Raw genomic sequence first — 143,638 nt, 5'->3', positions numbered from 1 at the left:
TATTTCAAGAAATGGACCTTCTCGAGTAAACAGAATGAATGTGAATCAACCTACAATATGCAAGCTATTTCAAGAAATGGAGCTTCAAGATACTATATGTAGACAGAACCAGAACCAAGTCCAGACTCACTCGTAATAGGTCTCCTCATCCACAACAATATCCCAGCTTTCCCCTGTCATGCTTTTTCCATATTTGTGCACCTTACTGCAAAGAGAGAGCAAGTTAACTTGTCAAAGAAAAACCAGAACAAGATGCCAATGCAGTTCAGCATGTTTATTTCCTTTCGTACCCATTTCCAAAGTGCTCCTCCCCATGTCCTTGACCAACCTAGACATGAGAGAACAATAACAGAGTTGCATCAGATTAAATTATTGAAAGAACAAGGTTCACTTCTGTTGTAACGAATCGACATTAGAATCAAGCAACCAAGTTATGAAATACGAATTTAAAATGTAACTATTTACCGTGTCTGAAATGAATCTGTGAAATCAAATAGTTAAACCCTAAACAGCACCACTGCAAATAGCATAAGAAAATTGAAATTAACCCTAAAGAAATTGGGAGAGAAGAATATGAAAAAGGAATACCTTTCGGCCCTTCGAGTTATTGGAAAAAAAACCCAACAGAGCAAAAGATAAACAAAATTACAGGAGGAAAGAAAATAAATTTTCAACTTGTAAGATTCATACGCGAACAGATTGGCAGTCAAAAGCATTTCAAAACTCAGAGATCAAGCTTTTTGATCTGCATGGAAATTATTTATGAAGTTTGAGATTCTTATAGACACTTCAGACACATCGACATATTGAAAAAGCAATATTCAACAACCTAGTACCCATGCTCCATAGAAGGTTACAGAAAATATGAATGTCTGGACTCTGGAGTGAGAAAGTAAAAGGACTTACCGCGTACTTCATATCTTCTAAGTTTGTGTAGTCTACAATCCCTGTTGTTCCTACAAAAAAGGCATAGGACAAAAGCTAAGTCAATCGAAATTCTGATGTCTCATGAGCTAGGTCTTAGGATTAAACTATTGAACTAACACTATATGAAATAGCAGTGTATATTCCCAAAAACAGTCTGAAATCTGGTTGATAATCGAAGAGTTCGAAGGGATTTACCTTTGGATTCTTCGGCTTTCAGATGGAGTTTGCTTATGTGTGGGAGAGAGAGGTGGAGCGGCTAGGGTTTGAGTATGGAAGAGATGAAAAATGGAGAGAGCACCTGTTTTGGCTGAAGCAACGGCTCACACAATCTGGACAAAAATGCAAATGTCTTAAAAGGGGAAATTATAAAAAGAAACCTTAGCAACTGAATTCAAATAAACATTCTGACATTGTAAATAACATTTCACAGAAAAAAAAAAAAAAAAAAACCTAAACTAATTACACTCGGATTACAATGTTATCATTTAACAATAGGAATTCCCATACCTTAGCAGAAGATCCTGCATCTGCAAAGGATCCTTTAAAACCTTTTTTCTTGAACAACCTCGCACTGCAACACTTCAAGGCAAGGTAAACCAACAGCACCCTCATGCTGAGCCCTCCTGTGCATATAGACCCCTTGTAAGTAATCTTAATCAGTCAGTTATCATGAATATACAACTTATATTAATTTTCTACAATATCCAACACACAAATATAACAGAAGAGGAAACTTTTACTTAAGCAGCACAAAATGATATCCTCTGCATTTCATTCCAAAATCCATCACTCTTATGTCTTTGCCTGCACAGTTTTTGCTCCAACATAGCCTGCCATGATGATAGCAATATCAATAATTAAGACATAAAGAAAAGGCTATCCTAGCTAGGTATTATCGTTGGAGTAAACCAACAGCACCATAAGTAAAGTAGCAGCCCAAAGTTTTTTTTAGAGTTGATGTCTTAACATGTTTAAGTAGCGAAAAGATTACAACACATTGGATGTGTTAACAGATCCATAAGCTGATGACTCCCTTTCTGGATTACCGGATCATTCTTAATGTATTCAACAATGCAGCAGCAATTAAAAGTCCTTGGAAAATGCCAAGCTACTATAAAGACATGATGAAAACTATATCTCACCTTACCCCCTTGTTGGCATAGACAGCATATCTGTCCTTCTTGTTCGGGGTGAATCATAATCCTGAACTCCATTATCATCATCGTCGAGAATGTCTTTGGCTTTTCTAGCAAGAACACCCCAAAACCCATGTTTGGATTCATTAACATTCTTCAATGACGTATACGCAAATCAGATACCAGAATCAGATACAACAAAACACACAAGTAACGAATGAAACAGCACAAAACAGACAACCCAAAAATTAAATGAAGAATTCTTTATAACATGCATGTTGATAATACCACGAAAAATTCCACTTCATTATACATGCCTATTGTTTTCTCTGTCCAAATATGAAATTGCCATCATCGTTTTTTGAAAGCACAAACCAAAATCACTTCTCAAAGAGATCATACACAGAAGAGAGTGGAAGCTTACCCAAAGCCAATTTCATGTTGTTCACTCCTTCTTCCTCTTTTGGACCCAACAATCTGTGGGTTTGATTGCAGCATAGTGATTTAGTTTAAAATTTCAACATTGATTATATATATATATATATATATGTAGATAATCCTAAACACTTCAATTAAATCTCAAATTGCAAATTACACTTCAATCTGACTAAAACCATACAAAGGAAAAAACAAAGACAGAAAAATGTTCAAACCAATCCAGAAGCCAAAATGATCCCCCAACATCAGTAAATTAACAATAAAAATCTAAACCCATATAAATTCACAGGAAAATCAAGCACGAAAAAAATTTTGGATCAAAAATTGTCAGGTACAAAAGGATAAATTCCAAATCCAAAAGAAAAAAAAAATCAAAAACAAACTCAAACTTGAAATCAGTGAAGACCGTACCTTGAAAAGGGGTCCCCGCTCTTGCCAACATCGGTGCTATCGCCGTCTAGACCCCCAACATGCTTCCGGCCGTACTCGATGACCTTGGTTGTGGAATTCTCCAGCAATTCTGGCAGAATTGGTTGTGCCTGTTTGCTCGCCGCAAGGTTTTTTGCTGTGAATGAAGGCAAAATTTATAAGGTCAGAGAGAAACATGATAGCCACGGAAAAGAGTGCGAAAGAGTGGTGCAAAAAGATTGGCCGACAGTTTTTCATGACCGGCAAAACATACACCCAAGAGAAGCAAGTATAGTTATTAAGATTTAAACATGAAAGCATTAATCTCTAGAAAAAATTCATCATCAATATCAACTTAGTGCTGAATCATAAAGAATTAAGAATCAAATGAAAGAGCCACAACTAAATCACATTCCAAGAACAGAAGGTTATATGAACGAACACAAACCAATTACAGAACGAACACTAATTGAACACAAATTTCAGCAAATACCCAGAATAAATAGCAATAGCTTAACCATAACCCAGACCCAAATCACAAAAAGCGGCAAATATAACCTCAATCCCACTTAAATCCAAACAACCAGATGACCCAATCTCTCAAATATCACCAACTAATGATCAAGGCAGCTACAAAACAGAAAACAAAAATGTGAGTTCTAATTGAATTCATTTACATATACCCTACACCATTAAGACTTAGTGATAAATTTATATTCCTGTATTCCATAAAGAAAAGAAACTCGTCATACAGAACAATTATAGGTACATAATGATTTGATAAGATAACACTTAAACTGTGCAAGACCTTGCTATTGCAACAGCATGGTAGCAAGGCGTAAATTATTTTAATCAGGTACATACCAACTGGTTGTGAATTTTCTGACCGCAGGTTGTTGAAATACCAGCCACAACAATCTTAACATCAACCTCGTCCTGCAAGGAAATGAAGTTAAACGTAAAACAGATCATTCTGGGAACACATGTAACCTAAAAAATGTTATGCATTAAACTTGTGCTTCCAAGCGTATATTATATATGACTTGTCCTGGATGTTCTTCTTATATTAAAGAAACCATGATTATTGTTGCATATACCTTAAGCTCTGATAGTAGCATAGATACAGCCCGATAAGCAGGGTCTTCTGTGCTTTGCACGATAAACGTAAACTCTAAGGGACCACCATAGAGAGAAGTGACCTGTTTTCGTTAATTAAACAAAATAGTTCAGACCATATTGGAAGAAAACCTTGGATACAAATTCAACCTATTAAATCAGTTAGCAGAAGGATTTTGAACACTTTACCAGATAAGACATCCCTGCAGCGCAAATACAGAAATTTAGACATGCCCATCAAAAGAAAATATAGTTTAACTATGTTAATCTAATATCACAAAGATATTTAGACATGACCATCAAGATATAGAGTGTAATTTGAACTTCTTATGAAGAAAAACCTCATTTTTCAACTCAAAAATAATACAAAAACATGATTGGCTTTGACCACTCTCATTCCAAATGTTCTAGCGTAGCCCGACTCAAGGGCTCACCAAATGGGTTTTCGATTTCCGTGTGAAATTAGAAGCCTAAGTAATGTTTGATGACATATTGAATCATCAAGAGCAGGATTCATATGTCCCCTTCCTTGCACAGAACCTAAATATGATTGACATGTTCTCAGCACGATTCACTAACATAATGCATAATGTGATCTATGAAATGCCGACAAGCAATACTTCGAATCGAAGAATTTCGCAATCCCAGAAGCCGAATTCAAATGCCGGCAAGCAATTCATCCCAGACGCGATACCAAATAACAAATTAAAACCCAACGAAAAGAAAATTTTCAAGTGAATTTCTCGGCAGCCAAACGGACCCGGATCTGAACGAAACATAAAATGGCCAAAAATATCTAAATTTTAAGGGAAAAAAAAAACCCGGATCTGTACGAAAACTACTAGCGGGCTGCAGAACGCTCTCTCTCTCTCTCCCCGTCCATGAACTTGCTGCAGTTGTTTTTCGTCTTCTTCTCCCTCCCTCCCTCCTCTCTGCAAGCCGCATGCCTTCCCTTCACCGAATCCCTCTCTCTCTCTCTCTCTCCCCCCCCCCCCCACCTCCCTCCCCCTCTATCTCTCCTCCTCTCTGTAAGCCGCATGCCTTCCCCTCACCAAATCCCACACTGATCGGTCGATCCCACCGAATGCAAAACCCACAAAGCCCACTGTGTAAAGCAGTGGCATGACCGTAATTAAACTGAAATTCAGACCCAAACACATAGGCCACTCTAATTAGCTGTGGCATGGTCGTAAATAGAGTAAAATTCGGGTTCGAACACTGATCTGTTCATTTAAACATTGCCAATTTCAAACCTTAGATAAAGTAATTTATAAAGAATAATCTATTAAGAGTAATACTATTCATATCATATTTTTATATCATTTTCGGTGGCATCCAGTCACATCATTTGAAAAATTTGCAAAATCCAAGAAAATGAAGGAGAAAGGCTCCTTGCATACCACAATCATCATTTAATTAACTAGTTTTTTTTAATTATTAGTTTATTAAATAATGAACTAAATTTTAAAATCAGATTAATTCAAAGGATGTGGTTGTCTACATCATACATCAGATGTCACCTAAGATAATATGAAAAAGGTGTGTTATCCACACACCATTTACTTCTCACACACCTCTTATTAATTTATGTCCTTTGATCTTATTCAATTCATATGATCCGACAGCCGAAAATTAAAAAGGTGTGTGAAAAGTAAAAAGATGTGTGGATATCACACCTCATATAAAAACATGATACAAAAACATAGTAGGAATACATTACTCATCTATTAATAAGTAGTATAGACTTAACAATTAATGATTTTTGACAACCAAAAAAAAAATGCAATTTATGATTTCAGGTGCGAGAGACAGACTAAAAAAAGATGTAGATCCAACATTATAATATTAACAAGAGGTAGGCTATTTATTAAGGGATAATTACCAGGAAATCACACTTTTGACCGGAAAATAATTCGTACCCAGAAATGAAGCAGTATCGCCAACAAAGATGGTGAAAGCCATTCGAGTTCATGAACTTGGTGGTCCTCTCTCTCTCTCTCTCTCTCTCTCTCTCTCTCTCTCTCTCTCTCTCTCTCTCTCTCTCTCTCTCTCTCTCTCTCTCTCTCTCTCTCTCTCTCTCTCTCTCTCTCTCTCTCTCTCTCTCTCGTGTATTTTTTTGGGTAACTTGAATGTTTGAATTTGTGATCACAAAATCAAGACTTGTTTGCCAGTTGCAATATTAAGTGCCTGATTTCATTTGTAAACTATTTCTGTTTACAATAAATCCAAGTTGTTTGATGGGAAATCTGGTAACAGGCTGAAAGAGATAGCCTTTCTGCTTTTAGCCAAGAGTACATGATTTCTATTTTTCATTGTGATTAAAAAAACAAGTTGTACATTACGTGTTTTTATATAAGTGGTGAAAATTTTATTTTTTAAATTATTACACATATTCTATCATTTATATAGTGACACGTGATGTACCATCTCATGTTCCGGTCACATTGAAAAATCTCTCCAATTGTAACCTCCTACAACATTTCTATAGCATTTCAATTTCATATATTTGGTTATAACTAGCAACAATTGCCCACGTGATGTTGCGGGTTTTATAACCTGCCCCCTTCCAGTTTAAACTTTAAAGGATGCTTTTCTTTAATCCTGGTTCTTCACAATCAGTGAAGAGTAATAACACATTCAGACATTAAACTTGAAACCTTTTTCCAAGCAGATGCTACACCTACAAAAATATATTAAGCTTAAAGACCTTAATATCCAGCTTTGGATAATTGGCAAGTATCTGCTAACCTTCCCTTATATGCTACAAATTCTGACTTTAGCTTAGGAGCAATGGAATTTGATTAGAATTATTCAGAGCACAAAAACACACGTAAACACATACAAAATTTTTTGAGCCACACGATATTAGAGAAAATTCATCTGGTGGTTCATCAACTGAAAGCGACGACGATCCAAAATCAAGGGCAGGGTAGACGCCAGGTGGCCTTTCTCGAGGTTTAATTGACAGCTCAGCCCTTCATCAAAAAGTGAAAAATCAAAATTACTTTTACAGTAAGAGCAATACCAGAAGATGTAATCTAAATTATTTATATTTGGTTCCCCTGAAATCCTTTTGACTGCTTCAACATACTATATGTAGACAGAACCAGAACCAACTCCAGACTAACTCGTAATAGGTCTCCTCATCCACAACAATATCCCAGCTTTCCCCTGTCGTGCTTTTTCCATATTTGTGCACCTTACTGCAAAGAGAGAGCAAGTTAACTTGTCAAAGAAAAACCAGAACAATAGATGCCAATGCAGTTCAGCATGTTTATTTCCTTTCGTACCCATTTCCAAAGTGCTCTTCTCCCCACGTCCTTGACCAACCTAGACATGAGAGAACAAAAACAGAGTTGCATCAGATTAAATTATTGAAGGAAAAAGTTCACTTCTGTTGTAACGAATCGACATTAGAATCAAGCAACCAAGTTATGAAATACGAATTTAAAATGTAACTATTTACCATGTCTGAAATGAATCTGTGAAATCAAATAGTTAAACCCTAAACAGCACCACTGCAAATAGCATAAGAAAATTGAAATTAACCCTAAAGAAATTGGGAGAGAAGAATATGAAAAGGGAATACCTTTCGGCCCTTTGAGTTATTGGAAAAAAACCCAACAGAGCAAAAGATAAACAAAAATACAGGAGGAAAGAAAATAAATTTTCAACTTGTAAGATTCATACGCGAACAGATTGGCGGTCAAAAGCATTTCAAAACTCAGAGCCATCAAGCTTTTTGATCTGCATGGAAATTATTTATCAAGTTTGAGATTCTTAATGACCCTTCAGACACATCGACATATTGAAAAAGAAATATTCAACAACCTATTACCCATGCTCCATAGAAGGTTACAGAAAATATGAATGTCTGGACTCTGGAGTGAGAAAGTAAAAGGACTTACCGCGTACTTCATATCTTCTAAGTCTGTGTAGTCTACAATCCCTGTTGTTCCTACAAAAAAGGCATAGGACAAAAGCTAAGTCAATCGAAATTCTGATGTCTCATGAGCTAGGTCTTAGGATTAAACTATTGAACTAACACTATATGAAATAGCAGTGTATATCCCAAAAACAGTCTGAAATCTGGTTGATAATCGAAGAGTTCGAAGGGATTTACCTTTGGATTCTACGGCTTTCAAATGGAGTTTGCTTATGTGTGGGAGAGAGGTGAAGCGGCTAGGGTTTGAGTATGGAAGAGATGAAAAATGGAGAGAGCACCTGTTTTGGCTGAAGCAACGGCTCACACAATCTGGACAAAACTGCAAATGTCTTAAAAGGGGAAATTATAAAAAGAAACCTTAGCAACTGAATTCAAAGAAACATTCTGACATTGTAAATAACATTTCACAAAAAAAAAAAAAAAAAAAAAAAGAAAAAAAAACCTAAACTAATTACACTCAGATTACAATGTTATCATTTAATAATAGGAATTCCCAAACCTTAGCAGAAGATCCTGCATCTGCAAAGGATCCTTTAAAACCTTTTTTCTTGAACAACCCCGCAACGCAACACATCCAGGCAAGGTAAACCAACAGCACCCTCATGCTGAGCTCTCCTGTGCATATAGACCCCTTGTAAGTAATCTTAATCAGTCAGTTACCATGAATATACAACTTATATTAATTTTCTACAATATCCAACACACAAATATAACAGAAGAGGAAACTTTTACTTAAGCAGCACACAATGATATCCTCTGCATTTCATTCCAAAATCCATCACTCTTATGTCTTTGCCTGCACAGTTTTTGCTCCAACATAGCTTGCCATGATGATAGCACTATCAATAATTAAGACATAAAGAAAAGGCTATCCTAGCTAGGTATTATCATTGGAGTAAACCAACAGCACCATAAGTAAAGTAGCAGACCAAAGTTTTTTTTAGAGTTGATGTCTTAACATGTTTAAGTAGCGAAAAGATTACAACACATTGGATGTGTTAACAGATCCATAAGCTGATGACTCCCTCTCTGGTTTACCGGATCATTCTTAATGTATTCAACAATGCAGCAGCAATTAAAAGTCCTTGGAAAATGCCAAGCTACTATAAAGACATGACGAAAACTATATCTCACCTTACCCCCTTGTTGGCATAGACAGCATATCCATCCTTGTTGTTCGGGATGAATCATAATCCTGAACTCCATTATCATCATCGTCGAGAATGTCTTTGGCTTTTCTAGCAAGAACACCCCAAAACCCATGTTTGAATTCATTAACATTCTTCAATGACGTATGCTCGAATCAGATACCGGAATCAGATACAACAAAACACACAAGTCACGAATGAAACAACACAAAACACACAACCCAAAAATTAAATGAAGAATTCTTTATAACATGCATGTTGATAATACCACGAAAAATTCCACTTCATTATACATGCATATTGTTTTCTCAGTCCAAATATGGAATTGCCATCATCTTTTTTGAAAGCACAAACCAAAATCACTTCTCAAAGAGATCATACACAAAAGAGAGAGGAAGCTTACCCAAAGCCAATTTCATGTTGTTCACTGCTTCTTCTTCTTCTTCTTTTGGACCCAACAATCTGTGGGTTTAATTGCAGCATAGTGATTTAGTTTAAAATTTCAACATTGATTATATATATGTAGATAATCCTAAACACTTCAATTAAATCTCAAATTGAAAAGAACACTTCAATCTGACTAAAACTTCACAAAGGAAAAAACAAAGACAGAAAAATGTTCAAACCAATCTAGAAGCCAAAATGATCCCCCAACATCAGTAAATTAACAATAAAAATCTAAACCCATATAAATTCACAGGAAAATCAAAACGCGCGAAAAAAATTTTGGATCACAAATTGTCAGGTACAAAAGGATAAATTACAAATCCAAAAGAAAAAAAAAATCACAAACAAACTAAAACTTCAAATCAATGAAGACCGTACCTTGAAAAGGGGTCGCAGCTCTTGCCAACATTGGTGCTTTCGCCATCTCGACCCTCAACATGCTTCCGGCCGTACTCGATGACCTTGGTTGTGGAATTCTCCAGCAATTCTGGCAGAATTGGTTGTGCCTGTTTGCTCGCCGCAAGGTTTTTTGCTGTGAATGAAGGCAAAATTTATAAGGTCAGAGAGAAACATGATAGCCACGGAAAAGAGTGCGAAAGAGTGGTGCAAAAAGACTGGCCGACAGTTTTTCATGACCGGCAAAACATACACCCAAGAGAAGCAAGTATAGTTATTAAGATTTAAACATGAAAGCATTAATCTCTAGAAAAAATTCATCATCAATATCAACTTAGTGCTGAATCATAAAGAATTAAGAATCAAATGAAAGAGCCACAACTAAATCACATTCCAAGAACAGAAGGTTATATGAACGAACACAAACCAATTACAGAACGAACACTAATTGAACACAAATTTCAGCAAATACCCAGAATAAATAGCAATAGCTTAACCATAACCCAGACCCAAATCACAAAAAGCGGCAAATATAACCTCAATCCCACTTAAATCCAAACAACCAGATGACCCAATCTCTCAAATATCACCAACTAATGATCAAGGCAGCTACAAAACAGAAAACAAAAATGTGAGTTCTAATTGAATTCATTTACATATACCCTACACCATTAAGACTTAGTGATAAATTTATATTCCTGTATTCCATAAAGAAAAGAAACTCGTCATACAGAACAATTATAGGTACATAATGATTTGATAAGATAACACTTAAACTGTGCAAGACCTTGCTATTGCACCAGCATGGTAGCAAGGCGTAAATTATTTTAATCAGGTACATACCAACTGGTTGTGAATTTTCTGACCGCAGGTTGTTGAAATACCAGCCACAACAATCTTAACATCAACCTCGTCCTGCAAGGAAATGAAGTTAAACGTAAAACAGATCATTCTGGGAACACATGTAACCTAAAAAATGTTATGCATTAAACTTGTGCTTCCAAGCGTATATTATATATGACCGTACCTAAAAAATGTTATGCATTAAACTTGTGCTTTGCACGATAAACGTAAACTCTAAGGGACCACCATAGAGAGAAGTGACCTGTTTTCGTTAATTAAACAAAATAGTTCAGACCATATTGGAAGAAAACCTTGGATACAAATTCAACCTATTAAATCAGTTAGCAGAAGGATTTTGAACACTTTACCAGATAAGACATCCCTGCAGCGCAAATACAGAAATTTAGACATGCCCATCAAAAGAAAATATAGTTTAACTATGTTAATCTAATATCACAAAGATATTTAGACATGCCCATCAAGATATAGAGTGTAATTTGAACTTCTTATGAAGAAAAACCTCATTTTTCAACTCAAAAATAATACAAAAACATGATTGGCTTTGACCACTCTCATTCCAAATGTTCTAGCGTAGCCCGACTCAAGGGCTCACCAAATGGGTTTTCGATTTCCGTGTGAAATTAGAAGCCTAAGTAATGTTTGATGACATATTGAATCATCAAGAGCAGGATTCATATGTCCCCTTCCTTGCACAGAACCTAAATATGATTGACATGTTCTCAGCACGATTCACTAACATAATGCATAATGTGATCTATGAAATGCCGACAAGCAATACTTCGAATCGAAGAATTTCGCAATCCCAGAAGCCGAATTCAAATGCCGGCAAGCAATTCATCCCAGACGCGACCCCAAATAACAAATTAAAACCCAACGAAAAGAAAATTTTCAAGTGAATTTCTCGGTAGCCAAGCGGACCCGGATCTGAACGAAACATAAAATGGCGAAAAAAATCTAAATTTTAAGGGAAAAAAAAAACAAACCTGGATCTGAACGAAAACTGCTAGCGGGCTGCAGAACGCTCTCTCTCTCTCCCTGTCCATGAACTTGCTGCAGTTGTTTTTCGTCTTCTCCTCCCTCCCTCCCTCCTCTCTGCAAGCCGCATGCCTTCCCTTCACCGAATCCCTCTCTCTCTCTCTCTCTCCCCCCCCCCACCTCCCTCCCCCTCTATCTCTCCTCCTCTCTGTAAGCCGCATGCCTTCCCCTAACCAAATCCCACACTGAGCAGTCGATCCCACCGAAAGCAAAACCCACAAAGCCCACTCTGTAAAGCAGTGGCATTACCGTAATTAAACTGAAATTCGGACCCAAACACATAGGCCACTCTGAAAAGCAGTGGCATGGTCGTAAATAGAGTAAAATTCGGGTTCGAACATTGCCAATTTCAAACCTTACTTTAGACTAAAGTAATTTATAAAGAATAATTTATTAAGAGTAATATTATTCATACCATATTTCTATACCATTTTCGGTGGCATTTGATGTGAACAGTCACATTATTTAAAAAATTTGCAAAATCCAAGAAAAAGAAGAGACTCTTCGTATACTACAATCATCATTTAATTAACTAGGTTTTCTTAATTATTAGTTTATTAAATAATTAACTAAATTTAAAAATCTGATTAATTCAAATAATGTGGTTATCCAAATCAGATGTCACATAAGATAATACGAAAGGGGTGTACAATCCATACACCATTTTTTACTTCTCACACACCTCTTATTAATTTATGTCCTTTGATCTTATTCAATTCATCTGATCTGACGGTCGAAAATTAAAAGGATATGTGAGAAGTAAAAAAATGTGTGTGGATATCACATTCCATATAAAAATATGGTACCAAAACATAGTGAGAATACATTACTCATCTATTAATAAGTAGTATAGACTTAACAATTAATGATTTTTGACTAACAACAAAAAAAATGCAATTTATGAATTGAGAGACAGACTAAAAAAGGATGTAGATCCAACATTATAAAATTAACAAGAGGTAGGCTATTTATTAAGGGATAATTACCAAGAAATCACACTTTTGACCGGAAAATAGTTCGTACCCAGAAATCAAGCAGTATCGCCAACAAAGATGGTGAAAACCATTCGAGTTCATGAACTTGGTGGTCCTCAGGTCTCTCTCTCTCTCTTGTATTTTTTTGGGTAATTTGAATGTTTGAATTTGTGATCACAAAATCAAGACTTGTTTGTCAGTTGCAATATTAAGTGCCTGATTTCATTTGTAAACTATTTCTGTTTACAATAAATCCAAGTTGTTTTATGGGAAATCTGGTAACAGGCTAATTTTATCCAAGTTGTTTGAATTTGTGATAGCCTTTCTGCTTTTAGCCAAGAGTACATGATTTCTTATGCCATTGTATTCATCGGACGAATCCGGAGAAGGTTAGTTCTTGTTTGGTGTCAAGGATTTGACTGGATTCGATAACTCACTATGATTCAATGTCGAAGGAAGAATTGGAAGTCAACTTCTAAATTTTGTCTAAGGCCATTTGGAAGTACTTTTAAAATAACAGAAAGTATTTTTTGTGAAAATATTTTTGAAACCAATTCTTATTAAAAATCTAAGTGAATCTTAAAAAAACGTTTTTAAGTGCTTTCTACAATAAACATATATTTGATGCTTCTTCCAAGTGCTTTTGGAATCCAAAATCAATTTCACCAAAAACGCTTTCGGTCATTCTAAAAATACTCTCAGACGAACCATAAGTAAATCCTCGATTCCATCCAAGTATTCGTCTGCGCATCTATTCAGGTTCTGTATCCACCTCCTGTCCATAATTCTTGAAGCCACTATCACAATACAACAATCACAACTTCATACAAAATCATAATGTCACCTTATGCCTTCGGTAAGGGCCCTATCCCATTCATAAATGCATAGTCATGTCGCGTAATTTACAGCCACATCATATTACATTTCGACGTGGATGAATTTCGTCAGTATCTCGATACAGTTCTTCAGGTGTACGACGTAGATATAAAATACTTATGAACCACCCAAAGAACGTACAGAGATGACATCGAAATCTCCACAACTGAAAACCTAATCCTTCAACCATATACTATGCGTCATAACTGTGCATTCCCAAACTATCCAAATAATGGGACAATTCAAGAATTAATTGGACCGCAGTCATGCTTTCGCATCCATGCACGAAATCCAACTAATCCTCAAATGGGAAACTAAGTTTTACTAAAACTAAAAAACAAGTACAAAGTTAATTTCAATTAACTCCGTACATCACAATACATATTTGTACGTCATGTACAAATTGAACAACATAATATAAATATAATTTCACAACACAATATAAACATAACAAACTAAGTTCAACATAATTTAATTAATTTTATATTTTTTTAAAAATAAAACGAAGAAAATACCTTCTCAATCGTTCTCCACTAATCGCTAATCACACACAATATTCCTATAGACAAGGAAATTATGGCGTTAGTATGAATTTACATTAATACTTTTACAATAACGACAAAAAACGCTTACCAGACACACCGAGATAACTCGATCAACCTAGACAAAAAGATGGAGGGAGTATTAGATAATGAAATAGAGAGAAAATGAAAATGACAGATGTTGGATTGCGCAAAATCAAAAGGATGAATGCAGAGGCACAATCTGCAATTTTTTGGCAGTTTGCCTTTGCACATGTCTGAATCCAGATTAAAAAGTTCACTTTTGGACGAATGATTTTGCGTGACGAACAAAGTCTTCGTCATGCAAATATTATTTGCGTGACAGACTAAGAATCATTCGTCACTCAAGTTTACCATTTTTTTTATTTAAATTCCTTTACTTTACAATTTATTCTTTTCAACAAATTGCGCGACGAACAAGATCTTCTCGCGCAAATGATATTTGCGCAACAAAAAAAGAATTGTTCGTCGTGCAAGTTTACCATTTTTTATTTTATTTCCTTTACTTTACAATTTATTCTCATCTGTTTCATCAATATCCCAATGACTCTACATTAATGCCAATACAATAAATTAGTAATTTACAAAATATTACGTTTTAACAAAAATAATTGTTCATTATTTACTACAAACTTACCAATAACTCGTCCAGTATGGACTTTTTCAACTCCTCAGGGACCTTTTTCCAAGACTCAAACTCGGCAGAACAATCCCTCCGAACGAAATTCTCAATGCCATACACAAATTCGGCGTACGCCTCAGCTGTCACATCTCGGCCCGGGCGAGACCACTTCCCGTGCCCAACTCCACCGTAGCATGATATTGTCGTCTTTGGGCCCCCAGCACACCCTCACGGTTTTGTTTCTGGGAACTCACACGAGAACTTCCCGATGGGTCACCCATCCTGAAAATGTTATCGCACGTTACTCGCTTAACTTCGCAGTTCCCATGGAACCCGAAGCCAATGAGCTCCCAAAAGGCCTCATGTTAGGTAGAGATGAGAATATACATATAAGGATCACTCCCCTAGGCGATGTGGGATGTCACAATCCACCCCCCTTAGGGGCCCGACATCCTCGTTGATAGGAGCATATTTAGGCGACTTACTTAGCTTGTTTTCGTGCATTTATGTTGTTAATTCATAGTTGTTTTAGTAGTTTAAGCCATTTTCGTGTGTTTTTAGGTTCCCATGACTAAGGAAGCAAAAAGATGCATTTTGGAGCATTTTGGAGCAAAATTGGGCTTGGAATGGATAGCTTATGTTTGGAGCAAAAGGAATGGACGAAATTGAAGACCTAATGAAGTTAGGATTCCTAATCACAAGAGGATTCCTAATCAAATGAGGAATCCTAGTCAAAGAAGGTTTCCTACTTGAAGTAGGAAAGTTAAGCCAAGGTTTCCTATTTTGGTTTAATCTTTCATAATCCTTAAAGACTCCAAGTTTCAGCAATATCAAAGGCTCCTACCTATTCTAGGTCACAAAACAATATTCCTTGCAACCTTAAGTCATGCCGTGTGTCCCCTTTATGTTTCCCTTCCTTGCCGTGCAAGGAAGGGCCTTGTTTCCTATTTTAACTACTTAAACACCTTCCTTTTTCATACCAAGCTCAGCCATAACTCACATACCCTTTTATATTCCTAAATCCTTGCCTAAATTCAGAAATAAATGACATTCCCTTTCTCTCTAACCTTTGCCGCAAGTCACCTTCCTATTCCTTTCAATTTCTGATTTTGTGTTTCCTATTCTTCAAAGATTTAGAATTAATTCCTTTCCTAAACTAAGTAATAAAGCCTTTAGGTCCTTTCTTCCTTATAAATACCCTTGTGCCGCAACCTTATGGACCTAATTCCCCCTTCCACACAACCTGCCTTCATTCACAAACACATCCAGCCTTGCCGCAGCTTTTCATCCAAATTTCCACCATCCTTCGACTTTCAAACCTTCGTCCAAACCACCCTACACCACCACTAAGCCTTGCCGCACCACCATACATTCCTAAACCCATCTAAAACCCAGAAAATCATCCATAAAACCACCCTAGACCTTGTGCCGTGACCTAGCAAAGAAGAGGAGAAAGAAGACGAAGCCTTGGACGTTTATGCATTCGAGTTGGAGTGTTGGAACGCTTCTAGGTGTAATCTATCTTTTGTTTTCAATGTTTAATTCTAATTTCCTTTGTTTCGTTATGAACACGAGAGGCTAAAATCGTTTTAGCCTAGGGATGCTTTAAAGCCATGATTACGTTTATAATATGAGTTGATCAATTCCAGTTGTGATTTCATAAATTGTGAATGCAATTTACTTAACCGTTTGATGGATAACTTATTCTTGTATGTTGATTAGGGAGGCCTACTTAATTTGCATGCTTGAATTTGGTGCTAGAATATAAGGGAGTTTCACATAATCGTTTCAACCTTATATTCACAAGTAGTTAAGGTTGTTTTCACAATCATGTTAAGTAAATTCCTAGCATGCGTATCATGATGTCATAGTTACAAGTGCTTTGTCAATACTTATGATTTCCATTGAACGTAATGATCTTTGATTGTATCTCTATTATGATGTCATGTAGGGGACTTTTGAAGAATGCTTTGGGTTGTCGTATGATGTCATCCAATCCAATAACTTAAGGGAAATCTGAGGGTTAATTAGTGATGTCACGGTTAATCTGGGGTGTTGAGATTCATGGTTTATCGAAAAAGCAACTGGAAATCAACTTATGTTTGAATGTATCATGTGTGGAGAAGTATCCCTTGGCTAGTCCATCATCCATTGGTTTTACTTAAATTCGTCCAAAAATCTGTTTTAAGTTTTAAGTTACTTGTTTTCTTTTAAATTCGTCCAAAAACAAATCCCCTTTTCTTACTTGTTCCAAATCTGTCCAAAAGTGTGTTTTAGAGTCTTTTGAGTCAAAACTAATTGCATTTTCGTCCAAATTGAGTCCTAAGGTCTAAATTGAGTCTTTTTTGTTGTTTTGAGTTGTTTTGAGTCTTTAACATCTGTTTTGAGTCATATAAGTTAGTTAAGAGTCTTTTGAGTTATTTTAAGTATTCTAAAGCTTATTTTCACATCTTTGAGTCAATTTTCATTAAGTTAGCAATCCCTCCTAATCCCCGGCCTAGAACGATCCCTACTTATATATATACTACAATTGTCAAAAATAGGGTTTAATTTATGTGCTATCTTTTATCACATCACTCGTCGGCACACATGTGGCCAGGGTTAAGCTCTGATACCAAATTGTCATATCCCTGCCTGAGCGGGACCACTTCCCGGGCCCGACTCCACCGTAGCACGATATTGTTCGCTTTGGGCCCCCAGCACACCCTCACGGTTTTGTTTCTGGGAACTTACACGAGAACTTCCCGATAAGTAGAGATGAGAATATACATATAAGGATCACTCCCCTGGACGATGTGGGATGCCACAATCCACCCCCTTTAGGGGCCCGACGTCCTCATCGGCACACACGCGGCCAGGGTTAGGCTCTGATACCAAATTGTCACATCCCGGCCCGGGCGGGACCACTTCCTGGGCCCGACTCCACAGTAGCACGATATTGTCTGTTTTGGGACCCCAGCACACCCTCACAGTTTTGTATCTGGGAACTCACACGAGAACTTCCCGATGGGTCACCCATCCTGGAAGTGCTCTCGCGCGCTACTCGCTTAACTTTGGAGTTCCCATGGAACCCGAAGCCAGTAAGCTCCCAAAAGGCCTCGTGCTAGGTAGAGATGGGAATATACATATAAGGATCACTCCCCTGGGCGATGTGGGATGTCACAATCCACCCCCTTTAGGGGCCCGACGTCCTCGTTGGCACACACGCGGCCAAGGTTAGGCTCTGATACCAAATTGTCACATCCCGGCCCGGGCGGGACCACTTCTCAGGCCCAACTCTACTGTAGCACGATATTGTCCGCTTTGGGCCCCCAGCACACCCTCACAGTTTTCTTTTTGGGAACTCACACGAGAACTTCCCGATGGGTCACCCATCCTAGAAATGCTCTCGCGTGCTACCCGCTTAACTTCGGAGTTCCCAAGGAACCCGAAGTCAGTGAGCTCCCAAAAGGCCTTTTGTTAGGTAGAGATGGGAATATACATATAAGGATCACTCCCCTGGGCGATGTGGGATGCCACATCAGCCATATTTTTACCTCCAAAGTACAGCACTTACTTCCATCGATACCTCTCTGATTGCACTATAAGTTTTTTTTTTTTACCGGTACCTTCTCCAGAATCGGCCATTCTTTTCGAAACAATTTTTTTTTAAATCTTAGGGTTCTGAAAATGCGTTTATATAGCACTAGGATCCCTTTGCGCGACGAACCCATTCGTCGGGCAAATCTTATGTTTGTCGCGCAAATCTCGTCATAAATATGCAATAAATGGGAAGGTTTGAATGCAGTATGATCGTCCTTTGCGAGATAAACACTTTGTGTTCATTGCGCAAAGACGTCTTAAGCGATGAAAGTATCGTCGCGCAAAATATTGTGCAACGAATGAAATGATTGTAATATAAAATTTACGTAAACATAGATAGATATCCATGTTTACGTAAACTTTATAATTACAAACAAATATTCACAAACTATTTATGTGACAGCCCGTCCCGGACTTTTCATACCGTAGGGGTGAAATGACAGTTTTGCCCCTAGTATGTTTGTTTCGTTGTGTGGTTGTTTTGGGTTTTGTTTGGCTGGTTTTGGACCACACACATACTCCCACACTCCCTCACCCCTTTCCCTGTCCCGTATCCCTGTCCCTTTCCCTCTCTCTCTCCCATTTCTATCCCCATATGTACGGACACACCCAAAAACCATTGAAACCTTCACAGATCGAGGAAACAAATTACATATTCGTGCTCATGAGGTGCTTAGGAGTTCAACCATACCCATTTCAGGTAAGGATACATTCGTTTTCACGTCGAACTCGGGATACCCCGATTTGGTTACTGTTCATGCACACGTTAATTCTTGTGTTTTTGGGAATTTCAAGATTGTAGGAAGCTTGGTGAGGTCCTTAGGAGGCTCGGGGTGGTTCGTTTGAAGGTTTTGGACGTCGGGATCGTGAGTTACAAGTTTAGCCAGAGTTGGTGGTGTTTTCCCAGCGAGATTCCGTGGGTTTTAGTGCTTGAAAGTGGTATGGATTTGTTCCTCTTGTTGTAAGCTTCATGTTGGTACCAATTTTGTGAAATTTGGTTGAAAAACGAAGAAGATACAAGGTTTTAAAGTTTTCCCGGTTTTCCGGCGCCAGAGTTTGACTGGAGAAGATGACGGAATATTCCGTCAGTTTGGACGGAATATTCCTAACGGCGTTAACGGCATCAGTTAGATTTAATGAAATATTCCTGATGGCGTTAACTGACGCTGTCAGTGTGCCAGACACGTGCCTACGCGTGGGCGGAGCGTGTGGCCGTGCCTTGGCCGGCGCGTAGGGGCGCGTGCGACGTCGGAAAAGTTTTCTAAAAATATGGGGATGTTCCTGAGGTTGAGTAGATCACGTTGGTGTATTCATACACCCCATTTGAGCATTGTATGAGAAGTTATTTCGTGATGTTGGTTATGTGCTTTAAAAATTAACGTTTTTATAGTTGTTTCGCATATAGGTGAGACCTATCCCGAGGACGAGCGCGGTCACTCGAGGCAAGGGGGTTACGACCCTTCTACATACCAGTGAGTGGGCTTTTGTTTTTCCATATATACCTATATACTTACATTTTTCCTAGAAAGTGAATGGAAACGTTTATACATTTGCATGCCATGCATTATGTTTGCTGTTGGTTTATGCATTATTAGTAGCATATATATATATATATATATATATATATATATATATATATTTGTATGTTAGTGCTGCGGGCGCACAGGTAAGTGCCAGGTGAGTATGGTTTATGCGTATGTTCAGTAGCGATTTGAGATGCATAGAGAGCTCATAACCTGCACCCCCAGTGTTAGTGCTCCCACCCAGAGTTGGGCACAGTCCTTCACGTGATGTTCACCTCCCTCACCACACGCTTATCTTAGATCCAAGTTAGGTGCACAGTCCTGTCGTACAGACCACTTTAGGTGGTTCCGACTCATAGCTAACCCGCGATCATTCGCCCAGCCTTCACGTGATCGTAGCACTTGAGCGTACTTATATTACACCCAGTCCTGTCGTACAGACCACGTTAGGTGGTTCCGACTCGTGTGCAGATATAGTTAGTGCGATGGAGATTTGAGCTCTAGATTCAGCCGTACAGGTCACGTTAGGTGACTCCGGCTGACAGATTACATGGCATTGATTTGACATTTCCTGAGCACTTGCATTCTATTTAGAGGCATTTGACATGGCATATCTCCGAGCATGATTTATATATATGTATATGCTATTTTCTGGGAAGTATACAGGTTTTACGGCGAGGGGTTAGAACTTTGTTTATGAAATGGTTTTTAAAAAGCTTTGTTTTTGCCCACTCACACTTTCTATTTTGCGCCCCTCCAGGTTCTAGTTGGCTAGCACTTTTGGTGGCTCCTTAGAGGATTTTCCCCGCATATCTGACAGATTATCACCAATGTAGGACCACCTTTGGGTGTGTTTATGTAGTGTTGTTTCTTCCGGACTGCATTAGGTCTTCGTGCTCTGAACCTTGTTTCCACACTTACGCTTGCACATGTATGTTCTTCCGTTGTGTATAGCTGGTTTTTATTTATTCGTACTTTTATTGTTATTTTATTAGCTTCCGCACTGTGCACATGGTTACGTCACTTCCACATGACGGCCAGCATGCCCTGATCTCGGTCGGGGTGTGTCAATTTAATACCTTAAATATTTATTCTAAAATTAATTAATACTTTAAATATTTATTCTATAAATAATTAATACCTGAAATATTATTCTACAAATAGTTAATACCTTAAATATTTATTCTACAAATAATTAATTCCTTAATCCATACAATTATTTTCAGCATAAGTACGATATTCATTGAAGATTAAAAACACATACAAACCGAGGATAGCTACGGTGCTTATTTTAGGTCTCAATAAAAAAACTCAATAGGAATTGAAACCTAATTAAGTCCAAACACATAAATTAAAAAAATTAAAAAAAATTTAAAAAAATTTAAAAAAAACCTTAAATTTAAATATTGTCATACAAAACATAAATTTTAAACTACTATTTGGACGATCCTGGTCCATTCCACAAGACTTCATAACGCCACCGATTGTAACCTTCCTCCAACGCATCCTCTAGCAACTTCATTAATTGTTCTTTCAGTTCATCATCAAAAACATACTTACACTGTTACACATATATGCAAATAATTAATTCCAAGATATAACTAAAAATTTCACAACCTTAATTATTGATCCATCAACAATATACTTACTAATAGTTCATCCATCACAGCCTTCTTCACATTTCGGAGCACATCTTTCCAAGAATGCCACTTAGCAGTGGGAGAATTATTTCCTATAGCTACAGCAATCGCATAAGCAAACTCAAAATGTTTCCTCAAATCATATGGGTTAGCGTCGCACACACTCTCATCGTTGTTTTTATTCGCCATCTCAACACGAACATAATTGTGAAGAATAAGGAAAACATAATTGTGAAGAATAAGGATAGCAGAAGCGCCTATTTATAGCAAAGTTAGGATCTTTGCGCGATGAAGGCTTTGTCGCACAAACATTTGTATTAAATGTAGTGCTAATTCCTCTTTGATTCACCTGATTCACCTGCTTTAAATGGTCAAAACTGACTGGAACTTGCGCGACGAAGCATTGGTCGTGCAAATGCCCCATTTTCATCGTGCAAGTATTTAGTACCAAATAAAATTACCCCGCGTTTTCTTGCTGACTTTAAGTGACGACAACTATTATTCGTCGTGCCAAGTATTCTTGCGTGATGAATATTTTCGTTGTGCAAGGTTTTTATTTTTATTTTTTTATATAACTATCCTTTCTATTTTGTGTGACAAATGTTGTTTTCCATCGCGCAAGTGCGTCTTGTGCGACGAATTATCGTTTGTTGCGCAAAATATCATCGCGCTAGCTATTTTATCTACTAGTGAATGGAAGCTGATTTTTGGTTGGTTGTGTTAAGACAAAATCATGGATATAAACAGAGTTTTTTTTTTTCAATTTTCTTAAATTAATATGTGAAAATTCACATGCATACTGATAGGGGCATATTTATGCACCTTAGTTTAGCTTGTCTTGTGCATTTAAAGTGTTTTTCCTTAGTAAAGTAGTATTTTAAGCTAGTTTTATGTATTTTCAGGATTTAAGGGCAAAGAATGCAAAAGGATACATTTTCGAGCCTTTTGGAGCAAATTAGAGATTGGAATGGATATCATATGCTTGGAGCAAAGAGGATGGACGAAATTGAAGAATTGAAGATGATGATTCCTACTTGAAGTAGGAAAGTTAAATCCTAAAAGACCTCATGTTTGAGCAACATTGAAGACTCCTATCTATTCTAAGTCACAAAACAAAGTCTCTTGCATCGTCAAAATCCTTGCCGTGTATCCCTTTGTGTTTGCCTTCCTTGCCGTGCAAGGAAGGGCCTTGTTTCCCATTCTATCATTTCAACCACATGCACTCTTCATCATTAAACCATATATATTCTTCCATGGATTAATCACCCAAGCCATATAACAATCCCTAACCCATGCATAACCTACCAATTCAGCCACATGCACCCAAAGACACCCCTTGCCGTGCATAACCCTTGCATTTCCAGCTTTCCCCCTTGCATTTCCAGCATTCCACACCATCATTGCAGCCACACTCTTCCATATTCCCTCTTTAATCCACATGCATCTTTAATCATTCACTCACATGCTTTCCCATGATGCAATTCAGCCACATGCACCCAAAGACACCCCTTGCCGTGCATAACCCTTGCATTTCCAGCTTTCCCCCTTGCATTTTCAGCTTTCCACCAACCAACCTAGCTGTCATTCCACATGCATTCCCTCCTTAATCATTGCAGCCACATTCTCTCACATTCTCACCCATTCTCTCCCTATAAAACCATGCAATCCCATCACACAATTCATGCATTCCACACCTCCATTCATACACAACACAACACAAAAACACCCATCCTGAAACTCCCTTGCCGTGCACCCCATCTTCATTTCCAGCATTCTTCTCTTCTATTTCCACCACTCCCCAACCCTCCAAAACACTATCCAACCATTCCTCCATACAAACACCAATCCAAAACCTATCCTTAGACCTTGTGCCGCAACAAAGAGGAGGAGAAAGGCCTAAACGTTCATACAACAAAATTTGATGTGAGAATTATACGCATACAAATTAAACCCTATTTGTGACAATTGTAGTAAGGATGTAAGTAGGGATCATTCTAACCGGGGATTAACTAGGGGTGCTAAACACTTGACTCAAATAAATAAAACTAATCTTTTAAAACACTTAACTTACTTAACGAAAACTCAAAACAAGTCCACAAGACTCCAACTACTTAAAAACATAAAATAAGATAGATTGTAATGACTAAGACTTAACAAAATATGGGGGGATTGTGTTTGGACGAAATTAATTTAAATGGACAGACTGTAAAGAAAACAAATTGTAAGACAAATTATGATAGACCAATGGATGATGGAATGGCTAAGGGGTTCTTCTCCACACATGAAATATATGCAACGTAAATCACTTTCCAGTTATCAATTCATTTCACATATATAATCATGGTTTCGAATACACCCTTAGCCAAGGCGGGTTTAGTTCCTCATACGTACAAAACAAAGATACGTAAATTTAATCATTGAAATCAAGGAAAAGAAAAACACCTAAAAATTCCAACAACTCAAACTTGAATTGTATGAACGTTTAGGCCCTTCTCCTCCTCTTTGTTGCGGCACAAGGTCTAAGGATAGGTTTTGGATTGGTGTTTGTATGGAGGAATGGTTGGATAGTGTTTTGGAGGGTTGGGGAGTGGTGGAAATAGAAGAGAAGAATGCTGGAAATGAAGATGGGGTGCACGGCAAGGGAGTTTCAGGATGGGTGTTTTTGTGTTGTGTTGTGTATGAATGGAGGTGTGGAATGCATGAATTGTGTGATGAGATTGCATGGTTTTATAGGGAGAGAATGGGTGAGAATGTGAGAGAATGTGGCTGCAATGATTAAGGAGGGAATGCATGTGGAATGATAACTAGGTTGGTTGGTGGAAAGCTGAAAATGCAAGGGGGAAAGCTGGAAATGCAAGGGTTATGCACGGCAAGGGGTGTCTTTGGGTGCATGTGGCTGAATTGCATCATGGGAAAGCATGTGAGTGAATGATTAAAGATGCATGTGGATTAAAGAGGGAATATGGAAGAGTGTGGCTGCTATGATGGTGTGGAATGCTGGAAATGCAAGGGGGAAAGCTGGAAATGCAAGGGTTATGCACGGCAAGGGGTGTCTTTATATGCATGTGGCTGAATTGGTAGGTTATGCATGGGTTAGGGATTGTTATATGGCTTGGGTGATTAATCCATGGGAGAATATATATGGTTTAATGATGAAGAGTGCATGTGGTTGAAATGATAGAATGGGAAACAAGGCCCTTCCTTGCACGGCAAGGAAGGCAAACACAAAGGGGATACACGGCAAGGATTTTGACGATGCAAGAGACTTTGTTTTGTGACTTAGAATAGATAGGAGTCTTCAATGTTGCTCAAACATGAGGTCTTTTAGGATTTAACTTTCCTACTTCAAGTAGGAATCATCATCTTCAATTCTTCAATTTCGTCCATCCTCTTTGCTCCAAGCATATGATATCCATTCCAATCTCTAATTTGCTCCAAAAGGCTCCAAAATGTATCCTTTTTCATTCTTTGCCCTTAAATCCTGAAAATACATAAAACTAGCTTAAAAGACTACTTTACTAAGGAAAAACACTTTAAATGCACAAGACAAGCTAAACTAAGGTGCTTAAATATGCCCCTATCAAATTCCCCCACACTTAGCTTTTGCTAGTCCTCGAGCAAAACAAAACAACAAGAGAACACGAAACTAGACAAAATGAACAAAACACAACCTACACCTTCCAACGTTGCCTCAGGGATTTCCAATGCACATGACATGTTCAAAATTCATTATCTCCACAGATTTTAGTCATCTTCACACTTAAGTACATTCTTAATCATAGTCACCACATACTAGTTCACAATTAAGCATTTAAAACCATGTTTTGAATGTAGTAACATGCCTTAGAGAAATCACTTAATTCCTTATAAGATACTCTCTTATTTTCACACAGACTTTCTGATTACACACCCTACACTAAGTATATGTGAGAAGATTGATGTAAATATGAAACTAAACACTCACATATGTTTATAACAAGGAAAGCACTTTTCTGGAATGTATATGAATAAGATCTCATGAAAGGAATGCTACCAATTAGATGCGAGAACCAAGGATACCATATGCTTAAATCAATTCCAAACTCCACATTATTGAAAACATAATGATCAAGATTGAAGCATAAGGATTGTAATGGGGTAAGGGTGATTGGCTAACAATGAAAGGTAAGGATAACAAACGTTCTTTAAGCAATAGCAAGCAAAGTAATGAAATTTGACACTTAGAATCACTTATGATTGCAGAAACTCACTTAGACACAGAAGGGGAAAATTCACACAACTCTTAGGGCCATATTCAACGTTTTGGACCCTTTCTTCAACTACCACAAACATGTGAGCTTATTTTCACTTATTTCATCCTCTTTTTCTTTCTTTTCACAACTTTTTCTTTTCTTTTTCTTTTTCGACGAATATAATTTTTTTTTTATGCCTTATTTCTTTTCGTGGCATATCAACACACACACACTCAAATTCCCCCACACTTGTTGTTTTGCATATTCGAAAGGATTCCCTCTAAGTCATGCTTACTATGCTTCAAGAACAAGGGTATGGGTGGTCCTAATCTAAGCTAGGTGGGGATGATATGGGTAAACAAAGAACAAAGGCTAACAATGGCTCAATGGGGGTTATGACCTACAATAAATATATAGTGCATGGGTTGGCTGTTTGGTTGATGGCTTCACTACACACTTCATCTTGATATATATTATGCAATCATGCTTTGACTGGAATGGATGCAAGTTCTAGCATTTGGAACTAAATGATGAAACGTCTTCTAATTAGCAACCAAGCAAGAATAATGAGATCATGCAACGAGTTTGAAAACAAGAATCACAGATTAATACTCTCCAAAGAATGTTTAAAGCTCAAGCTTCTCAGGGTTGTAATGTTTGTTTGAGTTCCTTCCTTCAAGCATGTTACAAAAACTAATTTTTCTTTTATGATTGCATGTGAAGTCATATATTATAACCATAACCAAGCATATACCAAGAGTAAATCAAACTTTTCTCCATGTTTATAACTCTTTTTTAACAGTCATGCAATTAAAAACCAAATCCTCATCATTGTGTTGGAAGGTGACCTACGACACAAACAAACACACAAAAACAACTCTTTTTGGGTTTTTCAACACAATTTTTCAAATTTTTATGGTATTTTCGGATTTTTAAATCAACACACTCTAAAACACTCAAAAATAGCTTAAAACACTTAAAAACAGTGGGAAACAAGTTTAGACATGTTAGGTGGTAATACCCTACGAATTTCATGCAAAAATATCTCAAAACAGAATGTTACCCCCCCCCACACTTAAACTAAACATTGTCCTCAATGTTTTAGACTAAACTAACAGCAAAGGAACACACAAATTAACACATCACACATAACATAAAGTAAGCAACAACGAAAAAGGTTTAGGAACGCAAATCTGAGTTTGGAGCGATTCCCAAATTCCTCCTTCGTTGATTGTATGGGTTGCCTCCCAAATAGCGCTTTCTTTTACGTCTTGTAGCCGGACGATGCCACATTGATCAACCTTCATGGGAACCCACGGCATAGTGGGTTGTCTCCTCCACATTATGTTCCACAAAGCTCTCGTAGTAAGGCTTCAATCGATGCCCATTCACCTTGAACTCTTGACCTGTTTTGAAACTACGAACTTGGACTGCACCATGAGGAAAAACATTAGTAATAACAAAGGGTCCAATCCAACGTGAACGTAACTTACCCGAAAATAGACGAAGATGAGAATTGAACAACAACACTTTCTGTCCAACAGAGAATGACTTGGTGTGAATCATCTTATCATGAAAGGCCTTTGTCTTTTCCTTGTAAATGCGGGCATTCTCGTAAGCTTCATTCCGTATTTCCTCAAGTTCATTCAATTGAAGCTTACGATGAATTCCCGCCTCATCTACATCCATGTTGAACTTCCTCACGGCCCAATGAGCCTTGTGCTCCAACTCCACAGGTAAGTGACATGGTTTGCCATAAACAAGCCGAAATGGGGACATTCCTATGGGTGTTTTGTAGGCGGTCCTATACGCCCACAATGCATCCTCTAACCTCAAGCTCCAATCTTTTCTTGTTGGCCCAACCGTTTTCTCAAGAATCTGTTTTATCTCCCGATTCGACACCTCGGCTTGCCCGCTTGTTTGAGGATGATAGGGTGTCGAAACCCTATGTGTAACGTTGTACTTCTTGAGCAGTGCCTTGATCGTGCGATTACAAAAATGTGAACCTCCATCACTTATAAGGACTCGAGGCATTCCAAACCTAGCAAAAATGTTAGACTTCACAAAATCTGCAACCACTTTGGAATCGTTAGTCCGAGTGGCTTTTGCTTCCACCCATTTGGAAACATAATCCACCGCCAACAAGATATAGAGAAAACCATGTGATGAAGGAAAAAGACCCATAAAATCAATTCCCCACACATCAAATATTTCAACAGAAAGTATAGGGTTTTGTGGCATTTGATCCTTAACACTTATATTACCCATTCGTTAACAACGATCACATGTAAGGCAAAATGTCCTAGCATCCCTAAAAATGGTTGGCCAATAAAACCCACATTCTAAGACTTTCAGGGCAGTGCGTTGGGTGCCAAAATGTCCCCCACATGCATATGAATGACAGAATGTTAAAATAGATTGAAACTCAGATTCATTCACACAACGTCTTACAATCTGATCGGGACAAAATTTCCAAAGGTATGGGTCATCCCAAACATAAACCTAGCATCCTTTTTAAGCTTATCACATTGATTCCTATTAAGTGTGCTAGGGGTATGTTTAGACACTAAAAAGTTCACCAAATTTGCATACCAAGGTTCACTTACCTGGATAGACATTAATTGTTCATCGGGGAAGGTTTCAGAAATTGGCGATGCTTCCTCATGCACCATTCGACTTAGGTGGTCAGCCACCACATTCTCCACGTCCTTCTTATCCCGAATCTTAATGTCAAACTCTTGTAGAAACAACAGCCATCGAATTAGTCTAGGCTTGGCCTCCTTTTTCGTGAGCAAATATTTGAGAGCTGCATGATCAGTAAAGATAATAACTTTAGTACCAAGTAAGTAGGATCAGAACTTATCTAATGCAAATACCACAACAAGTAATTCTTTTTCAGTGGTTGAGTAATTTAATTGAGCATCATTTAGTGTCCTAGATGCATAATAAATAACATGAGGTTGTTTGTTCTTTCGCTGCCCCAAAACAGCACCAATTGCATAGTCCGAAGCATCGCACATCAACTCGAATAGAAGGCTCCAATCTGGAGGTGTGATAATGGGAGCTGAAGTGAGAGCCTCTTTTAAGTGCTTGAATGTCGTGGAGCATGCATCATCAAACTCGAAAACCACCTCTTTTTGAAGCAATCGGCATAGTGGTTGCGCAATCTTGGAGAAATCCTTTATGAAACACCTATAAAAACCTGCATGACCAAGAAACGAACGAACCTCTCTAACCGAAGTTGGAGAGGGTAAGTGACGAACAAGGTCTACCTTAGATTTATCCACTTCAATGCCTTTTTCAGAAATAATGTGTCCTAGAACAATACCTTGCTTAACCATGAAGTGACATTTTTCCCAATTAAGCACAAGATTCGTTTCAACACAACGTCTCAAAATTAAGGTCAGATTATTCAAGCAATGATCGAATGAATTACCAAACACGCTAAAGTCATCCATAAATATCTCAATAATTTTCTCCACATAATCAGAAAATATACTCACCATGCATCGTTGAAATGTCGCAGGGGCATTACACAAACCAAAGGGCATGCGCCTATATGTAAAGGTGTCGAAGGGGCATGATGCGTGATTTATACGCACACAAATTAAACCCTCTTTTCGTCAAATTGTAGTATATGTGCAAGTAGGGATCGTTCTGGACCGGGGATTAGGAGGGATTGTTAATCACTTGGATTTGACTCAAAAACATAAAAACACAATATAAAACACTAAACTAGACTCAAAGAATTCAAAAATACTTTAAAACATAAACTAAACAGATTCTAAGCATTAAAGAACAAGAAAGTAAAGGGGGGTTTAGGTTTTACGAAAATTGAAATAACGAAACAAGTTAATAAACTAGACAGAATGTAAATATGAATGTGATGGAATTGAATGGATGAATGCTAGCTAAGGGGTTCATCTCCATACATGTTATACTTGCATAATAAAACGATTTCCAATTGCATTTCAATAAATCATTAATTCTCAACACTCCAAGTTAATTAGGTCCGCTTAAATTAACCGTCAAGTTTTCCTTAAGTTAATGAATTGGATGATTGCATACGACAACCCAAAGCATTCCTCACAAGTTCCCTACATGAATTGCATAATAGAGATACAAGCAAGAATCATTAAGTTCTTTGAAAACTATAAGTGTTGACGAGGCATTCGTTACTATGATTGCATGAAACTTATGCCAAGAATTCGTTTAACGCGATTGTTTATAAGCAACCTCCACTACTTGTGAATATAAGTTCATAACGATTAGGTGAAATTCACTTATATTCTAGCGTCAAATTCATGCATGAAAATTAAGTGTGCACTCTCAATAAACATACATAAATAGGTTATCAATAAAACAGTTAAACAAATTGAATTCACAACTTATGAAACGTAATTAGAAGTAATCAAATCAAAATGCAAGCATAAACATATATTTCGAATCACCCCCTAGCTAAAGGGGGGTTTAGTTCCTCATACAAAACAAAGAGAATTGAAATTAAACATTGAAATCAAAGAAACGCCTAAACATTCCAACAACTCAAACTTGAATTGTATGAACGTTTAGGCTCTCTTCTCTTCCTCTTTATTGTAGCATAAGGTCTAGGGATAATTGGTTTGGGGGATGGAAGTGTGGAATGGAAGAGGAGTGGTGGAGAAGTGGAAGGGGAATGGAAAAATGGTGTTTGGATTATAAGGGGAGAGATGGGAAGCTCACGGCTAGGGAAGGGAGAATGTGTTTGTAATGTGTTGTGTATGAAATGAGATGTCCATGAATGAATGAATGCAAGGCTATTTATAGGAGTAGTGGAGGGAACATATGGCTATGTCATTTGTAGGTGAAGTAAGTGTGTGAGGTTGGTGAAGTAAGTGGAGGTTGTAGGTGAAGTAGGTGGATGTTGTAGGTGAAGTAGGTGGATGTAGTAGGTGAAGTAGGTGGATGTTGTAGGTGAAGTAGGTGGATGTTGTAGGTGAAGTAGGTGGATGGTTGAAATGTGTAGATGATTATGAGTGATAAGTGATAAGTGTATGATATGTTAAGTGATAAGTGATAAGTGCATGTGGGTTAACTAATGAAGGAAATGCATGTGCAATGACAATGTGTTAGAATGGATGTGTGTTATGCATGGCATGATTGGGATTAGGAAAGGTTTAAATGTCCTAAAACTAAAGAGAACAAGGTTCCAACACTTTGGCTCCAATTAGGTCTTCAATTTCGTCCAACACTTTGGCTTCAAGCATAAGCTATCCATCCTTAGCCCAAAAGTGCTCCAAAAGTCTCCAAAATGCATCTTTTTGCTCCTTTAGCCCTTTGGACCTACAAACACACGAAAATAGCTTAAAGTACTAAAATAACTAAAGAAACATAACGTAAATGCACGAGAACAAGCTATTTAAGTCGCATGAATATGCTCCTATCAAATACCCCCACACTTATCTTTTGCTAGTCCTCGAGCAAAACAAAACAAAAGAACACGAAACTAGAGAAAACGAACAAAACACAACCTACACCTTCCAACAATCGTCTCACGGATTTCCAATGCACAAGACAAGTTAAAAATCATTATTCCCATAGATTTTAGTCATCTTCACACTTGAATACATTCTTAATCATAGTCACCACATACTATTTCACAATTAAGCATTTAAAACCATGTTTTGAATGTAGTAACATGCCTTAGAGAATTTGCTCAAATCCTTACAAGATATGCTCTCGTTTTTCACACAGATTTTCTGACTACACACCCTAAACTAGTTATATGTGAGAAGATTGATGTAATCATAAAAACAAACACTCACATATATGTATTTCAAAGGAAGCAATTTCTAGAGTTAATAAGCATGTTTAGATATGATCTCATGAATGGAATGCTACTATTTAGACGCGAGAACCAGTGATACCATAAGCTCATACCAAGTTCAAACTCCACAAATTGAAATACACAACACTCAAGATAGAAGTCAAGGGTTGTAACGGGGCTTGGGGTATGTGGATAACAAAGAAGGGATATGGAAAACAAAGGTTTTTAAAGAAATAGTGAGCAAAGCATTTGAATCAACTTAGAATTCACTTTTGAATGAAAACTCAACTTTTGAACAAAAAGGGAGAATTTAGACAATTTACACCCAGAATTGGTGTTTTGGAACCTTTCTTCAATCACTTATTCTTTCATTTTTTTCTTTTCTCTTTTTTTTTTTTTTTTTTTTTCTTTTCTTTTGAATCTCAAAACATCAACACTTAAACATTCTCTCCCCCACACTTATTTTCTTTCATAATGTAACTCAAAAGGAATTCAATTAAGTCATGCTCACTATCTTTTAAGAACAAGGGTGGGGATTGTCCTAAACTAGGCTAGGTGAGGAAAATGTGGGTAAACAAAGAATAAAGGCTAAACAAGGCTCAACGGGGTTAAAACTTACAACATATACGAAGTATGGGAAGTAAGGCTATTTGGCTATGGTGGTGGTCACTACACAACTTCTTCTTGAATATGTGTTATGCAAATCAATAACATGCTTTGAATGAAATGGGCATGAGTTCTAGCATTTGGAACTATATGATGAAACGCCTTCTAAGTAGCAACCAAGCAAGGAATAATGAGATCATGCAACGACTTTAGAAAACAAGAAATCACAGATTATACTCTCCAACGAACGTTATAGGCTCAAGTCTCTCAGGGTTGTAGCGTTTGTTTGAGTTCCTTCCTTCAAGCATGTTACAAAAACGAATTTTTCTTTTATGATTGCATGTGAAGTCATACATTATAACCATAACCAAGCATATACCAAGAGTAAATCAAACTTTTCTCTATGTTTATAACTCTTTCTAACCGTCATGCAATTATAAACCAAATCCTTATCATTGTGTTGGAAGGTACCCTAAGACACAAACACACAAAAACGACTCAAAACACTCTTTTTAGGGTTTTTAAAACAAGTTTTTCAAATTTTTATGTGATTTTCGGAGTTATAAAACAAAACACACTAAAACACTCTAAAACAACTTAAAAACACCTTAAAACAGCAAGGAACAACATTTGAAGTTATGGGTGATAAAATCCCACGAATTTGCATTAAATAAACTTAGTTACCCCCCCACACTTAAATCAAACATTGTCCTCAATGTTTAAAGCATATGGTTCACACAAAACATAAGTAAACACACAAAAAACATTTAAACATACTAAACATGGCAGAATGTAATTAACAAAGAGAAGAGTTTAGGGACGCAAATCTGGTTATGGAGTGTAAATTCCCTCTTCTCCTTGGTGATTGCATTGAGGCTTTGATCTTTGTGATTCCACAGGCTTACTCTTGAACTGGTTTCCGCCCATCGTTGATTTTCCTTTGTGCTACTCTTGAACTGGGCAGCAGGATTCCTTTTAGGGTCTCCCCCGAAGGTCTGAGCTTCCTCCTGTTATCTGTTTCTTTGTTCAATCTTTGCAGGAGTGGTCCCTTCTCTGGAAGTGTATCAACCGTTGAAGATGACTACTCGAGAGCAACGCTAGGTAAGCAATCAGGAATAGATTCCAGGCAGTTGGCTCCAGATCGGTAGACTGACTCCAAGTGCCGGCTGATTGCTTCTTTTACTTTGCCATGCAAGTAAGAACAAGGACAAAGAAAAAGACAGGGAAAGAGCATGATATGAGATATTTTTGCTTTTGACCTTGATGATATGAGATACCTTTGCTTTGAAGAAGCGGTGAATGAATCAGCACATGCTTCAATCCGCCGTTTCCTCTTGGGTCATATGTACTCCAGGCATCTGGTATCATCTTTGGGGAAGAAGAAAGAATTGAGTATTTCGAAAGGCTTTGCTGGGAGTGCGCCCTTAGAGGTGAGGGAGAGTTGGGCATTTTCTTCAGGTCTGCCCTGCCATAAAAGACGAAGGTCGACATATATAGAGATAATATCAAGTGGTGGTACTTTTTACCCTTGTCGACAAACGTTTTGATCCCGCAAATCCGGCTCTTTGAAATAGTGGCGCCTCTTCGATCTTTGAATACGCCTCTTCGATTTCTGAGCAGGCGCCCCTTCGATTTCTGAACGACGCCCCTTCGCTTTCTGAACGACACGTGGTAGTGCAGATGCGGCTCCTTTTGACAAAGCTGCACGCGTCTTCTGAAAAGCAGAGAAAGCGTCGCCGAACTTTGCGCTTGTCGGCTAAAGATGTGTAGATGCGATGATGGCCTCCACGTGTTTTCAGCTTTGTCAGAAATCTTTTGACAAAGTTGAACGCGTTTTCTTGAAAAGCCGAGGGGGCGTCGCCTAAATTACGCCGGAAAATCCGGCTCTTTGAATCGGTGGACGCGTCGTCTTGGCTTTTTATAGAGCTATCAATCACCCCAACACACACACTCTGAAGATTTCCCATTCCTGAAACTCGACTCCGGCCCTTTGTGAAATTTTAACTCCATCCACCCCTTCTCTTTGAACACTTTTGAAAAAAATGGCAAACTCATCGAACCTTAGCTTAGATTTGAGTCTCAGCAGCGATCCGGTTGCGCCCCGTCAAGATAATGTATGGCGCCCTTCTTTTTTATCTTCTAACGGTCCTCTTTCAGGTGAAGACTCTGTGATGCAGGACGCCACAACAGCTACAATAGTAGCTAAAAACCTCCTCACTCCAAAAGATAGTAGGCTGCTGTCAGGACGGTCCGATGAGTTGGCCGTTCAAGAGTCCCTCGCACTTAGTGTTCAGTGTGCGAGTTCTGTGTCCAACATGGGCCAACGCCTGCTTGCTCGGTCCCGCCAAGTGGAATCGTTGATGGCAGAGGTGGAAAGACTTAAGCAAGAGATCCAGCAGCTTAAGTACGAGAATAGAAGTTTGCATGTGCTTGCAAATAACTATTCGTCGGGGATGAAGAGGAAACTTGATGAGCTGCAAGAATCTGAGGGTCGAATTCACAGTGACCGTCAAAGGCTTGCGTCTTATCTCCAGAGGCACCTTTTTCCTGGGTCATCCAGCGCTTGGCCAAGTATTGAGGCCTGGAATGCTCTAGCTCCGATGCCTCCCGCTCCGATGGCTTCCGCTCCGATGCCTCCCGCTTCTATGCCTCCCGCTTCTGCGCCTCGTAGTGGGGCTTCACGCAAACAACCTTTGTGAAGCTCCACCTTTCTCCATGTTTAGTATCTTTCTTTCTCTCTTTTTTTTAATTTTTTTTTATTTTTTTATTTTTTTATTTTATTTTTTATTTTTTTATTTTATTAACATAAATAAAATCAAACGGCATGGAATTGGTCCTTGAATGGAAGGTGATACTTGAAGTGAACCGGCAATGGTTTGAATTCTAGTGTAGGTGCCTGATTAAAAAAAAAACAGCAAGTTAGTATAAAATGTAAAGGAATTTGAAAAAAACTTACTTGTTTTGTCCGACAAGAACTCAATGACAAACACCACTCCTTTGAAAGTTTCAGGGATATTGGACTTGGCCAGATTGCAAGTGATGGTTATGACTTGTCCAATGTCATCAAATTTAACTTCTTTGGATTTTGTGGTTTCAAGAACGTCCTCTTTGATGAATTCATGACATTCCCTACTTGTCACCTTTGAAAGGGCTTCCAAGATGTCTTTTTCACCTTCTTCTTCCTTGGAAGTCATGAATCTGCAAGGAATAGGGATACTTGTTGGAACGGGGTTAAAAATAATGAAATTTGGAACAACCATACCTGTATTAGATGGCATAGGAGCAATAGGTGCCTCCGGTAAAGGTGTTTCCACCCTTTCCGTGGGTTGGGTGTATTCCTCTTCCTTGTGGTTTGATTTTGATGGTTGAGGGTCCGTTCCAACCTCCTTGTCACTTCTCAACATGATAGCATTGGTGTTTTCAAATTCTCCCTTCTGATTTGCAATGGTTGAACTAGGGAGTTCGCCTTGGTCTCGAAACTGTCCTACGAACTCCGCGATCTGCCCAATTTGCTTATCCAAGTGGTCCAACCTTTGTGGTGGCTGCATAGGCGTTGAATAGAACTCCTCATATGGCTGCCAATATCCTTCTTGTTGAGCCTCATTGTCTTGATTTTGTGAGCCCTGCACCAAACAAATTAATTCATTAAGCTTTTGATTATAATCTATTGACGAACTTGAGTTTGGTTGGGCATATTGAATATGAGGTTGTGGTGGCTGCCAATATCCTCCTTGTTGAGCATTTTGAGGTTCCCACCACATAGAGTTTGAATGATCACTCCAATCCGAATTGTAAGTATTGGAAAACACGTTATTCCTTGATTGAAGATTAGATATATCAACTCTTTGCATTTGGGACCTTTCCATGAGCTGTGACAAAAGAGAAGCGTTATCAAGTGCCATGTTGTTCTTAACAAACAAAACACAAATAAAAACTAAATCTAAAAGACAATACAGAAACAAACAATCCAAGGGATTAGCAAATTTTCTAATCCCCGGCAACGGCGCCAAAATTTGATGCGTGATTTATACGCACACAAATTAAACCCTCTTTTCGTCAAATTGTAGTATATGTGCAAGTAGGGATCGTTCTGGACCGGGGATTAGGAGGGATTGTTAATCACTTGGATTTGACTCAAAAACATAAAAACACAATATAAAACACTAAACTAGACTCAAAGAATTCAAAAATACTTTAAAACATAAACTAAACAGATTCTAAGCATTAAAGAACAAGAAAGTAAAGGGGGGTTTAGGTTTTACGAAAATTGAAATAACGAAACAAGTTAATAAACTAGACAGAATGTAAATATGAATGTGATGGAATTGAATGGATGAATGCTAGCTAAGGGGTTCATCTCCATACATGTTATACTTGCATAATAAAACGATTTCCAATTGCATTTCAATAAATCATTAATTCTCAACACTCCAAGTTAATTAGGTCCGCTTAAATTAACCGTCAAGTTTTCCTTAAGTTAATGAATTGGATGATTGCATACGACAACCCAAAGCATTCCTCACAAGTTCCCTACATGAATTGCATAATAGAGATACAAGCAAGAATCATTAAGTTCTTTGAAAACTATAAGTGTTGACGAGGCATTCGTTACTATGATTGCATGAAACTTATGCCAAGAATTCGTTTAACGCGATTGTTTATAAGCAACCTCCACTACTTGTGAATATAAGTTCATAACGATTAGGTGAAATTCACTTATATTCTAGCGTCAAATTCATGCATGAAAATTAAGTGTGCACTCTCAATAAACATACATAAATAGGTTATCAATAAAACAGTTAAACAAATTGAATTCACAACTTATGAAACGTAATTAGAAGTAATCAAATCAAAATGCAAGCATAAACATATATTTCGAATCACCCCCTAGCTAAAGGGGGGTTTAGTTCCTCATACAAAACAAAGAGAATTGAAATTAAACATTGAAATCAAAGAAACGCCTAAACATTCCAACAACTCAAACTTGAATTGTATGAACGTTTAGGCTCTCTTCTCTTCCTCTTTATTGTAGCATAAGGTCTAGGGATAATTGGTTTGGGGGATGGAAGTGTGGAATGGAAGAGGAGTGGTGGAGAAGTGGAAGGGGAATGGAAAAATGGTGTTTGGATTATAAGGGGAGAGATGGGAAGCTCACGGCTAGGGAAGGGAGAATGTGTTTGTAATGTGTTGTGTATGAAATGAGATGTCCATGAATGAATGAATGCAAGGCTATTTATAGGAGTAGTGGAGGGAACATATGGCTATGTCATTTGTAGGTGAAGTAAGTGTGTGAGGTTGGTGAAGTAAGTGGAGGTTGTAGGTGAAGTAGGTGGATGTTGTAGGTGAAGTAGGTGGATGTAGTAGGTGAAGTAGGTGGATGTTGTAGGTGAAGTAGGTGGATGTTGTAGGTGAAGTAGGTGGATGGTTGAAATGTGTAGATGATTATGAGTGATAAGTGATAAGTGTATGATATGTTAAGTGATAAGTGATAAGTGCATGTGGGTTAACTAATGAAGGAAATGCATGTGCAATGACAATGTGTTAGAATGGATGTGTGTTATGCATGGCATGATTGGGATTAGGAAAGGTTTAAATGTCCTAAAACTAAAGAGAACAAGGTTCCAACACTTTGGCTCCAATTAGGTCTTCAATTTCGTCCAACACTTTGGCTTCAAGCATAAGCTATCCATCCTTAGCCCAAAAGTGCTCCAAAAGTCTCCAAAATGCATCTTTTTGCTCCTTTAGCCCTTTGGACCTACAAACACACGAAAATAGCTTAAAGTACTAAAATAACTAAAGAAACATAACGTAAATGCACGAGAACAAGCTATTTAAGTCGCATGAATATGCTCCTATCAGGGCACGTGAAGGTTGTCTTCTCTTGGTCCTCCGGAGCTATCACAATTTGGTTATATCCGGAATATCCATCAAGAAAGCAATAAAATTTATAACCGGCTAACCTCTCTAGCATTTGGTCAAGGAATGGCAATGGAAAGTGATCCTTCCTTGTCATGGCATTTAACTTCCTGTAATCAATACAAACACGCCAACCGGTCACAACACGAGTGGGTATAAGCTCTTGTTCTTCATTCTTCACCACCGTGACTCCGGACTTCTTTGGAACAACCTGCACGGGTGACACCCAACGACTATCAGAAATAGGATATATAACACCACAATCAAGCAATTTTATAACCTCCTTTTTCACTACTTCCAACATGGGTGGATTAAGGCGACGTTGAGCTTCACGAGATGGCTTGGCTCCCTCCTCCAAAAGGATGCGATGCATGCACGTGGTGGGACTAATGCCTTTGATATCCGCCAAGGTCCATCCAATGGCAGATTTGTGCTCCTTTAACACCCTTATCAACTTGTCTTCTTCTTGGGCCGTGAGTGAGTTTGATATGATGACGGGTAGTGTTTGATCTTCTCCCAAGAAAACATACTTCAAGTGACTAGGTAAAAGCTTTAACTCAAGTGTAGGTGGCTGCACAATTGATGGAAGTAACTTGTTAGTCAAAACCGAATCCAAAATTGAGAGTGGAGACTTACCAGAGTGTGAGGGCAATGACTCGAGGGCAGCAACCATTTCAATCACTTCACCACAAGCGGGCACGGCAATATGGTCAGATTGCATGTCGTGGGTTGCAAGAATTCCCCCACCCTCATTTCTTGCTCCTATGCCGTGCACTAAGGCTACCTCGAGTGCATCTTCGTTCATTTGATCCAAATGCATCTGTGCCAACGAATCCACAATGTCAATAGCAAAACAAGAATGGTCCTCAATTGGATATTTAATGGTTTCAGAAAGATTAAAATTAATAATGTCCCCATCAAACTCCATGGTTAATGTTCCCGTAAACACGTCTATCTTTGTTCTCGCTGTTTTCATGAATGGACGGCCTAGCAAGATTGGCAATGATGGAGCATGGCTCGAATCCTCCATTTCTAAGACATAAAAATCTGCAGGAAAAATAAGATGATTGACCTGCACTAAAACATCCTCAAGGACTCCCTTGGGATAAGCGTTAGAACGATCGGCCAATTGAATTATAACGCCATCTTGTTTTAACTCACCAAGGTTCATAGATGCATATATGGAATATGGCATGACATTAATAGAAGCACCTAAATCTAACATGCATTGTTCAAATCTAGTGTTTCCAATTATGCATGGAATAGTAAAGCTCCCTGGATCCTTACACTTTGGAGGTAACTTTCGTTGCAAAACTGCAGATACATTTTCACTTACTTTCACAACTTCTTTGTTTGAAATTCTTTTCCTAGTTGTGCATAACTCCTTTAAACACTTTGCATACCTGGGCACTTGCTTAATGGCATCAAGTAAAGGAATGTTTACTTGGACTTTTCGAAAGGTATCCAAAATGTCCTTTTCGCTTTCTTCCTTCTTCGATTGTGCAAATCTGCGAGGGAAAGGAACATTGGGCAGATTAGTGTTCGAAATCACAACATTTGGGACAACATTACCTGAGATGGGCGGATGGGAAGGCTTAGATGGTTGCGGCTTGGGTGGTGCTACACTTGCCGTGGGGTAGGATTGCTCATCTTCTTCAATTTGTATCTTCTCATCTTCCTTGTTTTGGGCAGATTCATGTGCTTTGCTTCCCACTTCTTTTCCACTTCTTAGGGTGATAGCTTTTGCAGATTCGAAACCACCCTTTGGATTGACCACCGTAGTGCTTGGTAACTTACCATTTTCACGAAATTGTCCCAAAAATTTGGCCATTTGTCCCATTTGCTTCTTTAGCTCATTAACCTCCTTTGCTTGGTTCTGCATTCCCTGTGCCATTGTGGTTAATAATTGATATGTTTTATCATCATTCATAGACGTACCTGAGTTGGTTTGGGATGATTGTGCTTGAGGAGGTGGTTGTGGTGCCATTGGCCTTGGAAAGAAACCCGGGGGTTGTTGGAATCCACTTTGTTGGCCAGGTTGTTGTGCATTTCTTCATCTGAAATTTGGGTGGTCTCTCCAACCCGGATTGTATGTATTTGAGTATGGATCATTTCTTTGCTGATTTTGGCCTTGATAACCTATGGCATTGGCGCTTTCCTATCCTCCATTCTCGATGAGTTTAGGGCATTGATCGTTGGCATATCCTTACATAGAGCACACGCCACACACACTTAGTCCATGAATCTTCATTCCCTCGGCCAACTGAGAAACAATAGAAGTAAGGTTAGCTAATTGGGATTGAATTTCGGGCATAGAACTTACCTCATTCACTTGTGGCCGTGGGGGATCTCTTTGTCCAACACCTTCGTATTGTTGTGCATTATGTGCTCGGTTGGCAATTAGAACTTTTGCAGCCCCCGGAGTTTTATCCACCAACGCACCTCCCGCCGAGGCATCAAGCATTTGGCGTTCCATGGGAAGGAGTCCTTCGTAGAAGTATTGAATGAGCAGCTCCTCCTTCATTTGATGTTGTGGACAAGAAGCAACAAGTGATTTAAAACGTTCATAATAAGAAGGAAACGATTCACCTTGATTTTGTTGGATGCCACTAATCCGTTTCCTCAAGAGAATGACTCTTGACGTTGGGAAAAACTTCTCCAAGAAAGCTCTTTTCATACTATCCCAAGATGTAACCGTTCCGGGTGCTAACTCGTAAAGCCAATCCTTCGCCTTTTCCAAAAGTGAGAATGGAAAAGCCTTCATCATCAGAATGTTCCCGTCGACATTTATGGGTGTCATGCTCGAACAAACAACCTCGAACTCCTTGAGATGCTTGTTGGGATCTTCCATGGAAAACCCATGGTATTTCGGAATGTGGTGCAACAAGCTTGACTTCAACTCGAATTCATCGGTCTTGCCTCGGGCAGCCGCGGGGTATTGAATGCATAATGGTGCGGCATTGGCCAAACCCGAGGCAGAAAGCTCCTTGATGGTTCGATTGTCCGCTGCCATGGTTGGTACTTCCTCTTCAAACTTTGCCGTGGCCTCCTCTTCAACCTCAACTTCTTGTTTTTCTACTTCAGGTTCGGGACTAGGAGGATTAGACTCTTGCAATTTCTTTTTCCTTCTCAAAATCCTCTCGAAATCGCCGTCAAAGTCGGAGATATGCTCACAAACAGGTTGTGAGCTACGGGTCATAAACTAGTACCTACACACAAGAGCAAACAAGATAAGTAACCCACTTAATACACTCGGCACAAGTAAGAAAATAAGTTGCCACACACGGCATAAAAACAAAACACATACACACAGTGCAAAATTTAAAACAGAACAGAAACCGAACAATTTAAACAAGACTCAAGACAAGGGATTAGCAACTTTGCTAATCCCCGGCAACGGCGCCAAAATTTGATGTGAGAATTATACGCATACAAATTAAACCCTATTTGTGACAATTGTAGTAATGATGTAAGTAGGGATCGTTCTAACCGGGGATTAACTAGGGGTGCTAAACACTTGACTCAAATAAATAAAACTAATCTTTTAAAACACTTAACTTACTTAACGAAAACTCAAAACAAGTCCACAAGACTCCAACTACTTAAAAACATAAAATAAGATAGATTGTAATGACTAAGACTTAACAAAATATGGGGGGATTGTGTTTGGACGAAATTAATTTAAATGGACAGATTGGAAAGAAAACAAATTGTAAGACAAATTATGATAGACCAATGGATGATGGAATGGCTAAGGGTTTCTTCTCCACACATGAAATATATGCAACGTAAATCACTTTCCAGTTATCAATTCATTTCATATATATAATCATGGTTTCGAATACACCCTTAGCCAAGGCGGGTTTAGTTCCTCATACGTACAAAACAAAGATACGTAAATTTAATCATTGAAATCAAGGAAAAGAAAAACACCTAAAAATTCCAACAACTCAAACTTGAATTGTATGAACGTTTAGGCCCTTCTCCTCCTCTTTGTTGCGGCACAAGGTCTAAGGATAGGTTTTGGATTGGTGTTTGTATGGAGGAATGGTTGGATAGTGTTTTGGAGGGTTGGGGAGTGGTGGAAATAGAAGAGAAGAATGCTGGAAATGAAGATGGGGTGCACGGCAAGGGAGTTTCAGGATGGGTGTTTTTGTGTTGTGTTGTGTATAAATGGAGGTGTGGAATGCATGAATTGTGTGATGGGATTGCATGGTTTTATAGGGAGAGAATGGGTGAGAATGTGAGAGAATGTGGCTGCAATGATTAAGGAGGGAATGCATGTGGAATGACAGCTAGGTTGGTTGGTGGAAAGCTGAAAATGCAAGGGGGAAAGCTGGAAATGCAAGGGTTATGCACGGCAAGGGGTGTCTTTGGGTGCATGTGGCTGAATTGCATCATGGGAAAGCATGTGAGTGAATGATTAAAGATGAATGTGGATTAAAGAGGGAATATGGAAGAGTGTGGCTGCAATGATGGTGTGGAATGCTGGAAATGCAAGGGGGAAAGCTGGAAATGCAAGGGTTATGCACGGCAAGGGGTGTCTTTGGGTGCATGTGGCTGAATTGGTAGGTTATGCATGGGTTAGGGATTGTTATATGGCTTGGGTGATTAATCCATGGAAGAATATATATGGTTTAATGATGAAGAGTGCATGTGGTTGAAATGATAGAATGGGAAACAAGGCCCTTCCTTGCACGGCAAGGAAGGCAAACACAAAGGGGATACACAGCAAGGATTTTGACGATGCAAGAGACTTTGTTTTGTGACTTAGAATAGATAGGAGTCTTCAATGTTGCTCAAACATGAGGTCTTTTAGGATTTAACTTTCCTACTTCAAGTAGGAATCATCATCTTCAATTCTTCAATTTCGTCCATCCTCTTTGCTCCAAGCATAATTTCTCATTTCTATGTTTAATTACATTAACTGACACACTCATACCACATTCATAAATAACTACAAGGGCCTTTCAATTTTGTCACTAAAATTGTAATTAAAAATAGTCTTCACCCCTCTAGGACTTCAAAAGTTTGAGGTTGATTGGTTTATAAGGGACAATATAAAGTACACATATGTATATATGTAGTTGCATGTATACGAATGACTTGAACATGTTGAGTGTTATTCTTCAGTTGTGCAGGCAGGAAGGTGCATGCCTCAGACATGGCCTTCTTTGAGCATTACAAGTGGGTCTCTTGACCGAACTTGAACATTAGTGTCATCAATATCGTATTGGGTAATGTTAGTGGGACCAAATTTTTATACCAAATTTTGTAAACCAAATTATATGGATGTTGATAATTAGATTATTACTTAAGTGTTGATTAACATGTTTATTTCCTATTGGTGACACATCATTTGGTTAGCAAATTTGGTTTAACAATTTGGTCTCTCTAGCACTATCATTTGTATTTGTTTTCCACAATTTTCGAACTTCATATCTGTTAAAATCTATAGAGAATCCTAATTGTAGTCGATGTTGTGAGAAGAATTGTTGATTACAGTAGCCAATAGGGATCCCTTGATTTTCTTTCTTTCCACTTATGACTCGTCATATTTTCCACTTGTATCCAGCTGGTATGCAACACCCTTTGGTACGTTTTGAATACGCTTCTTCATTTTACTTTATAGCCAAGAAACAATAATCTTTACATTTATGCAGATTGGGGAAAACCACTTTTTATTTTCTTTGATTTTGTAGTATATAATTTATAATGCTTAGGTGGGGGCAATTATTAGTTACCTGACACATGCTGCAGCAACCATTTGGGTAACTTGGTGGGAAATGTGAGTTTTCTTTGGCCGCAAGCAATGTGGGTTGAATATGCCAATCCATAGAAAGTGAATAATATTTATTTGAAAAGAAGTGGTAAAGAGACTCTCTCAAAGTAAGATTCTCCATAAACTCTTTTGCACTTCACATGTTAACATTAATTAATGTGCCAACATTATAAAATATTGTGTAAAAAACATAATTAAGATGTCAAAGAGTCCATGAAAAGTCCTAATTTTAAGAAAGTCTCACGTTCATTTCTCTTATTTGAATGTAAAGATGATTTTAGTGGAATTAACAAGTGGTTTCCTTCATGCTCAAGTAATAGCCATTTTACTAGCCGTCTACATCAAAATTAAGGAATCAACATGTCCACTCTAGCATCTACAAAAGGTTGAGAGTGCAAATGTGTTTTATCAACCACTTATATTTTGAAAGCATATTCTAAATACATTTACAAGGTTATTTGTGACATACCCCAACCTAGAATGTCAACTAGGACTTCGAATCGAGCTGTACTGATCTACACCTGGAAGGTGACGAAATCATAAAGTGTAGTGATGTAGAAAATGTGAATAAATTTAAACCTAAAAGTGCCTAATTATAAGAGTGCGCTGTGAGCGGGGATGAACCCATTTCACACGTGATTACAGAGCATAAGTAAAGTACAGTAAAGTAAGATAAGGATTATACCATCATAGGTAGCCACCTATACTGAGATATGCCAAGAATCCTCGTCGATATAGAAGCTCAACTACTAAAACCTGGAGGGGCGAAAAACAGAAGGGTTAGTGGGCAAAAACAAAGCTTTAGAAAACACATTTCTCTTTTTTGAAAATAATAACCCCTCACTATAAAACCAGTATAGTTTTCAGAAAAATAATACTACATATATACATACGAATACCGATGCACAAGGCCAGTAAAAACTGAAGTATGCCATGCCATAACGTTTTCACACTAAAAGACGTAAGCCAAGTGAAATCAATACAAAATAATATGCCAGTCGGAGTCATCTAATGTGACATGTATGACTTGACCTATAGCTCGTCAATATATGCCAGCACACAAGTCGAAATCATCTATTGTAGTCTGTACTACAAGGCTGTGTGTAAATATGTACGCTCAAGTGTTACGATCACGTGAAGGCTATACGAATAATCGCGGGTCACCTACGAGTCAGAACCACCTATTGTGGACTGTACGACAGGGTTGTCACCAAACTTGGATCCAAGGTTAGCGTGTTATGTGGGAGGTGAACATCACGTGAATGACCGTGCCCTGGCCTCGGGCGGGAGCACTAACACCAGGGTGCAGCAATGATGAGATCCAAATGCATCTATGTATTACAATGTGCCATGCAACCAATACCATCACAATATACTCACCTGAAGCTTACCTGAGCCTCCGCAGCATCAAACGATATAATTCACGATTTATAATAATGCACTACTTAAAATGTAACTCATTTATGACATGGCAAGCAAAGCAAAATTCCATAAAAATGTTTCTGGAAACTGTAAGTATATATATTTATATATAGAAACTAAATGCCAACTCACCTGAGGTTCGTGCTACAACTCTCTAACACGAATACAGAGGCGTCTCGAACGATCGATGCTTAGAACAAAAAATCAAATCAGTCTCAGAATTCTTATCAATAAAACACATAACTTACATAAAACACATCCCCAATGACGTTCTAGAATGATTTGAGACCCATTGACCAAAAGTCAACCGTTGGTCAAAGATCGACGGTAGGGTCCACAACCCTACGTAACTCGATCAGGAAGATCCGTATCTCAGATTTTTGATTCATAACTTCCAAAGATTCACATTATGTTTCTAGAACAACATCCTAAAGTTTCAGAACGATTCAACGGTCAGATCTCCACTAATTGCTAAAATTAAGTGGCGGCTGACGTTTTATTTTACGAGCTTACAAATCTAGTTCGGGAAGATCCGTATGTCAGATTCCTGATCCATAAGTTCCTATTGTCCTTAAATATTACATACTATAATGTATTTAAGTTTGGTGACGATCCAAAGGTCGGATCGTCAATTCATATAAGGATCAAGTGGCGATCTTAAACAAAACTATGTTCAAACGATGAGATTTCATCAATCAGACTTCACATATAAAATTGGGGTATCAAATTTATCCTAGGAAGGTTAGGAGGGGTCTCAGCCCACGTGTCACCGTACACGGCGGTCGGCAGTCCCGACTCGCCAGAAAAATCAACTATTTCTAAAAATTCTCAAACTTCACAAAAATGAAGATCTCAATGAGTAGAGAAAATTTCATACTTGTGACTAAAGCCAATTTGGCCGGGAAAAGCCTCAAATCACCACGAACCCGTTGGAAACCCTTGAATTTGGGTGTTCTTAATTTGACTCCAAAACAACTTCCACGCCCTAACTAATGCATGGGCTTTGTTCTTGTGGTTGAGGGAAGCTTTTTGGTGGTGGTGGTTGACAGGATTACCTTTGGATTTGAGGGATCGTCGCCCCAAAGCTCCTCGCACCCACCGGTGCATTTCTCCACAATCCCGAACCCAATCTCCTCGAATTTGGTGTGGAAATGGTAGAGGAAGGGTCGAGATGATAATTGGAGTGGTAGATCGTCTCAATTCGTTGGAGAAACTCACAGGTCACCACTGGGTCACGGGTCAAGGGGAAACCAGTTCGGTTCCCCTCCTTCTTATCTTCCCTCATTTTTCCTTATTTCCTATTTTCCCATTGGTTCTCCTCATTTTCTCCCTTTCCTCATCGGTTCGGTTCCTCCCTCCTTTCTCTCCTTTATCTTCCATCTCCACCGCCCAACTTTTCTTCCCTTTTAATCTAGGCCACACACATAGCTTTCTAGATTTTGCTCCAAAAATAATAAATTTACAATTTTACCCTCGACTTCATTCGTTAATAACTCCTTCATTATAACTCCAAATTACATTCCGTTTATGCCCACGCGTTCGTAGCGACGAGCACTTCGAAGGTACACCAAGAAAATGGATCTTACGTGACTCGACAAGGCGGTCAACAAAAGTCAATGCATTTGCCTCGAAGGGCATTTTCGAAATTTCACATTTTTAAATTATAAAAACCGTAATTTTTGGGGACGGGTCGCTACAATTTGCTACCTTTGTAATTTACTTTTTAAGTAAAACCATAGAAAACAAATACAAGGGTCTACCATTACAAAAATGCAAAACCTTCCTTTGCGTTATTTGATAACCATTTTGTTTATAATTTTCGGTTTTTTTTTTTTTTTTGGAAAACTATGAACTGAAAACTTATTTGATAATTAATTTCAATTTTCAGACTATAAATAAAAAATTGAAAATTACTTTTTTGGCTTTTCAAAATTTAGCTTTCAGTAGTTTTTAGCTGCCAAACAAGTTTTTTATTTATTTTTTTAATAAAAATACAATTTTTTTTTTTTGAACAAATGATATTATCTACACTAAAGGGTGGGGGAGTGGGCTAAGCCTCACAATGGGTTAGTACTACGATCTAGTATTATTCCTCTTCACTTGTAAGTGAGAGATCTTAGTTTCGATTCTCGTTAAAGGTGAATTTGAACCAGATTTTTGTTAGCACATTGTGAGGATTAGCTCATTCCCTCACCCTCTTAGAGTAAATAATATCGTTTGTTAAAAAAAATATATATTTGGCTCTCGTGATCCAGAAGGAAAAGAAAAATGATTGTTTTTAGGGCACCGGTTAAACAAAGTCCCTTGATACTCTCAATGCTACTATGTTTAATTAAAATGAGTGGGAGATTTGTGTTAAGTTTCACAATAAATCAACGATAATAATGAGCATCAAATTTGTCATCTAAATAACTCGAACTAAGATTTCTAAGTTACAAAGTAGGGAAAAATATCACTACATCATAGTGCTAGTGATTACGCAGTTAATAGTATTTAAGTGTTAATTACTTTTTCGTGTGTTAATTACATTTGTTTGGCCCTTAATTATAATCTTTATCTTTTAAAATGTAACAAAAACAAACTCTAAAGTTACAAAGTATTTGCACTATTGGCTCTTCCGTCAAGCATAACCTTTGCTTGTGTGACAAGTGAATCAACAGGTGTAATAGGAACAACAAACAACTCTTGACCAAGTGTTGACGGATGGTAACAACAAGACCACTCTATTACTTGGCAAACCGCAACTAATTGGTATTATAATAAGTAATTGGCTTTATAACTAAAATAATTTCTGAGATTGCATAGCTCTTCATTTAGTTTCTGAGATTAAAAATCGATAGAACTGGTTCTTGAATTTGTCCACCACAACTATTTTGGTTATTCCGTAAAAAAATCTTCGTTAAATAAGGATAACAAGACAAAAATACCTTAATTTTTATCAAATCATTATGGCCCTCTGTTTATTAAATTGAGAGTATTTTTTGATATTTTTGTCCTTATTTAATTAACAGAGAGTTTTCACGGAATGACTAAAATGATTGATGATGGACAAACATAAAAACAATTTCTGTCGATTTCAAAATTAAAGAATCAAAATTAGGAATTATGTTAATCTCATGTACCACTTCTACTAATATTTTACATGTTCTAAAGTGAAGGAACACATTGTACATGCCCTCAACCAAATAGGCATAAATATATAATCCAAGGAGAGTATATTCACATATCCCAAATTACTTCTCCCACATTCTTTTAATTTTTTAATTTTTTTTATCAAGTATTAATGGTGTGTAGAAAATATTAAAAAATTAAAAATATGTAAGTGAAGCAACTTGGGATGTGAAAATATAATCTCTATGATCCATATTCCATACCCCGACTATTAATGTTCGAACTGTACAAGCACGAAGGCAGGAGCCGACAGCACAATAAAAACAGACCACCCTCAAATCTCAAGACTGTTCAGTTTCTTTTCTTTACTTCCATGTCTTTCTCGTCTCTGCCATATTTATTGCTTGACCCCTCCACAGTGGAGGCTAACTCACTCCCTACAAATCTAACAGTACACTCTCTCTACCCAGTACATACCAGGCCACCGCCCAGTACTACCGAGAAAAACAAATAACATTTTCACATGAAATTAACATGAAACAAAAAAGGAGCAAACAAACATTAATAATATATGCATCTTATTTACTGCTACCCTCTATGTGTCGTTTTACATTTGTGTTCTTATCCACCTATGTTTATCACCCCTTACAAATTGTTTTCTTAAAAGAAGCTATGATTATCGGTTGTGTATCCCTATTGTTGGACTCATCACATGACTTATTGATTAAGATTTTAGCTCTGATCGTATGTGTAATCACGTGTTAATCACTCATACACATCACATATCAGTTAGGCTACGTTTGGGTGAGAGATTTCTAGATCCTAAGGGGTTGAGGCAAGTTAATCATGAACATATTACAAAATGTTAGAAATGAAAAATTAGAAATGCACGCCACATGAGCATACAAAGGTATTTTAGACTACATGGATTTTTAATGATTACAAAGACCAATTGTGGGGCTGTTTGGTTACGGATTTAAATTTGGTGAGGGTGATGAATTTGTAGGGGATAAAAATATTAAATAGAAATATTATTTAATTTTTTAATATTTTATTAATGTTTTAGTCCAGTTGGACTAAGGAGTGGAACCCATCTTAAGTCACGTCAGTATTTAACAGAAAAATTAACAAAAAAACTGACGGATGTCTGACATTGACACAAATTCATAAGATGAGGTATTACATTGTCAATTTTAAAAAATAAGGTATGAAAGCGTCGTGACACCAATAGTTGATGTAGTTTTTTGTACTTTACCCAAATAATAACATCTAAGATTGAGGCCAAAAGCCTCACGCTCCCACGATGAATAGGGAGGGAGCTTTGGGCGAAGAATCTCTAATGTCAAAGTTATAATTAATAAAAAATGTGTTTAGGAGTTTGTGGGCAGCAAATGACTTTGCTTTTTAGTGGGATAATAGAGCTATTTATAGGGGAGTTGTCGTCCCTATTTGGAGAATAGTGGCCGGCCATATATGGTGTAATTGGGTGAATAATTGCAAGATATTATGTGAAATAATATCTTGCAAGATATTATGTGAAATAATATCTTGCAATTAACATGACAATTAATCCTAAATTAAATAGGAAATTTGGGAGTTACCTTTTGAATAAATATTTGATGAGGAATGATGAGAGAGATTTGAATAAATATCATTTTAATCACCTTTGACTTTTCCTTGATTAAGCTATTATTATCCGTTGCATGGCGTGAGAATTCCGGTATGTCTCGAGAGTAATTTTGTCCTTTTAATCCAAAAATTCATGTATCACCTCTATAATTTTCTTAATTATTTTTTGCTCCACAATTTTACGCAAAATTGAACAGTTGACTTTTTAAATCAGGATAATTAACATGAAAGAAAAACTGGAATAAAATGAAGTAAGAGATCATAAAAAATTTGGAATGAAAACACAGCAGTAAGCATGCATCATGGACCATGGTTCCAGTGCAAACCAGACCAAAGAGTAGAAGAGTATTGGTTGAGTAACATGGAGCGTTGGCAGAAACTTGACTTTGAAAGTTTTCATTTCATCATCACATTTATTAGATTTAGACTGAATAGAGACTCTGCACTACTTTTACCAATTTTGACTTCTCTCTGATTCTCCTCTGCTTCCTCAAAACCACAACCAAACAACAGATATATATGGAAATTGATTCAGTTACATTTTACAGTGGGACTTTATATGCTAAAATATATATTATTCTACTAGTAATTATGTAAATGGAAATTATAAGTAGTGGAAAAGATGTAGGACTGATTTAGTGCATTTCAGATCAGTGAATTCCTGCATGAATTGTGATTCTGGCACGAATAGCGTTTTGTACGACCTCAGAAATCTTTCTTTAAATGGAATGATAAGTTTAATTCATGTCATCGTTTTTTACTACTTAAGACGAATTTCAAGCGTTAGAGATCGTTCAATGGGGTCAAAAATAGATTTTAATTATTTTGGGTATCATGTACTTTCCCGTTTTATTTCCTTGTGTTGTTGGAGTTTTGTGAAACTATTTAAACAATTGTATTTCAATTATCTTTTCATTCTATTATCAATAAAATTGAGAATTTTTTTTTTCACAATTTTTAGATATTCCAGAACTTTATCCAAGCGATGCAAATAGTTTCAATCTTTCCTTCCTATATATCTCTACCGAGCTAGATAGTTTTTTGCACACCTTTGGAGGGGACTCGAGCGATGGGTTTTAAGATTCTGGTCCCAACCTTTTTGACCTTGAGTTAATTGAAATTTTGGGATTTCGATCCTCTCCGGATCCCCTCACTGGGGATCCCGGGGATAAAGGCATAAAGATCATTCATAAAAAATCGTACGGTCATAACTAAATACTTTTTACGCAAAACGAGATTGTTTTATTTTTAAAAAATATAAAAAATATTTAATTGTGGCCACATGATCTTTGATGAACGGTCCTTGTGCCTTGATCCCCCGAATCCCCAAGGAGGGAATCCGGAGAGGATCCAAATCCGAAATTTTGTTCCTTTTTTATTAGTTTCTCTTTTATTCTTTTCAATTAAAATTAAATAAAATATACCAAATAACTAAGATATTATTATACGCAATTAGTATTATGGTCTAATAATATTTCTCTTCATTTGTAAGTGAGAGGTTTTAGATTTGATTCTCATCAAAAGGGAATTGAAACCATATTATTGTTAGTCTATTGTGTGTCTAGGTTACCATTTTCTTTTAATATAGATAATATCGCTTGTTAAAAATAAAAAATAAAAAAAGAATTTTAACGAAAATCTCTGGTACTATTTACTTTAACGAAAAACCACATTTTTACACTAAAAAGTCAATCCTAGTACTATTCAATTTACCCTTTATTTTGTCCTTATTATTAATTTTCAAACTTTTTTCATTAATTTTCCTAAAAAAATATTGATTACAATATTGAGATACCATATTAAGAAAAGTGAAAATTGACCAAATAGAGAGTTGAATTCTACGTTCTTATTATAACTTGTGAGGATAGAGTTCTCTGCGTCAAGTTGCTATCTTTACATGCATTGCCAATATAAAACCTAACTAGCCTTCATGTACGTGCTCACGCGTATGCAGAAGATATTTTTTTAATCACGGCATGCTACGCACGACTTACACGTTTTAAATGTATTTATATGCGTGAATTGACAAAAGGAAAGTCAAATATTTAAAGTAAATGCATAATCTTAGATCATGCTAAAAAAAACCCCTCACAAACCAATTAAAATAGCTGAATTCACATAATAAAATCGGTCTCTCAATTTTCATCTACATTCTATTGAATTTAAATTAAGAATAGAGAAAATAATAGTTAATAAACAACTAATTGAATCACACTATTGCTAGCCTATTATAAGGCTAAGCCCACCACCTCCCCCTTAGTCTAGATAATATTGTTTGTTTAAAAAAAAAAAAATCATTTGACAACTAATTTAATCACATTATTATGTGCATGCGAAAGACCTTTTGAATATAACTAGCATTACATGTCACATCCCGGCCCGGGGCGGATCACTTCCCCGGTCCGCTCCACCACCGTAGCACGATATTGTCCGCTTTGGGCTTACCATTCCCTCACGGTTTTGTTTTTGGGAACTCACGAGCAACTTCCCAGTAGGTCACCCATCATGGGATTGCTCTAGCCCCCTTCTCGCTTAACTTCGAAGTTCCGATGGAACCCGAAGCCAGTGAGCTCCCAAAAGGCCTCGTGCTAGGTAGGGATAGGAATATACATATAAGGATCACTCCCCTGGGCGATGTGGGATGTCACAATCCACCCCCCTTAGTGGCCCGACGTCCTCGTCGGCCCATTTCTGGCCAGGGATTGGCTCTGATACCAATTTGTCACATCCTGGCCCGGGGCAGATCACTTCCCGAGCCCGCTTCACCACCGTAGCATGATATTGTCCGCTTTGGGCTTACCATTCCCTCACGGTTTTGTTTTTGGGAACTCACGAGCAACTTCCCAGTGGGTCACCCATCATGGGATTGCTCTAGCCCCCTTCTCGCTTAACTTCGAAGTTCCGATGGAACCCGAAGCCAGTGAGCTCCCAAAAGGCCTCGTGCTAGGTAGGCCTGGCAAACGGGTCGTGTCTATCGTGTTCGTGTCGTTTTTGTGTAACACCTGTTATCTTAACGGGTCGTGTCGTGTCACACCCGTTATCTTAACGGGTCCTTAACAGGTCGTGTCACTTTACCTAACGGGTAAAGTGACCCAACCCGTTATGACCCGTTAAGAAAAAAATATATTTTTTTAAAATTTGCACATACCACACATTGCCACATAAATATTACTTCAAAACATGAAAACATTCAAGTACTATATCTACACTCGAAAATCCAAGCATATACAAACAATTTTGACGGTTTCGATCGTTGAAATTAGTTTTGGAGAATTCTTAAAACGATAGGTTGACTAACACTTAGAGTTTATTTATACTTTTATTAAGTATAACATAAGATTTTGTGGTATCCACTTGTGTAAATATTTTAAATTGAAGATCGAATTCATTCATTGTATTCATATAGGGAGTGTAGTTATAAAAAATCATCAAAATCGGAGTTAAAATAACCGCTAAATCGTGATTTTTCGTTTATAACCGTTGAAAAGCTTTGTCTCGTTACTTGATCTCTGAATGTTTTTTTTTTTGTGATTTTTTGATGATGTGATCTCCAAGCATATACAAACAATTTTGACGGTTTGGATCGTTGAAATTAGTTTTGGAGAATTCGTAAAACGATAGATTGACTAACACTTAGAGTTTATTTATACTTTTATTAAGTATAACATAAGATTTTGTGGTATCCACTTGTGTAAATATTTTAAATTGAAGATCGAATTTATTCATTATATTCATATAGGGTCAAGGAGTGTAGTTATAAAAAATCATCAAAATCGGAGTTAAAATAACCGTTAAATCGTGATTTTTCGTTTATAACCGTTGAAAAGCTTTGTCCCGTTACTTGATCTCTGAATGTTTTTTTTTTGTGATTGTTTGGTGATGTGATCTCCAAGCATATACAAACAATTTTGACGGTTTGGATCGTTGAAATTAGTTTTGGAGAATTCTTAAAACGATAGATTGACTAACACTTAGAGTTTATTTATACTTTTATTAAGTATAACATAAGATTTGGTGGTATCCACTTGTGTAAATATTTTAAATTGAAGATCGAATTCATTCATTGTATTCATATAGGGTCAAGGAGTGTAGTTATAAAAAAATCATCAAAATCAGAGTTAAAATAACCGTTAAATCGTGATTTTTCTTTTATAACCGTTGAAAAGCTTTGTACCGTTACTTGATCTTTGAATGTTTTTTTTTTGTGATTTTTTGCTGATGTGATCTCCAAGCATATACAAACAATTTTGACGGTTTGAATCGTTGAAATTAGTTTTGGAGAATTCGTAAAACGATAGATTGACTAACACTTAGAGTTTATTTATACTTTCATTAAGTATAACATAGGATTTTGTGGTATCCACTTGTGTAAATATTTTAAATTGAAGATCGAATTTATTCATTGTATTCATATAGGGTCAATGAGTGTAGTTGTAAAAATCATCAAAATCGAAGTTAAAATAACCGTTAAATCGTGATTTTTCGTTTATAACCGTTGAAAAGCTTTGTCCCGTTACTTGATCTTTGAATGTTTTTTTTTTGTGATTTTTTGCTGATGTGATCTCCAAGCATATACAAACAATTTTGATGGTTTGGATCATTGAAATTAGTTTTGGAGAATTCGTAAAACGATAGATTGACTAACACTTAGAGTTTATTTATACTTTCATTAAGTATAACATAAGATTTTGTGGTATCCACTTGTAAATATTTTAAATTGAAGATCGAATTCATTCATTGTATTCATATAGGGTCAATGAGTGTAGTTATAAAAAATCATCAAAATCGGAGTTAAAATAACCGTTAAATCGTGATTTTTCGTTTATAACCGTTGAAAAGCTTTGTCCCGTTACTTGATCTCTGAATGTTTATTTTTTATGATTTTTTGTTGATGTGATCTCAAAGCATATACAAACAAGTTTGATGGTTGGGATCGTTGAAATTAGTTTTGGAGAATTCGTATGCCATCAATCAAGTTCCGTGTGTGTGTGTGTATATATATATATATTTATTAAGTAGATTTAAATCTATTTATTTTGTATGTATAAATTATAATTGACTGGTTCACGGAATAGTACATACATCACGTGTCACATGTGTCATTATAAAAATAGTGAGATATGTCATGACAGTCATGTGTGTCATAAAAAGTTAATAACTTAAAAAAAACAAAAAAAAAAAAAATTTCTCACTACTTCTATTAATTTTCATTTTTCCCTCTCTTTTTTGTTTCCTTTTCAACTTTTTCTTATCATTTTCACTTTTCCCTCCAACATCTTTCCCTAATTCCCTCACTTTTTTTTTATTTTCAACTTTTCTTAACATTTTCATTTTCCCTCCATTTTTTTTTCCAAAAAGGGCGGCAAGTTGGCAACGGCAAGAAATTGATTATTGAAATTTGAATGGAAAGAAATCACATCAAATTTCAATGGATGCAAAATCATGCAATGCATCATGCATATTAAATTATTAATTAATAATTATTATAGTTTTTATAAATTTTAATATATATATATATAATTATTATAGATAGTGTGACATCCCGTCCCGGGATTATTAAAACGTACGTGTGAAATTACAATTTTGCCCCTAGTGTGTTTTTCGTCACGTTGTGGGGTTGTTTTGTGTGTTGTGGCATGTGTTGGGCCACAAACACACACCTGCACACTCTCTGTCCTTCCCTTTCTCTCTGTCTCTCTCTCCTGTGTCTCTCTTTCTCTCCCCCGAGCTTCCACTTCCCCTGTAAACGTACGGACACAAACCAAAGACCATTAAACTGTAGCAGATCGAGGAAACTAAGGGTGCAGTTGTGATCGTGAGGTCGAGGGGAGCACGAATATACCACTTTCAGGTAAGAACTTCGACGTTTTCACGTTGATATCGCGATGTCCGTTTTGAACACTGTTCATGCAACATTAATTTACTTAGTTTTTGGACATTTGAAGCTTGTAGGTGTGTTGGTGAAGTCCTAAGGAGCGTCGGAGTAGCTCGTTGGACGAATTTGGACGTCGGGAAGGCCTGGTTCGAAGTTGGCCGGTTTTTGAGTTTTGAGACAGGTATGATCGCGTAACTTTTAGCCTTTAAAAGTGGTCCAACGTGATTCTACTAGTTTAGGGCTTTCTTTTGGTCCAAGAATCATAGAAAATGGTTGAGAAACGAAGGAGAATAGTGAGTTTGAACTTTTCCCAGTTTTCCGGCGACCGGAGTCCGGCGAGGGTAGACCGGAGAAGAAACCGGAATATTCCGTTAAGTTTAACGGAATATTCCTAACGGCAGTAACGGCATCCGGTTAGATTTAACGGAATATTCCGTCAGTTTGACGGAATATTCCTGACGGCGTCTGTTGACACCTTCAGTGTGCAGGGCACGTGGCCGCGCGTGGGGGGCGCGTAGGTCCGTGCCTTGGCCGGCGCGTGGGGGCGCGTGCGGCGGAGGAAAATTATTTTAAAAATATGGTTGTGATCCTGAGGTTGTGTAGAGCACGTTGGTATATTCATTTGTCCATTTTGAGCAATGTTTGAGAAGTTATTACGAGAAGTTAGTTATGTGCTTTAAAGTTAACGTTTTTATAGTTGTTTCGCATTTAGGTGACACGTACCCCGAGGACGAGCGTGCACACGCGAGACAGGGGGGCTACGACCCTTCTACATACCAGTGAGTGGGCTTTTGTTTTCCGTATATACCTATATACATTTATATTCCCAGAAATTGATTAAAAAGGGTTATTTACGTTATGCCATGCACCATATTAGTATTGTTTATGCATCATCACATGCATTAGTAGTGGCATACATATACATATGCATATTGGGTGCTGTGGACGCTCAGGTAAGTGCCAGGTAAGTGGTATTCATATTTACATTTCAGTAGTGGTTTGAGATGATTAGAGAGCTCATAACCTGCACCCCCGGTGTTAGTGCTCCCGCCCAGAGTAGGGCACAGTCCTTCACGTGATGTTCACCTCCCGCACCACACGCTCAGCTTGGATCCAAGTTAGGTGCATAGGCCTGTCGTACAGACCACATTAGGTGGTTCCGACTTGTAGGTGACCCGCGATTATTCGCATAGCCTTCACGTGATCGTAGCACTAGAGCGTATATATATGTTACACCCAGGCCTGTCGTACAGACCACCTTGAGTGGTTCCGACTCGTGGGCAGGTTCAGTTATAGAGTTGAGATTTGAGCTCTAGATGCAGCCGTACAGGTCACGTTAGGTGACTCCGGCTGCCAGATGTTATGACGTTGATATGATTTATACCTGGGCACTTACATTCATATTATGGCTTTGGCATGGCATATCTTGAGCATGTTTGGCATACCCTTGAGCAATTTGGGCATATCTATACATACGTACATATGTTATTTTTTGGGTAGTATACAGGTTTTACGGCGAGGGGTTAGAATATATTTTGCTAAATGGTTTTCAAAGAGCTTTGTTTTTGCCCACTCACCCTTTTGTTTTGCGCCCCTCCAGGTTCTAGTTGCTTAACCGTTGCGGTGGTTTCCTTTGAGGGCTTTCCGGCGTTCTGACAGACATTCCCCATTGTAGGGTCGCCTTCGGGCGTACTACTGTTGTCGTTTTATTTGGAGATCTATAGACCTGCTCTGAATTTGTATCGCACTTACTAGCACTTATTCTAGTACTTGTATGCTAGTTTTTAATTATTCGTACTTTTATTTCTACTTTACTAGCTTCCGCACGTGCACATGGTTACGTCACCTTTGTGTGACGGCCAGCACGCTCCGATCTCGGTCGGGGTGTGTCAGATAGACTTAATATTTTGGGGGTATAATTATTATAGTATATATAATTATTATAAATTTTATAGTTAATTTAATATATATATATATATATATTTATTTATTATAATTTTTAGGGGTATAAAATTGTAAAATTAATGTATATAATTATTACAGTATTTTTTTAGGGTTATAAAATTATAAAAATAATATTCTGCTTATCGTGTATCGTGTTACCCACGTGTATACCCGAATCAACCCGTTATCTTAACAGGTGCTTATCGGGTTACCCGATAACGACCCGACTCGTTATCGTGTCGACCCAAACACCTGTTAATTTCGTGTCGTGTCATGTCGGGTTATCGGGTCGTGTCAGAAATTGCCAGGCCTAGTGCTAGGTGGGATAGGAATATACATATAAGGATCACTCCCCTGGGCGATGTGGGATGTCACATTACACACCTCTTAAGATGTTTTGAACGTGTTTAAAAATAAAGAAAATAATATTTAATGAACAAATGATTGAATCATATTATTGCTTGCCTATTGTGAGGATTGTGAGGTACTAATTAAAAAAAATGTACAAAAAGAATTAATTATTAAAATAACACTATTAAAATGACGAAAATACCACTGTATTATTTGGTGCATTATTTTGGGTTGCTTTTGAAATTTTTTTGTTTTGGGACATTTTTATCCAAAACTTTTTTGGTGAAGCCTACCCCAAAAAAAGTTGTTAGTTATACATATAAAGATTATTACGTACGATCGCGTATTGATCTTTTAAACCCATGCAATTATTCATGGGAGAAAACTATGCAAATCACTTAGTTAATTTCTTCTTCTCCTTCCACTTTCTCAAGTTTTCTATCCGACTAAACGAAGAACAAAACGATTTGAAGTTCTTATATGTTAACTAATCTTCCTAACAAGATACCAAGATGATGCATTTTCCTTTATATTATTTTCGTCTTAGACTATTTTTAAAGGAAATATCAAATTATAATAGTCAAATTAAAATTGATGGCTAATGTGACAATATTCAGTTGTTGGGGTACTTTTAGGTCAAGCTAGACTTGGGCTTTGAGAACGTCCTCATGTCTCCCTTGGTGAAGATTTGTACCAAGTCCCGAGACATCTCAAAAGAGTTAGCCTGTCTTAGGAAATACCCCGGTAACATCAACGGCTCGAATATAACATGATTAATCAAGATAATGGCTTACTCAAGTGGAACGTCATGTGGAAGCTAGAAGGTTATCATTTTAACATGAGAGAGAAGGAATTTGCATGGTTGGATGGCATTCTTGGCTAGTTAATTTGGGCTTTCCTAGGGTGATGCTTGAGGCTTGAAGTATGCTTCTGGGCTAAATGGAATTCTCTAGGCTTGTTTCCTGGGTGGTTTTCTCTCCCTGTGTTTCTTCTATCTCTCTTTGTGTTACCTTCTGTGTGTTCTCCCCCCCCTCCAATATGTAATGGTTTCTCCCTCCTTATGTAAGTGAAGGGTTCATCTCTAGGTTTCAAGGGAATCTCCCTTTGTGGCTTGGTCTTCCCCTCCTTTCTCCCTTGCACTACTATTATTCCCGTTTTGGAGTAAGGTAGTTGCACTGTTGAAACCTGCAATTTGCTTCTTCTCGAGTAGCGGCCTTCTGTAGACTCTACTTCTGGTAACGTGCTTCACGGCTTTTGCTCATTGGTTGTCTATGTAAGCTGGGAAAGGAAAGTCAACATTTAATGCCTGACTTGCTAGGCTTAGTATACATTAAATGCAGGAATCTAGTTTAGTTCTAACTAAGGGGGTTGGCTTGCTAGGGAAAGAGGTAAACTAGGCTAGTTCTCTCTCAATGATGCCTGCATGAAATGCAAAAGGTATGGGGTTGGATTTTTGGGCCCCCAAGTAGCCCAAAGTCTTCCATGACCCCGATTCCACGTAAGCCCAATAACCTTCTGTAACCATATCACTATAATCCACTTGATAAGCCCCAAATATGTGACTTGGGCTTATCATGAATAATGACTAGCATGAGGAAGCATGGCATGATGAATAAGCATGAGCATGGCGTGATATCCGGTTTAACCACCATGGCATGGCTTGTTTGTTAATATATTCCTCGTCGATCTCGTGCCTTGACATGTGTTTGGGTTTGAATGTAGGTTTTGCATGATGATTAGCTTTTGAGACTTGGTTGGATTAGTGTGTGACATTTTTGGGCCCCAACAGAAGTCTTATGTCAAATTTAATACTTCTCCAACCAAGTTGTCAAATGTTATTTTCTTATTAAAATAGTGCTTTAAATGGTTGTAATTATTACAAAAAATGTTGAAACAAAATTTTTATTGGTTGGAATGTTAGTGAAATAAATGACTCACCATTAAAATTAATCAAAAATAAATTTGACATTGATGTTAAATTTGACTCCTAATCACGAAGTCTTTTAATTTAGTCAGCAAATAACACTTTAGTTAAAAAGATTTTTTATATTAATTATGCGCAATATCTCAAATTAAATTATTATTTTAACATCTCCCTTGGTACTTTAACATCTTTTAAATTTTTTAGCTCCACCCAATCTGTCAAATTAAATTATTATTTTGATACATTATTTTCTTTTCTTTATTTCTATTTTATATTTTAAAGAAACATTATATTTTTTTTCTATGAAATTAATAGAAAAAAAATAGTAGTTTGAAGCAAAAGGAACACCTGCAAAAATAACAGTGATATTGCCTTTTGCATATTTCACCAGAGCAAATACTGTTCGAGCTAGATTCGTTCCTCACACAACTCCCCTAGATCTTGCCTGTCGGGCAAGGTTTGCTGCTTGGTGTACTGCAATATGAGTTTGTTATTAGTTTGAATGATGCCTTTGTGGGGCTTTTTTAGGCATTAAGGCTCACAAGCAAAACTAATATGGGTATGAGCATGCCACCATTATCTTTGTATAACAGATTGTTCTTTTTTGGTTATTAAATGGGTTGATTACTTGCGCCACAAGTTATTTAGACTTCTTAGTTCAATTGGATTGTTTACAGATAGGTTACATCGAGAGGGAGTTTACTATGGTCAGCACAGTGTTTGTATAAAGTTCTTTTTCTTGCCTTGTAAACAAGGACTTTTACTCATACTAGCATATGTCCAATTAAAGGGAGTTCAAGGCCCTTCCAGTTATTTCTTTGGTTATGGTTAACATTGAAGCAGTAAGGTTAATTAGTTCAGCAAGATTAATCATGGATGAAACTTTGAACAAAAAGCAGTCGAAAATGATATAGGATACAATGAAAGATGCATAAAACAACAGATCTACTTTATGTAAGTATAAACAAAAGAGACTCGAGCAAGATCATAACCTTGTGTCAAGCAATGTTCGTCTTCTTGCAACCACTTCTCTTTGTGTTTTACAAGGGTTGTAATCTTTGGAGAATGAAAATATAAATAGAGTTTACTAAAGGAATTTGATACTACAATACAGGGGAAAGGTAGCAGAGCTTCAAAAACTTGACAAAAGATGGCTTTCTATGTTGGACATGCGACTAAAGGGTAAAGTTTGAACAAACTAAAGCTTTCTGGTTTCTTGACTGTTGGAGTGCAAAGTTGAATGTCTTTTGATTGATTGGTTAAGTATCCTTCTTCCTTGTATCATTTGTTGCTTTTATAGACTTTCTCGCCTGACTGTCCATGCCTTCCCTTTTTGGTGATGGCCTCTAGAGTATGGTGAGTCACCGTTTATTTACCTATACATGCCCTTGAAAAGTACTTTTTTGTTGGGGGTGAGCTACCCTCTGTATGTCATTTCTCATATAGGCTTACTGCCTATTTCTTGGCTAGAAATGATTTTCAATTCTTTCTGGATTGCCAACTGTCTGAGCCCAATCCTCCTTCTACTTTTTGCTTTCTTGGGCCTCTAATCACACTAAACCCAACATTAAATATCCACTCAAACAAATACTCTCTGAGTTTTTTGTGTGAGATCAAATTCCCAATTGGATTCTAGGTCACGCTCTAGTTGCATTCTATAAAATTCGCCTCCATCGCTACTGATGTTGCTTCTACCTGGATACTCTTTGAGTTTTTGTATGATATCGAGTTCCCAATTGGATTTTAGGTCACGCTCTGCCTGAACTCTATGAAATCCACCTCCACCATCGCTGTTATTGCTTCCACCTGGTTCGTCTCTGGTGTTAGTCATCTTTTGTGAGTTGGATTGGGCATTCGTGCATTATGGAGGTGCTGGATTCACATTTGGTAGAGACTAGTGTTTTTTTTTTTTTTTCATTTTTGAGGTTTTCCGAAAGTGATGAATTTTAGTCGAAATTGTTCCACAGAGTGTGATAGATGGAAAATCAAGATTTTCTTTGTGATTGCAAATTGTGAGCGTGGTTTTGGTTCGGCAAAAAGATGGATAGAGCAGGAGAGGGCAAAAATTTTAATAAAAATAATTATTAATTATTAAAAAATAATTTGAAGCTGCTGTCAAATTTTACAACAACCCATTATGTTCTTTCTATGTCATGCCACATAGGATTTGACATTACAGTGCTGTTTTTTACTATTATTGATGATGTGGACCTTTTGACATTTCATTTGGAGGGAATAGGATCATCTCCTGATCTTCTTTGTGAGGATTCGGATGATTAATCAATCATGTCCGTTCATCGTACATCGTGGGGTTAGAAATCATTTTAAATTTTAAATTTAAAATTGAATATAAATAGTACCTAATCAAAACTGACCACATGATGTACGATGAACAAATACGATTAATTGATCTCCAAATCCTCACAAAAAGAATTCGGAGATGATCGTTGTCCTATTTGGAGATGCTCTTAGGCATCAATTTGCATTAAGACGCCTAGAGGGTTTGTTTTTTCTTTTTTAAATTTCTTATAAATTGAGAAAAAAAATATAGAGGTAAATGCAAATCCAGGAGTTATATCATGCATGTCCGTACTCTGCAGACTGCATGTCAATGTCTTTGACATTAATGCCGACCAAGTCCTCTCTCTCTAAAATAAATGGATCACACTGTCTTTCTGTGTGAGAATCCAACATAAATGCTTTCACCATCATCTTCCCTGCATTTGGCTTTTCTCTCTTTCCAGTTGAGTGTAAATGCAAACCTCAAAGGGAGAAATCCCACCATTAAATTCTGCTGCTTAATTTCACTGTCTGGGGCCAATGTCTCTCACTATCAATGATCATCTTTCTCTCTCTCTCCACCAAACGCCAAGAATTTAATGCGAAGACAGCTTGAAGCTCGCTGAGCTTGTAATTTCCCTTGCCTTTCAGACAACCCACATCCATAATTCTATAAATTTTTATTAGAACATCACTTTTCCCCTTCTCCTTCTCCAGATAGAGACCAAACCCCTCCAGCATTAACTGTCTCTCTCTCTCTCACATCAAAGATCAAGTCTTTTGTGGGGGCTTTAAATTCGGTTTTTCTTATTCTTGGGACCTTTACTGTTGGTGTTTGGTGAGTGGCGCACTGGTGGCGGTGGTGGTTGGTGGTTGTTTCTCTCTCTACCCCCCTCTCTCTCTTGTTGGGAATTAAAAGGGTGTGAGAGATATGGGAAGGACTCCATGTTGTGACAACAAGAAGGACTTGAAGAAAGGGCCATGGTCGCCTGAGGAAGATGAGCTTCTTCTGAACTACATCAGCAAGAACCATGGCCACGGAAGCTGGCGTTCTCTTCCCAAGTTTGCAGGTTCATTTGGGTTTTTCTTACTTTTCTTCTAAATTTTAAACCAAAACCAAATGATATGGAGTTTACAACCAAAAAAAAAAAAAAAAATGATATGGTTAATGATAATTAAATTATCAAATGTTGATTAATGTAGTTATTTTTTTAGTAAAATACTATTTGATTTGCAAATTTTGTTTAAGAAAATTTTCTTCTTAACGTTTTCCTTTTAAAAAATATACTGCCTTTTGAGCGCAAAGTTTCTTGCCTTTCTGAAACCCAAAAGCCAAAAGTTGGTTTTGTTTGATTTTGTTGCTTTCTCAAGTCAAAGAAACGTGCTTTTGTTTTCGTGTGAAGCAAATAGTGCCTCTCTTTTCTTCCTATATAATCTCTACCGAGCCAGATAGTTTATTTGTTCAGCTTTAGAGGGACTGTGAGTGATGGGTTTTAAGATTCTGGTCCCAACCCTTCTCGCCTCTTGAGCTAATTGAAATTTTGTTCCACTTTGATAAGTTGGTAGCATCTGTAATAAAAAAATTTCTTACTTTTATCCATGTTCTTTTCTTCTTTTCCTCATGAGTTAAAATTGTGCTTATTTTCCTCTTACATGCTGAATCTGAACATTTCCCCCCTTTTTAACACTATTGAGAAAAAAAAAATACAGATATAATCCTTCTAAAAGGAGGGAAAAATGTCTAGTGGTTTTGGAGCATGCCACTGCTAACATTTTATATGGTTTGCAGAAAAAAAAAAAAGTGTAGTATAATGCTAATTTTTCTTGGATATTATGCTTTAAACATCCTAGGAAGTGGGAAAATTCATGTTACCCAATCTACCGTGGTTTTCTTTTTTCAATAGGTCTTCAACGCTGTGGGAAGAGCTGCCGGCTAAGGTGGATAAATTATCTCAGGCCGGAAATCAAACGAGGCCCCTTCAACAAGGACGAAGAGCAACTCATCATACAGCTTCATGGCATGCTCGGAAACAGGTGGTATATTGTGCTTCTCTGCTTGCTTTTTAGCCGTGAGACACTGTTTTCGGAGATTTAAAACTGATTTACTCTTTATTAACTGTGTTGAACCACACGGGACCTTAAGTCCACAAAGAAATTCAAACCTGTGTTACTTCTGTAAACAGATGAAAATGTCTTATATGCAGTTAATCTGTTGTAGAAACTTTGTCCTGTTTCTAACTCTTTTTTCACTTGTATCGAACAATTTTCAGGTGGGCTACTATAGCTTCTCAGTTGCCTGGAAGAACTGACAATGAGATCAAGAACTTATGGAACACGCACCTGAGGAAGCGCCTTATCGCCATGGGGATTGATCCACAGACACATGAGCTTCTTGCCTCTAACTGCTTAAATCACAACGCATCTGCTTCCGCGGCCACCCGTCACATGGCACAATGGGAGAGTGCCAGGCTTGAAGCTGAGGCTAGGCTTTCCAGGGAGTCATCACTCTTCAGCCATGCTCCAGAGAAATCTGAGTCTGACCATTTTCTGCGCTTGTGGAACTCCAATGTTGGAAAATCATTCAGAAAGCTTACGTCGGATAAATTTGTGTGCCAAAGCCCCATTTCTCAGGCATCTTCGTCGACCAAATGTGGATTGCTGTCAGCCGTGACAACAGAAGTTGGCAACAACTTAACAGAGTCATCAACCATGGCAGGCAATCAAAATGAAGATTTGGCATACAGACCCTTCTTGATCAACACTGAAGATGTAGAATATAAACCCTTCCAGTTCAACACTGAAGAGGAAGGGTACAAACTCTTCCAGTCCAACACCGAAGCGGGGGAATTCAAGATCTGCCAGTCTAACACTGAAGACAGGATGGCGGGGTCTGTCTCCTCGTGCTCAAATGATTTGGAGAACTCATCGGATACTGCACTACAGCTGCTCCTGGATTACCCAATTAACGATGACATGAGCTTCTTAGAAAACAATGCGGATGACTACGCAACAACCCCTGCGAGGTTGGCGCCCAAGTCTTTCATTTGCCCCCTCTGAATCAGGCGTCGAGACTTCTTTGTATTCGAATGTGCTGCTCGAATTTTTGGTGGTGGTTTTGTATAAGCCGTCGATTTAGTTAGAGAGCTAAGATGAAAGGTCCTGTGCTTAATTTTTGGCTTACAGTTAGCGGCAGTGCTGTTACCACTTAGTAGGGTTTCCACAACAAACCTAGTTTGTTCAGGATCCAGTATATATAGTACATAGAGATTCCTCAGTCGTTTGAGACATAAATTAACTAGTTAAATCTTGCTTACTTTGTCTCTAATGGCATATCTAATTTAGATGCTAATATGTACTACGTTCCATGTTTTTTGGGTTATTCTGTAATCTGCAACATCATCATACCATTCAATGGTCTAAGAGCACACCTAGAGCTTGAGAAAAACTTGCCTACACTCGTGTCTCTTGCACATAAGCTCACTTGCCACTCGCAAGGTAGAGCATATGTGAGACTCGTTCCCATTGCCTACGCAGACATGTGAGAGATTTATTGCGTGAAAAGATGTAAGCGAGTATTTTCTCCATGTACTCAACTTTAAATTCTTTGATTCCTTTTATAAGCTTGTTATTTCTCACTTGGTGTTTGGCCAACTAATATTCTGACCTGGTCTGTTATATGTGTTCCGCCTGATTCTGAGTTTGGATCCGCTAGCAACTTAGTGTAAACTGCAGAATCCAGTGGTTAAGTTTTAAGAAAAACACAGTTCATAAACAGTTTTAGGGATGAATGTAAATCTTCCGACTTACCGCACAAGAAAATTGTAGATCCATCAGCGCTGCCAAGAGCTAGTACAAAGATCTTATAAAACAGAAAGAAATCCGTAAACAATGAGCAGCATTGCCGAGAGCGAAACAAAGATCTTATAAAACATGAAGAAAATACAAGGTAAGAACATGAAAGATGAATAGTGTAGAATTATCCCATTACTAGAAAAAGCTTTCTGAAACAAATAACAAACTTGGAATTCACAAGTCAAATAGACTTCCTATGCACACACAGACGAGTAAGAACAGTTGCTAATTTTGTATCGGTAATTTAAAGAACACAATGAACAAATCAACTCGAACCCCAAAATGCAAAAAGAGCAAACTAGAAAGATATACACATGACAAAACCCAGAAGTTACATAGATTGTTTTCACACCGGCTCAAAGCACTACTTCAAAAGCAACCGAGGAACTTCTTTGGAATGCTTCCGGTTGCACGGTACTTAGCAGCGGTCTCTTCAGCCTTGAGAAGTTCTTCCCCTTTCTGGGCTAAAACCATTGCTCTCTTTTCATCTGCTTGTTTCTGAAGTAAGGCAACTTTGTTTTTCATTTTTTCTGCATACTGTGCCTTTTTCTTCTCCAATTGTTCCTGAATACCAATTGACCATTGACATTGGTAAAGTTGAATTAAACTGAAATGCCTTGTTTCATGGAGTAAAGAGAATGTGCTTCTTGCTCATTTTTTTTTTAAAACTACGGGGAGCGGGATCCGAACTTGCAAAACAGAACTTAATTTTACTTGTGTATAATTTTCAGGTTAAGAAATTGTCCTCAGGAAATCAATAAAAATAGCAAACCATCCCACGTTCCAGCATTCTAATCAAGAAATATTAAAAATGGGGTGTTGGATGGACCATAAAATCCAACATTCCACGGATATACCCAGAACAAAGTGCAAAAACAAATGGTCTACCTCGATGCTTCTGAGTTTGGCTTCCACAGCTGCTTTCCTGCTGCTTTCCCATGCAGTAACATCAGAAAGCTTCTTTTGGGCCCTGTATTCACAGTTTTATAAGCCACTGGAAGAAAAGGATCGCCCACAAAACAACATCATCAAACTTATCACAAGATGCAGCTCTTCTTTTGAAGAAGCATTGACACAATGTTTTGTCTTTTTTTGAAAACACGATAGTATCTATGCTAAGAGGATGAGGGAGTGGGCTAAGCCTTACAATAGGCTTGTCATAATAATATGGTTCAACTTCGTCTTTGGCGAGAATCGAACTTAAGACCTTTCAACTTCGTCTTTGGCGAGAATCAAATCTAATACCTCTCACTTACCAATGAAGAGATATACCACTAAATCATATGAGTAAGTGGCCCAATGTCTTTATATACAAAAAAAATAAAGAATTCACTTCCCGTCTTTTCCAAGGCGATATTCTATTCTAAACTACTCTAATTTAGAAGAATTCAAACTTTGGTGCCAGCGGCAGACACAACCCTAGACTAACAAGCGACTGCAAGAATTTATTTCCGGTTAACTAGACAGTTTTTATTTATTTTCCTCAAATTAATTAGTACAATTCAACCATATTCTAAATCCAATTATCCCACTTGACTTATAGGAATCCAAAATCATGGCATACATATTTTGTGGGTAGAAAGCCATTAACGCATATAAAAAAAATCATTAACAAAAACAGCAGTGATATCCGACATCTATTTTTATTTCTCACACGCCCTCTAAAGGCGAGTGAGAAATTAACGCTTACTTGTTCTCTGCCTTAGACTTTTCACTTTCTTCCCATGCCCTGATAAAAGACATACTCTTTTCTTTCTCCAGTCCTGCAAGTGCTATATCTGAAATTTAAAACAAATTGACATGAAATTTTTAGGTGTGACAATCAGCGTTACTAATTCAAGTGTTATAATACAAGTCGATGACGTAATCAAACTTCAGATGGAACATCATTTCACAAATTCAAATTAACTTCAATTACTCACCTCTGTCAATTGATCCTCCTGATGCCTTTTTCACCAGAGTTTCCGGAACCTCTGTTAAAAAAGTAAAAACATTTCACCACAAATGCACTACAAAAGTTTTTACCTTTTTACTGTTCACTGCTTTAACTAAGGAGAGAAACGCAGAGACTTCACTTACTGTTAACTACGGCGAGAGCCTTGACATCATCACCTCCCTTAACATCCACATCACTCGGCGGGACCACAGCCGCCTTCTCCGCAACCGCGACGTCGCTAGGGGCCGAAGCCAGCGGAGGCTCAACCGCTAGACGCGGCTCCACCGCTAGACGCGGCTCCACCGGCAGAGATGGTTCTGCCTCCTCCTTCTTCAGCTGCTCCTCCATCGTTCCTCCCATTATTTCTTCTGAAAAAAAAAAATCTTTAACGGATAACACTCAAGAGTTCACAATCGCAATACGCAACATCACGCCTAGCGGTGTCCACCATTTATATAAGTGAGCTAGAGACTAGAGGGCTCATTGGATACGAGTATTATTAGCCGTTGATTTAGTAGACAGTTGGATCCGATTGTGAGTGTGCGTTTTGTGTAAATGCATTAGTTCGTGCCGACGGGTAGATTAACTGACACGGAGATGCCACGTATGCGCTGTTGAGATATGATCATGTCGGCAAAGGCCGGGGAGAGGAACCGACAACGTTTTGGGTCGGGTTGTCCGTTTCTTTTTCCTTTTTCTAACTTTTACCTTAGTCAATTTCCATAATTTCGTACTTTTCCAAATTTCCCAAAATTCGTTTAGTAATTACAACGGTTCATAATTTAGTATTGAGTCCAATTAGTAATTACAACGGTTCATGAAAACTCAACCTCCACTAGATTTTGAAAAGATTTCCAACCCTAACCAAAATGGTGCACAAGGTTCTAAAAAACGATAGGTGTTAGTCGAGCGACTGACCAGAGTCTAGCGTTTAGGCGGTTGGGCAGGGCTTAACCGGAGAATTAGGCAGATTTAAGTAAATTTATTATATATTGTATAAATAAGTATCTATTTATACTTGAAAAACACACATAATTATATTAAGATACATAAATTGCAAAAAATATGACATATAAATTATAAAGTATTAGAACTTGTTGAAAACATGGGGAATAAGTATGTAATGAGTGTTTATCCATGAATTCAACAAATCTCTTACATTTTATTGAAAAAATTAAAATGCAAAATGAAAGTTATCGATTTTCTATCTAAGTCAAAATCGTGACATAAGCGGGCTAGGCAGAGCCTAAGTAAGTGTACGCTCACTTTTTAAATTTTCAAACGCCTAGAGACTAATTGGGCCAGTGGCTAGCCGGAATTTTTCAAACAATGGTGATGAGGTCTTGAGTATAACTTAAAATCACAGTTAGCAATGAGTAATTATTTTGTATCATACAACTCATTCTTAGAAAATTATGTATCTTAAGAGCATCTCTAAAGAAGATGTCAAAATGTCCAAATAAGCAATAATGATAAAAAAAAAGACAACATCAATATTTTTCGAACTGAAAAGCCAATTCTGATGTGGCATGACATGGAATGGCATCTCTCCCCTTGCTGCCAAATTTGACAGCAACTTTATTTTTTTTAATTAATTATTAAATACTTTTTATTGGTTTAAAGTCTTGCCTTTTAATTTCTTTTCATTACCAATGCAATGTTTAAATATTTTTATACCTTTTAGTTCATTTTCTTTCATTAGCAATGCAAAGAAAATAAATATGAAAATTTATATTATGTTTAAAATTTGACATATCGGGTGAAGAGCAAAACTTTAAAAAATGTCAAAATACCACATATCTGTCAAATTTAAATTTATGTTTAAAATTTAACATCTCCAAGATTGTTTAAATAGACCAATAAACAAAGCCAAAGGCATTCAAAGTTCACATCCCCATAAACGATGCCTCGAAATGTGGTGTGAGCTCTTTTTTATGGAAAAGGATCCTCATCGGACCCTTTTCCTAGGGATTCCGCGTTCATGATTGTTCATCGTACATCGTGGGGTCAAAAATTATTTCAAAATTTAAAATTAAATATAAATAGTATCTAACGAAAACTGACCGCACGATGTACCATGAACAATCACAATTATGGGATTCCTAAGAAAAGAATCCGGCAAGGATCCTTTTCCCTTTTTCATATGTTGTATGGGAGAAAATTGAACTTAATACATTTTTCAACTTAGGAAGAAAAAACCAGTAGAACAAATACTTATTAGTATTGTATATTTGCTTGTTCATGTTAAATGTTACTATTATAAAAAATTCAGGCTTAAGATAAAACCAATTTTTATGCATTCAATACGATCGAATTGTTAATCAATCCTAATTTAGCTCTCTACAGTTTTGTGAAACTACATGGACTAAGTCGAAGAGCAATAATCTTTTTTTTCTTGGTACAACAGTATTGGTTTTAAATTACAATTGTTGGTAACGGATCACCCAAAACACCAACTAACTTTCAAGACGGAAGTTATCCTACTGATGCTGTATTCATGCCTGTTCGATTGAGTGCATGTGATACGTTCTCTCTCTTCTTCTTCTCTGTTCTGCTACTTTCTCTTCTTATGTTCTGCTATTAACTAGGTGTGTATGAAGAAGGGTATATATAATTTGTCATAATCTAGATAGGGAGTTTAATAGAAGTCCTTCCATTTCGTCTGTAATTGTAATTGTAATTGTGAATTAAATATTGAATGAATTTAAATCATGAGAAAAAAAGAAAGTATGGTCCATGGCTGTTCAAATTTTGCCGAAATTTCATAGAAAACAAAATTATACTGAACAATAATAGGCCATGGGAAATTGCAATTTATAGAAAATTCTGATGAGAATAAGACGTTATCGGAAGAGATGAAATCTGGACAGATATTTTGGGGGAGGCGGACTTGGTAAGAAAGGAACAGGATGCTCTCCATATTCACTTTGCTAGGATTCCCATATTTTAATCATTCATTGTACATCATGCGATCAGTTTTCGTCAGATATTATTTGTGTTTAATTTTAAATAAAAAAAGTCATATGATTTCTGACTGCACGATACACGATGAATAACTAAGATGTAGGTCTGGATGAGATTTAATTCCAATAAGAAAATAGTGGGGACGGTTGGGTCGGGTATGATGGCAATCCTCTTCTTCATATTGAGAATAAATTTTACATTGATGAGAGGAAAAATTTTGCATGGACTTATAAGTAAGTTAGATTATTCTCTATATTGCTAATTTTTATGATGGAATCCAGCTTTCCTCATAGTATCAGAGCAAGTTGTTCCACGTGTGAAGTCGAACGGCCATACGCGCTCTACGTGACCTCGTTTTGTTGTTCGCTTGTTAAGCTTAAAAATTGACGTGTTGATAATAAATCTCACATTGATAGAATGAGGGTACTTGCATAAGCTTATAAGTAAGTTGGCTACTCTTCATATTGTCAATTGGTTTTACGGTGGAACTTCAAACTTACTTATAAACTCATGCAATGATCTCTTCTCCCATTAATATGAAATTCATTCTCAATATGCCACATCACATGTAGCGAATTTTTAAATCTAACACATAAACAACACTTCAGGCGACAACCTTGATGACTTGGTGAGTTAAAGGTTGCGACAACCAAATACCTTTCACACCTAACAATTCTATCAAAACCCCCAAACCGGTCCCCGTCTCGGTAGAGCTCTCCACCCTCTCCATCCTGTCCTTCTTCCCCGCTCTGCACAAACCAAATATTTTCACCTTACCACAACCCATGAATTCAGTTTCTACACCCAACTTTGCCCTTGTATTTTTTACGTATCAACCAATTTTCTTTGTCTTATTCGAAATAGTCGACTTCCAACCAAATTTCGGCATGAAAGCTGTTTTGCACCGAAGAAAGTTGAATTTGGTGGCCCAAATTTTCCATTATATATTTTTGAGTGAAAGAATCCATTATAAAAGTCGAACATTAAATGTGTATTTTTTTTTTTTAACAAACGATAATATCTACACTAAAGAAACTTAACATCGCAATAACCTAGCAGTATTATGATTCAAATTCACCTTTAACGAGAATTGAACCTAAGATGTCTCACTTACAAGTGAAGAGAATATCGCTGGACCGTAATACTAAATAGCAACATTAAATGTGTATCTTAAACAACTTAAAAGACTATACATGTCAAAAGAACATCACAACTCCACTATAACTGCATACACATCTAAATATAATATAATTTTTCAATCATTGAAGACCTTTTCTCCTATATTGAGAACTTGTCATTGCTTTACCTCTGCGGCATCTTAATCCTTGCTTAATATCTCAACCGGTGTCTTTATTCTCAGTTCTTTTATTAAATTAATGGAAAAATCAACAATAGTATGATGGAGGACTTTTATAATATTGCCTTTATCCCAAGCTAGAATAATGAAGGCTCTTTACACCTCAGTAATTCACTCTGTGTTTTTTTTTTTTTTTGTTTAAAATGATTAATCAGCCTTTTCCAGCACAAAGCAACCTACTGATCAAGCATCAACAAGTTTTGAAAATGAAACATTTGTTATGAAATGAGAAAGCACACCAAGTCCCAACTTTCCAACGATTATGGTTGCCGGAGCACCTACTACTTCTTGTCCACTTCACCTAGACAATTTCGCACTCAAATACTATGGAGGAGGTTGGGCCTATTTAACTAGAGAGTTATAGAGAGATAGAGAGAGGGTGCGGCAAAGAGTAGAGAGAATTGGTGAAATTCTGAGGTGTGATTTTTCATTCCATCATACCTTTATTTATAGTAGTAGAGATGTTCAGTTTTTTTACCCCTAATAGAATTGTAACTCTAATAGGACAATATAAAGATAAGATATAACATAATCCCACAAGGATATCCTAAGATAATATAGAATTTACACGATTATATTTCTAAACTATTATGATTGCAGCAAGGATAAATAATAGGGAGGAATAAAAACCTCTTTTATTAACTCAGTTGATTAATGCCACTTAGATTACGATCTAGTGATATTACTTTTCACTTGTAAGTGATAGAGATTATACATTCGATTCTCGCCAAGGACGAGTCTAAACCAAATCATTGTTAACTCTTAGTGTAGGCAATATCGTTTGTTCAAAAAAAAAAAAAAACACTCAGTTGATTAATAACATTTGTTATTTTGACACCAAAAAAATTAATAATATTTATTATGGAAGGCGAGGTTGAGTTCAATTCTCCCACTCTAAAGATCACTGGATTGGTGTTCCTCTTTGCTTGATTACAGGTAAGGTTGACCAGTTAGTACTACAGTTTTCTAGTACTTCTCTTCACTTATAAATTAGAGGTCTTAGGTTCGATTCTTTCTAAGGACGAATTCGAAAACCAACATATTATGGTTGGCCTATTAGGATGCCTAACCTACTTCCAATTCATGTAGTATAGATAATATCATATTTATTCCCTTAAAAATTCTCTTGATTGTATCAAAACTGAAGCTCCATACCCAACAAAGAAAAACTAAACCAAATTTGAAGTGTCTTTGGTTTTTTTTTTATATTTATTTATTTATTTTTAATGCTTGTGCCCCCACTTACGATTAACAAACCTTTACTGTCTGAATTTCATAATTGCAACCATCCATTATCTTTATCATCATCTAAGCATTATATTTGCAAAAAAAAAAAAAAAAAAAAAAAAAAAAAAAAAAAAATCATTTAATTTGGAGATTGTTTAGTCATCTATACTTGTTAAACCAGTCAACGATTTTGCTAACAAGTAGCATCTTCATGATGAACCGTCCATTTGTTTTTGCATATGAATAACAAAAAGATCTTCAAATTAAATAATTTTTTAGTCATCTATACGTGTAAAACCAATCAACAGTTTTGCTAACAAGTAGCATTCTCATGATGAACCGTCTATTTGTTTTTGCATATGAATGACTAAAAGATCTTCAAATTGAATAATTTTTTCCATATATGATCTTTAGATAATGATAAAGAAAAAGAACTGTTTCAATTATGATAATCAGGCGATAAATGATCGTTAATCGTAAGTAAGGGGACAAGTAAGTCCTCCCATGTGGGACACAAGCATTATCTTTTATTTTTTAAAGGGGGGTTTTGATACAAATGCCCAGGTTTTAAAATTTTGAGATTAGACATTTATGCCTTATAAAGTTTTGATTAAACATTTTCCTACAATTTAGGTGTCACATAGATTAGAAATAGCCTTTTTTATAATTTAAATTACACAACTTGCCATTATATAAATATACCTTTTTAATTCCTAGATAATACATCAAAACTCCTAAAATCTTTTAGATAAATATTGTAGAATTTAATTCCAATAAAAAGTCTTTCAAAATACCCATGATTGCGACTTGCCATTATATTTAATATACCTTTTAATTTTCTTAGATAATATCTCAAAACTCCTAAAATCTTGTAGATAAATATTGTAGTATTCAATTTTAATAAAAAGTCCTTCCAATTACACATGAAACGTAGATTTCTTCTTGGTACATATTTGATACGTTACTTAATATATCTTCTTGGTACATATTTGGTATGTTTGTTTTCTTTTTTGTATGTATTTGGTACATTTATATTTATTTTAAAAAAAAACATCTTTGGTACATATATTTCTCCTTGGTACATATTTGGTACATTACTTTATATATCTTCTTGGTACACATTTGGTATGTTCATATTTCTTTTTTGTATGTATTTGGTACATTTATATATTATTTTGGTACGTTTATATTTATTTAAAAAAAAAACATATTTGGTAAGTTACTTTATATATCTTCTTGGTACGTATTCGGTATGTTTAAATATATTATATGAACGTACCAGCCTCAAGCCTCCGAAAATAGAGAATATGTCTAATTATCTCACATAATATCAATATAAAATAGTGAAAACAACTACTAATTGAAATGGATAAGTCCATTCAAAATTCAAAAATGAGGATCACAGAATTCTAATGTGGGAGAAGAAACTGGCTTCCTAAAAAAAAGGCCACATACAAAAATATATCAACATTAAAGGGTAATAATTAACATTTTAAATTAAAAAAAAACACAATAATTACATGTAATCTAAATAAATATAAAAGGGGCAGTTTGATCCAGGTCCAAAAAATTCACCTATTTTCGGATTGGGTCCAATTTTATTTGATTTTTTATTACACCTATTTTGCCCCTTGAAAATAAAAAATATTTATATTCTTTATTTTTGAATTTAAAAAATTTAAAATTTGAATATTCAAATATCTTTATCTACCCATTTTCTAATTAAAAACATTTTAAAAACACATTACAACCAATCTTATAAGTTTATCAAAAATTAAAAGAAACGTTGTCGAGGTAGATAAAAAATTTGTGATGTAGGTAGATAATATTAATTAATCTATGATATAGATAGACTATGAATAAAAACCTATCGTATAGATAGATAACACAAAATAATATGTGATATATATAGACTAATGAGCAAAAACATATCGTATAGGTAGATAAAATACAATTAATCTATAACACAGGTAGAATAAACAAAATATACAAATAGATTCATTACAAAAATATATAATACAGGTAGACAAACAAAATATACAACATCTATCTTGCGGTTCTGTATTTTGAAGATGGGCTATGGACACGAGTTTTCCTTTACATAATCTTGTGTGATGTTATCGATTTCTACATAACTAGGATCTTCTTTGTTCTGGTTATAGAAAGGGTGAAACTTTTTTTTTTTTTGCTCGTTCTAGTTTCTATATGCTAGATCCCAACAGTGTACATTTTATACATCTTGACAACCGCTATACTTGAATTTCATAAGGCGAATGAGTTGGTTTAGTATCCTGGATGTTGACTCGGATCCATCTGCATGGTTTGGAATTTGTTCAGCCTGAAGTCACCGGTTGTTTCAGTGTTAACGAGTTTTATTGTTTCTGATTTTAGAGTAGTTGAGTCTCTGTTACGTTAGGTTTGGCCTTTTCATTCCTTTTGAATTGAGACATTCTTATCAAGCAGGATGTTGGTTTCAATTTCCTTATGCCTGTGGGCTGTGGCTGTTTAATTTATCCTGGGAAGAGAACATTTTTCTGGAAATTTTAAAACTTGAAAGAAGAAACTAAACAAGAAGGAAGGGGATCGGAGAACACAGCACAAATTGTATACGGGAGTTATGGAAGAAAAGATATACTTTAAAACTAATTCTACAAGTAGGGGATTATTTAAAGATAAATAATTAATTTCATAATACAAGTAAATCTAGAATTAAAGGATAATGTTAATAGAAGGGTAATTTTGACAAAAAAATGAAAATAAAATGACGTGGACAATGAGTCACTAGACTTAAATCAATAATTAACTAAAATGGGATTATATCTAGTAATTGCTTACAAATTTGGACTTATTTCAAGTTTCCCCAAAATAAAAATGCTGACATTACTATTATTTTGGCATCCTAATCAAATTTCAAAACAGAACCAATGTTTAATCTAAAGAGTATTAGAAAAGTGCAGGGGATTCTTATTTCCCCTTTTTTAAATAAAGAATCAATAGTACTAGAGATGTAACATCCCACATCGCCCAGGGGAGTGATCCTTGAATGTATATTCCCATCCCTACCTAGCATGAGGCCTTTTGGGAGCTCACTGGCTTCGGGTTCCGTAGGAACTTCGAAGTTAAGCAAGAAGGGAGCTAGAGCAATCCCATGATGGGTAACCCACTGGAAAGTTGCTCATGAGTTCCCAAAAATAAAACCGTGAGGGAATGGTAAGCCCAAAGTGGACAATATCGTGCTACAGTGGTGGAGCGGGCCCAGGAAGTGATCCGCCTCGGGCTGGGATGTGACAATTTGGTATCAGAGCTTAACCCTGGCCGTGGTGTGCCGACGAGGACGTCGGGCCCTTAAAGGGGATGGATTGTAACATCCCACATCGTCTAGGGGAGTGATCCTTAAATGTATATTCCCAACCCTACCTAGCATGAGGCATTTTGGGAGCTCACTGGCTTCGGGTTCTGTAGGAACTTCGAAGTTAAGCGAGAAAGAGGTTGGAGCAATCCCATGATGGGTGAACCATTGGGAAGTTGCTCATGAGTTCCCAAAAACAAAACCGTGAGGGAATGATAAGCCCAAAGAGGAAGAACCACCTAAAGTGGTCTATACGACAGGACTGGGTGTATAATAAGTACGCTCGAGTGCTACGATCACGTGAAGGTTGGGCGAATAATCGCGGGTCACCTACGAGTCGGAACCACCTAAAGTGGTATGTACGACATGACTGTGCACCTAACTTGGATCCAAGATGAGCGTGTGGTGCGGGAGGTGAACATCACGTGAAGAACTGTGCCCAACTCTGGGCGGGAGCACTAACACCGGGGATGCAGGTTATGAGCTCTCTATGCATCTCAAATCACTATTGAACATAAACATAAACCATAACTTACCTGGCACTTACCTGTGCGTCCACAGCACCAATACACATATATATATGCAACTAATAATGCGTAAATAAATGGCAAACAATAAGCATGGCATATAAACGAATAAACGTTTCATTTCACTTTCTGGGAAAAGTATAAGTATATAGGTATATATGGAAAACCAAAAGTCCACTCACTGGTATGTAGAAGGGTCGTAACCCCCTTGCTTCGAGTAACCACGCTCGTCCTCGGGATAAGTCTCACCTATATGCGAAACAACTATAAAAATGTTAATTTTTAAAGCACATAACCGACATCACGAAATAACTTCTCATACAATGCTCAAATGGGGTGTATGAATACACCAACATGATCTACTCAACCTCAGGAACATCCCCATATTTTTAGAAAAATTTTCCACCGCCGCATGCGCCGGCCACGCGCAAGCACGTGCCTGGCACACTGACGGTGTCAGTTAATGCCGTCAGGAATATTCCGTTAACGCTGTTAGGAATATTCCGTCCAAACTGACGGAATATTCCGTCATCTTCTCCGACCAAACTCCGGCGCCGTCGCCAGCACCGGAAAACCGGGAAAACTTCAAAACCTTGTATCTTCTTCGTTTTTCAACCAAATTTCACAAAATTGGTACCAAAATGAAGCTTACAACGAGAGGAACAAATCCATATCACTTTCAAGGACTAAAACACATGGAATCTCGCCGGGAAAACACCACCAACTCTGGCCAACCTTGTAACTCACAATCCCGACGTCCAAAACCTTCAAACGAACCACCCCGAGCCTCCTAAGGACCTCACCAAGCTTCCTACAAGCTTGAAATTCCAAAAAACACAAGAATTAACATGTGCATGAACGGTGACCAAATTGGGGTATCCCGAGTTCGACGTGAAAACGAAGGTATCCTTACCTGAAATGGGTATGGTTGAACTCCCAAGGACCGCACGAGCACGAATATGTAATTTGTTACCTCGATCTGTGAAGGTTTGGATGGTTTTGATTGTCGTCCGTACAAGAAGGATAGAAATGGGAGAGAGAAAGGACTCGAGACAGGGCAGGGAGAGAGAGTGAGTGAGTGTGGTGTGTGTGTGGTCCAAAACCAGCCAAGCAACACCCAAAAACAACCACACAACCAAACAACAATAATAGGGGCAAAATCGTCATTTCACCCCTACGGTTCAAAAATCCGGAACGGGCTGTCACACGGGGCGAATCACTTCCCGGGCTCGCTCTACCACCGTAGCACATTCCCTCACAGTTTTGTTTTTGGGAACTCACGAGCAACTTCCCAATGGGTCATCAATCATGGGATTGCTCCAGCCCCCTTATCGTTTAACTTCGAAGTTCCTACAGAACCCGAAGCCAGTGAGCTCCCAAAAGGCCTCGTGCTAGGTAGGGATGAGAATATACATTTAAGGATCACTCTCCTGGACAATGTGAGATGTTACAAGAGACACCAACTTATTACACCACATTTTTCTCCTAATTGAACGATAATGTTAATAGGTTAAATAGTTAGTTGTTAAGGAAAAAAAAATCAATAGGGATTAAACTCGTGGCAACATGCATAAACATAATTTCTTTCCGTTAATGTATTGCAATCACATGAACTAAATGGAGGCGCACCTTGATAGGGGGAAGGGTGGGATGCATCTTTTGGCAATCTGATGCAATGCATGAGATTTTAGGATCAGGATCAAGATATCATATTTATGTTTATTTTTTATTTTTTAACAAATGACCGATAGCGGTACTAAATATTTATTTATTAGAGCGAATGAGAATCATTAAGATTAAATCAAGATTATAATCCATCTATAAGCATGATTGTTTTCCGCAATTACCTTGCAAAACGCACCAGATTACTAAACACAGCAGATCAAGTTCGAAACGACACCGTCTCAACCAATGAAAGAAATTTGGTAACGGAGCCTCTCTTGTCTATCACCGAGTCACTGACCCCCCTACCAGCCACTTTCCAAACCATGGCGTCGCCGCCCTGCTCCGAAACGCCGTCGTCTCCTTCTCCTTCTTCCTCAGAAACAGACTGGGGAACTACAGTCTCAGACAAAGTGCTGTCACTCTACAACTCTCTTCCCAAGAAAGGCAAGCCTCAGGGCCGCGAAGTCACCGCCTTGGCCGCTTTCCTCGTCTCCTCCCCTTCTCAAGGTCCTACCCTAAACCCCTCCTTTTCTTTTCGCGAATTCAAGTTTCCTGCATTTTCCTGGACACCAAACAGTGCTTTAAGTAACCATGCTCAATTGCCTCAGAACTTGAAGTCGTCGCATTCGGAACTGGGACCAAATGCATCGGGCGGTCACTGAGGAGTCCCCACGGCGATGTCGTCAATGATTCCCACGCCGAGATTATAGCTCGAAGAGCTTTACTCAGGTTTTCGCTTTTCCTCAAATTTATTATTTTTTACCATTTTAATTTCGTTTGTATATTTAATTAATGTTTAGTTGCTAATTTATAGAAAATGCTTCATGTTACAAGAAATACATCAAAATTATTCGTGTGCAAGATTATAAGAATACAGTGGAACATTGTGCTAATAATATGTTCTGCTGGTTTTCTATGCTTAGCTGAAAAGTTACCATTTTTAGGGGGAATCTGCATTTACCCTTGTTCGTAACTATATTTGGTTAACTATACATGTACCTGATGTTTGTGATGTATGATGTTTTTTCGTATATGTGGGTTTGGTGGACCTAGGTTCCTCTATGCACAGATTCAGTGTCTTGCTCAAATGTATAGTGGGCAAAGTGATAACAACGGAAGCACGCAGTTTCAAAATGGCGATGCCAAAAACTTGATTTTTGAATTGGGCCCGGATGGTGATGGCGAAAGAAAATACTCAATGAAGAAGAATTGGAATTTGCATTTGTACATATCACAACTACCATGTAATTTTCTGTTCATATCTAAGGAGAATAAAATGTACTTTTTATTTCTTTCTCTTGTTTTTGCTCTAATTAGATTGTTAACTTATGTCAGTAGGTACCTCAGTTGCAGTTGTTTATGGTTCTTGCAGGTGGGGTTGCTTCTCCGAGTTCACTGTTGTCTCCTCCAAAAATTATTGGACCAAGAGAACGGGGTTCATCTTTGTACGAGCTTAACACTTCCATTGCAGAAGAGGTTCTGCCAAAGACTAATGGTAGTGGAATTAGAACTATTCTCTACTTGGTTTCCATTTCTTACCCCTAATGTGGTGGGTTGAGTATTTCAATGGTTGTTCCTCACCGTGTCTTTTTTGGAAAAGAATCGTCACTTGACACGAGTCTCAGAGTCATGGAGCATTTGTATGTTACTTCATTTTCAGGTGATGCTTCACAACTGGTTGGCTCAGTACAAAGAAAGCCTGGTCGTGGTGATACAACATTATCAGTTAGTTGCTCTGACAAGATAGCCCGCTGGAATGTTGTTGGAGTTCAAGGTTTATCATTTGATCTATCATGTACCCAATGTAGTCATTCATTCAGTCAATCCTGGATAGTGACACTTTGTTGTAAAATGCATGCTTGACTGGCCACTACTAATTGTAATTGTAAATAAGTTGACGAGGTCATTTCGTATTCTTATTTCAGGAGCCCTGCTTTCATTCTTTCTAAAACCTGTATACCTTTCTTCCATTACCGTTGGACAATCCCCTAACAGCTCAGAAACCGTTGTCGTGGTTGATTACTTGAAAAAAGCGTTGCACGATCGCATCATACCGTTATCAAATGAGCTGATGAGTCCCTTTCAAGTGAAGCAGGTCTGTGAAATGTGTACTTTGTGATATTATAGAGAAGGTTATCACATGTGTATGCTAATGCTACTGGCAGCCACTTCTATGGGCAGCTCCAACACCACCAAAGGAGTTTCAGCATTCTGAGACAGCTTTGACCACTTTAACATGCGGGTATTTTGTTATCTAATCTGAGCAATTATTTGGTCAGTACTAATTTTATGATGCTTTACGTTTTTGGTACATGATGCTCTAATGCTTTAAATCACAGGTATTCGATATGTTGGAATAAATCTGGTCTGCATGAAGTCATTCTTGGAACCACTGGAAGAAAGCAAGGAACCGCTGCCAAAGGGGCACGTTATCCATCTACTGAGTCATTATTATGCAAGTAGGGTGATAAGTATGATACAACCTTTATTTAGAAAGCCATCGATTAGCATTTTCATATTGTCTCATTGTTTGACAGAAAGCGGCTTTTGGAGATTTTCTTGTCCCTAAGACAGGAATGCCCTACCAAAATCCCTGTGAATGAGATTTCTTACCGGGAAATCAAGGTATGGTGAATACTACAGATACCAATTTGCAGACTTCTTTTTATTATATTTTATTGATCTAGGTGATAACATAGTTGTAAGAATATTATCACAATGTGATAACTAATGTTCATGACAGTAAATGATCTACCAGCTAAGTACCACAAGTGGCTTATTTTCATCAACAGTTAGAGGTCTTTGTGCTTAAACTGACAAACGTACTTCAAAATATGTATAGAAAATATAGGAATTTTTTTATTTGTGTGTAACCGAAATTTTTTTCGTTGCTTGTTTAGTAAAATGATTGTCCTACATAATTTCAGATATCTGTAGACGTCACGTTATGCTCAACATCTTTTAGTACAAAGTTCATGAATTACTTATGCAACTATTACACGTATATTTATATTGTGGGACAGCCAGAAAATAGAGAAAGAAAATGAAGTGGTTCGTTATTAACTTGTAGCAAGGTGTGAATAACTGGATGACACTTTTTTTGAACCATCAGCTAATTTCAACTGGTTAACTTATGCAGGAAAGGGTGCAGGAATACAATTTGACCTCAAAATTTCTAAAAACAAGACATCCCTTTAGTAATTGGCCATTGAAGCCACCACATTTTGAGGCATTCTCAGCCATGGTACAGTAAGGTCAGTGCATATTGAAAATCAATAGTGGTCTGTCATCTGAGTATACTAGTCTTTGTGGCCGAGTGAATTTCGCACTAATTAGGGTTTTTCAGGATATCACTGTGGTTAGATATTGATAGCTTCTGCACTTCAGGGGCGTAATATAGATGGAGTGCTTTGTGTTAACCAACAGAGGAGCGGCCATTGCATCACCCGTAGCTGCTTTTAAATGACCGATCTGCACATCCTCGCCTCTTGAAACATGTCGATAGTAGGCTCGCAGTTAATGCTTAGGTTCTATTGCTTACTACTGCCAATTGTGTGAATGGTTCTGCCTGCAGCTGCTGCGCAACTTTTTTCATGAACTTTTTATTGTGGCCCTTGATGAGAGTTCCTCTTCTGGTTTTAAACTTTTATTTTATCTGTTAGAATGACTATTTGAACAGACGAAAAATTAGCGGAACCTAAGAATATTATGTTGAGCTTTTAATCTGTAGTTTGTGCTGTTCTAATTCTGTCAATACAACACTATCTCCTTATAATTACAGCTTTGCCCGCATTTAGTTGTCAACATTTATTATTAATGATAGCGTTTTTAACCTTGATTGGGATTAGGAGGGCAAAAAAGCAAGGATTTTGCACTAAATAGGGAATTTTTTTACCAGTCTTATGAACTTATACACATTTTTCAAACTAAATCACGCGTTTTCCATATGACTTTTGTTCGTGGGTCCCTTCTCTATCAAAGAGATGGTAAAAATGGTGATACAACTAGATGATAATAGTAGTGTTTTCTATGTGTTCCATAGGCTAAGACTTGTAATTTCATGTCCTAGGCTAGAATGAAGAGATTTGAACTTAAAATCCAAAGCAACTTTGCTGATTAATACGTACTTAGAGTTTTATCGTTATTTGCACACGACCATTTAGTGACTGATAGTCTTCACTTTGTTGGATCCAAATAAGGTTTTATCCTTCATTTTAGCTAAACAACACTCTCTTAAAGTTGACAGGAAATTCAAAACACGTTCTAACAATATTTTCTTCAAATCTCCAATACGAAAAATGCCAAGATAAACTTAAGTTTTACACCGATACAGCAGAGGAATGTATCAATCAAATTAAGTTTTAGATCTGAATACATAGCTGACCTGAAAAATAAAGTAATTAATAATTAATTTAAAATAACTCACACGACTAGGAATATCGAAAGATAGATCATCTGACAAAGTGATGGATCAATGCTCTACAGGAATGTTTAGAGTGCCCGGCCTTTTATGATATCCAAGCTCATCTCACTAGGATCTGTTGCCTGCAACTCCACTTGAATGCCTTCCAACTCCCTCTTGAATCTGTCCTTGGAGCTTGCATAAAGCATCTTACTTCTGACCCTTGATGTATCAGGTGCCCTATATATGTACATCCACAAGAAGCAATAAAATGGTCTATAGCTTGCATTAATCAATTTTAGTAGTTTTTCTTTACTTTGAAGGACTTTGATTGTCAACAATGCACAGGTGTTTGAAGAGAAAGTTTCTCTTATTAGATATCTCTGGCATGCTACGCTAGCGAATTGATATCGCTCAGAGCCTTACGTTCTACCAATTCTTCTTAATTAACTTTTGGCCTATCATATATACATGATATATATATATATATATATATATATATATGTATATATATATATATGTATATGTCATTTGATAAGAGAACATCTTTGATTACGTTGTGTTATATGGGCAAAAAAATAAATAAATAATGAACCATGCATATATAACACAAGTAACTTAATTAAAATCAATTTGTATACTTTTGTTTGAAAGGAAATAGCCAATTTATATAATTACTAACCATGCAATGAAGAATATTTTGCTTTTCTGGCAGTTCTCATTGGTTGTAAAATCAAAATCATAAACGGCATAGCGGCACTCATCGGCTGGCAAGGAGGCACTGAAATCATCGTAGCTTTCATCAGGACCTCCAAGCTTCTCTACAATCACCTGTTGTATCTTCTCCTCGATCTTGAACACAATAAATCGGAAATTTCTCTTCGCTTTTAGTTCCAAGAATTTGAGCTTACAATCATCGTGCACAGCCATTCCAGACGCTGCGTTTGCCTACCCATCAATGTCACCGAAAAGTATAATGTGATCATAAAATTAAAACAGTCTAACCACATAACATATCAGGCCATCTAGTGGTCATAAAACAGTTTAACAACATAACATGTCATGCTATCTAGCGAGAGACGCATGCTCAAAGTGTTACACATCCCAAACACCATGATGATTGGAAAACAAGGTAGCACAACAGTTCCGTAGCATCAAATTCGAAGGTAGAAATAGACTCGAAATGTTATATGATCATAAATATTAAGAAAACAAATGATAATTAAACTCAGATTACTACATTAGTAACTCAATCCGATAACATTTATGATTTAATCACGTATGCATTTTCATAATTATGATAGATTCTCCCTCATCCTATATCTTCACAGACAAATAAAAAAACTTGTAGCTAGAGAGGAGAATGAGGCATGCTTACCATGGTGCTCCTCTATAGAAGATGAACCTTGTGGAATGAGAAAAAGAAAATGCAGTAAAAAGAGATAGATGCGACAGATTTGCAAAAATCTCTGATTTTGATAACTGCATGAGAAAGTGAGTTTGGAAGGAAAAGAAAGGCAGGGGAGGAGAGATTTTTGTGGGAGAAAATGGGGGTTGGTATTTTCTTGGGATTTTTTTTTAATCTTAATTAGTTAGGCTGATTACGTCAAATAGTTGCCACGTTAAGGGGAGCATTTGGATGCCTTTTTGGCCAATAATTAAATGTGATTAAGATTTTGTAATCAAAGGGGTACATTGTTTGGGCGTTTTGACCATGTTTTCATCTCCCATATTAAGATTTCCCAAACCTTGGTCTTCCATGTACTTCGCAATTCAGTTATGTTGTTAGAGGTGGCCACTATGGGGATCCAACTAGGGTTTGAAGCTGCATGACTTATTAACTTTAACTTTAAGGCGCTTGCATATGATACCCATTTCATGTGGGGGCTATGAGGATGTGGAATGTTCTCGTGAGAAGCTTTGTATGTACTTAGGAAAAGTTGGGTTCTTATGATGAAATTATATATTTTTATAGGGTAACTTTGAATGCGGTTCCTATTTATTAATGTTCTTTGATTGGAAACATGTTGGTTTTCGGTTTTTTATTGAAGTCTTTGAAATTAATGCAATAATGCATTTCTATGTAGGTTATTATAATTTGTAAATTAAAATTTGATATTTGTAGTTATTTATATTAACGAGATTTTAAATAAAATCCATAATTTGTTGAAAATGTTTTTAAAAAAAAATTACTTAAATAAAACCCATGATTTGTCATTACTTGTATTGATGACATTTTACATACGAAAAATTGGTAATTTTTATATGATACATTTTACATACAAAAAGTTGGTAAATTTTATACAAAATAAAGGTATAATGGGTACATTTCATATAAAAAAAAAACAATGGGTACATTTTACATATAACAAAGTGGTACATTTTTAAAGACAAATGAATACATTATTAATAAATTATGGGTACAAATAAAAGGTCAAAAAATATGAGTACAAATAAACATTTGAAAAATATGGACACAAAAAGAAATTAATATATGGGTACAAACTAAAACTAAATAGAAAATTGGCACAATTTAAAAAAAGGTTGCAAATTAAAATGGGTACCAAATAAAAATAAAGATATATGATACAAAATTTAGCCATAAATATAAATATATCAAATGTAACGTTTCTAACACTAAATGAATAATTTATAATTAAAATTTAATTATCTTGCTATGTAAAATATTTTATTATTGAAATAATTAATGATGTTTATTAAAACCAAGGACCTTGATTAAAAATTAAAAAGGAATAAGGTTTCATTAAATGGCGTTTAAAAAAGAGAGATGAAAACCTAATTTCTCCATTTTTATATCAGAGCAGATTGTTATACGTGTAAAGTCCAATGCCTACACACATGAACGTCACTTAATTATGTGTTGTCTATGTGTTTGGCTTAAGCGTGATGTGTTATAAACTAGCACTCAAATTAAACCCTCTTATTGACAATTGTAGTAAAGATGTAAGTAGGGATCGTTCTAGGCCGAGGATTAGGAGGGATTGCTAATCTACTTAAAACTGACTCAAAAACACAAAACTAAGCTTAAAAACACTTAACTAGACTCAAAGAACTCAAAACAGCACAAAATAATCACATAGACTCAAACTAGACACTAAATGTTGATTTGGACGAAAATTGATTTTAACTTTATTCAAAACACTTAAAAACACAAGTTTGGACAGATTCTAACTAATTTGACACAACAAAGTAAAGGGGATTGGGTTTTTGACGAATTTAAAACTTAAACAAACAAATTGCAGAAACTAAGTAAAGGGATACGAATTTGGGTGAATTGATGGGTGATAGGCTAGCTAGAGGGTTCTTCTCCACACATGACGCATATGAATACAAATCGATTTTCAATTATTATTCCAATAAACCATGAACCTCAACGCCCCAGATTAATCATGAACAACACTAATTAACCCTCAGATTTTCCTTAAGTCATTGAATTGGATGGAATACGCATCAGCAACCAAATTATTCTTCAATAGTTCCCTACATGAACATCATAATAGAGATACAATCAAAGATCATTAAGCTTTGTGAAAATCATAAGCATTGACAAGACATTCGTAACTATGAAAAGCATGGTACTCTTGCCAGGAATTTACTTAACACGATTGTGATTAGCAACCTCCACTACTTGCAAATATAAGTTCATAACGATTAGGTGAAAATGCCTTATATTTTAGCATCAAATTTGCAAACTAAGTAGGCCTCCTTAATCAACATACAAGAATAAGTTATCAATCAAGCAGTTAAGCAAATTGCATTCACGATTTATGAAACAATAATTGGATGAAATCAATTCATATCACATATATGTTCATGGCTTTGAATTCTCCTCTAGCCAAAACGAAATTAGTTCCTCATGTTCGCACTTAAACAAAGAAAACTTAAATTAAACATTGAAAACAAAAGATAGAATACACCTAAGAACGTTCCAACAATCCAAAACTTGAATGACAAGCATGGCTCCAAGGGTCCTCTCTCTTTTCTCCTTGAAAAGTTATGGCACAAGGTGTGTGTGTGTGTATGAAATTGGGTGATGGTGTGAGATGGATAGGTGGTGCGGCTTGTGTGTGTGAGGGATGGATGGCTGAATGAATGAATAGTTTCTCTTTTCTTGCGGCAAAATGTATTTATTTTAGGGAGAAAAGCATGGCCTTAATTAAATGTTTTGGGAAAGATTTGGACCGCAAATCCTCAAGGAAAAAAGGTAATTAAATAAGAATCCAAGAGAGAAAAGGATAACAATGGTGCGGCAAGGAAAAGAAAAGGGGAAAGGTGGTGCCTTGCACGGCAAGGGAAAGGGAAAGGGAAAAGTGGTGCGGCAAGGAATGGGAAATAGGAAAAGGTCTTCTAGAATTATTATTTAAGTGTCCTAAAATAATTAGGGATCCTCCTTGCAGCTGGAACCTAGGTAGTGAAGGATTAGGATTGACTAAGTCAAAATAAGGAAGTTTGACTCATGTTTCCTTCTTTCTTGCTGATTCCTTGTCTTCCAAGTCTTGAATTAATTTCTTCAACTCTCTAGCATTCCTAGCCCTTCTTGAACTTCAATTTCGTCCATCCACCTTGCTCCATGCATGTGCAATCCATTCCAAGCCCAAAACTGCTCAAAATTGCCTTTTCTTGCCACTTTAGCCAATTGAACCTACAAACACATGAAAATAGCTTAAATCACTATAATAAATAGAAACTAACAACATAAATGCAAGAAAAACAAGCTAACTAAGTCGTATAAATATGCTCCTATCAAAGCGTCACCACACATGAGAAGACGTGTGAGAATGTAGAATGTGGTCTCACATCGAAAAGTTAAGAGACCTTACATATACTTATAAAGAGTTGGAATAAGGAGTTAGACTAGCTATTCCCCTATTGATAATTGGCTTACTGTGAAACCTCAATTTCTTAGGGCTTGTGTTAAAACCACTCAATTTCTTTAAGGGCTTGTGTTCAAACCAAACAAGCTATGAATTGATCATAGAATTGAAGACTAGTTCCCATCGTGTGTGTACATGTTATTTTTTTCCAAATAGTCCAACACATTGTAATATTACATGGTCAATAAAAACCTCACGTTTGGACAGTGTATTTTGACAAAATTAAGATCTTGGTTGACAATCTAAGATTATAATATATCATATTTGAGTGTAAAATTTACTCATGAGTCATGACATACATGGACATGTATGATTTACCTTTCTTAATGTTACTGGATTTTCAATATGCATTATGTGTCACAAACTCAAGATATAAGTTCATTTGTTTTATAACTAGTGAAGTTAAAAGAGGCACTATGTACATCTCGCGGATATACTAATTAGGCCAAGAAGAACAATATTGTCCCCAGTTTGACATTACTACCTCACACGAAATATTCAGATTTTTTACTTTCTTCTTGAGCAAGGCAGCTACAAGGATAGGTGCTCGACAAAATACTTAAAAAACATGGAGACGAACACGGGAAACAAGAAACAAGTGGCATGCATTCTTCATCTTGTCTCCCGCAAGCAAAATTCTTGAATCTGTCACTACTATTTACAATGTTTAGATTTAACCTATAGTCATATGATTCTCATGGATTTTTTTTTCTCTCTCTACGTAGATTGAAAGTTAATTACAAGCTCACCCAAAGATCAAATGGAAGCCCAAAAATTTAGCTTAAAAATTGTTCAGGTTTCAGCCCATCTTAAAATTTAATCAAAGTTGGGCAATGTCTAGCAAAGTCCGTATGGATGAGTTTCAACTTTCAAGGAATCACACTAGCAAAAGGATCAACTTCAGAACGTGAAGCTTGTGGTATGCATGATTGTCACTTTCATGAAATTAATATAATAAGAGATCAACCTTTTCTAAACGCATTTTAATTATTAAGATGCAGTCTGCAGATGCCTAATTTTCGATTATCAAATCCAGATACCTCCATAATCCATATAGGTGATGTATGTTAAGGCTAATAAACTATTTTTATGGTAGTTAATTGTGTTGTGTCATTTTAATACTTGCAAATATTGCTGTCACACGATAATAATTAATATACAATCAGACATTGTTATTATTTTCTTGTGGATAATGTGCTCATATTGGAATTTTCAAGAGAAGTGGTAACGTTGCAATGCTTTGTGCTCACCATTAGAAAGATTTTTGCGATCTTTCTGCAGGCCCCCGTTGATAGACTTAAACCAAATATTCCTTCACATTTTCTTTATGTACAACTAGTAGATAAGTACAAAGTGCTTGTGGAGTTTGACTAGATGACAATATTTTATTAAAAAATGTGTTGTAAAAATTTTTATGGTTAAATTCTATTTAAATTAATGAAAGGTTGAAAGTGCTATTTTCTTATCTTTTTGTTGAAAATTGTGGATCAAATAGTTGGTTTCACGATACATGAGTAATAACCTAATATTATGATTTATGCTCAAGTTGATTCGAAGTCTTTGAAGATAAACTCCATATATACCTAAATTACACTAAAAAAAATTGTTAATTTTCAACCAGCTCTTCATCTTATACTATTTTTTAACAGATAACGATGTTAAATTCATTAATCTCAAGTTTGGGTGCAGAAGGTGAAGTCACCCGACTAAACCAGGTATTGCTTATTGCTTTTCTTAAAAAAAAAAAAAAAAAAAAAGGGTTTTAAATTGAATCCTACTTTATTTGTTAAAAAAAAGAAATTAAAAACAGTATTAATACATAATACACATCGATATTTCAAGTTTCAACAATACCATTATGAAGATATTGGATTTTTTTTTTTTTAAAAATTTTAAAGATCAACAAGGATGTGTACCACCAGCATATATAATTAAGCTTTATAAATATTTGAAAGCAAAACACATTTTCCTCTCAAGCGTATGAATATTTTCCAACACAGAGAAGGTCAAACATAAGGAGCTCTCTCTCTCTCTCTCTCTCTCTCTCTCTCTCTCTCTCTCTCTCTCAATAAAATATTTTTTGATGGGATTATGACAAATAAGAAATATTAGAGTGGGATTATGCCAAGTTATGTATTTCGTTAAGGGGCCAATTTATTTTTGTCATGAAGAATCTAAACGCTGCTAGCAGTCAACAACATAGGAACAAAATGTGCCTTACAAATTATCCACTGCGCGTGGATTATGTGGTCTCTATTCTTTGGGAACTCATAGTCATGCATTTAATTATAAGAAAACTAATGAAAAAGGCTTGAAAATTTTGAGTTTAACGAAAAGGACAAACTAAAGGTTAAAATAAATAGTATCATGATTGATTTTTTAATGTTAAAATGTAATTTTTCGTTGAAGTAAATAGTATCAGAAGTTTTTCGTTAAAGTTTCCTTTTAATTATACATGCATCATCGGAGGAAGAAAGCTACCAAGGAATATTCCCCCCAAAGTCCCCATCTATAACTTTTGTGTTGGAAAAGCAATATTTATCCATACATCAACGTCCAAAACAAACAAATTTCTTTTCCACATAATCAAAGCTCTGGTTAAAAGCTTAACTCTTCAGATATTTCTTTGTTCGTTGAAATAAAACGGTGAGAGTAGAGAGCTGTTACAATTGATATAAGGATGCATGATTTATTAATGAAACTAAAGAAACTCATACCTCTATAGTCTTTACGTTTAATTTAACTTAGAGGAACGTTGCAGACTTTGGCACAAGTATAGTTGTTCACAACAGTTTGTTGAGTATTCCACTTAATTTCTATTTTGTTTGTTTATTTTTTATTCTCTAAAATGATCTTAAAAGGTGACCTAGAAGATAAACGTTTCTCATCATTAACCAAATTGAAAGATAACAACGTGTTAAAAATATAAAAGTCCCTTATAGCCTAACTTCTATCATTCCCTAAACCTCTCATGAATTTGAGAATTAATCCAACGCTTTCCCAAATCGAGTCAGGTCATTTACTATTGTAATGTTTCTTCTCCTTGTATAAAATTCTACTCTCAACATATCCCAAATTTGTACAAAGATAAAAATTTGAAAAAGGGTTTTATTGCACGACATCGCTTCATTTAGTCAAAGAGCTTTTTTTTTTTTTTTTGGACATGTATATCTTTTTCAATGTAGTTTCGCTTACTTTTCTTCTCCTAAAACAGTTTCTCCATTAAAAAGGCGTGATTCTCTCGTGGTTGAATTAGCCAAGGGGATGACTTTAAAAAATAACAAATCTTGTGTTGTTGGCACCTCCAGCTTGGATCCCTAATAATCTGCAAGACCGCAATTTGTTGAATGTTAGGTATATATACTTATCAAAATCTTTTAATTTTTAATAAATTCGGAATAATGGACAAATTGACTATAATTTATCCTTAATTTCTGTGATAAGGCATTACCTAACCACGTTGGTCGCATCACTTACATGCAAAATATGCATGCTTCAGTTTGCAGCAAAACACAGTTGATGTTGCCAAGTCATCTGGCACATATGCTTCAAATTCTACGTGACAGTGGTAATGATAATGATAATCATGCGGACTTCCATTGTACTTGTGATGATTAATATTTTTTCTTTTTTTTCTGACTATATACGTTTGAGTGAGAGATTTCCAAATGCTAAAGTTGAAAGCCAAGCCAGAATTCAAGTTTTGGGCATAGTTAATAAATTTGTGTATTACACATGTACGATTATGTACATATTTTTTATTTTTATTTTTAACTATCGTTTTCCTTACACCTATTAATATTCTTTAAATTGTATGTTATTTACAACTCCAACGCATAATAAATGCATTATACACGTACATAGTTTTTATGTTTAAAGCACATTATTTTCATCTATTTTTAATAATACATATAAAATTTACGTATTTTCAACATATTATTCAATAAATAATATTTTAATTAAATAAATATTAAAATTTAAAAAAAATGGCCAAAGTTTGCAAAATATGTTTTTAGCAAAGTTTCCGAAGACATACATATTTTGCTCGAACTGTAACCACTCCGTATTATTCTGATCATGGTTCCGAATCCTTTAGGTTTGTTGATAACTATCAATGCCTCAAAAATTTAGGCCAAGAGATACACTACAAAAATTTTAGATTTGAGATTTAGAAATGTACTTTATAATCATTCAAATGTATGTAAGAGGGATTTTGCAAATGCCAGATAGCATCATTAAGAGACGGGCTGTTTATTTTTTTGGGAAATACTTCAAAATTGGACAATTTCTTAATATTGGGACAAAAATAGGACAAACCGATAATGCATAAGCTATGTACACCATGCATAAAACTTAAATTACTAAAATACCCACTTGTAAATGGGTTATGTCCTCCCATTTTCTGATCTCTCTCTCTCTCTACTCTTTGTCTCCCTTCCTCTCTTTCTTCTCTCACTTTCTTCCTCACGCACTCTCTCTCCCCTTCTCACTGTTCACACACGGTGCACTCTCATCCCGACCAACACCGTCCAAATCGAAGCCACCACCAATTTCATCTCGTCCTCATGAGTCCAAAACACCTAGCCTTGTCATGAATCTCATCCCCGATCGTTGTGATCGAAACTCAAGCATGCGGCGAGTTTTCCAGCCATTTTTCGGCAACACGGCAAACAACCGAGGCTTGAGACCACCACCCCTAGACTTGCATTGAGGGTGGGAACAAAACCCAATCATTAAATGCTGGTGTTTTGTTGGATGAATTTTTTAAGATTTGCTCACTATATGTACACAACATGCACATGATATACTCACAGATCTGAGCCAACCCAAAAATCCAGAGCTCACAACCCTCTTTTTGAAATAAAAAAAATAACATCATCACCTGTGACATCACCACCATATACACTAAATGCACACCACATGCATATGATATGCACAGAACTCGAGATCGAGCAACGAGCTGTTTTTCACATTAATAAGAAACTTTAATGGCAACCTATTGGTATAGTGGATACAATTAAAATTGTTACGCATATAAGATTACAATGGCAGTTTGAAATGTCTTGTTACATATATCAATCACCGCTTAACCGTGTAAGTGGAAAACATGATACTCGTTGTTGTTATTTCATGAACACGCATGATCCTTAACGTCCTCTAATCTTTTTCTTAATTTTTTTTTTGGGTGAGGCCAACTAGGTTGTAGTCATACTCACTAAATTTCGGGCCACAACATACATGCATCATAACTAGTGAACATTCCCGCTTTTCATATTAATATGTAGCCTTGCACACTACATGCACATTACGGAAACATTTTCACAAATTTCTGCAATTGGACACTTGAACCAGAAATTGTTCCTTCCTAGTCTTGTAGCACGTCAAAACTTGAAATTTATTCCACAACCCATAGGCCCCAACATGAAACACAAACCCTAATTTAACTTCTAAGTTTTTGGGTTGGCTTAATTTGTGAGCATATCATATGCATGTCGTGTACATACAGTGAGCAAATCCTGAAAAATTCATCCAACAAAAAACCAGCATTTAATGACTAGGCTTTGTTCCCACCCTTGACGCGAGTCTAGTGGTGGTGGTCTCGAGCCTCGGTTGTTTGCTGTGTTGCTAGAAAATGGCCAAAAAACTCGCGGCTTGCTTGATTTTCGATCCCGACGATTGGGGATGAGATTCGTGACAAGGCTAGGTGTTTTGGACTTGTGAGGACGAAATGAAATTGATGGTGGCTTCGATTTGGACAGTGTTGGTCGGGATGACTGTGCACCGTGTGTGCACAGTAAGAAGGGGAGAGAGTGTGTGAGGGAGAAAGTGAGAGAAGAGAAAGGGAGGGAGAGAGAGTAGAGAGAGAAATCAGAAAATGGGAAGAAATAACTCGTTTATATACAAGGGTAATTAAGTCATTTCAAGGTGTAGGAAAAATCCTATTTATGTTCGATTGTTTGTGCATGGCGTGTGCATGTTGTATGCATATTCAAAATGTCCTATTTTTGTCCCAAGATTATGAAATTGTCTTATTTTTGGGTATTTCCCTTTTTTTATTACCTTCAAAACTAATAAACAACCAAGACATGATGTATAAACTTAGAGCATCTCTAACAATACTAGCTAAATTAATCACCATGGGGTGCTATAATGGTTAGGGATAAATTCCAGGCCCATATCTCACATAAAACGTCTTGTGATTGGTTCATGGCATTGATAAATCACACTATGGTGGTCAAAGAGAGACTGAAATGCACATGTGAGTTTTCCAGGCCCACGGAAAGGTGAAATGCCATGTCGAACTCACCAGCTGATTCTTTTTTTATATAAATAATATGAAACTCAGAATTATGAGCGTAAGATTGAAACGAACAATATTAGCTACATTTTTGTTATTGTGGCTAGCCAAATAACCTGAATGTTGATTTGCATTTTTTTTTTTAATTTTTTTATCAAAGTAGCCTATTTTTTCTTTTGAGCAAACGATATTATCTACACTAAGGAGGGATGAGGTGGACTTAGCCTCACAATTGGCTATCATTAATGTAGTTCAAATTCGCTTTTGACAAGAATCAAACCTATGATATTTCAGTTACAAATAAAAATGAATATCACTGGACGATATTATCTACACTAAGGAGAGATGAGGTGGACTTAGCCTCACAATTGGTTAACATTAATGTAGTTCAAATTTACTTTTGATAAGAATCAAACCTATGATATTTTAGTTACAAATAAAAATGAATATTACTGATCTATAATACTAAGTGACAAAAAAATTAGCCTCGTTTAGCTGGGGTATTTATATATGCTCGAGTGAGTTGGTCAAACAAAACACAAAAATTCAATGAAAAAAAAGGAGACGCTGTAGTTGGAGGCCACGTGGTGCACGCAACCGGCGAGTGCAGAGATTGTCCTTTAAACGCACAAGTGCTACGTTACTTCTTGTCTTTAACGAGTATTGGTCTTTCCGGTCTCTTGCCATAAACGCGCCTCGGCTAAAATACAAATCACAACGACCCTCCTCTCAGTCGTATGCCAGAGTAGACCCCCCCACCCTCTCTCTCTCTCTATATAGCCAATCAAAGTCCATTTTTAACTCGTTTTCGACGACTCTCTTTCTCTTGGAACCATCCCAGAAACTCTGTCATCTTTTTTTTTTTCCTCCATTTTTCAGTTTTCTGTTTGTGCATAAGTACCCTCCTTCTCGTCTCTGTTTTTGGGTTCAATTCAATCTGTCTCCCAAAATCTGTGTGCTTCTGAACTCAGCCTGTCAAGCTCAAAAACAAGGTGAGCTTCTTTTTAATGTTATGTACTTTGTTGGGTACTTTTGTGTTGGATGGTAGATTATGGTTACTTGAACTGATGGGGGTTTTGACCATTGAGGAAATATGAGAAATTTGGAGTTTGGAATTGAAGTTTGGTGAAAATTTGAGATAATCTCTTCTGGGGTTTTAATATTTTTTGAAATTTATAATAAGATGATTGTTTGTGTGGATATATGTCTGTTTGTTCTTAAGAAAGTTTTTATCTTTTACCATGATTGTTATTTCTTATCTTTCATGTATCTGATCTCCAGTAATTTTTCATGTCTCCAATTTTGTTTAATCGGATGGAAAACTTAATCTTTTCTCTTTGTGATTAGACAGAAGTTGACATGGTATATACTATTTCTCTGGTTGGTAAATGATGGTTATTAAAGCTAATTGGTTTAAGATCATTGAGAAAATTTATGAAGTTTGGTCCAAAAGGGAGGTGGGTTTTGTATAACTTCCTCAAGTTAAAAAAAAAAAAAAAATCAGGTTATAAGTTTGAATATATGCCTGTTTGTTTCTTGTGAAAGTTTTTAGCTTTTACCATGATAATTGATTCCTCAATATACCTATTTCAGATTATATATTTCCTCTATCTGGGTCTCCAGCAACTTATTTCCCTCCAAATTTTGTGTAATCGGATGAAATATTATGTTTGCGCTGTGTGTTTTGATGGAGGTTGCTTCTCCTTTAGCTGAATAAGGGGACATGGTATATACATATCTTCCTGGATACCTTACTTTTCAATTAATTAGTTTTTTTTTTTAGTAATTCCAAAGAACAGAACAAGAAATTTATGCTCTGGGGAAAGTGAAAAATAATGATTTAGGAAGATTCTACTCTCTGGAATCTTAGAAAGGTGTAGGGCTTTTTCCTGTTTGTTTCTTCTTTTCTTTTGGTTTCGGAATATCTTGGTATTACAGATCATGTACTTGATAAGAAGGTAAAGCATTGAAGATTGTTTGCGAGAATCTTACTTGTGTCGAAGACAAGGACTTGTAGATTCTCATCACCCTTCTGATTTCTTAATTGCTTTTGGAGTATCAATTTTCTGGGACATATAAAATGAGACGTATACCACCTGATTTCCTTTAGAACAGATTTATGTTCTGTTTGGTTGCTGAAATATCTGAGGGAAAAAAGGGACTGTAATTTGTAAACGGATTTTTATAGAATTAGATTCCAGAAAACAAGTGATTAGTTGCAGTTGTACTAAGCAAATTGGGATTATCAGTCGTTAATTTTATTGATCATTCAAACACCAGTATTTTTTTAATGATTACACAGTTCCACATATACAGGTTCTTTGTGATTATCTTGCTATTAATTTCGGCATTTGCGGTGTCATCTGTAAATTTTGAGTTACATTTTTGGTTCATTCTCAGGTACTCTGATCGGTCTTACCAATTCCGTTAAACAACTAGATATATTTCTTTCAGCAGTATTACTTCGATTATCAAAGTTCAATGAACCTCAAGTTAGGGGTGGAGGTTGTGGCTGCCCATGACCTTATGCCCAAAGATGGGCAGGGCGCTGCCAATGCATTTGTGGAGCTCCGCTTTGATCATCAGAGATTCCGAACCACCATAAAAGAAAAAGATCTCAATCCCGTTTGGAACGAGAGCTTCTACTTCAACATCTCTGATCCAAACGATCTCTCTAACCTCAGTCTTGAAGCCTATATATATCACCGTGGTAAGGACAACTCCAATTCTTTCCTCGGAAAGGTTTGTCTTACTGGGACATCATTTGTTCCATATTCTGATGCTGTTGTTTTGCACTACCCTCTGGAGAAGCGAGGCCTTTTCTCACGTGTTAAAGGAGAGCTTGGTCTAAAAGTTTTTGTTACTGATGACCCGTCTATAAGATCCTCAAATCCTCTTCCCGCACTGGATTCACCTCTGGACAGAGATTCACGCTCTGCACATGTTCAATTACATTCGCAACAAGTTCCAAATGTTATCTCAAACATGATGTCCAATGACAAATCTGAGTCGAGACGTACATTTCACCACCTTCCAAACCCCAACGTAGCACAGCAGCAGAATATTCCTTCAGCAGCAATGCAGTCGGTGAACTATGGGATGCAGGAAATGAGGTCTCAACCACAGCCTCCAGTTGTTCGCAGCATGTACCCAGGTTCATCAGCTCAAGCTCCTGATTATTCCCTTAAAGAGACAAGTCCTTACCTTGGAGGGGGGCGAATTGTTGGAGGGCGAGTCATACGTGGAGACAGGCCATCCGGCACCTATGACCTTGTTGAAAAGATGGAATACCTGTTTGTACGAGTTGTGAAAGCCCGTGACCTCCCTCACATGGATATAACAGGTAGCCTTGACCCATATGTTGAAGTAAGAGTTGGGAACTACAAAGGAATTACAAGGCATTTTGAGAAAAGGCAGAACCCTGAATGGAACCAGGTATTTGCTTTTGCAAAGGATAATCTGCAATCATCTGTTTTGGACGTTGTAGTCAAAGACAAGGATCTTTTGAAAGATGACTTTGTTGGGTTTGTGCGGTTTGAGATCCATGAAGTTCCTCGTCGATTTCCACCAGACAGCCCATTGGCTCCAGAATGGTATCGGCTTGCAGATAAGGATGGGAGGAAGGACAAAGGAGAGCTGATGCTTGCTGTATGGATTGGCACACAAGCTGATGAGGCTTTTCCAGAGGCCTGGCATTCTGATGCAATTGGTCCTGATGATGGTTCTTCGGTTGCTTATGGACACATCCGTTCAAAAGTTTACCATTCACCAAGACTATGGTATGTTCGAGTAAATGTGATTGAGGCACAGGACTTGGTTCCATCTGACAGGTCCCGCTTTCCAGATGCATATGCAAAAGTACAGATCGGTAATCAGGTTTTAAAGACAAAACCAGTTCAATCTCGAGCTATGAACCCAATGTGGAACGAGGACCTGATGTTTGTTGCTGCTGAACCCTTTGACGATCATCTGGTCATTTCAGTTGAAGATCGCGTAGGTGCAAGCAAAGACGAGATCCTAGGAAGGGTTGTTATACCATTGAACACTGTTGAGAGGCGTGCTGATGATCGATTAATTCGTGGCCGGTGGTATAACCTTGAAAAGCATATGTCAGATGCCATGGAGGGGGAGCAGCGGAAGAAAGATAAAGATAAGTTTTCCAGTAGAATCCATCTCCGTGTTTGCCTTGATGGAGGGTACCACGTGCTTGATGAGTCAACTCACTACAGCAGCGACCTTCGACCTACTGCTAAGCAGCTGTGGAAGTCACATATTGGTATGTTGGAGCTCGGAATTCTAAATGCTGAAGGGCTACACCCGATGAAAACAAGGGATGGGAAGGGTGTATCAGACACATATTGTGTAGCAAAGTATGGGCACAAATGGGTTCGTACTCGAACTATAAATAACAGCGTGAGCCCAAAATACAATGAGCAGTACACTTGGGAGGTTTATGATCCTGCCACGGTTCTCACTGTGGGGGTTTTTGATAACAGTCAGATTGGTAATACAAATGGCAGTGGCAGGGATGTGAAAATTGGCAAGGTCCGGATTCGAATCTCTACCCTTGAGACTGGCCGTGTCTACACACACAATTACCCATTACTAGTCCTTCATCCTTCAGGTGTAAAAAAGATGGGTGAATTGCATCTTGCAATCAGATTTTCATGCACATCATTCGTTAACATGATGTTTAAATACTCGAAACCCCTTTTGCCAAAGATGCATTATGCAAGGCCATTGAGTGTGATGCAGCAAGATATGTTACGTCATCAAGCTGTCAACATAGTGGCAGCTCGTCTTAGTCGGGCAGAACCACCTCTCAGGAAGGAAGTAGTAGAATACATGTCGGATGCAGACTCTCATCTTTGGAGCATGAGGCGCAGCAAGGCAAACTTTTTCAGACTGATGTCAGTTTTTTCAGGGTTGTTTGCTGTTGCAAAATGGTTTGGAGAAGTCTGCAAATGGAAAAACCCCATCACAACAGTACTGGTACATGTTCTGTTCGTGATGCTCGTGTGCTTCCCAGAACTGATTTTACCGACTGTGTTCCTATACATGTTTCTGATAGGGATTTGGAACTGGCGGTACCGCCCAAGGTACCCTCCTCACATGAACACAAGAATCTCATATGCAGATGCTGTGCACCCTGACGAGCTTGATGAGGAATTTGACACATTCCCAACATCACGGGGTTCAGATATAGTTCGAATGAGGTATGACCGCTTGAGGAGTGTTGCTGGAAGAATTCAAACCGTGGTGGGTGATGTTGCAACCCAAGGGGAGAGGCTTCAGGCACTTCTCAGTTGGCGCGATCCTCGTGCCACTACTTTATACATTACTTTCTGTCTCGTGGCTGCTATTGTGTTATACGTGACCCCTTTTCAGGTCCTGGTTCTTCTCGGTGGCGTTTACCTCATGAGGCACCCGAGGTTCAGGGGTAAGATGCCATCAGCCCCGATTAACTTCTTCAGAAGGCTGCCAGCAAGAACGGATAGTATGTTGTAATAGGTCTACTTGGATGTGGTAAAGTTTGTCCTGCCAATGTATCCGGTTTTGGATTTTCATAGCAGTACTTGTAAATCGTAAGACGTATCTGCTGGTGTTCTGTTTAATGTTTATTGTCAATCATTGAAGTGTACACAGATGTGTGCAAACTGTTGTAATCATGGTTAGAAGTATTGGTGTTTTGTTCTGCATTTTCAAGCATCTATAAATGGTTAAATCAAACCTCCTAACTTTATCAAAGCTATTAAGGAAGCTTGACATTCAAAGATTGATGAACAGGTTAAGCATCAGTGGCTTGGCTTCCAGTCATTTTCTTTTCTTTTCGACATATAAGAATGAAAATGTTCTTTTGCCAGACATAATTGTATGTTATGTTGTTGGACTTGTCGACATAAAACTATTAGTTTATGTCACTGTTGTTTGAATGAAACTAACAATATAACATGACAAATATCTTACAAACACATGAACCTTTCCTTTCTTGTAGCCGTCAAAGTCATTCTCTTGGTTGTATTGTCCTGGGGGAGGCTTTTCCCCCCCGTAATATTTCCAGTAGGGTTGCATGTATGAGCTTCGATGCTCAAACAGTTTGTTACAAGAACGAGTAAGATGAAGAGAAAATCACCTGCAGATATAAATCTAAGCCTTCGTGATCTTCTTCAATCTTCCTTCTGATGCCTAATACCGTCTGAAACAGCTGTTTTTTCATGTCAAATTATGACATGTTTGTAATCTTCTCTTCAGATAGAGTATACTGCTTCAAACACGTGGTGTTTTGTAATACAATTAGTGAGGTAAATGAATTAAAATTTATCATAAACACTATCTGATGATCGGCAGACAGTAACGAAAACATCGAAAAGCTTCTCTGTTTTTATTTTATCACCATCATACAATTCATGTATTTATGGTTTCTTCTGTATTTCTTTGTTGATTCAAATATCTGATGATGTACAGCTAAAAAAGATACTAAAATATATCAACTAAAGAAATAGCCAGAAAGAAAATCCTTTTGGATCTTGAGAGGGCTTCTAATTAAACTTAGGACTAAATATAGATGCAAAATAAGATTTACACGTGATGATAACGTCTTCTTGTAATTCAGACGTTGAATATTAATGTCATGTTGATTATTATATCATACTGTCAAATTAAAAACGATTGGTTATTTGGACTATTGTTTGAATTAATGCATAGTGTTAAATTGACAGTTTAACAAAATAAGACACCAGAAAGAGAAAGACAAACATACAATGTCAATTATATGACAAAAGAAGTTTACTCATTTCACTAATTCAAGTGAACTTTATTCCCCATAAACTTGGAAATAGGAAAGAAGAAACAAGAGAGATGATGATAGTACAACATGTTGTACAGCTTCACACTCTTGACAGAGTCGCAGTATTAGGCATGAGCTAGCCCAACAAAAGCATTGAACCTTTCACACTAATTTTTATTGGAAAAATGGAGGAAACCACTCAATTACGCATCAGACCAGAATATATCCATAAAACCCCATTTTGGGTCACTTTCTGACACTCCCAAGGCCTTCCAAACAGCTTTAGAGGCGTCAACCAAATTGTTAGCACACGGAGGCTGGTAATCGTGCTCTGCATCACATCCTACAGTGGAGTCGCACTCGTCGACAACCATCGCTTTGACACTCCTTCCATTACCATGGATGGTAATATGGCCTAAACACCGGCTCCCTTTGTTGTACCAGCCCGTCGACAATGCCACAACAGGAGTCTTATCCGAGTGGAACTTATTGTCACATGCTGATGGACTGCCACCATCACCACCCTTTTGAAAGCTGTTGATGGTCAAGGTTGCTTTCGTTTTCTTAGACACCTGAGGTGAGCACGTGTAGGTGGGGTAAAGCTTGCCTTTTTGGCAGCACTCGGAGTCTTTCCCTTGGTTACATTGTCCTAGAGGAGGCTCTTTCCCCCTAAGCTTGCCACTAGGCTTGCATTTTTGAGCTTCAATGCTCAACCAGTTCGTAGCAAGAATGATTAAGATGAAGAAAAAAAGAACCTGAAAACATCTTGTTATTCATCTTCTCTTTCTTTCTCTTGCCTTGGTTTACGTTGGTTTGAAGAAGTCGGATCCTTTTGTTGGATATATATAGAGAACATGCATGAAGTGTGTGTTTGTTTGGTTTTATTTATTTATTTTTTTTTCTTGGATACTTTGAAGTGCCTCAAACAGCGGGGATTTTTATGTTAAATTATGAATTTTTTACTCTTTGACTTTGTAAAGTATACTGTCTTAAACATTCAAAATGATTATCTGCACAGTCTTTACTTTCTAAAGAATATCACCACATACAAGAATTAAGTTTCAGCTTTGTACTTATTGTTAGTTCGTTCGGTATCCAAGCTGTGTGAGAGGGCTTAGGTGATTCCAATACATAAGGATTATCAATGTGAAATACTAAAAGATCCATCCATTAAAAAAAAAAAAAAAAAAAAAAAAACTAGGTAGAAGGATCCTTGGATTCCTTGCACCGCTTAACCTTGGACAGACAGATGTGCAAAATGTGCCAAAAATTATGTTGGATGCCAAAATATGCAGCTTATGAGGTCTCCTCGATGAACTATTATCCCTGAATCCATTTTTTGCTCACAGTACTAAAACAAGGCTTGAGAGAAAAGGCGCAAGTGAGCGTTCTATTATTTGATGATTTCAACATACAGAGTGATTGAGTGTTAGTGTGTATGTTTTGTGCATTTAATCAATTTATGTACCAAAAGACTGTGCCATGAGTGAGATTGGTTCAGTCTAAATTCTTTTCTTTGCCTCAAGTGCAAAGGATTTCACAATTTTTGTTCAATTTTTTTTTTTTTTTTTTTTTTTTTTTTACCAAAGAGAAGCGAAAGGCGAAATGAATTACAACTGGTTTCAAACATTCCATGGATAAAAAGTGTACAAATCATAAAACCAAAATAGTAAACGACAAGAAGGTGATTTCCGTTTATTGTGTGATGAAATGCAAGAGTTTAAGTAACAAGAAGGAAAAATCCTATTCAAACTTGATGTTGGTTGAAGCGACTAATTATTAAGCAATTTTTTTTTTCCCGATTTCTACAAATTGTATTTGGAAAAGATGGATCAAGCAACTATTAGAAAAGAAGCTAAAATGATGGAGACGAATATTTCATCATGCCAAAAAAATGGTGGATGTCAAGGTGAAAGAAAAAGAACAAGAAATTTTGCTTGTTGATAGTCTCATTGAAGAAGACCTCTCACAAGTGGGGCTCAAGAAATTCAAGGTATGAGTGATTTGGAAACTATTATGACTTTGGAGAATCATCAATCTAATAAATTGGAGTTAAATTCCATTGTTGACCAAACAAGAAATTTGAGAAAGGAAAAATGTAATACCCTGTATAAAAAAAATGACTATATATATATATATATGTGTGTGTGCGCGCGCGCGCGTATAAATAATTATTTTTATGCAATGATTTTATTGAGTTTCTTTATATACGCTATGAGAACAAAAAACTCGTATTTTTGGCATATAAGTTAGTAGAGATTCTTTCACTACAAAAATATATTTTTATGCAATGATTTTATTGAGTAGAAAAATCGTATGATTTTATGCAATGATTTCACTACAAGAATATATTTTTGTCTAGCAAGTACTTTTATACTTAAATTTTTCCAATTGGAGATGGTTATACTAATTAGCATCTCTTTATAAATTGTAATGCAATATGCATTAAGTTGGTAGCTTCACGTAGATTAGATTGTTTTGCTAGGCTTTTCATTGATTGGATCTTTTATTACATCACCATTTGGCTAGCCTATTTCTTTGTAGACTTACTATGTGTTTTGATCCAACAAGCTTACCTTGAGATAAACCTTTACGTGGCCTTTGATGCTTGCATCCATCATGCATTATATTCATTAGTTCATGATTAACTTAACACATGTCTCTTTGCCATTTGAATACATACCATTGTCAATGATTAACTTCACATTTGATGTGTTTCTATTGGAACACATATTAGGGCTAAGGATTAGCTTAAAATTTGTTGTTTTTCTATTGGACCACATTTCATTGCTAATGATTAGGACAACACTTGTTGCCATGTTATTGGAACACATTTTATGTCTAATGTGGCCGAATCGAGCTGTTTTGTCCGACACCTGGATCGAGCTATGTTGGCCGACTCCTAAAAGGTGATGAAGCCATAAAGTGTAGTGATGTGGAAAATGTGAATAAATTTAAACCTAAAAGTGCCTAATTATAAGAGTGTGCTGTGAGCGGGAATGAACCCATTTCACATGTGATTACAGAGCATAAGTAAAGTACAGTAAGGTAAGATAAGGATTATACCATCATAAGTAGCCACCTATATTGAGATATGCTAAGAATCCTCGTCGATATAGAAGCTCAGCTACTAAAACCTGGAGGGGAGAAAAACAGAAGGGTGAGTGGGCAAAAACAAAGCTTTAGAAAACACATTTCTCTTTTCTGAAAGTAATAACCCCTTACTATAAAAATCGTATAGTTTTTATTACTATAAAAATTGTATAGTTTTTAGAAAATAAGACTACGTATATACATACGAATACCAATGCACAAGGCCAGTAAAAACTGAAGTATGCCATGCCATAACGTTTCCGCACTAAAAGATGTAAGCTAGGTGAAATCAATATAAAATAATATGCTAGTTGGAGTCACCTAATGTGACATGTACGACTGGATCTATATCTCATCAATATATGCTAGCACATGTGTTAGAACCACCTATTGTGGTTTTTACGACAGGGCTGGGCATAAATATGTACGCTCAAGTGCTACGATCACATGAAGGTTGTGCGAATAATCGTGGGTCACCTACAAGTCAGAACCACCTATTGTGGTCTGTACGACAGGTCTGGCACCAAACTTGGATCCAAGGTGAGAGTGAGGTGCAGGAGGTGAACATCATATGAAGGACTGTGCCCTGGCCTCGGGCAGGAGCACTAACACCGGGGTGCAGCAATGATGAGCTCTAATTGCATCAATGTATAACAATGTGCCATGCAACCAATACCATCACAATATACTCACCTGAAGCTTACCTGAGCCTCCGCAGCATCAAACGATATAATTCACGATTTATAATAATGCAATACTTAAAATGTAACTCATTTGTGACACGGCAAGCAAAGCATAATTCCATATAAAAATGTTTATGGAAACTGTAAGTGTGTGTGTGTGTGTGTGTGTGTATAGAAAACAAATGCCCACTCACCTGAGGTCTGCGCTACAACTCACTAACACGAATACAGAGGCGTCACAAACGACCGGCGCCTAGAACAATTATTAAATCATGTCTCAGAATTCTTATCAATAGAACACGTAACTTACATAAAACACATCCTCAAGGACATTCTAGAATGATTTGAGACCCATTGACCAAAAGTCAACCGTCGGTCAAAGATTAACGGTAAGGTCCACAACCCTACGTAACTCAATTGGGAAGATCCGTATCTCAGATTTCCGATCCGTAACTTCCCAAGATCCACATTATGTTTCTAGAACAACATCCTAAAGTTTTGGAATGATTCAACGGTCGGATCTTTGCCAATTGCTAAAATTAAGTGGCGGCTGACGTTTTATTTTACGAGCTTACAAATCCAATGGGAAGATCTGTACGTCGGATTCCCGATCTGTAAGTTCCTATTGTCCTCAAATATTACGTACTATAATGTATTAAAGTTTGGTGATGGTCTAACGGTTGGATCGTCAATTCATATAAAGATCAAGTGGCGATTGCTAATAAAACTATGTTTGAACAATGATATTTCATCAACCGGACCTTACATATAAAATTGAGGTATCAAATTTATCCTAGGAGGGTCAGAAGGGGTCTTGGCCTACGCACCGCGTACACGGCGGTCAGCCGTCTTGACTCGCTAGAAAAATCAAATATTTCTAAAAATTCTCGAAGAAATGAAGATCTCATTGAGTAGAGAAAATTTCATACCTGTGACTAAGGCCAATTTGGCAGGGAAAAGTCTCAAATCGCCACGAACTCGCCGGAAACCCTTGAATTTGGGTGTTCTTAATTCGACTCCAAAACAACTCCAACGCCCCAACCAATGCATGGACTTTGTTCCTACGGTTAAGGGAAGCTTTTTTTGGTGGTGGTGGTTGACAAGATTACCTTCGGATTTGAGGGATCGCCGCCCCGAAGCCCCTTGCACCCACCAGTGCATTTCTCCACAATCCCGAAGCCAGTCTCTTTGAATTTGGTATGTAAATGGTAGAGGAAGGGTCGAGATGATGATTCGGAGTGGTAGATCGGCTCAATTTGTTGAAAAAATGATGAATTTCGTCGGAGAAACTCACTGGTCACCATCGGGTCACGAGTCAAGGGGAAACCGGTTCGGTTCCCCTCCTTCTCCTCTTCCCTCCTTTTTCCTTCTTTCCTATTTTCCCATTGGTTCTCCTCCTTTTATTCCTTTCTTAATTGGTTTGGTTCCTCCCTCCTTTCTCTCCTTTATCTTCCATCTCCACTGCCCAACTTTTCTTCCCTTTTAATCTGGGCCACACACGTGGCTTTCTAGATTTTGCTCCAAAAATCTGGAGCATTCTAGAAAATAATACATTTACAATTTTGCCCTCGACTTCATTCGTTAATAATCCTTCGTTATAACTCCAAATGACATTCCGTTTGCGCCCACGCGTTCGTAGCAACGAGTACTACGAAGATACGCCAAGAAAATGGATCTTACGTGACTCGACAAGGGGTCAAAAAAAGTCAATGCATTTGCCTTTAAGGGCATTTTCGAAATTTCACATTTTAAAATTATAAAAACTGTATTTTTTTGAGACGGGTCGTTACAGTATATTCATCCATCTCATTTGCATATATTTCAGGCATTCGAAAGAGTTGTTACAATTTAATTATTCTATTGTTGGTACTTTTTGTTGTGAGTAATTTGTGCACTATATTTATACCACTGCGTATTCAAAAAATTTATGTAGTAAACTCAAGCGATTACTATGTAAAAGTTGTTAACTAGTTTTATAGCATGTATTGTGTAATCAGCTCCAAATAATTTAATTTTAATTTTTCTACCATGTCTTGGTTGTAGAATTTATTTCTATAGCTAAGATATGGCTCACGCCCTAACTTGTGAATAGTCTTTATTCGCGGGTCGGGGTGTGACAAAAAATATTTTGGTTATTTTGGCATACTTTAATTTTGTATGGAATTAACTTCATGATTATTCCACCTAATTAAGTACACTGAAATTTCTACTTCTCGAGTTAAAGAATTTATTTGCTTAACAAGGAAGTTGTCTACTAGCTATCAAGATCATTTAAAGACAAACACGGGTCGAGTTCCTTTCAAGTGGAAGAGTATGATGTAGGACAAGATATTGGTCAATTCAAACAAAGCATGATGAAGAAAATAAAATGTTACAAATTTTGGAAAACAAAAATTAAAGCTGAAAAATATCGCATTCAATCGATATGGCTATAGAAAATGCAACAAGAAATCTACTAGTTATAACCGCCATACAAATGAAGTATTTATTGTTTCTTCTATATTTCTTGGTTAATTCAATATCTGATTATTTACAATAGAAAAAACTACCTCAATTATTGTTCTGACGACACTTTCATACTTCATCTTTTAAAAATAACAATGTCATACCTCATCTTACGAATTTGTGCCAATGTCAGACCTCCGTCAGTTTTTCTGTTACTTTTTCTATTAAATGCTGACGTGGTCAGAGATGGAACTCACTCACTAATGCAACTTGATTAAAAAATAATAAAATATATTTTTAATAATTAAATATTCAAAAATTAAAAAACTAAAAAATCTAAAAAATGGCCTAAGGGATCCGGCCTTCCCTTCCATGCACACCAACCCTTTTTCTTCTTCCCTTCGATAGCCACCAAACCCTTCACCATCCCCCCAACCTTTCTCCACCACCCTTCTCTCTCATTTCTTTCTCCTCTTTCTGGGATGCGGTCTCTCTTCTTCGTCCCTCTCCCCACTTGCACTCATCCTTCCCTCACCACCACCTCCCAATGCAATCCATCCCTCCCCTAGTCCCTCCATATCCAACCTTCCTTCACCACCCCACCGTCGCCTCTCTTCGTCCATCTTCACCACCCCACTGAAGAAACCAAAAAAACCAAGCCCACACCTAAATCCCACACCAAAAAAAAAAAAATTACCAAACCCACACCCAGATCCCCTTCCCCTCCTACACACCCATCACCCTCCTACCTTCTCTCCACCTAGTCCCTCCTCCGACCTCTCTCTTCCTCTCGACCTCTCGATTTCCACCTCCTCTCGATCGTCAAAACCCTCATCTCCTTCCCACCTCCACTTTCTTCGCCTTTAGACCCTTCTTCTCCTCCCTCTCTCCGCTGCTCTCCTCCTCGGCGCCGGTGGTTGCAGAGAGAAGAGGGAGTTAGAGTGGGAGAGAGATGCGGGAGAAGATAAAGAGAAGAGAGAAAGAAGGGTTGGTGCGGGCGGAAGAAAGGAAGGCCCGCATCCCTAGGCCTTTTTTATTAGTTTAGTTTTTTAATTTTTGAATATTTAATTATGAAAAATATATTTTATTTTTTTTAATCCAGTTGGACTAGTGAGTGGGTCCCATCTCTGGCCACGTCAGCATTTAACAGAAATAGTAACAGAAAAACTGACGGAGGTCTGATATTGGCACAAATTAGTAAGATGAGGTTTGACATTGTCATTTTTAACATATGAGGTATGAAAGTGTCATCAAACCCATAGTTGAGGTAGTTTTTTGTCATTTACCCAAAAAGATACTAAAAGTAAACGATATGGACTAAAGAAATAGCTAGAAAGAAAATCTTTTTGGATCTTGAGAGGGCTTCTAATTAAACTTGGGACTAAATATAGATGCAAAATAAGATTTAAACGTGGATGATGTCTGGTTATAATTCAGACATTGAATATTAATGTCATGTTGAGATTATATATTGTCATACTGTCAAATTAAAAACGATTGGTTATTTAGACTATTAATGCATATTGTTAAATTTGATAGTTTAACAAAATAATATCCAATTGACACCAAAAAGAGAGACAAAAATACAATGTCAAATATATGACAAAAGAAGATTACTCATTTCACTATTTCAAGTGAACTTTATCCCCCCAAAAACTTGGAATACTACGAAAGAAGAAACAGGAGAGATGATGATAGTACAACATGTTGTACAGCTTCACACTTTTTAACACAGTAGCAGCATTAGGTATGAGCTAGGCCAACAAAAGCATTGAACCTTTCACACTAATTTTTATTGGAAAACTGGAGGAAACCACTCAATTACGCATCAGACCAGAATATATCCATAAAACCCCATTTTGGGTCACTTTCTGACACTCCCAAGGCCTTCCAAACAGCTTTAGAGGCGTCAACCAAATTGTTAGCACACGGAGGCTGGTAATCGTGCTCTGCATCACATCCTACTGTGGAGTCGCACTCGTCGACAACCATCGCTTTGACACTCCTTCCATTACCATGGATGGTAATATGGCCTAAACACCGGCTCCCCTTGTTGTACCAGCCCGTCGACAATGCCACAACAGGAGTCTTATCCGAGTGGAACCTGTTGTCACATGCTGATGGACTGCCACCATCACCACCCTTTTGAAAGCTGTTGATGGTCAAGGTTGCTTTCGTTTTCTTAGACACCTGAGGTGAGCACGTGTAGGTGGGGTAAAGCTTGCCTTTTTTGCAGCACTCGGAGTCATTGCCTTGGTTACATTGTCCTGGAGGAGGCTCTTTCCCCCTAAGTTGGCCACTAGGATTGCATTTCTGGGCTTCAGTGCTCAACCAGTTCGTAGCAAAAATGATCAAGATCAAGAAAAAAGAACCTGAAAACATCTTGTTATTCATCTTCTTTTTCTTTCTCTTGGTTTGAAAAAGTTAGATCCTTTTGTTAGATATATATAGAGAACATGCATTAAGTCTTTGTTTGTTTGGTTCTTTTTTTTTTTGGATACTTTGACTTGCCTGAAACAGCGGGAATTTTTATGTTAAATTATGAAATTTTTTAGGGTGATTTTGTGAAAAATCAGTAAGAAGTTAAAATATTAATAATAGATCAACAATAGTTATGTTAATTATAAATAGGTCAATCATGTATTGTGATACTTAAATGCATTTAAAATAAATAAAAATTACAAAATCTGCAACTACAGTTGGCATCCACTTCAACTAACACTCTCTTTCTTATAGTTTTATATTTGGAATAAGTCAGTATGGATCAGACAATGCAGTGTTTGTTTCCTGATTCTATTTTTTACATTTAGATTCAGACACTGAGTTGCAGCGTCCATTTATTGGTTTCGTTTTTTTCATCACTCACACGCCTCCTACATGTTCCTTTGTGCATTTGGATTCAGACATTGCGTTGCAGTGTTTGTTTCCTAGTTCTATTTTTTCCATCACTCACATGTCTCCTACACTTCACACCTCACGCGACTCCCAATTTTACATTTAGATTCAGACACTGTAATGCAATGTCCGTTTCCTATCTTTGTTTTTTACATTTAGATTCAGACACTGTAATGCAGTGTCCGTTTTTTGGTTCTATTTTTTTTTTTTTTTTTACAATTGGATTCAAACACTACAATGCAGTGTCCGTTTTTTGGTTCTATTTTTTTTTTTTTTACAATTGGATTCAAACACTACAATGCAGTGTCCGTTACTTGGTTCTGTTTTTTACATTTGGATTCGAACATTGCAATGCAGTGTCCGTTTTCTGGTTCCCTTTTTTTTTTTACTTGAGTAGACTCTTTCATGTAAACGTAGGGCGAGAGACAGTGATAGAATATACATATTCTAACTATTTATTGGATTTAAATCCTCTCAAGATCAATTCTATAGGAATAGAAATCCAACGACCATATCCTCTTCCCCTGCCTCTCTTCCCCCTCAACTCCTATTTCTCCCTCGCACCCCACACCCCATCGTTGTTAACAAACCCCAAATTCAATTGCATGTCATCTGTGCTCTAAGTCTGATTTATTTTTTCACTATCCCTTACTGTTTTAGTTTTTTATTTGTCTTCTTTTTCTTCTTCTTCATCTTTGAGATTTCTCTCACTCTTATTCTTCCATATATGAAAAAGATCTCTACAACCAAAAGACATTGGTTTGGACGACCCCTCTCTTTGTTGTTTCATTAACATCGGTTGAGATTTTAAGGTCAAGGGACTTGCAACCGTGGGATGTGGTGGTGGTGGGGCTGATTTTGGAGATGGTAAGGTGACGGACTTGCAATTGGTGGTTATGGGTTGGGTGAGTTGTGGCAGTGGTGGAGTTGATTTTGAGGTAGGGTTGAATTTAATTTGGAATTTGAGGAGTTGGTGGTTCAAGGTTGAGAGCTTCGAAGTGAGGGAGAAAGAGAAGGATAAGAGATTTTGGCCGTTGGATTTGTATCAATGAATGAGATCCATCGGCCCAGAAGATCTCCACAAATTGATCAAGAGATGATCTAAATCTATATTTATAATAGTTTAAGCCCATATAACGTTTATAGAGAGAGAAAGAGAGAGTGAATAATAAAATATTCAAATTCTAACTATTTATAATGACTTAAAGCCTATGTGGCATTCATCATTGACCTATGTCTAATTAATACAAATATATCATTGATTAAGTTCAAAACAAAAATATGTCATTGATATATGGCTTAATAGTAAATTTTTTATTGACATTTGGCTAAATTACCTAATTCTTTATACTCCTTGACTGTGTAAAGTATACTTCTTAAACATTCAAAATGATTATCTGCTGACTGTATCTGCTTTTTAAAGAATATCACCACATACAAGAATTAAGTATCAGTTTTGTACTTATTGTTAATTCGTTCGGTATCCAATCTGTGTTAGAGGGCTTAGGTGATTCCAATACATAAGGATTATCAATGTGAAATACTAAAAGATCCATCAATTAAAAAAAATAAGAATTAATACTAGGTAGAAAGATCCTTGGATTCCTTACACCGCTTAGCCTTGGACAGACAGATGTGCAAAATGTGCCAAAAATTATGTTGGATGCCAAAATATGCAGCTTATGAGGTCTACTCTATGAACTATTTTCCCTGAATCCGTTTTTGCTCACAGTGCTAAAAAAAGGGTTGAGATGTTTCCCAAAAAAAAAAAAAAAAAAAAAAAAAAAAAAAAAAAAAAAAAGGGCTTGAGAGAAAAGGCAAGCGTTTTATTATTTGATGCTTCCAACAGATAGAGTGATTGAGTGCTAGATTGTGTTTTGTGCATTTAATCAATTTATGGACCAAGAGATTGTGCCATGACTGGGATTGGTTCGGTCTAAATTATTTTCTTTGCCTCGAGTGTAAAGGACTTCACAATTTTGTTTAAATTTTTTTTCCCTAAGAGACCATGATAAAAAGTGTATAAATCTTAAAACAAAAATAGTAAACGACAACAAGGTGATATGCGTTTATTGTGTGATCAATTGCAAGAGTTTAGGCGACAACAAGGAAAAATTCCCATTCAAACTTGGTATTGGTTGAAGCGACTAAGTGGTAAGAAATTTTTTCTGATTTCTACAAATTGTAACTGGAAAAGACAGATCAAGCAACTATTAGAAAACAAGCTAAAATGACGGAGACTAATATTTCATTATATGCCAAAAAACGGTGGATGTCCAAGGTGGAAGAAAAAGAACAAGAAATTTTGCTTGTTGACAGTCTCATTGAAGAAGACCTTTCATAAGTGGAGGCTCAAGAAATTTAAAGTATGAGTGATTCGGAAACTGTTATGATCTTGGAGAATCATCAATCTAATAAATTGGAGTTAAATTTTCATTGTTGACCAAACAAGAAAATTGAGAAAGGAAAAATATTTTGGTTATTTTTGGCATATTTTAATTTGTATGGAATTAACTTCATGATTATTCCACCTAAGTACACTGAAATTTTTGCTTCTTGAGTTAAAGAATTTATTTGCTTAACAAGGGAGTTGTCTACTAGTTATCAAGATCGTTTGCAGACAAACACAGGTCGAGTTCCTTTCAAGTGGAGGAGTATGATGTAGGACAAGATATTGGTCAATTCCAACAAAGCACGATGAAGAAACTAAAATGTTTCAAATTTTAGAAAAGAAGAATTAAAGTTGGGAAATATCGCATTCAATCGATATGGCTATAAAAAAGCAGCAAGAAATTTACTGTGGATGCAAATTTTCGCTGTTTTCTCCTTTGATGAAAATGCACTTGCAAAATAATAACACCTAAGATTAAGGCCAAAAGCCTCACGCGCCCACGATGAATTGGAGGGAGGGGCCTTTGGCCGAAGAATCTCCGATGCCAAAGTTAGAATTTGAGAGAGAAAATGTTAAGGAATTTTTTTAGGAGAGAATGGCCTTGCATTTTAGTGGGAAAACATGGCTATTTATAGGGGAGTGACCAACCCTATTTGGAGAATAGGGGCCGGCCACATATGGTCAAATTATGGGTGTAATTGTATGATATTATGTGAAATAATATCTTGCAATTAACTTGGCAATTAATCCCAAATTGAATAGGAAAATTGGGAGTTACCTTTTGAGTGAGGATTTGATGAGGAGTAATGAGAGGGTTGAATAAATACCATTTTGATCACCTTTGACTCTTCTTTGATTGAGTCGTTATTGTCCATTACATGCGCATGGGAATCCCGGTGCGGCTTGAGGGTAATTTTGTCATTTTCACCCGAAAGAACATGTGTTGCCTCCATAATTTTCTTGATTATTTTTTGCTCCAAAAATGCCCTGACACTTGATGGGCTGCTCGCAGGAAAGTGCAGCAGGTGTAAAGATCTCCAACTTTGATGCTAATTCCCACTTGGACATGGAATTAGATTCTTCTATGAAAGGGAAATAAATCGCCTTTAAAGCCTATTTAAGCCTACCTTAAGTAGGGGATTAAATCAACTTCGAAGAGCAATTATTTATCCCTACAAGAAACAGAGAAAGCTAGAGGATATTTGCTCCCCCTTCCCTAGCACTCTTGTTTGCTTGCCCGTGCAAAGAACCGTCTTTCGTTGATTTCTTTGTCTTCTCTGCACCAATGTAAAAAACTTAATTTTCTTTGTCTTCTTCTTGGGTGATGCTGCCACGAGGCAGTTGTCGGGGTGGTGCGGCACGTCGGCTGGCAGGGGCCAGAAGTCGGTTTGGCATGAGTTTAGGAGATGGTGTGGCAAGGGCCACAACTTGTGTTGCTTAGCTTGACTAAAGCCAAGGGCTGGCTCGGCATGGGCCAAGGAAGTGGCGTGGCATGGGCCATGGTTTGGGCTACCACGTCTAGGCTGCTTGCCAAGAATGAGGAAAATGCTTGAATTTGAATTCTTAGTTGCTGTAGATGGAGCAATCAAGGATGGAGCTGCTAAGGATGAAGTGTCAGATGAGTGAACTGTTGAGTGCGAAGTGGCTGCTGCCCCCTAACCATTTACTACTTTGCTGGTCTTCGAGTATTCAATTTTTTGAGTTGTGTGGCCTTCTCGCACTAGAGAGTAATTAGTTTATCCTCTTGCATTGGAGAGCATACCTAGATGGGTGTCGGGGAATTAGTTTACCCTCTCGCACTGGAGAGCAATTAGTTTATCTTCTTACACTAAAGAGCAAACCCAGATGGGTGTCAGGGAATTAGTTTACCCTTTTGCACTGGAAAACAATTAGTTTATCTTCTTGTATTGGAGAGTAGACCCATATGGGTGTCGGGGAATTAGTTTACCCTCTCACACTAGAGAGCATAGAAGTTATTATGAGCGCAGCTGAGGAAAATTGGACTACTAGACAACTGAAATAATCCTCAACCTGTGAGGTCTTGTTCGGCAATCTGCTTGAGACTTCGAACTGCTTATAGAACCAGTGTAAATGTGCACGTAGGAAGCGTGGTAAGCTGCTGCCAGACTTTCTTCAGCACTATCATTAGATGTTTCGTCGTGTGCGCTTTTGAGGCTTGGTTGGTGATCAGCTGAGAATCTGAATAGATTGCATGCTTTTTCACCGCTAAGTCATTCGCTAGCAGGGGTGCTAATAAAACATTTTCTTCTACTCCGTCATTGGATGCTTTGAAGTTTGGAGTGTCATGGGCTTGGTAGGCGCGAGCCACATCTCAAGATAGGCATAGTTAAAAGCCATGGTGACAAATCAAAAGTTGTTGGGAACCATGAAGTAGGTAGGCACGGTTGTGAGCACAGAGTTGGGTCTAGCTAGGGCCAGGTTATGCGCAGCAGGAGGAATTGGACCACTAGGTCCATGATGCTCGGTTACTAATGATGTGCTGCTTCAGTACTGTATTGTCTAGAGTGTTGAGAACAAGACCTGCCCCCGATTCTTGGTGGTTAGGCTGATATGTCATTTTGATACTCATCTGCCCCCTGCACGCCATTAGGTTAAGCTGCTGTGTTTGTTAGAACATAAGTAATATTTGTATCTGACAATCTATATGGGATAGTTCCGTTTGCTCAATCTTGTCAATGAAAGGTGACTCGCTTATGTTGGTCATGTCTTGTTGGAGTGCCTTGTTAGTAGCTTTGTTGCGCTGGAAGTCGCGTAATCATTCAGTTAGGAGCCTCTCAACTTCTTCCTAAATTTTCCTCTAAGCTCCACTGCACCCGATCGTGACATGATGGTCTAGGCTTCTCTTTCATATGCTTAGCTCGTCTATTTCACGACTACGGTGCATTTGTTCCGTCGTGTTGCCTACTTCGGTGTGAGGTAGAGGATGCCCCTGGTAGGCTTAGCCGCAAATGAACATTTCGCCTAGAAGGTTGCTCATTTTGATTATCGAAGTCTGGCCCCAACAGTGAATGTATGCTCGTCCGTGGGCTTAACCTGAGTACACGCTCCTCCGCGCACAAAGAATTGAGTATACGCTATCTTGAGGGCCCATTCGGGAGTGTACACTGCCAGAACGCTTGGTTCGTGACTGGTCAAGTGGTTGCTTGCTGGGACACTACTGGAGAGATTCGTTGTCTGTCCTTGTCCTACTTCGGGACACCTCGTCTAGGGCACGCTGCATCTCGATAAGTTGCAAAAGCTAATTCACCAAGGTAGTCTGATGCACGAGGGCGTTTGTCAACTCTATGACTTGTCGAGACAAGTGTTGTTTGCCATTTGGGGTTGAGAAGCTTGGATGGTGTATGTCTCTTTCAGTAGTGGAAGTGTAATGGACTCTGAGCGTGAGGTTTGAGTTGGAATATGTCAAATCTGCGGAGAAATGAGGTGAAAATACCCCCGGTTCAATTGTCGATCCTGAAATCTGAAGCTGGGACGGTTGAACTGGTCTTAGACTGGTTGGGAATACTTAGTGGGCCACGGGAGTGGGCTGGACCATGGAAAAGGGTTAGGTTGAGGGAGCGGGCCGGATCGCTGACGTGGGCTAGGTCGTTGAAGTGCGCGTGCGTTAGGCCTCATTTCTCTTCGGCGCGGCTTGGGCCGGCTGCTGTGTAACGTAGGCCTGGGCTTGGCGCTGCTCTGTGGTGTGGGCTTAGGCTTGCCAGGCTACTACTGGAGTCTAGGCCTAGGCTGTTGAAGTGGTAGCAAGCTGTGCTGCCTCCAAGGTTTACACCTCTTAGGTCGTGGCCTGATGGTCCTGCTGCCATAAAGCTGGCCCACTCCCCACTGCCACGGTGGTCCCCGTGGCTGCCATAGTGGTGGTGCTTCATGGTGGCAAAGTTGCTCCTTTTGCCATCGCGTTGAGCCTCGTGGATCGTCGTGGTGAGGCTACATCTCGTCCTCCATCATTTGATCCAGATCTTTGAATGTAGGAAGTTCCGTTCGTCGTGGTTTCCAAATTTCCCATCATTGTATTTTTTTTCCCTTACCTATATTCAAAGAATTAAAAAAAAATCTAGGAATAAGAAAGTATGAAAAATTTACGAACGAACAAGAAATGAGAAACTTTGAATGTGAAAGGCTTCTTTAAGCGTGTGAATTAAATTCTCAATGAAAGCACCAGTTTGTGAATGCAAATTTCCGCCATCTTCTCCTTTAATGAAAATGCATCTGCAAAATAATAACACCTAAGATTAAGGCCAAAAGCCTCGTGCCCACGATGAATGGGGGAGGCTTTGGTCGAAGAATCTCCGATGCCAAAGTTAGAATTTGAGAGAGAAAATGTTTAGGAATTTTTTGGGGAGAGGATGGCCTCACATTTTAGTGGGAAAACATGGTTATTTATAAGGGAGTGACCGGCCCTATTTTGAGAATAGGGGCCGGCCACATATGGTCAAATTGTGGGTGTAATTGCAAGATATTATGTGAAATAATTTCTTGCAATTAACTTGGCAATTAATCCCAAATTGAATAGGAAAACTGGGAGTTACCTTTTGAGTGAGGATTTGATGAGGAGTGATGAGAGGGTTTTGAATATAAATACCATTTTGATCACCTTTGACTCTTTTTTATCACCTTTTTGACTCTTACTTGATTAAGCCGTTATTCTCTGTTGCATGCGCGTGGGAATCCCGGTTTGCCTCAAGAGTAATTTTGTCATTTTTACCCAAAAGTACACGTGCCGCCTCCATAATTTTCTTGATTATTTTTTGCTCCATATATACTAGCGTTAGAATTCGGCCTATTATATGTTGATTTCGAAGAGAATTACGAATCGAACAAAACTCATGATAAACCATGAGGCTCACGCATTTAAGACCAAAAATAATTTTTTAGGCTTCCAAAATGCAGTGCTAAGTTTAGTAATAAAAATCGGATCTTTTGATTTCCATCCAATTAATGTAATTTATTTTCGTTTTAATAATATATAGAAGAATACATGGATATTGAACTTGATGTTGTAGAAGTAGCTAATTGAAAACCTCTTGCTTCTTGGTACCCACTTTCAAATAAATGAATCGTGTAGGTATCAAGTAAAATATGAATGGTGAATCGTCTACTTATATGATACCTTTGAATGAATAAATAATTGGATTAATTGAATTAATAGTACCCGTAGTGATAGGATAGTCAGAAAAGTCACAATGGATTAATAGTACCCGTGTTGATAGGATAGTCAGAAAAGTCACAATGGTAAAAACACTTCAAAGGTTATATTCTTATTTTAGGGCTTTTCACATGCAATAATATCACAATTTAGAGAAAAACACTTTAAACTCTGTAGAGAAAAACCTAATTTTATAACGCAAAATGAATTTCACAAGCAACAACCAATTATGGTACATGACCATTGGATAGACGAGGGATATTTTTCTCCAATATTTGACTTTGAAGTGTTTTTCTATAAAATTTATATTTTTTGGCGATTTTTCTAATTCACAATCATTTTGTTTATGCTAAATCGGTATAAAATTCATGACGGCCAATAGTTCCTTTCACACATTCCATCTCCCAATGAAAAACCACGTATACGATTTTAAATTTTCATCAGAAGCTGACATTTGCTATGTCCTCTTTACTGTGCTTCGTCTTATTTACAACTGAATCAGATGGCGGTGAGAGTGCTGAGCCTGCCGATGGCGAGATGCCATGACAAATATATGAAAGTTGAAACAATAAAACCTACAAGTTTCCTCAGTTGGAGTAAGCAAACAAGTTGTCAATTTTAGGTGACATATACGATGTGATTCCCACATACGATTTTAACTTTTCAACAGCTAGAATGTCAACGGCGATTAATTATAAAATAACATATGTGCTGTATTCATTAGTGTTAGTGAGTTCAATTTAATTGGAAACATAGTTAAACTGCTTTCTTGTCATCGCAAGGAAGATGTTTTGAACTGAGTTTCCTTGTATGAAGGATCGAAAACAAAGCAAAAACACGGCATTAGCAAAAAAGAGTTGATATCTTGGTACAAATAAATTTTTTATTTTTTTTTTAAATTAGGAAATGTATAATCAACGGTCAGACCACATTAATTTTCATCATTGATTTCATTTAATCTCACTAGCTACTAAATCACTCACATTGGGTGGTTAGAGTGAATGTTAGTTTTTTCTGTTGCTTGTTGGTTTATTTGGTATTGACGAAATAAATTTGTTTTTGAGCAAGTTGGTTTATTTGGTATTGGCGAAATAAATTTGTTTTTGAGCAAGATTTTGTAATGACTGATGAGCCTAACACTGTTATTCCTACTTATTTTCTTATCTTCGTAAATGGTTAAAAGCTATTACTCACAAGATTGATAAACCCTATAGGATTGAATCTTTGCTCCATTGGGAAGCTCCTCCTTCAGATTGATTTAAGCTTAATTGTATGGTTGCAAAAAGGGAAAATAATAATTATATTGGAGCAGGTGGTGTTTTAAGAGATTTTGATGATAAATGGATTTCTGAATTTTGCGCCAATTTTGACACAAGTGAGATTCTTATTGCTGAACTATGGGGACTTTATTTGGACTTCCAATTGACAGGAGATTAAGGATTGACAAAGTAATATTAATGGTGGAATTAGAATCTGCACTCACAATTCATTTGGTGTTGCAAGCTGCTGGCACTAATCATCCTTTGGGTCCTCTGTTTTGGCATGTCAAGAGTTGCTTTTAAGATTGCTGTCACGGCCTGCTGTATGCTGAGTACAAATATTTGATTTACAAGTTCATATTACACAGTATGATCGAAGTTTAATCTTAAAATTGGCATATTTATGTATACTAAAATTGGCTGCTTCCTGTTCTGTATGAACTATAAACTAGTACGACGTCTTGTTCAAGTATAAACAAATCGTCTGTCCAAGGCAGTCCCATATAATAATAAGACCTCTTTCGCATATAAACCATAAATTCCAATGGAAGTTTATGATTTTGATCCTTGGCATAAATTTTTCTGTTTGGAATATATCGTAGCATAGTTGAGTAGTACGACAGTTGGATTTACCCTTCTCATAAAATTTATTCAGGCCAGTGGCCTAACGCAGATGGAATGTAATACAAAATTGCATAGCAAAAGATACGTTGTCTAGTGATTAGTTTTTTTTTTGGTGAGTAGTTTGCTATGTATACCACCCCCAATTGCTTTAATGCATCAAGCATATCCCACACAAAGCTATCTACCACAACAAATTAAGGGAAAATGAAGAGCATTTTTTCAAAGAGGTCCATTGTCCTGTTAGTCGTTCTCCTTTCAGCAGTTTGCTTGGTCACTGAGGCTCAACAATGTCGTCCAAGCAGGAAAATTAGAGGAAGAAAGGCCCCTCCAGGAAAATGACTCTGATTGTTGTAAGGTTAACAAAATGTACACAACCTACACATGTTCACCGCAGTTGTCTGGTGGGAGCACCAAGGCTTACCTTACTCTTAACAGCTTTGAGAAAAATGGTGATGGTGGCGGTCCTTCAGAATGTGACAACCATTACCATAATGACAACACACCAGTGGTGGCATTGTCGACTGGATGGTATAACAACTGAATTAGGTGTCATAACCACGTCAGAATTAATAGCAACGGGCGTAGTGTGGTGGCCATGGTAGTGGATGAGTGTGACTCTACAGTGGGATGCGATGCAGACCATGACTATCAGCCTCCTTGCCCTAACAACATTGTTGATGCCTCAAAGGCTGTCTGGAAAGCCTTGGGCGTGTCCGAGGACAATTGGGGTGGCCTAGATATCACATGGTCCGACGCTTAGCTACGTTGGGCTTAATCTATCATGTTGTTTGTTGCTTCTTGTTTATGTTTATGAAATTTACTTGTAATATGTTATGTGTATATCATAGAAGCCAATATATAGAGCATTGACTTTGGTTTATGTGAGCATATATACTAAATCTTCTATCATCTTATTTTGTTTGTGTGAAGATATAAAACAAAAGTAGAATAAACTTGTCTGTTTACTATTTTTTCTTATCAAGCCTCCTAATCGATTATATAAAGACGGAATTGAGTTCCGTCTCTATGATATAAAGCTATCATATAGAGATGAGCCGCTTTAAGTGTTCCATGCATATTAAAACACAAAATGAATCATTAACTTGGAGTCAACATCGCCAAGATCAAAGTAAACCAAGATCTTCTGTGCTTTTGATCACTCAAATTTATTGAGATGCTTTCTTATTTATGTGTAGCAGCATGTGCAGGAATTTAGTTTTATATTTTGACTTTTTACTTAGGGTCCAAGCAATAGCCTAATGGAATTCTAACCTTACACTTGAAACAAATCCTTTAATTAACTGAGACATATTAGGCGTTGGACAGAGGGTAAATATCAGCTACATATATGAAATTCAATAGCTTCATGAATAAAATTTGACGACAAGAGTTGAAATAAAAGCAAAAGAAATGAAATTGAAATAATTCCCTTTATATATATCCATCAGTAAAACATCTTTTTAACTAATTGAAAAAGGTCAAACTGAAGTTATTAAAAGGAAAAAAAAAAAAATGGTGGAGAACATGTGAAGGTTGGGTACATTTTGCCAGCCTTACAGCAATCGGAGTCATTCTCCTGGTTGCATTGTCCAGGACGGGCTTTCCTTCCTCTAATTCTGCTGCTAGGACGACAACATTGCGGAGCTCAGTGACAAGCATATTGGGGAAAGGAGAATGACCAAGGTCTTGTTTGGTATGGATGGTTGAGAAGGAATGGATAACTTATTATTTTCAAGGTATATCGAAAGAAATCAAAATTTGTGGCCAATTTAAAGGTAGAAATGGATTATTCAAGAAAAAAAGTTATCTATTTCAATCCTTCCCAAAATGGGAGGCAATAAAAGGTATATGTAGTATTTTATTTCTTATATTCGTCATGGTCATGAACATTAATCCATGGTTAGAGTCAACAATTTGCCAATTTTTAAAATTGCAAACAAGTCCCAATGGTTTGCGCAGAGGGCAAAGATCACATAACCAATACCAAAAGACAACAAGCAGCAACGCCAATTGTATTACACAAAAAAAAAAATATTACTCTAGCTCAGATAAGCCAAGACTTACAATCGTGTCCATTTATTGTCAATATCAACGTATTTCAATTGTTTGGGATTCGAACTTTTTGTCGATGACATTTGAGTAGTTAAAACATTCCTCTTTTTATTTTTGCCTTTTTTATAAGGTGATATTCTAAGCAACTTTAATTTTTACGAAGGAGATTTAAACTTTGGTACAAGAGAGATAATACCCTAGCCAACTAGTCCAACTCACGTCTACAAAATGAAAAAAGTATCGGAAACTTAGAATGATTGGGTAGAATCCATTTTAAAATTAGTCTTGTTTGCCGTTATGTTGATGGGGTGTCAAATATTTTTAAAAATGTTTTCCTCTTCATTTATTTTTTATTTAAGAAAAATGCTAGCAGCTTACGTCTTTGACAGAATGTAATTTTGTCTTTCTACAAACATCCATGGATAATTTGGTTGGGAAGTTTCTATAAATACCCACCCTCAAATGCTTTTATGCATCAAATCAAGCATATCCCACAGCTAGCACAACTAGAGAGACATAAAGAAATAGAGAGAAAATGAAGATTTTCTTTTCCATGGAGTCCATTGTTCTATTAGTAATTTTGCTTTCAGCAATTTGCTTGGTCACTGAAGCTCAACAATGTCGTCCAAGCGGCAAAATTAGAGGAAGGAACGCGCCTCCTGGACAATGCAACCAGGAAAATGACTGATTGTTGCAAGGCCGGGAAAATGTCTAATGCTTGGAAAATGTCTAATGCGTGGAAAATGACTGATTGTTGCAATGCAACCAGGAAAATGACTAATGCTTGGAACTTGAGATTGAAATAGAAAATAACTTTCGTTGTTCTAAAACTCACCTCTTCCAATATCAACATGAGCTGACGTTCAAATGTTCAGAACATCGATGGTACCATATTAACAGCCACCGTATAGTGCAAAAGTTGGATTATTTGATGATAGTCCTAACTCCTAAGCCTTGCTTTCTAAATGCTTGAAAAAACAAATAGTGAAATAGAAAAGGGAAATTATTTTTTAGATGGATGTAATTAAGAATTTTGTGTTTGTTTCTAAGTTATTATAGGTCTTGTTTCCCGTCTTGTGGAACTAAAGGTTTGTTTTTACTTTATTTCAAATGTCACTCAGTATTATGGTCTAGTGATATTTATTTGGGAAATACCCAAAAATAGGACATTTCTTAATCTTGGGACAGAAATAGGACAAACTGGCTATGCACAAACCAAAATTACTAAAATGCCCGTTGTGAAGTCTTAACCACCTCATCTAGTTTTTTTATTGTGCATACACAAACAAGAAGCTTAAAAAAGTAGGCATAATTAGGAAATTGTGATAATTAATTACAAAATTGTGCATGAATGACTTTTGGGTTGCATGAAAAGTGGTGTATTTATTTATGCTTGTCCAAGCACAAACCACCTCATTCAGTTGCAGAACGTGAAGAAGAGCAGAACTATGAAGAAAGGCAGAGCGATGAAAAAAGGCACAACGACCCTAACTTTCATACAATCTCTTTCAGACGAGCTTCTTCTGGAAATACTCACCAAGGTTGCTTCTCGTTCCTTTCGTTCCCTATATTCAGCAAAAATGGTGTGCATGAAGTTCAACTAACTCGCCCAACATGACTGCATCTTCGAAGACATCAGCATTCGAAGATTTGAAAAGGTCGACCCGCTGACTTCACAGATGAGACATGAAGAAGAATACAAGTTCTTGGAACGGTGCACAGAGTGCAAAAATCCTAAGGCCCTATACACCCAAGGGATGCGCTGGTACTTCCGATACTATAATTCCGAACTCGGAATTGAGCATTTGAAGACGGCGATCTCCAAGGGTCATCAAGCATCAACGTACGTCTACGATGCAATCTTGGTGTGCCGGGGGGGGGATGAAAAAGATAGAGGCCTTAGCCTTCTACATTCTCTCAAGCGTCAGAAATTGGTGAGTATAATGGAGTGCAGAGAAAGAGCTCGCCATTTTTTTTGGTTAGTTCAGGTGGACAGGGAAGTTAGAGGTAGAATAATAAAACTTCACGAGGACAGTGATGCAATCAAAGCATGCAGCGACTGTGGAAGTGCACAAGGTCATTTCATTCTGACCCTATTGGGATTTCAGGTGCCATGACAAATTCAATAACTGCAATTCATGTAGATGGCATCAGGAAGTGAACATTTTTTGTGATATGTTTTTTAATAGGGACTAGATTTGTTTCTTTTGATTTACTTTTCTTTAAATTTAGTTGTCATGTACTTTTTGTTAGTAAATGGAAAAGGGAGAAGTTTTTGGTATCATTAACAATGTTTGTTTTCTTAAATGAAAAGATGCACAACACAAAGCATGAACAAAGCATGCATAAGTCTCCAAAACCAGATGTCGTAGGTTCGAATCGTATAGGATGTGATTCTGTGTCGTTGTTCATCACATTACATCAAAATTAGACTACAATAATTGAGCACAAACCCAAATTTGACCTCCTTTATGCATCTTGTGTGCATACAGTGTATAGTTTTCTGGAAAAATTGAAGCCAAATCCAAGAAATATTTGACCCCAACCATAGAACCCACAAACTCACAAAATACAGGAAAAGCCAAGAAACCCAGCAGCCATAAAATATACTAACCCAGAAATTAATATTCATAAATATTGCACTTTCAAAATCAAAACCCTTAAACAAACTTTTTAAAAATTTAAAACATTATTCCTTAAATATTGTAAAGAAACCTGCATCACTCGTACTGGGCTTTGGCTCATGTTGATTGATCCAATCCCATATGTGACTTTCATGAGATCTTTGGTGGATGAATTATTATTCATTAAACACCAAGCTTTTAGAATTGTGAGTTGGGAATTGTACTGCCACCCAAAAGTTAGATGCAATCTAAATCTTGGGTCACTAGTTCGAAAACAGAGGAGAGAGGGGATTGGTGAAAGGATGGCCATCGGTGAGAGAGAAAGGGTTGCCGCTGGTGAGATGGTTTGTTAAAGGGTGAGTGCATCGTTAGGGTTCTACGACAGAGAGAAAGTAGAGAGAGAAATAAAAAAAATGGGAGGAAATAACCCATTTATATGCGATAGGAATTAGGTCACTTCAAGGTGTAGGAAAATCCTATTTCTGTCCAATGAATGTGCATGGCATGTGCATGCTCTGTGCATATTCAAAAAATCCTATTTCTGTCCCAAGATTAAGAAGATGTCCCATTTTGGGGTATTGTCCTATTTCTTTTCACTTATAAGTAAGGGGTCTTAGGTTCTATTCTCGCCAAAGGTGAAATTTGAACCATATTATTGCTAGCCCATTGTAGATAATATCATCTGTCCAAAAAAAATATATATATTCCAAAGTAACAATTTACTTGTAATATTCTAGGTTATTGTTTAGGTTTGTTTCCTAGTATTTCTATTTTGTTCTATTAAAAATTCCTCCAAGGAGAATCAGAGAATTACTAGTATTGTGAGATTAATTAAAAGAAAATTTTGAATTGAACTCTTAAACTTCACAGTGACGGAAATTAATAATGCATACGCACTTTGGTGTTAAATTCCCACCGATCCCCTCCCGATCTCATCCCCCACCCCCCCCCCCTTAAAAAAATATTTAACAATTCAACTCACAAATGCTATCGCTAGTCCCCCAAAAAAAGTATTAGAACCCTAGAATCATAAGTGGAATCTTCATTTAAAAGTATTACGAATGAACACGCAATTCAACTCACAAATGCTATCGCTAGTCCCCCAAAAAAAAGTATTAGGAACCCTAGAATCATAAGTGGAATCTTCATTTAAAAGTATTACGAATGAACACGTTTATCAAGGTTTAAGTAATAATCCAGTCATCAACTTCCATGTCATTTAATTTTATCTACAAATTTAATCTTCTTAACATTATCCTTTAAACTAATCTGTTACGTTACCGTCATGTTAATAGAGTATATAATTTATTGAATTTAATCATGATTCTTTCATCGTTGCGTTCTGGCAAAACCAAGTTGCAAAGAAAAACTAACTTTCTTCAATGTCAGAATGTAATTTTGTCATTCGGCTAACATCCAAGGATAATGTGGTTGGGAAGTTCCTATATATACCCACTCACAAATCCTTTTATGCATCAAACCAAGCATATCCACCACAAGAGCACAACTAGAGAGAGAGAGAGAGAGAACAGAGAAAATGAAGAGTTTCGTATCCAAAGAATCCATTGCCCTATTAATACTTCTTTCGGCAATTTGCTTGGTCACTGAAGCTCAGCAATGTCGTCCAAGCGGCAGAATTAGAGGAAGGAAGGCCCCTCCTGGACAATGCAACCAGGAGAATGACTCTGATTGCTGTAAGGCCGGAAAAATGTACACAACCTACAAATGCTCACCACCACTGTCCGGCAGCACCAAGGCCTACCTCACTCTTAACAGTTTTGAGAAAAACGGTGATGGAGGTGGTCCATCAGAATGTGACAACAAGTATCACAGCGATAACACACCGGTTGTTGCATTGTCGACTGGATGGTACAACCATGGAAAAAGGTGCCATAACAACATCACCATTAGTGCTAATGGGCGCAGTGTGGTGGCGATGGTGGTGGATGAGTGTGACTCTACTGAGGGATGTGATGCAGATCACGACTACCAGCCTCCTTGTCCTAACAACATTGTTGATGCCTCGAAGGCTGTTTGGAAAGCCTTGGGCGTGCCCGAGGACAATTGGGGTGGCTTAGATATTACGTGGTCCGATGCTTAATTAGTTAATTAGTATAATGTGTCTGACCAGCTAGCTGCTTGTTGCATTATGTCTGTCTATGTGTAACGTATTGTATAGTTATGTATAGAAGTCAATATAGAGTATTGACTTCTGATTATGCGAAAATGTATTCCGATTAGGTGTAACTTTTTTCTTTTTTCTTTTTTTTCCATTTCAATAAAACTTGCTTTAGTGATATTTATATAAATTTCTGTGATAATATAAGTGGACACAATGTAATCTGATGATTTAGCAGCAGAGATGTCCAAAGCTTTTTTAAGGTAGAGGTTAGAGTAGAGAATATAGAATATTTTATGTGAGATATAAACGATACACGAATGGTCTAATTTCTCTCTATAAACAAATGGTCTAGGAAAAATATTGATGGCGATTCCGTTTGACTTCTTTCAACTAAAAAACCACACTGTCCTCGTTTTGAATAAGATGCAATATTTGGTAGTGTTAAGAAACTTATATCCTCTCATGAAGAAACTTACTTGTCCTATATAATTTATATTGTCTGAAATAATAATCGGAACTATTCATTCTTATGTCATCATCTAAAGATCATGTATGCAAAAAATACTCAAATATTTGGAAATATTTTAGTCATTCAAATACATAAAACAAATAGACGATTCATCATAAGGATGGTACTTGTTACCAAAACTATTGATTAGTTTAACACGTATAAATAACTAAATTAACGATCTCTAAATTAAATGATTTTTTACAAATATATTTAGATGATGATGAAAAAGAGAATGATTGGTTGCGATAGTGATCTCTCAACTTTGCACATCGCAATAGTCTACAAGACTACAACCAAATTAATAATTGGGTTTTCTTTATAATTTTTTTTTTTAATTCCCACAGTTGAAAATGCACGAATGCACAAACAAACAAATATACCTATGAACATTATTTTATGGAGAAATTAGGTTCTCATCCCTCTATTTGTTACTCCATTGATTAAAACCCTATTCCTTTTTAATTTTTGATCAAAGTCCTTGGGTATTAATAACATCATTAATTATTTCAATAATAAATCTTTTTTATTTTTAAATATATTCCCTTAGTGTTAAAAATGTTACAATTAGTATATTTATATTTATGACTAAATTTTTTATCTTATATTTTTATTTTTAGTTTGCACCCATTTTTAATTTGCAAACCTTTTTTAATTTGTACCAATTTTCTTTTTAGTTTTATTTTGTACCCATATATTAATTCTTTTTGTGCCCATATTTTTTAAAGTTTTATTTGTATTTGTACCCATGTGTTTATCGTCACGTGACATTGTATAATTAATCAATAATAGAAAAATTACATATGGTATATTTATGTTTTATGACTAAACTTTGTATCATATATTTATATTTTTAGTTTGTACCAACTTTTAATTTGCAACGTTTTTTTTAATTTGTAGTATTTTCTTTTAGTTTTTATTTGTACCCATGTATTAATTTCTTTTTGCGACCATATATTTTAAAATTTCATTTGTACTCATAATTTTTTAGTCTTTTATTTGGACCCTAATTTATTTATAATGTACCCATTCTTCTTTATTAATGTACCACTTTGTTATATGTGAAATGTACCAATTTTTTTAACACTATGGATATATTCTTTTGCCATTTATTATTTCTTATTGTTACATATATAGTTTTTATCAATTTATTCAATCAAAATGTTTGAATTTTTTTTATTGTAGCCGTTTATAATACTATTATAATGAGGGATTTTAAATTTATAGGATTATAAATCTCAAAAAATATCAAACAATTAATGTCAAAACTATAAAAATATAAATATTAATAGTAATATAATGAGGTGTACAAAGTCAATGAACTTCGATCAAATTTTGAATACCATTAAGGTTTTAGTCAAAGAGTGTTAGGAACCAGAGACCGTATCCAAAGTATCCCTTATTTTATTAACGGAAAACAAAAAAATAATAATAAAAAAATAAAAAAAGAGATTATCGAGATGACCACAAACCGAGCTACATTTTGACATGTCCACATATTAACAACAAGCATCCTGTTTATAACAAACTAAACCCTAATCTCTAAACAAAAACCTAATTCTAATGGGCCAATCTCAAATCCTACACTCATTATTTTTCAACGCCACCTTTCAAACTCATGGCTGGCAAATGTGATGCAAATGTTTACGGTCAAGTAGGCTCCGCTAATAGGCAGGCAGATTTCAGATTCGGACAGATGCCAAATGGATATAGATTCAGATGGCGGCTCGCATATAGACTCAAGCATGTAGATTCCGTTAGGCGGATAGACCTTATGCAGAGTTCGTTGGGCGAACACATCCTAATGCAAGCAATTTCGTAGACATCGTAAGTCATTAGTAGACGACATACAGATTCTTGACAGCAAGATTAGACAAATTCCATCAAACAAATTCAGCACACAAAAGAAGGGACCCGTCACTAAACTAACGAGATTCATCATCCCAACTGCAGCAATGAACAGATAGAAACAAGTACCATCACTCAGTGACATTCTCAAGAAACTTAGAAACAGGCCACCAACACGTGTGGGCCTCAAAGCCTCAAAACAATTAATTTTTTCGTTATGCTTCCTCTTTCTTTTTCTTCCTGTGCTGGGATTTCTTCAGAACGCCCAAACAAGTGCGAGCACAGCGGATTCAACGGAGGTGTGCAGACGGCGGGTACGAGGGTGACGTTGGACGGGAGGCTAGCGGATGGTGGTCTGGTGAGAGATGGTGGCGGTGCACAGCAAGTCTGGGGTGGGCGAGAGCAGTGGTCAGAGGGAATCGTGGGTTTGGGTGCGGGTAGCAGCGGGCGAATTTCTAGGCTGATTCAGGCTAGGTGTTGAAGGCTAAGGCGCGACGCAATCATCAGACCTAAGTTTTGTGGTTCTCGGTCCTGGGTTCTGGTGCAACAAGCTTCGGACGGTGGTAGTTTCTTCAGGCAGCAGCAGCGGTTTCGTACTAGTCAAGTTGTTAGGCATGGCGGGATGGTAACTGAGGTTCAAGGTTTCAGTCAAATCTGGGAAAACAACAGACGGTGGCTTGGCTTGGTGCTGCTTTGGCGTGGCTTGACTCCAACTTCAATTTTAACAAATTTTATTTTAATTTTAAAACACTAACAACTAAATTGACAAATCCAAACTAGACAAAAACAAACGACGGACGAACGGATACCAAACAGAAGCAAATTAAATCCAGAAGAATCAAACTTGCTCTGTACCAACTTTGGAAAATGTTTGTTACTCACGCAAATGAAGTATTAACAAGTGCAATATGCCCTTGAAAATGACTTCAAATCTACCAAGATTTGATGAAAATGAGGATATGCATGTTATTTCTGTTAAACAAAATAATAATAATAATAAAAAATTGCTCGCTGCACGCTCTATTCTTACTGATCCCTAATAATATTTCTTGGATCCATATACTTAAGTGACATTCACAAGAAATTTCCAAACCGGTCACCAACACGTGTGGGCCTTAAAGCCACAAAACAATTGTTTTTTTAGTTTTTCCTTTTACCTTATTGGGCTGGAGTTTTCTCCGTAAGAGCAATTCCAGTGTGTAAGGGCTTCCCATAACAATTGGCAATTGAATCATCTCTAGTAAATAGTAAATGTTTTTAATGAACAATAATTATCTTTTACATCTCTACTCCTAAACTGAATAGTCATGACAATAGGCAATAAAATATTAATATTTTTTATTTATAAATAAAAAATTTTTTAAATTTAAATTTCGAATAAGATTTTTAACCTATCTCGTCATACCATGTGTCATTATCCGAAAATACAATTTTTGTAAATAGATTTCGATAAGATTTTTAACCAATTCCGTTGCGTGGCATGTCCTTACCTATTTAGAATTGTTGAAAATATAAAAAGGTGGTGTAAGAGGTGGGAGAAAATGGGAAGGTATTTATAAAATAATAATAATAATAATAATAATAATTTCTAATTTTTTTTTTTTTAATTTTTTGGATTTTTAATTATTTTTAAAAAGACCATCATAATCACAAAAAATATGAAATCCAACAATCCAGAATGAGACACGTGGCCCACCCAAAATTTTTTGATTTTATTCTTTTTCTAAAAAAATTTAAAGCCAAAAAATTGAACCGTTGATATGGAAGTCAAATGGTCCAGTGACATGCGCACATGTTGCCCACGAACCTGATGCAAATTTTTTGAACGTGGCTAATGTCACCTCCCCTCAAGCACTCGGGCCTTAGACTCTCGTCTGCCCTCTCCCACGAGCTCCCCTTTAACCCAATAGCCCAAATGGGCTGGAGCTAGTTTAGGGGGCAATTGGATTGGATTTGTTGCCAATCCTGATGGCTAAATACCACTGTGGAGCTGCTCTAACGCACAAATAAGTGTGAGTACATTCAACGGAGGTGTGCAGATAGCGACTACAAGGGTGACGTTGGACAGAACAGCGACGGAGGCTGGTGGTCTAGTGCAAGATGGTGGTGGTGCACAACAAGTCTGTTGTGGGCGAGAGTAGCGGTCAGACGAGATCATGGGTCTATGTGCCGGTAATACCAGGTGGATTTGTTGGATCTCTAGGCTAATTCAAGCAAGGTGTTGCTGGCTAAAGTATAGAGCGGTTCGCAGACCTAAGTTTGTGGTTCTGAGTTCTTGTGTAACAAGTTTCGAGCAGTGGTGCTTTCTGTTGGAACTTGTGAATTTGTGAGGGACTTTAGGGCTGGTTTCATATTGATGGGCTTTAAAAAAAAAGCTGCTTCTGCTGTGCTGTAAGAATAAGTGGCGGTGAAATAAAGCAGGAGAGTATTTGGTAAACTTTTTTATAAAAGTGCTTTTGGAAAAAAAAAAAAAAAAAAAAAAAAAAAACAGTATGATAGTGTTTGGTAAACTTTTATGTAAAACAATTGTGACTGTGTGAAATAACCAAAATTGGTATAATACTAGATGTGCTATTAATTTAATTTTCTTAATAAATAAAAGTGAATTGCTAAATATACTTTATTTTTAAAAGAAAAATATTTATAAACTTTATCTTATATATTAATTAGTATGACAAACTACTTCAATTGAAATATTTTAGACTGAATAACTAGGATTCATTATTACACTATTGTTAATGTACTTGAAAGTAGTCTAATTAGATGCATTCATCAAACTTGCCGCTATTCTATATTATAATGCTTCTATCTCATGGGATCCTTCAACTTGATAATTTTGGTATTCTTCATCATCATCATCACTACTATCGCTCTTTTCACAATAGTCCATGGGGTCATCAAAATGATGATCACGTTCAGAATACCCCCGTATGTAGTTATGAAAAGCCATTGTAGCAATGACAATCTTCACTTGCTCATTGAACGGATAATTAGGCATATCCCTTAAAATTGCCCATCTTTTCTTCCATACCCCAAAAGTTCGTTCAATGATGCTCCTAAGAGAAGAATGCATGTAGTTGAATACCTCTTTATGACCCGTTGGTTAGGGACCCCTACGAAAATCCGGCAGATGATATCTTTCACCTTTATATGGTCCCAAATAACCTTTCATTTATGAGTACCCCGCATCTACTAGGTATTGTAATAATTATACAAAGCAAGTATGTAAATTGTTATAAATAAGTATGAAGATTACCATTTGGAGGCTTTGAAAAGTTTAAATTTGGATTCTGTAGCACGGATAAAAAAGCCCTTGTATCATGTGCAGTGTCTTCCCATCCGGCACAAGCAAATGTGAATTGCATGTCAAAATTACATGCAGCCATAATATTTTGAGTCGGGATTCCTTTCCTACCAATGTATGGAACTTGATACGGAGGTGGTATTGAAGCCTCAACATATACTCCATCTATGGCACCAATACAATCCTAAAAATAATAACATAGAAGAAACCTGTCAAGCTACACTTATAGTTTGCAAACACTTATAGTTTACAAATAAGGTAGAAGACAAATCAAACTTTACCTTAAAATGAGGCATGTATCTTGTATCTCTCCTTATTTCTTGGGGAGTGCCACGAAACTCTGAATCCATCGGTTTGATAATATCTATTGCCATCTTACATACGATATCTAACATAACACCAAAATATCTACTAATAGTCTCACCAGAATGTTGAGATCCTCTTGCGCTAATCTATTTTTCACACCATGTCCCAACATATGCAAGAACATTCCTAATATTTCAGTTGCATTCATTTTCCTTGAACCTTTCAATCCATAATTAGTTTGCAAGTCATTGGATAATCTATAAAAGACATCTTTGTTCATCCTAAACATTTTATAGCATCGCACATCATTTCCTTGTAGTACTTCCATCAACCAAATATTACCTATTTGGGAAGAATTCATACATGGAGTTTTGTGGACATATTTTAAATAATATGTTTCAATAGCTCTCGCTACAGCGCATATAATTACACCATCCTCCAAATCCTGAACATCATCATCAGAGGTATTCATATTGAATATACGCCTGTAACCTAACATATAATTCAACATTCTACAAGTCATAATCCAACAATCACTAAGAAGTCATAATCCGACATTCAAGAACAAGTCATAATCCAACATTTAATAAGAAATTATAATTCAACATTCAACATATAATCCAACATTCAATAAACATGTAGCAATATTCAATACATAATCTTAATGCAAAGTACAAACGACACATATAGTCCTAATTCATAGTTTTAGGCTTTTAGCTCCTTATTGTTCTTTGTTGAACATATATTTCAACCAAGTTAGTTGGACTTCAAGATCTTTCATCGTGCCAGACACCTCTCGCTTCTCTGCACTACAAAATAAACATATAGCAAACAGCCATAACTCGCTAGGTGGCTCACAACCAGGCAATTGTGCAAGAGCCGCTAACACTTCCAAAATACTATTGCCTATATGCAGTTTGGACATCAATGAGTTTGCAAAACTCCTAGTTTCATACACTTCAACAAGACAGTCAATTTGACCACAAAGTTTTGCAGCACCTCTAATTTTTTTTTCCCTTTCTTATCAACCTTCCTTTTTTGCAATTCTCCTTGGTTAGCCGCTCTTTTTTTTTTCCCTTCCTAGTAGCTTGCCTTAGATCCTGCATAGTCTCACTTTCTTCCTCATCATCTGAATCAATTTGTCCTATAGATTCCTCTCTTGTCTTTGGTGGTAGTACCCAAATGAAGGTGCCCTGGCATGTTCACTGGTAGCAACTGTGTTCGAGAACATCCTATCTAACTTGTCCTCCATTTCATGTCTAATTCCCTTTTTTCGCAATCTTCCATATTCTTTGTTTATCTACAAGTAAGAAAGAATATGGTTAATACATATTGCATGATATCATAATACATATTAAAAGATAAATACACAAACCTGAATTTTATTATTCCACCACTCCTTAGAGGCATCAACGATACCCTTGCTCGAATTCCACCCTAGGCCAGTTTCTTTACCAACTAGCTCTTTCCACAACTTCCACTCATTTTAAGTGCATCCCACTTATTTTTCAGTTGCTTTCTTTCATAATCATGCTCACTCTCTGCCTTAAAGTTAGCTCTAATATTTGCAGATCCATCTTTGTCAAAGTGAGTGCCTGGACGATGTCCGGCCTCAACCTCTTTGATGCATACATCACAAAATATAGATATATTGTGGGGATTCCATGTAGCTATAGGATTTGACAAATATGCCCCCTTCTTTGTCATCGATACCAACTAGTGATTTGTATATATATACATATATATATATATATATATATATATATATATTAAAACAAGAACGTATGATATTGTAATATAAACCAGAAAGCATTATGTACATGAAAGAGACAAATTGGACTCTAAGAATACATAGTACATGAAAGCATTAGGTAGTTGTAAGAACCAGATTCAAAGACTTTTATTTGTTACAAAAATCCATCATCTTCACTTACAGGGATTCTTTCTATATTTATAAATCTAGACTTAGTGTAGATAAAAAGTTAATGAAATTAAACCCTACAAAGTCAACCAAACGAAATTCACAGAACGGATGAAATTCACAGACGTTTTCACATGACCTAATAATAGTCATGGAAGTAGAAATACATAAAGCCTAACCTAACTGCATATGGAAGTCAGCAAAAATGATAGCAATCGTTATCATTTGGGGAAAGTTGGAGCTTTGATCTGTGCTTAAAGCTGCATATTCAATTAATGCAAGCAGAAAATTCCAACAACAATCGAAATAAGGAAAAACAAATGATTTCGTTTGCTAGTTGAAATAGTCAAATTCATCCTACAAAGCTTCCAATACCTCTCTCACACAAACACAAACAAATTCAAATTCCCAATTCGCATCTCGCGATCACCAAGTAGCAGAGAACAAAAGAAAAATTGATGTAACAATTAAACCAAAAATGAGAAATGGCAGCAGCCAGAAGCATGCTCAAGAATTCCATTACACAAGGGCAAATTAAATCAGCAACAATACAAATTAAAAGGGAAGTAGAAGAAAAAAATGAACCTCCACGGAAGCCAGTCCATTTGCATAATCCTAATTTCTATACACAATATATATATATATATATATATATATATACACGGTGATTTGCTGTCATTTGCATAATTCTAATTTCTCTATTATTCATTCTTTAGCTCATTCATTCCCCAGTCAAAAGGTTTCTTCTATCTTTGTTGGCCTAAAAAGACATAGAAAGGAAAGCCACCAAATAATTTGAACACAGAGCACTTTGCACTGCTACAAAGGGAGCGTTTGGAATGAGATGAGGAATATCTACCATTAATGGTAGACAAAAGACCAAAATTCAAGTCTCCAAGTCCATGATATATTTCATATCAGAATTGGTGATGAATGATAAGAACATGTTAATTAGTCCTAAAACTTACGCAAGGAGAAAATCTGTACATAGGAAATGCAATTGCATTTGCCGTTGTAGGGAAAGGAAAAGTGACGCTCAAACTCACTTTTGGAAAAAAGCTTTCACTCACCAATGTTCTGCATGTTCCTGATATTCGCAAGAATCTGATTTTTGGATGGCTTCCGAGTAACAAGGGTTTCAAATTAGTCTTTGAATCTGATAAGTTTGTAATCACCAAGGGTGGGGTGTATGTGGGAAGGGGCAACATGGCTAAGGGGTTCTTCAAATTGTATGTACTTTCTACTGATGCTATTAATAATAACAACAAGTCTGGTGCATCTTCTGCTTACTTGATTGAGTCCTCTACATTATGGCATGCAAGATAAGGACATGTTAATTTTCGTTCTCTTCAAAGAATGGTTAACTTAGGCCTATTGCCCAAATGTTCCATGAACAAAGATATGCATAGAATCCAAATATGCAAGACATTCATATAAATCAATGGAAAAATCAAATGAAGTACTTGGTTTAATCCATAGTGATCTTTGTGATTTCAAGTCCACACCAACTCGTGGAGGAATGAACTATTATATTTCTTTCATTGATGATTGCAGCAAGTACTGTTATGTCCATTTGATTCGGAGCAAAGATGAAGCTTTAAATATGTTTAAGACATTTAAAGCCGAAGTCGAAAATCAACTAGACAAAAGAATAAAAGTATTAAGATTGGATAGAGGTGGTGAATATGAATCTAATGACTTTGCAGAATTTTGTTCGAAACAAGGAATAATACATCAAACGACAGCACCATACACTCCTCAACAAAATGGAGGGCTGAACATAAAAATTGAACATTGAAAGATATGATTAATTCCATGTCAAACAGTTCTAGTGCACCACATAATTTATGGGGTGAGGCGCTCATTGCTGCCAACAGAATATTGAACCGAATTCCACATAAGAAGACTAATCAATCTCCTTATGAAATCTGGAAAGGTAGGTTACCTACATATAAAACTTTGAAAGTGTGGGTTGTCTTGCGAAAGTTCAAGTGCCTCTTCCGAAGAGACAAAAACTTGGACCAAAACAATGGATTGTATATTTATTGGTCATGCCAATAATAGTTCAGCATACAGATTTTTCGTTCATAAATCTGAAATTGCAAACATTCATGTAAATACAATACTTGAATCTGCAGAAGTTAAGTTTTTTGAGGAAATTTTTCCTTATAATGATAGGTCATATGTTTTGAATAAAAGAATACATGATGATACTACGAGATATAATGACGATAATCATGCTTTAACTTCTAGAATCCAAAGCCAAGATTTGGAACCACGGAATAGTAAAAGAGCAAAATTTGCAAAGGATTTTGGTCCTGATTTCCTCACTTATCTCCCCGAAGAAGAAGAAGAGCCTTAAACTTATAAGGCTGCATTAGAATCTTCTGAAGCACCTTATTGGGGAAAAAAAAAAAAAAAAAAAAAAAGCTATTCAAAGTGAAATGGAATCTATTATGCAAAATAATACATGGGAATTGATTAATTTGCCTCCAGGAAATAAACCAATAGGACACAAATGGATTTTTAAGAAGAAATTGAGACCGAATGGTACCATAGATAAGTATAAAGCTCATCTAGTTGCCAAAGGGTATCGTCAAAAAGAAGGACTTGACTACTTTGACACTTATTCACCAGTAGCTAGAATAACCTCTATAAGGTTATTAATAGCTATAGCGCCTATTTACAATCTCCAGATACATCAAATGGATGTAAAGACTGCATTTCTAAATGGTGAATTAAACAAGAAATATATATCGAACAACCTGAAGGTTTCATTGTCAAAGGGCATGAAAAGAAAGTTTGCAAATTGATTAGGTCATTATATGGACTTGAACAAGCTCCTAAGCAATGGCATGAAAAATTCAATCATAATATGATCACAAATGGATTTGTAATCAATGAAAGTGATAAATGCATTTATGTTAAGCAAACGAAAAATGCTTGTGTTATTGTATGTCTATATGCTGATGACATGCTTATAATGGGAACAAACAAAGATGTGTTTAACTCCACAAAGAAAATGTTAAATTCTAGCTTTGATATGAAAGATATGGGATTAGCTGATGTGATTCTTGAAGTTCGAATTCTAAGGAATTCAGATGGATATGTTCTAACTCAATCACATTATGTTGAAAATGTTCTAAAAAGGTTTGAAGAGAGCGTATCTCAATTGGAGTATACCCAAGTTATAGGTTGCTTAATGTACATTGTGAATTGTATAAGAAGACCTGATCTTGCTTATTCAATAAGCCGATTAAGCAGGTATTCAAGTAATCCTGGAAGAGATCATTGGAATGCTTTAATAAGGGTATTAAGACACTTAAAGCATAAAATGAACTATGGTTTGCATTACACTCAATATCCTCCAGTATTAGAAGGATATAGTGATGCAAATTGAATTTCAGGGAGCACAGGTAGTAAATCCACAAGTGAATATGTATTTACACTTGGGGGAGCAGCTGTGTCATGGAAATCGTCTAAGCAAACATGTATAGCAGACAATGGAATCAGAGTTTATAGCCTTAGATGCAGCTGCTGATGAAGCTGAATAGCTTAAACATTTTCTGGAAGATATTCTATTATGACCCAAGTCTGTGACTGCAGTATGTATTCATTGCAACAGCATGACTGCACAAGGTCAAGCTAAAAACGCTGAATATAATGGGAAGTCGAGACATATAAGACGACGACATAGAACCATTAGACAGCTACTCATGAATGGAACTATTTCCATTGACTATATTAAATCTAAGGAGAACATTGCCGATCCTTTGACTAAAGGCCTATCCAAGGATCAAGTGGCATTTACATCGAGGGGAATGAGTTTAAAGCCAACTCAATGAGTTATAACTTGACGGAAACATAACCTAACTAATTGGAGATCCCATGGTCTAGATTCAATAGGCAAACTAGTTGAGGATAACTCAAGGTAAGAAACATACAATCCTTACTCATTCCTATGATGGAAAACAGTGTGTTGCCTGTAAGACGAAGAGGGCGAATCACTATTCTTAATAATGCTAATATCTTATGGTTAAGATGACTAGAACATGATATTCTTGATTAGCATTACCTATATGAGATTGATGTGGGGTCGCATGTTTGAGAATTGATATGGCTACAACTCTCTTAAGGTCTCATCAAATCAGGATATGTTCAGGACCAAATTGAACACAACTGTATGAATTGAAGTGTGTCAAGATGTGTTATGTGTGATACTTATTGTTTCGATTTACTACTAAGAATGATCAATTCAAGATGTTAAATTCACTGCTTCATTAGGTAAATCCGATAAGTACTCACTAAAGAAGGTTCAAGTCCAAAAGACACTTATCCCAATGCGTATCATATCTAAATTCTCTGGAAAAACATTACTAATTTAGTTAGTATCTTATTTTCTATTCAAATGTGGGGTATTTCTCAAGTTTGAATAGAAAATGTGGGGTATTGTTGGAACTTGTGAACTTGAGAGGGACTTTAGTCCCACATCGCGCTTTCACCTTTTGTAATTCCTCTTTATAAGTGAGTTTACTCACTTAAATTCATTGCTTCTGATATACTGTGTATATAGTGAAATTGTAGTTCGAAATACCTGTGCAATTATCATATATAGTATAATTGATATTTGATTGGTTCTAATAGTTTCTTTAGGTAGCATCAACAGTTTCGTACTATTACAGGTTGTCAAGTACGGCGAGATGGCGCTGGAGGTTTAGGGCTTTAGTTAAGGAGGGTGTAGTCAAATTAAGATTTGAAAGGATTTTAAAAGACTTCAGAATCAGGATGTAGTCAATTAGGATGTTAAGAGCGGATTTTAAAATATTTTGAAATCATGGTGTAGTCAAAGTATGATTTAACTAGATTTAAAAGAATGCATCCAAATCCAGAGGTAGTCAATTAGGATTTAAAATCCAAGGTGCAAATATGTAGGTATTCAAAATGTCATAGATTTTGAAGGATTTCATTAAGTAAGAGATTTTGTAGGATTTGTGAGTGAATTTTACACATACAAAGACTAAAGAATCCCACCTCCACCCCTAGGATTTCTTTTCAAGTTTCTCTCTCAAACTGACTTTTCTATCTCTTGCATACAAACCTCACTACCTGCATTCAAACCGCTCATCACTATCACTGTGTCATCTTATCATCTCCCTTTAACACAAAACCCTACAGCCAATTCCAACAACTGGCCGCGTCTCGAAGTTCCAGTTCAAAGGCTCTCTCTCAAGTCACGCATGTTTTTGTTATCCCTTTCTGCAATTCCATATTTATTTAACACAATAACAAATGAATTTTCAATTAACCAAAGAGCCGTGTGAAAGGTATTACTCAAAATAGATAAATATGTAAACCACTACTACTGTGACAGCGTCCCCTCTTCCTTCATAAACATCTCTAAGCCTACAAAAAGCTCACATACTTGGTACCTGGGAAAAGAGGATACCAAGCAGGGCATTTTTGGTGACCTCAGCATTCTTATGATTCATCAATTTCATCAAAAGTTGGAGTGAATAAACTAGAATTGCTTCCAAAAGAGTTTAGCCTTGTAATTGAATATATATATAACCATTGTTGCCAATTTAACAAATTAATACACCCGACTATTGTTATATTCGAATCTCTACGCGCTGGGTCAATGTTTTGATGTAAGTTAGAATTTTTACTTAAGGTTCGGTGATGTTTACAAGTTGGGTCGGAAAATAAAGAAAGATAAAGGATTCAGTATCATGTTCATATTGGTTTGGTGAAGTTTAGAAATCCTAAGAAATCCATGAGACAAGTTCATACAAATCCATAAAAATTCATAACATAAATCCATATAAATCTGTTGAAATTCATATAGAATGTAGACTCTGTTCAAATTCTTTGAAATCTGTCACTTAAAAAAAATCTATTAAAATCTTGTGAAATCCAAATTAACTACACCCCCAAAAGCTAAGCAAATAGCAGACGGTGACTTGGGGCTCGGCTGCAGCTTCAATTTAAGCAACCTTTTTTTTTAAAAAATTTTAAAAACTAATGACAACTATATTGACAAATCCAAACTAGACAAAAACAACCACAGGGGAACGGATACCAAACATAAGCTGATTAAATCTCGAAAAATCAAACATATTATGATACTAAGTTGAAAATTAATGAATGAAAAAACAAACAAATATAATTAAAAACACTAATAAACTAAATCCTAATCTTCAAACGAAAACTTAATTCTAACAAGGTGGACACCACCAAAAAAAAAAACCCACGTTAAATTTATCCGTACACAACAATACCTCTCTTTTTCGACATCTTTGAGGCAGGCGGCGATGGCAGCGATCCTTCAGAATATGACAGAAAATACACAATGACAACCTCCCTTTTGTGACATTGTCCACGGATGACGACGGTACAACAATGGTCACTTCCCAACATCACAACTAGCGGTAGCAGTCGCAATGTGGTGGTCATGGTGGTGGATGAATGTGACTCGATTGTGGAATGTGAAATGGCCATGACTACCAATCACCTTGTGTTAACACCATTACATTCTAATGATATTCCTCTTTATTTGTAAGTGAGGTTTTAGGTTCAATTCTCGCCAAAGGAGAATTTGAACCGCATTATTATGACTAACCCAGTGTAAGGCTTAGCTCACTCCCCCACCCCTTTAGTGTAGACTTTATTCAAAAAAAAAAAAAAAAAAAAAAAAAAAAAAAAAAAAAGAAATCAACATTGGCGATGCCTCCAAACTGTTTGGAGCATTGGCCTTCCTCAGAACAATAGGGTGTCTTTAGACATCACATGGTCCGATGTTTGGTGCTTCTGTTGCTTATGTTATCTTATATTTTGGGAATGAAATGTAAACAACCGGAACCTCTATTTTGTTCTAATCTATTTCTTCTGTTCTGTCTTTGCATGTGGTGCACACATGTTTCTGTTTTTCAACCCTTTTCCTGTCTGTTTTCTTAGATCGACAAAGCATAACAAGTGTTGGGAAAAGTGGTTTCATCTTTTCTCCGTCCGCGGCCGAACTTTTACAAAACACATGAAAAGGTACAACGGTGAATAGGGGGAATGAAAAACAATAGAGGAGAGAAGGTCTATCATCGTAACATGCCAAACTGCCTAACAAGAAAGTTATTCATTGTCGATCCTGATTGAATCAAAAAATAAACATTCATCACAGAAACAAGAAGATCGACGTAGATCAACGTAGCCATTCCTTCACTACATGAAACATAAACACCACGTTGATCAAGAATGTGTGATCCTGATTTACGAGCATGTATGCCGACAAAGGAAAGAAATTTCAGTCTGAATCTCCTCTTTATTTCGCTAGAGAATAAAAGTTACTATGCCTACAGATGAAAGTGAAATCATGAACGCTCAAGTTCAAGCTAAATTTTGATTGAACTAAAGAAAAATAGTACAGACCCAATGTCTATCATGGATAAATGAAGTTAGACGATCTTCTGGCTTCTGTTTCCCAACATCGATGCTTCGAAGAAAAATAAATCCAACTAGCGATGAAACAGAAATGTTCATACAATGACCGTGTAAACGAAATAGTTACCCTCGCATCAAATCAATGTCAACATGACTGTTACGCATATCCAGTGGCCGTGATGCCTGCCACGCGGCCAATGAAGCACTTTGGCTAAGACTCTGATCTGGTTGAATGCTGTTTAGTGCAACCGAATTGTCAACTGTCTCATGTTCCAAGTCTGTGACACCTTCTACGGCTTCCCTTTTCTTGTTCTTTGTCTTCGGACCACCCCATATGAAGCTACCTACTATCACCTGGATTCATCCACCATGTGTTTCAGCCTCAAAGTTAGCAAAGGAAGGGGAAAAAATAACTCCTCTAAGACATTTTCTTATCTACTTATGCAAACTCGTATTGTTCAAATGAAAATTATGCTGGCATGTTTCTGTTCTGGTGAAGTCACCACTATATCCGATTACCATTTACGGTCACAGTAACAATATTTTGTAAAGAAAACAGCACCAATCCCATAAATTTCTTTCCCCATTGAAAAGATTAACTACCAATTCATAAGAATGACAAAGATTTGCTGAGCAAACACAATGAACAAAAGCTAAAGCAATGAAGAAGTTACTACCTGAACAGGGGTTGCCGCAATAAGCATCCCTCCTACTCCTCCACCAATGACACGGCCATCAGGACTAGCAAGGGAAACGCTCAGACCACCACTTCGGTTTCGGGAACCACCAATTTCAGTTAGCAAGTAAGAGCCTGAGAGACATATTATCTCAAACCGTCCCTAAAGAAGTCGCAAACCACAAGAAAATAAACTCAAGTGAAGTAAAAAAGAACTAGAAGCTTCCGTGAAGAAAAAAGAAGGAAAATATGCAAAGAAAAATACATAAATGTGTCTGTCTGTGTATGTATATGCGCATGCGTGATTGTGTATGTAGGATTTGCGGAAAAAATTTACCACAAACATAAACGGATGTTGGACTCGGATTACTTTTTCATGAATAACCTCTTAGCCGTAAACGTTACCCCCAAAATTCCAAATACACAAGAAAATATAAGCCTAGAATTTACCCAAACCTTCACAAGGGATCAAACTGACCAAGAAGTTCAATATTCATACCTCATATGTGACTG

General features: G+C 36.9%; 11 protein-coding genes, 1 long non-coding RNA gene and 4 pseudogenes across 27 annotated transcripts in view; 6 read left to right on the top strand and 10 right to left on the bottom strand.

Moving 5' to 3' along the window:
- The window catches only part of LOC137721207 (uncharacterized), a 5,556-nt gene extending 571 nt beyond the window's left edge, over positions 1-4,985 (bottom strand). Inside the window, exons 1-15 of one of the 7 annotated variants that reach the window (XM_088696428.1) lie at positions 4,847-4,985; positions 4,215-4,228; positions 4,007-4,108; positions 3,774-3,845; positions 2,913-3,066; positions 2,488-2,540; positions 2,070-2,173; positions 1,668-1,757; positions 1,435-1,550; positions 1,123-1,256; positions 907-956; positions 691-745; positions 466-517; positions 291-328; positions 131-205 (exon numbers count right to left, since the gene is read on the bottom strand). In XM_088696428.1, coding sequence (XP_088552554.1) covers positions 2,959-3,066; positions 3,774-3,845; positions 4,007-4,108; positions 4,215-4,228; positions 4,847-4,970 — 420 coding nt within the window. In that variant the 5' untranslated portion in view covers positions 4,971-4,985 and the 3' untranslated portion in view covers positions 131-205; positions 291-328; positions 466-517; ... (6 more) ...; positions 2,488-2,540; positions 2,913-2,958. The other 6 variants (XM_088696429.1, XM_088696427.1, XM_088696430.1 and 3 more) reach the window with 6 other exon arrangements.
- A 1,610-nt stretch (positions 4,986-6,595) lies between these two features.
- On the bottom strand, positions 6,596-12,037 carry LOC137721208 (uncharacterized). Of its 3 annotated transcripts, XM_088696423.1 has the most exons (11): positions 11,810-12,037; positions 10,806-10,877; positions 9,945-10,098; positions 9,111-9,209; positions 8,471-8,586; positions 8,149-8,290; positions 7,934-7,983; positions 7,492-7,543; positions 7,316-7,355; positions 7,154-7,228; positions 6,596-7,000 (listed from the first exon to the last, which is right to left on the bottom strand). In XM_088696423.1, exons 1-11 carry the CDS (start codon positions 12,020-12,022, stop codon positions 6,802-6,804), a joined length of 1,212 nt encoding a protein of 403 aa, XP_088552549.1. In that variant the 5' UTR covers positions 12,023-12,037; the 3' UTR covers positions 6,596-6,801. The 3 variants fall into 3 exon arrangements, with proteins under 3 accessions (XP_088552549.1, XP_088552551.1, XP_088552550.1); XM_088696425.1 differs by lacking the exon at positions 7,492-7,543 and having other exon boundaries at positions 7,117-7,228; XM_088696424.1 differs by lacking the exon at positions 7,492-7,543.
- Positions 12,038-38,140: 26,103 nt separating this feature from the next.
- On the bottom strand, positions 38,141-40,228 carry LOC148695847 (uncharacterized). The gene is made up of 2 exons (XM_088697409.1): positions 38,732-40,228; positions 38,141-38,180 (listed from the first exon to the last, which is right to left on the bottom strand). Exons 1-2 carry the CDS (start codon positions 40,186-40,188, stop codon positions 38,141-38,143), a joined length of 1,497 nt encoding a protein of 498 aa, XP_088553535.1. The 5' UTR covers positions 40,189-40,228.
- A 179-nt stretch (positions 40,229-40,407) lies between these two features.
- LOC148695846 (uncharacterized) lies at positions 40,408-41,400 on the bottom strand. The gene has a single exon (XM_088696472.1). It carries the CDS (start codon positions 41,398-41,400, stop codon positions 40,408-40,410), a length of 993 nt encoding a protein of 330 aa, XP_088552598.1.
- A 14,456-nt stretch (positions 41,401-55,856) lies between these two features.
- Positions 55,857-56,798, top strand: LOC148695845 (uncharacterized). Its single transcript, XR_015963923.1, has 3 exons — positions 55,857-55,996; positions 56,091-56,201; positions 56,733-56,798. It is a non-coding gene; the product is annotated as an uncharacterized LOC148695845 (long non-coding RNA).
- Positions 56,799-63,054: 6,256 nt separating this feature from the next.
- Positions 63,055-65,964, top strand: LOC137734946 (transcription factor MYB17). 2 transcript variants are annotated; one of them, XM_088696416.1, is made up of 3 exons: positions 63,055-63,589; positions 64,424-64,556; positions 64,790-65,964. In XM_088696416.1, the coding sequence occupies exons 1-3, from the start codon at positions 63,451-63,453 to the stop codon at positions 65,574-65,576; spliced, it is 1,059 nt and encodes a 352-aa protein (XP_088552542.1). In that variant the 5' UTR covers positions 63,055-63,450; the 3' UTR covers positions 65,577-65,964. The 2 variants fall into 2 exon arrangements, with proteins under 2 accessions (XP_088552542.1, XP_068330387.2); XM_068474286.2 differs by having other exon boundaries at positions 63,060-63,589; positions 64,424-64,553.
- Positions 65,965-66,474: 510 nt separating this feature from the next.
- LOC137734947 (remorin) lies at positions 66,475-69,037 on the bottom strand. The gene is made up of 5 exons (XM_068474287.2): positions 68,451-69,037; positions 68,294-68,344; positions 68,062-68,149; positions 67,260-67,341; positions 66,475-66,935 (listed from the first exon to the last, which is right to left on the bottom strand). The coding sequence occupies exons 1-5, from the start codon at positions 68,665-68,667 to the stop codon at positions 66,741-66,743; spliced, it is 633 nt and encodes a 210-aa protein (XP_068330388.2). The 5' UTR covers positions 68,668-69,037; the 3' UTR covers positions 66,475-66,740.
- Positions 69,038-79,565: 10,528 nt separating this feature from the next.
- Positions 79,566-83,188, top strand: LOC137734944 (denosine deaminases acting on tRNA). 3 transcript variants are annotated; one of them, XM_088696414.1, is made up of 11 exons: positions 79,566-79,903; positions 80,005-80,125; positions 80,450-80,640; positions 80,769-80,891; positions 81,057-81,170; positions 81,322-81,491; positions 81,562-81,638; positions 81,736-81,855; positions 81,934-82,021; positions 82,536-82,650; positions 82,760-83,188. In XM_088696414.1, the coding sequence occupies exons 1-10, from the start codon at positions 79,720-79,722 to the stop codon at positions 82,647-82,649; spliced, it is 1,302 nt and encodes a 433-aa protein (XP_088552540.1). In that variant the 5' UTR covers positions 79,566-79,719; the 3' UTR covers position 82,650; positions 82,760-83,188. The 3 variants fall into 3 exon arrangements, with proteins under 3 accessions (XP_088552540.1, XP_088552539.1, XP_088552538.1); XM_088696413.1 differs by having other exon boundaries at positions 79,567-79,903; positions 82,784-83,188; XM_088696412.1 differs by having other exon boundaries at positions 79,567-79,903; positions 82,743-83,188.
- A 469-nt stretch (positions 83,189-83,657) lies between these two features.
- On the bottom strand, positions 83,658-85,305 carry LOC137735552 (actin-depolymerizing factor 1). 3 transcript variants are annotated; one of them, XM_088697211.1, is made up of 4 exons: positions 85,177-85,305; positions 84,481-84,746; positions 83,880-84,038; positions 83,658-83,780 (listed from the first exon to the last, which is right to left on the bottom strand). In XM_088697211.1, exons 1-3 carry the CDS (start codon positions 85,177-85,179, stop codon positions 83,888-83,890), a joined length of 420 nt encoding a protein of 139 aa, XP_088553337.1. In that variant the 5' UTR covers positions 85,180-85,305; the 3' UTR covers positions 83,658-83,780; positions 83,880-83,887. The 3 variants fall into 3 exon arrangements, with proteins under 3 accessions (XP_088553337.1, XP_068331078.1, XP_088553338.1); XM_068474977.2 differs by having other exon boundaries at positions 83,658-84,038; XM_088697212.1 differs by having other exon boundaries at positions 83,658-84,038; positions 84,481-84,736; positions 85,177-85,295.
- Positions 85,306-95,665: 10,360 nt separating this feature from the next.
- Positions 95,666-100,690, top strand: LOC137733872 (FT-interacting protein 7-like). Of its 2 annotated transcripts, XM_088696411.1 has the most exons (3): positions 95,795-95,983; positions 96,775-96,865; positions 97,392-100,690. In XM_088696411.1, exon 3 carries the CDS (start codon positions 97,473-97,475, stop codon positions 100,497-100,499), a length of 3,027 nt encoding a protein of 1,008 aa, XP_088552537.1. In that variant the 5' UTR covers positions 95,795-95,983; positions 96,775-96,865; positions 97,392-97,472; the 3' UTR covers positions 100,500-100,690. The 2 variants fall into 2 exon arrangements, with proteins under 2 accessions (XP_068329173.2, XP_088552537.1); XM_068473072.2 differs by lacking the exon at positions 96,775-96,865 and having other exon boundaries at positions 95,666-95,983.
- Positions 100,691-101,906: 1,216 nt separating this feature from the next.
- Positions 101,907-102,555, bottom strand: LOC137733404 (kiwellin-1 pseudogene; annotated as a pseudogene).
- Positions 102,556-109,820: 7,265 nt separating this feature from the next.
- On the bottom strand, positions 109,821-110,393 carry LOC148695844 (kiwellin-1 pseudogene; annotated as a pseudogene).
- A 10,144-nt stretch (positions 110,394-120,537) lies between these two features.
- LOC137734332 (putative ripening-related protein 1) lies at positions 120,538-121,093 on the top strand (annotated as a pseudogene).
- A 5,423-nt stretch (positions 121,094-126,516) lies between these two features.
- LOC137733343 (kiwellin-1-like) lies at positions 126,517-127,165 on the top strand. Its single transcript, XM_068472496.2, has one exon. The coding sequence runs from the start codon at positions 126,547-126,549 to the stop codon at positions 127,108-127,110; it is 564 nt and encodes a 187-aa protein (XP_068328597.2). The 5' UTR covers positions 126,517-126,546; the 3' UTR covers positions 127,111-127,165.
- A 5,077-nt stretch (positions 127,166-132,242) lies between these two features.
- LOC148695843 (uncharacterized) lies at positions 132,243-133,569 on the bottom strand (annotated as a pseudogene).
- An 8,741-nt stretch (positions 133,570-142,310) lies between these two features.
- The window catches only part of LOC137735345 (AT-hook motif nuclear-localized protein 11), a 4,440-nt gene continuing 3,112 nt past the window's right edge, over positions 142,311-143,638 (bottom strand). For both annotated transcript variants that reach the window (XM_068474767.2, XM_068474768.2), the window contains 3 exons: positions 143,625-143,638; positions 143,127-143,288; positions 142,311-142,803 (listed from right to left, as the gene is read on the bottom strand). The exon at positions 143,625-143,638 is cut by the window's right edge and continues 118 nt beyond it. In XM_068474767.2, coding sequence (XP_068330868.2) covers positions 142,573-142,803; positions 143,127-143,288; positions 143,625-143,638 — 407 coding nt within the window. In that variant the 3' untranslated portion in view covers positions 142,311-142,572. The remainder of the gene's footprint in view (positions 142,804-143,126; positions 143,289-143,624) is intronic.

This window comes from Pyrus communis, chromosome 7 (assembly GCF_041283825.1).
Source record: "Pyrus communis isolate YQ-2024b chromosome 7, ASM4128382v1, whole genome shotgun sequence".
Lineage (NCBI taxonomy): Eukaryota > Viridiplantae > Streptophyta > Magnoliopsida > Rosales > Rosaceae > Pyrus > Pyrus communis.
The sequence above is the reverse complement of the archived record's forward strand: the minus strand, read 5'-3'. Positions and strand labels throughout refer to the sequence as shown.

What these genes read in the sequence shown, in the direction of transcription:
- LOC137734944 (XM_088696414.1), top strand. Translation starts at nt 79,720, where the DNA reads ATGGCGTCGCCGCCCTGCTCCGAAACGCCGTCGTCTCCTTCTCCTTCT. An exon ending in CGTCTCCTCCCCTTCTCAAG is followed by an intron (nt 79,904 to 80,004) that starts GTCCTACCCTAA and finishes CAATTGCCTCAG; the next exon opens with AACTTGAAGTCGTCGCATTC. An exon ending in GAATGTTGTTGGAGTTCAAG is followed by an intron (nt 81,171 to 81,321) that starts GTTTATCATTTG and finishes TTCTTATTTCAG; the next exon opens with GAGCCCTGCTTTCATTCTTT.
- LOC137733343 (XM_068472496.2), top strand. Translation starts at nt 126,547, where the DNA reads ATGAAGAGTTTCGTATCCAAAGAATCCATTGCCCTATTAATACTTCTT.
- LOC137733872 (XM_068473072.2), top strand. Translation starts at nt 97,473, where the DNA reads ATGAACCTCAAGTTAGGGGTGGAGGTTGTGGCTGCCCATGACCTTATG.
- LOC137735552 (XM_068474977.2), bottom strand. An exon ending in AAAATATTCTTCATTGCATG is followed by an intron (nt 84,039 to 84,480) that starts GTTAGTAATTAT and finishes GTACATATATAG; the next exon opens with GGCACCTGATACATCAAGGG.
- LOC137721208 (XM_088696423.1), bottom strand. Translation starts at nt 12,022, where the DNA reads ATGCGGCTTACAGAGAGGAGGAGAGATAGAGGGGGAGGGAGGTGGGGG. An exon ending in ATGCAGGATCTTCTGCTAAG is followed by an intron (nt 8,291 to 8,470) that starts GTTTGGGAATTC and finishes AGACATTTGCAG; the next exon opens with TTTTGTCCAGATTGTGTGAG. An exon ending in GAAAGCCGTAGAATCCAAAG is followed by an intron (nt 7,984 to 8,148) that starts GTAAATCCCTTC and finishes CCTTTTTTGTAG; the next exon opens with GAACAACAGGGATTGTAGAC.
- LOC148695847 (XM_088697409.1), bottom strand. Translation starts at nt 40,188, where the DNA reads ATGGCACCACAACCACCTCCTCAAGCACAATCATCCCAAACCAACTCA. An exon ending in CTTTTACCTAGTCACTTGAA is followed by an intron (nt 38,181 to 38,731) that starts GTATGTTTTCTT and finishes AAATTGTGATAG; the next exon opens with CTCCGGAGGACCAAGAGAAG.
- LOC137734947 (XM_068474287.2), bottom strand. Translation starts at nt 68,667, where the DNA reads ATGGGAGGAACGATGGAGGAGCAGCTGAAGAAGGAGGAGGCAGAACCA. An exon ending in AAGTCTAAGGCAGAGAACAA is followed by an intron (nt 67,342 to 68,061) that starts GTAAGCGTTAAT and finishes CTGTGAATACAG; the next exon opens with GGCCCAAAAGAAGCTTTCTG. An exon ending in CCAAACTCAGAAGCATCGAG is followed by an intron (nt 66,936 to 67,259) that starts GTAGACCATTTG and finishes ATTGGTATTCAG; the next exon opens with GAACAATTGGAGAAGAAAAA.
- LOC137734946 (XM_088696416.1), top strand. Translation starts at nt 63,451, where the DNA reads ATGGGAAGGACTCCATGTTGTGACAACAAGAAGGACTTGAAGAAAGGG. An exon ending in TTCTCTTCCCAAGTTTGCAG is followed by an intron (nt 63,590 to 64,423) that starts GTTCATTTGGGT and finishes TTTTTTCAATAG; the next exon opens with GTCTTCAACGCTGTGGGAAG. An exon ending in GGCATGCTCGGAAACAGGTG is followed by an intron (nt 64,557 to 64,789) that starts GTATATTGTGCT and finishes AACAATTTTCAG; the next exon opens with GTGGGCTACTATAGCTTCTC.
- LOC148695846 (XM_088696472.1), bottom strand. Translation starts at nt 41,400, where the DNA reads ATGACCCGTAGCTCACAACCTGTTTGTGAGCATATCTCCGACTTTGAC.